Consider the following 134971-nt stretch of genomic DNA (forward strand, 5'->3'; position numbering starts at 1 on the left):
TTCTGTGTCTGTGTTAATTGGTTTCCCTTTTCTTTGTTGAAGAGGGTCTGTGCAATCCTTCTGCCTAGTCCGCCATCTTGCCCCGCCTCCTTCTTATATTTTCTTACACTGAATATCCTTTTTAAAAAATTATTAACATTAACCTATTTATTTACTTATTTGCTATACATAAAATAATTCAAAATTATACCAATATTATTACTATTAATAAAACTACTGAGTACAATTTAAGACTTTTCTGAAGGTTTTTTGTCCTTTCAGTATCTCCTACTAAGGGTATACAGTCAGAGTACTGTGTTCAGAACTTCTGGAGGTAATTAGTTTCTGAGTTAGCCTTCCAGTATTTCCTTTTGCCAAAATAAGCAAAAATACATAGAACCTAATTTTTCCTTTCCTAAAAGGTGGCATAAAATACGCACTCTTTTGTACCTTTTTTCACTTAGCAGTGTATCTTAGAGATCACTTCCTATCAGTAAGGACAAATTTTCCTCCTTTTTTTATGACAGAATAAGTTCTTAGTTGTGTAGATATATCATTTATTCGATAGATTCTTTATTGATGGACATTTGGGTCATTTTCAATCTTTTACTATTTCAGATAATGCTAGAATGAATCATGTTACGCATATTTCACTCAACGGCACATAACAACAACAACAATCTAATAGGTAGGAGTACTGGTGGCAGAGTGGTTAAGTGCTCAGCTGCTAACGGAAAGGGCCACAGTTCGAATGCACCAGCACCTCTCTGGGAGAAAGATGTGGCAGTCTGCTTCCGTAAAGATTACAGCCTCAGAAGCCTTATGGGGCAGTTCTCCTTTCTCCTATAGGGTCGCTGTGAGTCAGAATTGATTTTTTGCTTTAATCTAATAGGTAGGTAATTACATCTTGGAGTTTTAATTTACATTACTCCTGTGAGTGAGGTTAAGGAGCTTTTTCCTATGTTTAAACCTCAGAAAACCCACTGCTGTCAGTCGATTCTGACTCATAGCAACCCCTAGCAGGTCTCCAAGGTGGTAAATCTTTATGGAAGTAGATTGCCTGTCTTCCTTTCATGGAACAGCTGGTGGGTTTGAACTGCCAACGTTCTGGTTAGCAGTTAGATGCCTTAGGCACTATACCACCAGAACTGCTTTTCCTATGTTTTTATTTATTTTTTTCTGGAAATTGTCTCTCTTTTGCCTATTGTTCTATCAGGTTTTTGGTCTTTTTCTTCTCAATGTTTAGGAATTTTTTATACAATAGGGAAATTTTCCCTCTCTGATGTAAATTGCAAATATTTTCTTTCAGTTTGTCGTTTATCTTTTGACTTATGGCATTTCTCTTTGTCTTGCAAAAGATAAGCAAAAGCTTATTTTTACAAAGTAACATCAATCTTTTTTAATTGTTTCTTATAATGTGATGCTGTCAGACCTCTAAGTCAGGGGAAGATAATGGGAATCAGCAGCAGCCCACAGATGATTCCTCTGAGGTAGAAGTCAGGTATACCCCCACTCTCCTTTTTTTTTTAACCATTTCTGACACCAGCCATCCCCCCTCTATTCTCTGCTGGGTTTGATAATTCGTTGCAGTAGCTACACAGAACTCACAGACTATACTTAGAGTTAAGTGGTTTATTAAGGAAGTAATGGTTCAACTCAGGATCAGGATGAAGAAGCATGTAAGCAAAGTACGAAAGACTCCCCGGAAGTAGAGACCACATCCCTCTCTTCTTTAGTATAAGACCTCTCTCCTCTTCTCAGCTGGCTCTACCACAGCCTTTTCCAGGCTTTTCACTGTCTTCAGTGTTACAGCCCTTGACCAGTGTTACAGCTCTTTGAGGAAGGTCCCCACCTCTTCTTTTTCTCCTCTCTTCTTGCCTCTTATCTTTTCTCCTTTCCTTCTGAAACCACAGTGAAGTTAGCTGCATGTATAAGCAAACTTCTTGTCAATTCCAAGGTCTGGTCCTCCCAGCAGGGCCACAAACTGACCAAAACCCTTAGTGAACCATAGTCACTTCATTTGCATAGTATATTGACCAATCACCAAAAGGTACGTACCATTCACAGGGTAGGCTACAGCCCAGACTGGACAAAATGTATCAAAACATCAAGTTTTCACAGCTTACCTAGGAAATGTTGCCAACCTGGATAGAACTAACAAAGTGTTCAGGGTAGAAAACTAGAGCAAAGATAACTCCTTAAGGCATAGGAGAAAAATCTCTCAAGCTGTTTTTCCAAAGACCTGAGGCAAAAGACCAAGTAAAAGAATTCCTTTCATCACACTGCTGGATTTTGAGTCATAATTAGAAAGACTTTTTTTATTAACAGGTCATAAAAAAAAGTAATGTTTTCTTCTAATACTTGTATATTTTTGTTACTGTTTTTACTTATTTTTACTTTATATTATGGAAAATTTCAAACTTACATAAAAGTAGAGAGATCAATGTAATGATTCTCTTGTACCTATTATTTCAGCTTCCATAATTATCAATTCATGGATACTGAACCTGACATTCATTCTTGCTATTGACTTTATCTTGTAGCCCCTAAGATTTCTGCTGGTACCAGCTGTATAAAATGGGAGGAACAAACTTCAGAGCAAATATTCAGACTTTATCGTGCCATTGGAAATATAGTAAGTTGGAACTCACATTGCAGTTTTACCAAGTATTGGAGGGTGTGTAGATTGACTTTCTAAATATTCTTATTTAGGAATGAATCTCCTAAACTAAGCTTCCTGTTGTTGTCAGTTGCTTTTGAGTCAGCCCCCAACTCATGGCAACTCCATGCAGAACAAGATCCAAGCTCTGTGATCCAGAGGGTTTCCATTGGCTAATTTTGGAAATAGATTGCCAGGCCTTTCTTCCTAGTCCATCTTAGTCTGGGAGCTCTGCTGAAATCTGTTGAGCAGCATAGCAGCATGCTGTGGTGTCTGGACAGGAGGTGCACTGGCTGGGATGGAAAGCAAGAATTCTACCAGTAAACTACTACTGTCCTCAAACTAAGGAAACCTGAAATGCATTTTTTTTAACTAATCCCTACATGCCACACTCCACTTCCATGCCACTGCCACCATCATTTATGACCTGAATTGCTACAACAGTGTCCCATCTCCTAAGTCCTGTTTTAACCTCCCTCTCTTCCAGTCTTACTTAAATGCATTTTTAAAATCGTCTTTAAACTTTAAATTTTTATAGGGGACTTAGAAATCATAAAGCACTTTCAAATATATATTTTGCTGTTTCAAATAACTAAGTTTTATTATCCTCATTTCATAGATGGGGAAAATGGAAATGAGGTGACTAACATAGTGCTGCCCAGTCACTAAATAATGAACCTAAACTTTCTAACGCTACCTGGTTAGGTAAGGTGGAGGGTCAATGAAAGAGGGGAGGGCCTTCAACGAGATGGATTGACATGGTTGCTGCAACAATGGGCTCAAGTATAGCAAGGATCATGGAGCTGGCGCGGGATCGGGCGGTGTTTCGTTCTGCTATGCATGGGGTCGCTATGAGTCGGAAGCGACTCAATGGCACCTAACAACAACAAAAAAAAAACTTTCTCCTAATCCAGTGCTTTTTCTAGTTTGCCCTTTTGCCTTGGCCCAACTTTTTAGTCAAATTCTTAAACCCACATATAACAGCTTATTAAAAATACCTGTGTTAAATTCTTGGTGCTTTGAAAATTTATGAGGTTTTTTCCCTTCATTTTGATAGCCTCTTGTGTTGTTTGAATCTTGGGACCTATCAAATGTGCGATTTTAAATGACCCACCTCTGTTACTGAGTAAGTGAGGAAATGCCGTTGAACAGCTATGGTATGTCAGGTTCTTTACTGAGGATTATAACCTGTTATAATTGTAGGCATTATTACTGCATTTCAATGTGGAGGATATTAAGGCTTACTGTAGCTATTCAGTGAATGATTACTGAGTATTGCTTCAAGTCCCAGATTCTGATCCCAGTTCTGCCACTGAATAGCTGTGTCTGATACTGGGGAAATACCTGCATCTCCCCAGGCCACAGTTTCCTTGTCTATGAAATAGGGGATTGAATTATACTCTGAAAATAAAGGTATTCAATTCAGAAACTTGAGAGAACTTATTTTCTGATGTGTGTTAATGTTTATAAACATTTAAGTCGAGTTTTTGGGTCTCAATTATATTAGAAATTTGTTAAGTAATAAAGGTGCCATTTCACAGCAGGTGGGAAGAGTGAGATACGTTATTCAGTAAATAGTACTGGCAACAGGCTAGGCCTTTGGGAGGGAAGAATCCTCAAATCCTACGTTTTAGTATCAAAATGAAATCTAGATGAATCAATGATTTAAATGTAAAAAATGAAACATAAGGCATGGAAAAACCACAGCTGAATGATTTTACAATATTTAATAATCATGAAGTATAGGATAGATCTTTTTAAGTATGTTGTGAACCACTGAAGTCATGGGAGAAAAAACTGGTAACTGTGTTTTGAGACTGGGTTTGCTAGAGAAGCAAAACCACTGAAGCGCACATATAGAAAGAGAGAGAGATGGAGAGATACTTATCTCACGGAAATGGCTCATGCAGTTGTAGAGGCTGGCAAGTTACAAGTCCTTGGGTCAGACGTCAGGCTGGAGGCTTCCTGACTAATGGAGCTGCAGGGGCTGCAGACGAACCAAGGTTGGCAGCAGCTGGCTGCTGGCTGCAGAGTCTGACGAATCCAAGATCGGCAGGTAAAATGGCAGGTTGCTGGCTCAGGCTGTGAAGGTAATAATCCTAAGATTGGCAGGCAGTATGGTAGGCTGCTGGCTAAATCCAAAGAACCAGAGGTCATATGATGATGGGCCAGATGCAGAATCCAGATGAAGCAAAAAGCCAGGGAGCTTTGCCATGATGTCCATATACATTGGAAGCAGACCACACCCTCAGGAAGGTGCCTTTTCAAGTGACTGGCTGCTAATAGCAGATCTCATCATGGAGGTAATTACATTATATCAGATCTCATGGGAGATAACTACATCATAACTTCCAAACCACTAAGAATCATGACCCAGCCAAACTGACAATCACAAAGTATAACATGAAGTATAACACAAAGTATAAAAATGAAAAACTTATGCATGGGAAAAAATTACTGTACCCAAGATTAAAGGCCAACAAAGTAGAAAAAATATCCATTATAAATATGAAGATTAAAGAACTAATTTCCTAAATATATAAAAGGCTTTTGCATATAGTCTTTAAAAAAAAAAAAAAAGGCAAAGGAATAAATAGTTTATTGTTAAGTGCTGTCAAGTCGGACCCGACTCATGGCAACCCCTCCTTGGGTTTCCAAGGCGATACCACTACGGAAGTGGATTGCCCAACGTTCCGAGGAGTGGCTGGTGGGTTTGAACTGCCAGCCTTCTGGTTAGCAGTCAGGTACCTTAGGCACTATGCTACCAGAGCTCCCTTAGGCAGTTTATAAAGAAATAAAATTAAGTTATGTGGCAAGCTCTTCAGCCTCACTAACAGTAAACAGCAATAGAATGTTAATTATTTTTTTTAACTTTTCAAGATAGGTTAACAATAAAATGTTGATATTCTTTAATTTAGGCTTTCCATATGTGTGTCATAAAAGTTTTCAGAGATACATTTACAAGGTTTATTACCACACTGCAAGAAGTTGAAAATAACTGAGATATCCATCATGATGGTACTGTTGTTGTTATGTGCCGTCGAGTCGGCCCCGACTCATAGCGACCCCTCCTTGGGTTTCCGAGGCAGTATCACTACGGAAGTAGGATTGCCCAACCTTCCTTCCGGGGAGTGGCTGGTGGGTTTGAACCGCCAGCCTTCTGGTTAGCAGTCAAGTGCTTTAGCCACTATGCTACCAGAGCTCCTTATGATGGTACTAGTTGCATGAATTATAATATGTTCATAAAATGGGATAGTCAGAACGGTATAGTGTACTCATAGAATACTGTGCAGCAGATAAAAAGGGTGAAATAATGTGTGCTGGTATGAAAATTTCTCCTTGGTTTTTATGGTTAAGTAAAAAACTCTTTATAAAACAGTATGTTCTGATTTTGTACTAATAATATTGGTAGCAAAAAACTACAGGGAAAAATACATAAAACTTATTTGTGGTAACCTCTGATGATAAGAGTAAGAATATTTTCATTTCTGTGATTTTTTTTGTAACCTAAGTGGTTTAATGTTTGTATTTTTTATAATGAGCATAAATTTTTAATTAGACTGAAAAAGATAGAAACATTGACTTACAAATAACACAAGATCTAAATTCTAGAAATTGATGCAGAGGGTCACATTTATGTTCTATAAAATTTACAGACTGAGTTCCCAATTCCTCTGTAATAGGGAGAGGAGAAAGACTAGGATTAACATGAAACTCTGGTAGCATAGTGGCCAAGGCACCTGACTACTATCCAGAAAGCTGGTGGTTCAAACCCACCAGCCACTCCTCGGAAGGAAGATGGGGCAATCTACTTCTGTAGTGATACCGCCTCAAACCCAAGGAGGGGTCACTATGAGTCAGGTCCAACTTGACGGCACATAAGTAGTTGAAAGATTTGGGATTGTGTGTATTTCCTCCTCATACCTTCTTTAATTTTATTTGCAGATTCCATTGCAGACACTCTGGATGGATAATACCATTAAACTTCTTGATGTGGTAGAAGTTAACAGTTCCATCCTTGCTGGTACTAAACTTTGAATAGCCGACATGGAAAATGTTTTCACTATAGTCTATTTGAAAATCTGTATGTTTTACTCTAGGCCATATTTACTAGAAATAAGAATTGTTTTAATTTGTTTCAGTTCAATAATGATAGTACTTTACATTCCTTTGTTGTTTCAGTGTTTACAGTATCCATTCACATGTATTTCCTCATTTAATCAGGTAGAGCAGTATTATCCATTTCAAGCTCTGATTTTCCTACATTAAGGTTTTCAGGGAGTACACAATGACTTGTTTAATTTCATTTTTGTGAATGTCAGTCATAATGAAAATCTCTGGGCAGCTTAGGGAGAATCTTAGGCCAGTGTGGGGCATTTCAGGCTAGACCAGCCACAAGGTTCCTTCTAAGGACCATTAGTACCCTCCCAATGTGGTGGTCTTCAGGAGTGTGAACCACAGAGGGCGTTGGTCTAATCAGTGGTAGTCCTAGGAATTTGGATTTGTCCAGTCATGGATGGAAGGGATGGCTTAGAACCTAACTGTCCTGTTTCTCTCTTCATTGGTGGGTAGGTATTTCTTCAAAATGTTCTAGAGTTAAGAGCTTCTTGGGTGTATGGAAAACTTTCCTTTGTGTTCATTATGGTCACAGAATACCTTGGCTTAGTCTTTAATCTTGGGTTACAAAGTCAGGGCATCCATAAATGTGTCTAAAATGTTTTTTAAGAAGTTATCATGAAGTTGCATAATTACTTATTTCTCTCTTTATTTTTTAGGTCCAAAATTAACAGGACACAATGTTATTCCAGGATCACTAATATACCACAAACAGTCACAGACATTGCTGGTTTGTTGCAAGGTACCTTATCCTTTAGTTTTGCATTATCATATTTGTTTTACTAAGTTTATAGCTTGTATCATTTTTGTTTTCTTGATTAGGACTTCAGCCAACTGTCTGTTCATCAGATTAGGGCAGTAGACATTTTAATTTTCTTAAGAAATTATTTGTAGAATTTCTAGCGTAATTTTTTAGAAGTGATGAGGTTTTTGCCAAGACATTATTACTTTTGACTTTAGTCCTTTCTTAAAAGAAATCCAATTTAATTAATAGGCTCTTGTGCTTAGTAATACAAAGAGTCATATAAAGGTATCTAGATGAACTCCTAAGGAGCTCTGGTGGCATAGTGGATAAGGCATTTGGCACTGGATAACCAGAAGGTCAGTGGTTAAACCCACCAGCTGCTCTGCAGGAGGAAGATGGGGCAGTCTACTTTCACAAAGATTTACAGTCTCAGAAACCCAATGGGGTTCTCTGTGAGTTGGATTTGACTCAATGGCAATGAGTTTGGTTTTGGTTTTGTATACATTTGTTAATTCTCCTTGGTAATAAGCTGTAGTCAAGGAACTGTGTATGTGTTATTTAGTATATTGTTACTTGCAGCTAGGCATTTAGTAACATTATTGGCTCATTTATTTGTTTTCATGATAAAGTTTATAAACTAAAATTTACTTAGCTTTTCAGTTTTGCCACCACTGCCTATTCATTATTTGTGTTTTGCCCTTTAGGATGGCTGGATTGGTGTTCGATCGTTGATGCTCAAGAAAACACTAACAGCTACTGATTTCTACAATGGATATTTGCATCCCTGGTACCAAAAAAATTCTCAAGCTCAACTAAGCCAATGCAGATTTCAGACTCTCAGACTGCCAACAAAGCAGCAGCAGGAAAAAAAAACAAAAAACTGTTGCTATGCAACAGTGCATTAAGTAGTTAGAAAGAAGATGGACAAGAATCTATTATGGATTTGTAATTTATTAAAAGCCTTATTTACAAGGAATTACCTTCAGTGGCTCCAAAGGTTAACGTAGTTACCTGCTAACCAAGTGTTGGAGGCTCAACTTCACCCAGAGGTGTGTCAGAAGAAAAGCCTGGTGATCTACTTCCAAAAAACCTACTTCTGAAAACCCTACAGAGCACAGTTTTACTGACACACAGGGGGTCACCATGAGTCTCAATCAGCTTGACTGCAACTAGTTAGTAGTTCCCCTGACTTTCAAAGAAGATGACACTGCTGGAACAGAAGATTATCAAAAAGATGGATTACCTCACTTTCCACTTGTTTAACAGTAATTTAAAGCAGCTTTTTCTACTTGAATAACAAAAAAAACTTTAAAATAAATTTTATTTTATTTATTAGTGTCAAATTCAAGGAAATTGTATCTTTCCTAAAAGCAAGGGCAACTGACTGGTATGTTTACACATACACACACACACAATTAAGAGTGATTGTTTTAAAAACAGTATGTTGAATTTTTTAAATCATATTTTCCCATTGACTGTGTTATCATCTTAGGAGTATTTAATCTCCATTTCTGATTTTCAGCAAGTACTTAGGTCAACTCTTTATATGCCTCTACCATCTAGCTCTCATCAAACAGTAAACTTGCAGTATTTAATCATTTCTGCTATGCTGATCACATTTACATTAGGTTTTCCCAAAGTAGGAATACGCTTACATTTTTCACCTTACTTAGGAATAAAGGTTATTGAGCATCTGGCCTGTGCAAACTCATCTTCTGTCTCCTGAAATACTGGGTGCCTCTGGAGGAGGAAGGTTGTGCAGTGGCTGGCTATTAACTTCTTGAGAATCTTTTCATGTCAGCTTTTTCTGCCTAGATGTCATCATCAATTGAAATCTTTCTTCATCCATTAGTTCATCTTTTCATTCCACAGCATTTATTGACAGGGTGATCATAAAATCGGTCATCTAAATTAGGACACTTTCACAAGTGAAAGCAGGCACTTATCCTCACTACTCCAGGACAACAGGTGTAAACCAGGCCTCTCCCAGGCAAACCAGGTTGTCTGGTTATCCTATTTACTGAGCACTTTTGGTGTAACTAGCTTTTATGCTGGTTGTTGGAGAATGAGAGATTAATAATAATATTGAGCATCTCCTATCTAGTGGGGAGACAGACATGTAAGCAAATACAGTATAGCTAAAATGCCATAATGGAGGTATAATGGAAGCATTATACCTCTCAGGGGACTCTGGGAAGGCTTTCTAGAGGAAGTGAAACTTAATCCAAGACACTAAGTGATGAGTTCAGTGTGCATACTAACACCTGGAAGGGCATTCCAGCATGTGCAAAGTACAAAGACAGAATACTATCTGACCATTCTTTAAACCATCAATTTGTTACACATTTTTATGAGCCAGTTTTATACACACACGAGTGTGTCAGGGTGGAGATAAATCTAATAATGGACCATGAAATATAAATAAATAGCATGTTATATAGGAAAAAGGAAAGCATAGTGTTTTGAAGGAACTGTAAGAATTGATGTGAATAAAATATGATGATGGAGATAAGACTGGAAGCATAAGTAGAGGCCAGATCATACAGCTTTGAAAACAATAACGAAAGTATGGACCTTGTCCTGTGGGAAATTGATTTTTTCTTTTTTACTGTTATAAAAATAGAAAACAACATTTGGTAGGCAATATACTTTTCAATTGGGGAATGACATGAACCAGATTTGCATTTTGGAAAAGTAACTGGTAGTGGAAGTGTGGGTAAAACCTGGGGCAGGAAGTTATTAGGTTAAAAATGGTAAAGAGCTGAAGTGCAGCAGTGCTTGTGGGAATGGGAAAAGGGATTTAAAAGATTATTGCTGTGAAGTGAGCCATTTGGCTATGAAATTCGTATGGAGAGTTTTGGTTCCACCACTAACTTGGATCTCTGAGAAGTATAGACTTCTGGACCTCACATCAGATTTTAAATGTGAATCTATGGATATGAGACTCCGCATTTTATCAAATTCATCGAGTAAGTTGTATGTTTGAGCAGTTCTTAGTCTGGGTTCTCTACAGGAGTAAAACCAGTAAAGTGTATATAACTATATATAGAGAGAGAGTTACTTCAGTGAAATGGCTCATGTAATTGGGGCTGGCAAGTCCCAAATCCAGGGATCAGGCAGCAGAATGATGATCCCTGCTGGTTCACATGGTTGCAGGGGCTAATGGTCCAAAAAGGTCAGGTGGCAGGCCAAAGACTTCTGTAGGCTTACATCCCAAGAACTGGAGGTCAGGTGATGAGAAGAGTACAGGGTCAAGAAAGAATGATTTGCCAGACATCCATTTACATACTGAAGGTAGGCACACCCCTAAGGAAACTTCCCTCTCAACAAACTGGATGCCCATATTGGATCACAAAATGGAAGATGATTGCATAATGTCTGCCAAACCACTAAGAATCATAGCCTAGCCAAGTTGACACATTAACCATCACAAGCAGTAACAACTTTAATTAACTGAAGAGGTGCATGTGGTTCTGAGCTACATGGTGGCCCTGAGGATCAAATCAAGGTCCTTGGCATTGGGGCACGGTAGTTGCTGTTGTATGCTGTCGAGTTGATTCTAACTCATAATGACCCTACAAAACAGAACTTCCCCATAGGGTTTCCTAGACTATAATCTCTACAGAGGCAGATCACCAGGTCTTTTCTTCCGCAGAACCGCTGACCTTTCAGAAGCTGAGTTATTAACCACTATACCACAGGGCTTCATGGGGACTGGGGGTAGAAAGGCAGAAGGGCAGCCTACCCTGCTCTGGCTGGAAAGATGGATTTGCAAACGTAATGCTTCCTTATGCAAGACACTTCTATTCTGGTTGTGGTCAGAGCTGAAAACACACACTCAAAACCAAATTCTGTTAGTTAAGTGACCCAGGACAAGTCACTTAAACTTTTTAAACTCTGATTTTGAGTTTAAAAATATGGGTAATACTTGCCTTGCAGAATAGAAATACATATGGAAAATGTCCAGGGCTATGGCTGGCACATAGACAATACACACCAGCTATTATTGTCACCAAAAAGTACTGGTGGCACAATAGTGAAGCACTCAACTACTAACTGAAAGGTCAGCAGTCTGAACCCACCCCACTAGCTGCTCTGCAGGAAAAGATGCAGCAGTCTGATATCATAAATATTACAGCCTTGAAACCCTATGGGGCAGTTCTACTATACAGGGTCACTATAAATCATAATCAACTTGAAGGCAATGGGTATTGTTACCACAGTCTAATCAAACCAAACCAAATTCACTACTGTTGAGTCGGCCCCTCCTTGGGTTTCTGAGGCAGTATCACTACAGAAGTAGTAAATTGTCCAACTTTCCTTCCGAGGAGTGGCTGGGGGGTTTGAACTGCCAGCCTTACAGTTAGCAGTCAAATGCCTTAGGCACTACACCACCAGAGCTCCTCAGTCTACTGCTGCTCTAATGCCTTCTTTGGATCTGCGAAGATATTTTCTCCTCTGGAGGGCAGCACCTGCCTGTGGAGATGCCTTTAGATCAACACAAACAAATTTTAGAGCAGGAAAGGATCTATGATACTTGGTGGCCCAAATTTTTATTTTAAGAGATGATGAAATGAGGGTCCCACAGACCTAGATAGCAACAACATCAGGATTTAAATCTGGTGACTACAGTAGATTTTGTTTCAAACAGACTAATCTTGGTTTGATGTGGGGGACAAAAGAGTTATTTCTGAGTATAAAATTTAGTTTTTGAGAGTGGTTACTGAAAGGATGTTTATTGCTTTTATGTAAGGCAGTAAGTAGCTCTGGTGGCATAGCGGGTAAGGCATTTGGCTGCTAACCAGAAGGTTGGTGCTTCAAACCCACCTCTGCGGGAGGAAGATGAGGCGACCTACTTCCATAAAGATTTATAGCTTGGAAACCCAGCAGGGGTTGCTATGAGTCTGAATTGACTCAATAGCATGGGTTTGGTTTTGGTATTTCAGGCAGTTTATTTTCTGGTGAAAACCTATTTTCACCATTTTTCTTTCTATTCATCAAACAATTCTAAGGTGAATACATTACTTTTAGAGGCAGTCTTTGAGACAGACCTAGTGTGAGCCCTGGCCCTCCACAATGACCTTAAGCCTAGACTGGTTACTTACCTTCTCTGAATCTGTTTCCTTATCCACAAAACGAAAATCATACTGACTTTGCAAAGGCTAGGAGCTCTGGTGGCACTGTGGTTAAAGCACTGGGCTGCTAACCAAAAGGTGGCAGTTCAAACCCATGAGTCACTCTGCGGGAGAGGAAGATGAGGCAACCTACTTCCATAAAGATTGACAGCCTTGGAAACCCCATAGGCCAGTTCTCCTCTGTTCTACAGTTGCTATGAGTCGGAATTGACTTGATGGCAGTGGGTGGGTGCATTACAAGGGCTGTCGTGAGGAATAGAAATAATATACCTAACACCTAGCACAGTGCCTGGAGCATAGTAGGTACTTAATATCGTTGGTGTTAACTAATATTTACTGAGTGCTGGCCCCATTTCTAAGGACATGACATGAACTATGAATGATCTCACTTTATGTTTACAATAACCCTGTAAGGCAGGTACTACTATTTATTCTCCTTTTCCCAGATGAGGTGACCAAAACATAAGTATGTTAAATAGCTCCTAAGTGGTAAGCTGGAATTCACACCCTGATAGTCTGACTCTAGTCTGAGGACCTCACCATTTTCCTACCCTGCCTCTGCTTGCAAATGTTTTTATCCTTAATCAGGGAATCTAATGTGCTAGGCTTCAAGTATCAGAGCTAAGAAATGAGAATGCATGTGTTTTGGTTACCTCTGTGCTGCTCTAACAGAAAAATACCACAAATGGGAAGCTTAAACAAACAGGAGTTTATTCTCTTAACAGTTTGGAGGCTTTAAGTCCGAGTTCAAAGTGCCAAACTCTAGGGGCTGGGTGAAAGCCCCTCAACCTTGGGCTTCAGCTCTGCCTCTTGCTCCAGGCCCACTGAAGGTGAAGGCTTTTCTTCACTCAAGACAGCTGCTGGCTGCTGAGACTGACAAGCCCAAAGTTGACAAGTAAAAAGGCATAGTCCCAATGTTACCAAACCACACGGCAGGCCATTAATTCAAGTCTATTGAAAGTCCCAAGGTTGGCAGAGCATGGCAGGCTGCTGAACAATGACAGGCTATATGCAGGGTTCAAGTGTGCCATAAGGTAGAGACCATTCCCCAAGGCTTCTCCTTATATACAGGAACCAGACCACATCCCTTAGGCAGCTACTCAGCTGCTCACAGTAGATTCCACCATGGAGTTGATTACCAGTCTTATGGGGAATACTACTACATCCAGCTACCCAGCCACTCAACCACGCCCAGCCAAGTTGACACACAAACTTAACAACCACAGCATATTAACCGAATGTCCCTTACGTGCAGGGACTGTGCTATGCAGTTTCAACAAGATTTTTCTCATTTTAATCACTATTTAATCAGTTTTTTTTTTTTTTTCACTCTTACAAATTTATTAAATTTTCTAGGAATCTACAGACAGAAACTGTTTTTTTTTTTTTTTTTTGGTAGTAAAATAGTACAGCTCTTTTTCTCCAGGATTCTTTATTGCTGTTTTTCCTTGAGAAGGCAAATTATCAGTGTTTACAGAAAGAACATTAATGAGATCCTGGGTTGGTAGATGATACAAAAGATGGGGCATTTTTGCCTTGCAATTCTTATTTCACTAAGTTAACAGTGAACAAATATTAATTGTTCCAGTAATTTTAAATACTGTTTCTGTTAAATAGGCATTTTTGTGTACAGGCTAATTTTGAAAACTTTAAATGGAAGTCAGAAAGGGGAAATTAACAGAGAAGAGAAGCTTCAAGGAAAAGCTATTATAAAAATATATCCTCATAAATTTCTAGAACATAAAATCTTAGAACTGGAAAGAATTTAGAGATTGTTTAGTCCAAACTTGGACTCACTTTACAGATAAGTCAAATTAGGCCTTAAGAGAAAGTGTCTGCCTAAGGACAGAACTCAGCTTTCTTAATTACCCAATCATAACTAATAAATTATTAATTATGAATAACTGTACATAACTCCTGTTTGATGAGGTCTCTAGGTAGCAGGCAAAAGAAAAGGCATTGTCAGCAGCTTTCTTGGGCAGTTCCAGAATCTCTATTTGTCTGATCCCTATAATCCAGTGCCGTGTACATATGACACAGAGCTGCATTCATTTTTAATCTTGGGTCTCAGCAGAATTGCTATGTAACACTGCAGTTAGTTAACTACACTTGGAGAAGCTTTAAAGAGATGTTTTTCAAGAATTGGTATTTGTCTGAAAAACCAAGTATTTTGTTACAGATATTAAATTCACTGCATGGGGAGGGGAGCTATTGCATTGTGGGAAATTGCAGTCAAGTCAATGTCATGAGACAGTGTATGTGAGCAGCAATATGGAAAGTGAATTTGCTCTGTAAACTTTCACCCAAATCACAATAAAAATTTAAAAAAAAAAAAAAATTTCACTGGCTGGTACCCAGCAACCACTGGGAGGGGGATCAGTGCAGGAGATGCTGGATGGAATGCCAGAATAATATGGAAAAAAACTCAAGATCGCAGAGAAAGACCAAGTTTGCTGGTCTGATAGAGCCTGGTAAGACCCCTGAGACTATCGCCCCTAATTATCCTTCTTCAGGTATAGAACTGAACTCACTCATGTGGCTTCCAACCAAACAACAGACGTGCATATGGGGTGAACATTTACATCAGGTAGATAAACTCCTTGGAGCGATTAATTGTGGGAGAACAGAAGGGCGAACAGAAGGGTGGTGTGTGCCTTGGGAGATAGCTGGGGGTGTGTGGTGGGGCGAGTAGGAGAACATGGGAGGTAAGGACACAGAAAGAAGTAACTACAAGGAGGAAGTGAGAAGAGAGCTGTTACACTGTGGAGAATTGCAGTCAATGTCACGAAACAAAATGTGTATCAACTGCTGTATGGAAAATGAATTTGCTCTGTAAACTTCTACCCAAATCACAATAAAAATTTAAAAAAACCAAAAAACAACTAGAAGGGGTGAAACTGTAAACCTAAAATAAAAGACCAGGCAACTCCAGGAGCTGTGGCAGGGTATATGAAGAGTAACAATGTTACCAAAAGAGGAAAAAATAGCCATTAAAAGAAAGAAAAGAAAAGCCTGGGTGAGGGTAGAGAATTTCCAATGAGAGTCGAATGAAAAAAAAGTTTCACATATATTAAATGCTCCTTGTTTGCATTAAAAAATGGACAACACACTTGTCATGCATTATGGAACAAGTAAGGATCTAAACATGACCATGGGGTCCTTTTCACTTTTTCACTCCCCATGGTTCCTGGAGGCAAAATAGGGTGCAAAAGGGACTTAGCATGTCCTCTGACCTCCTCTAGATTCATAAGGGGCAAAGAGAATCACCATCAGCAAAATCAGCGCAAAGCTGATTCCAATAAGGTAGAGGTCAGACATGCCACCACCCACTAGCCTTTTTGCCAATTCCAACACCTACCACTTCCCTATTTCTCTACTCTCTGCAATAATTTACTGCAGTGGTCACAAAGAACTCACAGACAATGCAATAATGAGAGCTATTAGGGAAGTAACAAGTTACAATTCAGGTTCAGAAACACTCTTCACCAGGACAGCCTCCCCTTAGCCATGCCCCATGGTCCTACCCCCCCCCAAGGGCATCCTGTACTTAATTAACATTATTAACAAACTATCCAATCCCTTTGGTGGGCCTACAGCACCTCACATTTGCATGGTCCCAGCCCATCATCTGGTGGGAGTCACAAAGACCATGGCTAGAAGAGCCATACTAAGTAATTTGCTGCATTAATAGAGTTACTCACTCTAGATGGTGGAATGGAGGAAAAAGCATATACCACAGGAAAGCATATGAGACCCTTCAAGTAGTTGGTATGATGAGAACCCGTTGGCCCCACAGAGAGCCCATCTGAGAGTCAGACTTGCTCTAGTTTGATAAGCTTGAACTTTAGTTTGAAGACAGGAGTAACAAAAGTTTAAAAGCCAGGGAATAAACAAATATAACTGATTTTGATTATTTTTATCATTCAAATATGATATATTCCTATACAGATTCAAATATGAAATCTTAAAGCCAAAGTTCTCCTTCACCTCCCTTTTCCCCTCCAATAATCACTATCCTGTTTGGTGTGTATTCTTTTCAACATTAAAAAAATACATTCACTTATGTATATTCATGCATAGAGATATACCTAGAATTATTTTGTAGGTGTGTTCTAAACTCTGTGAGGCACTAATGACACAGTGGTTAAGTGCTCACCTGCTAACTGAAAGGCTGGCAGTTCGAACCCACCAGCTGCTCCACAGGAGGAAGATGCAGCAGTCTGCTTCCATAAAGATATACAGCCTTGGAAACTCTATGAAGCAGTTCAATTCTGTCCTATAGGATTGCTATGAGTTGGATTTGACTCCATAGCAGTGGGTTATTAGTTTGGGTTTAAATTCTACGCACACATACATAAGTGAATGCAATTGCTTGGGTTTGAGCACATCTGAGAGGCAGCTGGCCTTCTGTTTACTTAGCTTGGTGTTCACAGCATATTTTGCGAACATTCCAGTTTTTAAGTGAGATTCGAACACAGGGATTGGTACTGTGGGAACCATCTGGTAGACCCCAACTACAACAGCTGCAAACCCTCACAGCCATGTCTACGATGTTGGCCTGCACTGTGGTGTACCCTGGGTCAAAAGTTTGCTGCCTGCAGTTGTGCATTCATTACAGGACAGGTGGAATTCAAAGATATTAAATGTTCCTCGTTCAGATTAGAAAACAGACAATGTGCTTGCCATGTGTTAGGAACAACTGAGGATCCAAATACGCTCATGTGGTTCTTTTCTAAGGGAAACAATCAAACTACCCATTATTTTTGGTTTGAGTTTTCATACTATAATAAAAGTAGATATGTAACAAAACATAGCTATATAGTGATATTTTGTTATCAAGTTCAAAACTATAATTACCAAACTAACAGACCAAGGATTTCTAATATTTATGAGCACAGCCAATCCATAGCTTAGATCTCATTCGGGCTGTTACTAAAGTGAGATTAAGAGACGCGAAGTGTAAGGAATAGTTTTAGGAATACATATAGAGAGATTTATTCATTCATGTACTCATGCATTCAATATGCATTTCATACTTATTATGGGCCAGAAAGGAGTCCTGGTGGCACAGTGGTTAAAGCTCTTGGCTGTTAACCAAAAGGTCTGTGGTTTGAACCCACCAGCTGCTACAAGGGAGAAAAATGTGGCAATCTGCTTCTGTAAACATTTACAGCCTTGGAAACCCTATGGGGCAGTTCTACTCTATTCTAATGGGTTGCTATGAATCAGAATCCACTCCATGACACCGGGTTTGAGATGGGCCAAACAGATCATGTTCTAAGACATTGGCTGAATCACTGTATCCTTTGCTCTAGATTGATGCTCCAAGCCCACCTAGGGGATAGAGTCCATAATGGGTTTTACATACAGTCAGTGATCTGTGAGTTATTCCAGTCATTAAACTATTCCCTTGCTGCAGGATCCCTAAGGAACTTCAAACAGGGAGTTACATGTTATTTAACCTTATCATACATTATTTCAATGCAAACCTGAAAGGATTTTATTGAAACAGGGTGTCGTGACTTTTCCAGCACCTTGAGAACAATAATCATATTAATGTTCTCTATGCCCGTTAGGGAAAAGTGATGGAGGAGGATCCGCGCGAGTTTGTTCCGGAAATCCCCCAGAACGTCGGCCCAAGCCTGGAAATGGAGGTGGGGCGTTTGCAACAGTGGAGGACTACAGACAGCGTCTGTCCTTATGGCAAGCAAAAGTTTTAAAAACTGTGCTACTATAATAGTATACAAAGCTATCTAGACCAAAACCTGGAACCCAAGGGGATGCCCTCAAAGCTTTATACTACAGAGAGCAAACAATGGGCACCTACTTCCTTCTAAGCGGACGCGCACTGAAAGCAGAAGCAGGTTCCAGGCCAGACGCCCTCTTCTTCCTTTCCCACAACGCCCTCCTCGATGCCCAGGCCAGAACAGGCGACCGAGAGCGACCCTGAGGCAACTCAGGCCTTCTCCCTACGCCTGCTACCCCAGCGACGAGCCACAGCCAGAGACCTTCCGGGCATCCCCAACCTCCAACTCCAGCCCACTCAGTCCCCATGGCGACCGCCGGAACCACGCAGCCCCGCCCCTTCCTCGCGACGTAGCCCCGCCCCTCCGCCGAACCCGGAAACTCGAGGCGCGCGCTCGCTGAGCGGACGGTTCGGGAGGGGGGAGCGCGGAGGCCCAGGCTGGCTCCGCTGCGCGCCCCGCCCCTCTGAGGCCGGCCCTCCAGTGCGCCCCTGCTGCGGTCAGCGCCTCCGGGTTTAAGCACTCCCGACAACTGCCCCGACCCCCGGCTCCAGCCCAGCCACCTCCTCTACCTGTGCCTGTACTGAAGGAAAGAGCCGTTTTGCGGAGGCGAAGGACCGTGGGACGACCACGGCAGCTGAGTGGTTGGTGAGGCTGTGGGAAGCGGAATGTGGGTGTGTGATGTGTCTAGGGTTGGGGGGGACGGTGTATGTTGTGTGCTTGGCTGCTTTGGTCTGTGTGACTTTGTAAGTGTGGCCCCGAGTGGGGCGGTCCTTGTGACGGTACACGTGACCGCAAGCCTGTGTGTGTGTGTGTGTGTGTGTGTGTGTGTGTGTGGCCGAGCCTGGGTTCTTGGGGGTGGTAACTGTACCTATGGCCCCGTCTTTGTGTGGCTGTCACCGATGAGCACGGGTGAAGGTGGGGATGTGTGTGGCCTCGGGGGCCTTGCCCAGGGCATTCTTGTAAACTCATCCTGGGGCTACACAGCCTCAGCCAGAAACAATTTTTTCGGTAAACTTTTTAAGAACTCTGAGCAGAGGCAGCTTATTTTGGAGTTGCACCTCAGCCTGAAAGTGATAAACGTCTTTGTCATTGCTGAGTACGAGCCAAGTGTGAGGCTTGTGAATGGAGGATAAGGAAAGTCGCAGAGCTAGAATGTCTGTTTTCTCTTCTCGTTTTCCTGGGGAGTTAACTAGTTCTGCACTTACTACTGCTTCTTCATTTTCACCTACAACGATGGTCCAGCTCCCCTTGGCACAAAAATTAAAGAAACTCAGGAGTAACAATAGCCGTGTCTAAATTTCCAAAAGCTTTTATACTAAGACAGAATAGAAGATGAAGTGTCACAAAAAAAAGATGCTGAAAGGCAGCTTTTTTTCTCCATGAAGTTTAGAAAATAATGGAATAGGTTCCTGAAGAAAAGAAGGATAAATCTTCCCTGAAGAGATTTAAAGGAACCCTGCTGATGCAGTGCTTAAAGCACTAGGCTGCTAACCTGAAGGTCAGAGGTTGGAACCCACCAGTCACTCTGGGGGAGAAAGATGAGCCAGTCTGCTTCTCTAAAGATTTACAGCCATGGGAGCCCTGTGGAGCAGTTCTGCTCTTTCCTATAGGTTTACTATGAGTCTAAATCAGCTTGATGGCAATGGTTTAGGGTTTGGAAGAAAAAAAACTCACTTCCATCCAGTCAATTAAACGCACAGCGACATCCCCGCCTAAACCACCACCTCCTTGGGTTTCTAGGGTGGTATCTTTCCTTTGCCCAATCTTCCTTCTGAGGCATGGCTGGTGGGTTTGAACCACTAGCCTTCTGGTTAGCAATCAAATGCCTTAGGCACTACACCAGGAGAGCTCAAAAAAGGATAGTTATGTGCTGGTGCCATTAGGTATGGAGACGGAGACTTGCATTAAAAAGCCAGTTGCATTGCTTACAGACTACTGAGTTCTATTATTTTATTGCTGGTATTAATAATAATCACAGACTATCCATATGTAGATCAACTATGGATTGAAGTAAAGGCCTGGAAGCCCCTGACTAGGTAAGCTGGTTATGTGACTTCTTAAACATTTGTGAAGGCCATTTTCTTGCCTGTAAACTGGCAAGTTCTGTTGAAATCCCAAGGGGCAAGTGCATGTGAACCTTGGTGCACACTCACAACCAGCAGTTTTGTTGTCCAGCTGCACAAGGGCCAGAGAAGACTGGGTGTCCACAGCACACCCTAGGACAAATTTCCTTAGGCAAGGTTGAGGCTAATCTATTTGGTCCTTTTCTCACCAGCACAAACAGGTGCTTTTTGTTTTTTGTGAAGAAGTGAATCGTCAGAGGTCAAATCAATGTGAGCTCACGATGTGCATTCTTATTTGTTGTTTTTTGCCATCGAGTTGGACCCAACTCATAGCGACCTCTCCTCGGGTTTCCGAGGCAGTATTGCTACGGAAGTAGATTGCCCAACCTTCTTTCGAGGAGTGGCTGGTGGGTTTGAACCACCAGCCTTCTGGTTAGCAGTCAAGTGCCCTAGGCACTATGCTACCAGAGCTCCTGCATTCTTATTTAATACTGGTCATTTTGGTCACAATCTCAGATAACCTTCTTTGCCAGGTACAGATTGTACCTCTTGTGACTTGAAAAAGTTTTCCTCTTTAGTGGGTAAAGGAGTCCCTGGGTGGTGCAAATTGCTAAGCACTGAGCTATTAACAAAAAGGTTGGTTGTTTGAATTCACCCATAGGTGCCTGAGAAGAAAGCCCTGGTGATCTACTTCCCAAAGATCACAGCCGTTGAAAACTCTGTGGAGTGCAGTTCTACTCTGAAACACATGGGGTCGCCATGAGTGGGAAGTGATTCCATAGCTACTCATTGGTTTAGTGAATGAAAAAGAGAACAAACTTTACTTTTCATGCCACTCACAGCTGCTTTCTCTTTGCAGCAGTGAGCTTTTTTTTTTCCCCCCATTTGGTCACATGTAACATTTGGTATCTATTTTACCTTTCAAGTACTGCCAAACTAGCACAAGTGTTAAAATCACTTGTCTCTACAAAAATTTAGTCACAATTGGGTGGGATCTCTCCATCCATCAGGGTTGCTTATAAAATGCTGTAATACTAAGGTGGTTTTGAACAGTACTGAGGACTGTTGGTAAGGAACTTCTTTCTGTTTATGACCGTAAGGAAGGAAGAAGCCTGTGACTGAGTAAATGTATGCGCTGATATACGATGTGTACATGCATGTTTGTATAGTAGTTGGGTTTGTACTTTGCAACTGATTCCAAAACTGTGAACAATTTATTTTGTCCCAAATTTGGAGAATCTAGAAGATTTTCTGCCTTTGATTAGCTAAGATGTTTTTATAACTCTATTAAGTACAAGGAGCTCTGGTAGCATAGTGCCTAAGGCACTTGACTGCTCACCAGAAGGCTGGCGGTTCAAACCCACCAGCCACTCCTCAGAAGGAAGGTTGGGCATTCCTACTTCTGTAGTGATACTGCCTTGGAAACCCAAGGAGGGGTCACTATGAGTCGGGGCCGACTCGATGCAAATAACAACAACAACAACAACTTGCTAAACATAGTTTTTATATTGTTTCCTGTAGAATAATTGTTTCTAGCAATGCATTACTATAAAATGTCTAGTCCTTCAAGTCTGTTCAGGTAAATAATATTTCAGGATATGTGCTAATTGCTTTTCAAAAGTAATAGTCACTGAGGGAAAACCTATAGTTCAGATGGCTTAGATTTTTTAACATGGTCATATTTGCTGAGATAAAATGGATATGCAGAGAATGATTTCTTTATTTCTATATGAGAAATAACCATATCTGTACACACTGATTTTCAGCCTAAGACTGGCTGATGATTTTCTTGGTACTTCAAAGCAATTTAGGATTTTAACAAGCTTTTCTCAAAGTGCCACTCTAGCCTTGAGAAAAGAGACCATTATTACAACATCCGGGTGGTAAATCAGGTTTAGTATTGGAATGTCTAGATTTACTGTTTCCCTAGGGCTCAGCTTGGTCGTACCCCGCCCCCGCAAAGTTAGAGGTAACAGCCGACTGCTGAGTGCCTTGTGTTCCTGGAGGGCTGAGAAGGAAGCGTTCTACTCGGTTTGGAATTCCTTACTCTTTGCCAATCCAGAGAACTCCCTCTAAAACAACAGTTCAGAGTCAGCCCTGGCGTTAAATCCTAGAGTCTCAAACTCAGCCCTGTTGGGAAGTCCAGGCTTGCCCTGAGGTACAGGGCAGGGTCCAAAACAAGTATTTGAATCCTTCCAAACAGATGACTAGGGTTCCCCATTTATTAGTAAGAATCTGAAACAGGGAACTCTAATTTCAGGTTCCTGTTATGACATAACACAGATGCCTGAGCAAAAAGGGACAGCTTTAAGCTGAAGGTATTCAACCTGTCCAAAGCTCATACACTTGCCAGCATTAAAAGGGATTCTAGAATTGCCTCATTCAATCTCCTTAGGATATATTCACTTAGTCAATAAATAATGCTGTGCCAGGCACTGTTTTAGGCTTTGAGGGTATAGCAGTGAGCAAGTCATAGATGAAAAAACAAGGCAAAGAGGGTTAGTGATTTATCCAAGACCCCGAGCTGTAAGAGCCAGGAGTTGCTAATCTCACAACAAAAGACCACACATTTTTTCTGTAGGCAAATGCTTCATTTTGTTGTTAGGTATAGTGCTGTCAATCTGCTCTGGTATCTAATCATAGATCTTTCAAAGGATATTATATAACTTAATTGCATCAGTATGAACAGCAAGTTTTCTTTTATTTTGTATGAAGAACTACCTGCGAGGTAGTTAGGCTTACAACATATTAGGAAATTACGAGGAAGCAAGCTTGCATCCATGCCTTTCTCTAGAGTGGACTATTCCTTATAATTGTATTTTATTATCTTTATTAAAATTGATTCTTAAAATATTGTTACAAGACAGGTGATGGTACTGCAGTTCTGAATCATTTAACTAAGACAGGCAGTGTGGTGTCAGGGAAAGGCTGTCCTGTGCCTGGTCTTAACTCTGTGGTAGCCATGTGATCTCGGGTAAGTCGCTTAGTTTCCTAGACCATCTTCTGTTGGAGGAACTAAAGGGGTTGGAAGAATGATCTCTAAAGTCCCTTTCAGTTCTAAGGTTACAGGATTTCACCCAATTGTTTTCTGTAGTTTTAAGTGTATACTAACAAGGTAAAATAGCCTAATTCCTCAGTTTTACTTTTAAAAGTATTGCTAGTACAGCTAGACCAGACTCTACACTTAATTCTGATGTAAATATGAATTGTTGACATGAAACATCTTGTGCTTTTATTTCAGGGTTAACCTCCATTTCCACTAACCATGGGAGAGATTAAAGTCTCTCCTGATTATAATTGGTTTAGAAGTACAGTTCCCCTCAAAAAGGTATGTCTGGTTTTACAGCACCTCTTTTTTGCAAAATCTTGTATTGTTTTTGTAGTCATTTAGATGTTAAGCCTTCAGGCTGTTTAAGGGTGAAGGTTGTTGCCCAGTGTCTGGACTCTGGGTCGTAGATAGAGTGTGAAGTTCATCCTGCCCTGTCACATACAGTCCACTTTTGAGACTCATTCAAGATTATGAATAGGTATAACTATATTTATTATTTTCTAATTGTTTTTACATATTCAGGCAAGCAGGAATATATGTACTGCTCGGTGTAGTTTAGTTTAGCAGCTATATAGTAAGTGAATTCAGATTTTGTTATAAAGCACTTTTCTGTTCCTCAAATCTAAGATTTATAGTGGGTTATATTATAGATCCTCTGTTTGCAACGATATGCTCACTCTGCCATAATCATCTTCTATAAACCTTGTTTGCCTGGGCTGCCCCAAAACCCTAAAGACTTGTTTTGAAGTTTGACTATTGACTCTGAGTCTCAAATTAATCCCAGTGTTATGGGATCACACTAGACAAAGACTGTTTAACCACAGGGTAAAATCTTGACAGATTCCCTCACAGAAATTTTAGAATACTGTGATTTTAAAGGAGCTCTGGTGCCACAGTGGATAAGACATTTGGCTGCTAACCAGAAGGTCAGCGGTGCAAACCCACCAGCTGCTCCGTGGAAGGAAGATGGGGTGATCTACTTCTGTAAAGATTTACAGCCTTGGAAACGCAGTGGGTGGGTGGTCACTGTGAGTTGGAATCAACTCAGTGGCAATGAGTTAGGTTTGTTTTTTTTTTATGATCATAAGATCCTTTGTGTCTCTGTTATAGTCATTTTGTCAGGATAGACAGCTGTGGAAATTACATGCAAGTTTGCATTAATAACAGTTACTTTGCATATTGACAAGTATAGACAAAATACCTTATATATACTGGCACTGTTATAGGAACTCCACAGATATCTCATTTAATTCTTGAAACAGTTTAACAAGGTATGTAGTGGTGAACTCATTTCACAGAAAACAGGGATTCATAAAGATTAATTAACGTATTTAATTTTTGTTTTCTTTGGCTGCCTTTTGGTGGTATTTGAAAAAGTACATTAACTGCTTGAATATTTGCCAATGCAAATTGGTATGTATCCTACTTTTATATGTAAAAAATCCAAGGCCTTGTAGAGCCTTGATTTGAAATCAGGTTAACCTGCTTCAAGACCAGACACACTTGGCCTGTTTCCCAAAGGGAGTCTCCTTTCTTTTTGACCATTGTCCATACTAAAGGGGAGTGGGCCCCTAGGGTTCTTCTGCCCTGGCCCATTCCCACAAATAACCACCCCCTCAGCAAGCCGATCACAAGACTTTGAGAAAGTTGAAGTGGAAGGCAAGTAATTATGGCTTATATTCAGAGCACACTGTTTTCGTTACTTTTCTTCCAAACTGGGATGTTGAAATAATTTCCTAGAAACTTTTAAAGATCTGAACATCTTGGATCATATTATTGTGAGAGTAAGTACAAGAGTTAACACAGTGTTGAAAGCCACAAAGAGTTTTGTTTTTTTGTTTTTTTTTTACCACCATCAGAGCAAACAGAAACATGAAAAGTAAAAATATGCATAGCAAAACACAAAAGGCAAAAAAAAAAGCTTAAGTGTGGTATAGTGTTGTCACCATTCCTGGCCTACGTAAGTCCAAAAGGGAATTATTAGGCCCTCTGGACTTTGCCTTGCTCCGTTTTTCTGCTCCCAGTGACGCCAGTGACCCAGAGTGACACCACAGACTCCACAGGCCTGCCAGCGGGAGCTCTCAGAAAAAGAGCCTGGAGGCCTTGGGTTTTTTAAATAGAAAAGTGGGATAAATTTGATTTGCATTGGCAAATGTTCAAGCAGTTAATATACTTTCCAAATACTACCAAAAGGCAGCCAAAGAAAACAAAAATTATACTGTCATGTGGTGAATAATAATAATAACTAGCACTTATTGAGCACATAATATTGGGCCAAGCTCTATGCTGAGCATTTGACTTGCCTCAGCTCATTTAATGCTCATCCTTTCCCTCTGTTGGGGAAAAGGTACAACTGAAAAGTTCGGCCACTAAATCAGAAAAGTGACCTTTGACAAAAAAGCCATTTTCTCCTTGCACCCACCTTCCCTCCCCCGACTGAAGAGTTTGACACAGTCTCCTGGGACAGTTATACCTATTCTTGTCTCATCCCTGAGAGGCTTGGTCAAGCTCATGTTCCAGGAGCATCTTCTGAGCTTGGGCCATCTCTACCCAGCTTATTTCAAGAGCCTGGAGCCTTGTCTCTCTCACCTCCCGTTCGTGCTCTGCTATACCCTGCTGATGCGGATTCCAGCCTATCCTCTGGGCCACTTTGGAGAATGACTGCAATTACTCTTTCTTTATATACACACGTGCACACACACACACACACAGAGTCAGAAGTATGGGGAAGAAATAAGAAAGATGCCATATACAGAGTTTACCATATAATGGTAAACAAAATAGACTTAGTCTTATTATCACGAATGGAAAGGAAAATTAAAAGCCAGTAGAAAAAGCAGCTCTTTGGAAGACATAAAACAGTTCAGTGTGATATGTTAACACTAAAGAAAGAAAAAGAGACCAAAGCAGTTAACATACATGCTAATCTAGTATCTTGTTTTTAGACCTCAATACCAGGTTACCTTGTAACAAACAAGACAACAGTATTCAAATTGTCCATGAAATTATAGTGTAATATAACAATATAAAAACCAAATGTATAAGATTTTAATTGTTTTTTTCTTTACAACTTTCCCTCCAGATTATTGTAGATGATGATGACAGTAAAATATGGTCGCTCTATGATGCAGGCCCCAGAAGTATTAGGTGTCCTCTCATATTTCTTCCCCCTGTCAGTGGAACTGCAGATGTATTTTTCCGGCAGATTTTGGCTTTGACTGGATGGGGTTACCGGGTTATAGCTGTAAGTATTATTGATCTGGCATTAAATTTCAGATCCATATTATGTGTGTTTTTGTGCTTTTGTTTTTGATCAAGTATAATCATGGGCATGACCTTTACTGAGGTGTAAGATATTGTTTTCATATTATGAACTATGAAATGAAACGTTTTTTAAAAAATACTTTGTTGTCGGTGAAGGTTTACACAGCAGCGTAGATTCCCATTCAGTAATTTCCACACGAAATTGTTCAGTGACACTGGGTATGTTCTTCACAATGTGTGAGCATTCTCATTATTTCTATTCTGGTGGTTCCATCTGAAAATGAAACTTTTTGAAGGAAGGTGGTTTGTGTGCCCTGACACACAGGAACAAATGTTTATTGGATGCTGGCTCTGTGCCCAGCTTTTCTGTGCATTATCTCCTGTAATTCTTCTCACATCTCTGAATGGTGGGAAACATTATCCTCATTTATAGATTAGGAAACTGAGGTCCAGGTAATCTTAGTGATTATTACCACAGGTCACCCAACCAGAAAATGGTGGTGGGAAGAACTGTACTCAGTCTCTCATCTCCGTTTCCACTGCTCACTTTATCACATCAGTGCTTTCCAGGGAGCTGATCACAGAATGCTGGGCCCCAGGAGGAGCTTCTAACATACAGGTGACTGAAAGGTTGCTTCAGTGTAAAGCTTTGACATTTGAGATGAGGTTGATTAATTAGCTTATATCCTTAGCATTTGGTTAAGAAGTTTTTTGCTTCTAATACTTTATTTTATAGCTGAGTTTGGTCTAAAAACTTTCCACCGATCATTCTTGAATCTCCTTCTCTGGGAGAAAGATGTGGATGGGCAAGGCACTGTTGCTTGGGACACATTTTTTTTTTTTTGCATGCCACGGCTGTGTAAACAATCAAGAGCCAAGGTTGGTTCCCTAACTTCCGAGGAAGGTCAGAGAGGAAGGAGTGGGCAATTGTTTCTGGGACCTGGAATGTTAAAGTATAAATAGTACTCCTGGTGGGAAGACTGCTGTTATACATTTTACTTACTGTCTAAAGGAGAGAAATGTGGGTCAGATCCCTGTGCTTGCTTGGAAGATAACGGAAAATTCTGCTGGAGTTAGCACCAACTGAGACCACACAAAACAAATCCAATTCCTCTTCCTCCTGACAGCCCTTTACTTACTTGAGAAAACAGTTATCACCAACACCACCTGCTGCTTCCTCCTGAAGTCTTTTCTTCTCTGGCTAAATATCTCTGGCTTCTTTACCCATTCCTCATTTGCCAGGTTAAAGTCTCTGTAACATCCTCTTCCCTTATTCTAGATTGTCAATCATCCCTCTTCAAGTACAGTAAGTACCCCAGGAGAACAGACTGATCACCGCCCCTGTTCTAGCCCTCTGCAGCCTAAGATCAATGACAGTACCTTTTTTAGTTTTTGGTATTAATCATCTAGGGAAAGGGAACCTGAGCAGCCCCCCAGGCATCTGTCTCTCCCACTTGAGAGCGCTATGCTGACTGACAATACTGCCACTGTGTTTATCACTCCAAACCAGCAGGTCACAAGAGCCTTGCCTTCTTGCTGGAAATTTCATCTTTGCCATTATCCTGTGGGCTTTTTATATTTCATTAGCTTGATAATGAATTAAGAAAAGGCCAACAGTGTCTCTCTGAAATTACTTGGTCCTTAAGAGTTGATGAGAATGCTCAGTCCCGTACGGCAACTTTACTAGATATGTAGAGAATTGTTAGTATTCTGCTGAAACTAAGACAGCTTGAAGCACTTACTGATGAAGTTCAAAGACTAAAGCCTTAAGTATGGATTACACCTCAACATAAAGAAAACAATTAGACCAATAAGCAACATCATGATAAACAGAGAAAAGATTGATGTTGTCAAGGATTTTATTTTACATGGATCCACAATCGGTGCCCATGAAAGCAACTCAAGAAATCAAACAATATATGGAATTGGGCAAATCTGCTGCAAAAGACCTCTTTAAAGTGTTAAAGAGCAAATATGTCACTCTGAGGACTCAGGTACACCTAACCCAAACCATGGTTATTTTCAATCACCTCATACACATGCAAAAGCTGGACAGTGAATGAGGAAGACCAAAGAAGAACTGATGGATTTAAATTATGGTGTTGCTGGAGGAAATGCAGGACAAACAGGAGTACATAACTATGAGGGGCACGGGGAGACTGGGTTAGGGTTGGGCATGGTAAATGGCGAGTGAAACTAAATGTACATAATGTTGAATGTAAAAAAAACTCCTAAAATAAAAAATTATAAATAAATTGTGGTATTGGTGAAGAATATTAAATATACTGTGGACTGCCAGAATAACAAACAAACCTGTCTTGGAAGAAGTACAGCCAGAATGTTCCTTAGAAGCAAGGATAGTGCGATTTCATCTCATGTAGTTTGGTTGTGTTATCGGGAGGGACCAGTCCCTAGAGAAGGACATCATGCTTGGTATAGTAGAGGGTCAGCAAAAAAATGAAGACCCTCAATGAGATGGATTAACACAGTGGCTGCAACAGTGGGCTCAGATAGCAATGACTGTGAGGACGGCACATGACTGCGCTTGAGCAAATGAGCATTTCGTTTTGTTGTACATAGGGTCTGTTGGGTCCGACCAGCTCACAGCACCTAACAACATGAAGCAATTAAAATGAATGGGCCTTTTTCTTTTTTTTTTTTTAATTTAAATTTTTATTGAAATAATTGTATATTTACATGCTGTTATAAGAAATAATACAGAGAAATCCCTTGTATACTTTCTAGTTGCCACCAGTGCTAACATTTTACAGAACTATAGTACAGTGAAGGAGCCCTGATGGCACAGTATTTAAAGCACTTGGCTGCTAACCAAAAGGTTGGCAGTTCAAACCCACTAGTGTTCCACAGGAGAAAGATATGGCAGTCTGCTTCCATGAAGATTTTTTTTTTGATACATTTTATTGAAATATAATTTATGTACAGTGAAATACACAAAACTAAAGTGACATGGGTCAATTTTTTTTTTTTTTTCAGTGTTCCCTACTGTTCTGGTTACCTAGTACTGCTCTGACAAGAAGTATACCACAAATGGGACAGCCTTAACAAACAGGAGTTTAATATCTTACAGTTTGGAGGCGTTAAGGCCAAGTTCAAAGTGCCAGGCTCTAGGGGCTGGGTGACAGCCCCTCAACCTTGAGGTCCAGCTCTGCCTCCTGCTCCCGGCCCACTGGAGCTAGGGGCATTTCTTCACTCAGACAGCTGCTGGCTGCTGAGGCTGAGAAACCCCAAGGTTGATAAGTAAAAAAGGCACAGTCCCGATGTTACCACACGGCAGGCCATTGACTTAAATCCATTGTAAGTCCCAAGGTTGGCAGAGCACATAGCAGGCTGCTAAGCAATGACACGGCTACACGCAGGGTCCAAGCTTGCCATAGGCTAGAGACCATTCTCAAAGCTTTTCCTTATATACAGAAAGCAGACCACATACCCAAAGGCAGCTACTCAGCTGCTCCCAGTAGATTCCACCATGGAGTTGATTACCAGTCTCATCATGGGGAATATTATATCCAGCTGCTCAGCCACTCAACCAGGCCTAGCCAAGTTGACATGCAAACATAACCATCACACGTACTCTTCCCTCCCACCTCTGGTAACCAACAAAGAAAGTTTCCTTCCATATATAAACCTTTCCTTGACTTTCTACAGTAATGAACTAATATTATATTTGTCCTTCTGTGATTGACTTATTTCACTCAACATAATGTTCCCCAAGTTCATCCATGTTATGTGGTGTTTTGCAGATTCTACATTATTCTTTAGGGTTGCATAATATTTCATTGTGTGTATGTACCATAGTTTGGTCATCCATTCTTCTGTTGATGGACACCCAGGTTGTTTCCATCTTTTGGCCATTGTAAATAGTGCTGCAATGAACATGGCTGTGCATCTATCTGTTCTTGTCCTGGCTCTCACTTCTTTAGGATATATACTGAGTAATGGGTCAAATGGTATTTCTAATTCCAGCTTTTTAAGGAATCACCATACTGCTTTCCACAGTGGTTGTATCATTTTACAGTCCCACCAGCAGTGTATGAGAGTCCCATTTTCTCCACATCCTTGCCAGCATTTATTTTCTGTCTTGAACTTTGCCATCAGTACTGAGGCCAGATGGTATCTCACTGTTGTTTTGATTTGCATCTCTCTGATGGCTAATGATCATGAGCATTTCTTCATATATTTGATGGCCGCCTGAATATCCTCTTTGGTGAAGTATTTATTTATGTCTTCTGCCCATTTTTTAATTAGATTGTTAATCATTTTGTTGTTGGGGTATTGGAGTTTTCTATAAATTTTAGAGATAAGCCCCTTGTCAGATATGTCACTGCCAAATATTTTTTCCCCAATCTATAGATTCTCTTTTGACTGTTTTGGAGAAGTCTTTTGAAGCACATAAAAATATAATTTTTAGAAGGTCCCATTCATCTAGTTTATCTTCAGCTATTTGTGCATTTTGGATTATGCTTGACAGTCTATTTATGCCATAAATTAGGGTCCCTAAATTTGCCCCTATTTTTTTCTTGAGGAACTTTATAGTTTTAGGTTTCACATTTAAGTCTTTGATCCATCTGGGGTTAGCTTTTTTGGATGGTATGAGGTACGGATCTTGTTTTATTTTTCTGCAAATGGATATCCAGTTTTGCCAGCACCATTTGTTAAAGAGACCATCTCTCTTCGTCATTTAATGGATTTCAGTCCTTTGTCAAAATCAGCTGACCATAGGTCTGTGGATCTATTTCTGGGTTCTCAGTTCTGTTCCACTGGTCTGTGTGTCTGTCATTGTACCAGTACCAGGCTGTTTTGACTACTGTGGCTGTATAGTAGGTTTTGAGATCTGCTTCCATAAAGATTTACACCTTGGAAACTCTATAGCAGTTCTAATCCATCCTCAAAGGAGCTCTGGTAACGCAGTGCCTAAGGCATGTGACTGCTAACCAGAGAGTTGGTGGTTCAAACCCACCAGCCTCTCCGCAGAGGGAAGACTGGGCAATCTACTTCCATAAAGATTTACCGCCTCCCAGTGAGGATCGCTATGAGTCAGAATTGACTCGATGGCAATAGGTGTTTTAATCTATCTTCTAAGGAGCTCTGGTGGTGTAGTGGTTAAGGCATTTGGCTGCTAACCAAAAGGTCAGTGGTTTGAGCCCACTAGCTGCTCTGCAGAAGAAAGATGAGGTAGTCTGCTTCCATAGATTTACAACCTTGGAAACCTAATAGGGATTGCTGTGAGCCAGAATCAACTCAATGGCAGTGAGTTTGGTTTTAGAATCTATTCTCTAGGGTCACTATGAGTTGAAATCAACTTGATGGTAACAGTTGTTTTTTTTTTTTTTTAATAGTATACTGAAACCTGTGAGAGCTGAAACTTGATGGGACTGCTTTATTTTTTCTAGGTCTTCTAAGTTTTCTGCCTTTAACAAGGTGCAGTCATACCACTTTTCTCTCTTTCAGTGGAAAATATTTGAGTTTTCCTTCTCTGACAAGTTTCTGCTTTATACATGTTTTACTGTACAATATTACAACCAGGATACTGCACCAATCCATTGGTTCGGATGATTTCAGCTTTATTTGTACTAATTTGTGTGTGTGTGTGTGTGTATTAAGTTCTATACAGTTTTATCACTTATCTAGGGCCTAGATATTTTAGAATTAAAGGCTTCATAAAAATATCACTCCTTTTCTTTTAGGCTGTCAGCTATCTCATATTCTCAAATTTTCTGCTAGAGAGAGTATGTTCTCCATCCTTTCTCAGAATGATGGCAGTCTTATCCAAAATGTAATCTTAATAGTAAAAGTAACATATTACATCAAATCTGAAGTTAGCTCATAATTTACATGGTGGTATCTGTTCTAGTGATTTGTCAAAGACAAAATGGATCTAAATACTTAAAACAACAAGTCTGTTTTGTAGGAAGAAAGGGGAATTCTTAAGCAACAAGCTTGAGTCCCTGAGAAATGTTTTAGTGACTTGTGCTTGTTTTTCCTCATCATCACCAACATTGAAAGGCTCCTTAAAGTCAAGCACCATACTTTTTTGTCACAAATAAAAGTAAAAGAAATCAGATAAAATGACTAAGTCAGTTGAAGACATAGAACAATTTTACTGAGCACTCACTAAAGAGATGGTACCAACCAGAAGGAAATGGAAAGAGAGCTGTTAATGTTGTGGGGAATTGCATTCAGTGTCATGAAACAAAATGTATATGAGCTGCTGTATGGAAAATGAATTTGCTCTGTAAACTTTTACCAAATCATAGTAAAAAATATAAGTAAATAAATAAAGAGATGCTGCCAAAAGGAGAGGGAGTTCTCCTTAAAACAGAGCCTTTCCCCCATCCCCTTCATTTTCCTGAGTATAATTTAGAATGAAATTGGATTTAAGGGAAAACAGTATGAGTTTTGCTTTATTTATCAGCTGTTTGGAAAGGAAATTGATGTGAGTTGAAATTGCCATTCATGTAGTATCACTAGAGAGTGCTTACTGAACTGTTTTTTGTTTTTAAATTGGTCTGTTAAGTAAAATGAATTATGAAGTTTAGGGAAGGTGAGAGCTCATTTTCACATATTTTGAATAAAGAGCAGAGCTTCAGCAAATGAGAAATGTCATATGAGTGTTAAATTTTTCAGATATATGTATGAGTTGCATTTTACCTTTATAGTTTTAAAAAGATAACTAATCATGGTTATTATTTCAGTTACAGTACCCAGTTTATTGGGACCATCTTGAATTTTGTGATGGATTCAGAAAACTTTTAGACCATCTACAACTGGATAAAGTGAGTACCCTGAAACTATTTACTGTGATATTAATGCAGCATTTACATTGGAAAGCCTGGTGCTTTCTTTTTTTATAACAGCTTTATTGAAATATAATTTACATTCAGTATACCCTTTTAAAGTACAATTTAGTGATTTTTAGTATATTCACAGAGTTGTGGAACCATCACCACAATCAATTTTAGGACATCATCTTCATCTCAAAACTCAGTGTCTATTAGCAGTCACTCCCCATTTTCCCCCAACATTCCCTAGCCCTAGGCAACCATTAATCTATTTTCTGTTTCTGTAGACTTGCCTATTCTGGACAATTTCATATAAACTGAATCATACATTCCATTTATGTTTCCATTTGTATGAAATCATTTATTTTGTGACGTAACATAATGTTTCAAGGTTCATCCATATGGTAGCCCATATGAGTACTTCATTCTTTCCTATTTCTGAATAATATTCTAGTGGGATGTCACATTTTGTTATTCATTCATTAGCTGTGGACCTTTGAGTTGTTTCTACTTTTGGTTATTATGAATAATGCTGCTATGAAGATTCATGTACAAGTTTTTGTGTAGACATATGTTTTCATTTCTCTTGAGGATATACCTAGGAGTGGAATTACTGGGTGATAGTTTTCTTAAGGAAGGCATTCTGGTGGCACCGTAGTTAAGACATTCAGCTGATAACCAGAAGGTTGGCAGTTCAAACCCACCAGCCAGCCACTCCATGGAAGAAAGATGAGATGATCTCCTTCTGTAAAGATTTATAGCCTTGGGGCAGTTGTGCTCTGTCCTATAGGGTCACTATAATTGGAATCAACTCGATGGCAATTGTTGGTTGGTAGTTTTCTTAAACTAAGTGGTGGTGTTTTATATAATGGAATCATTGAAAATTGTTTCTTTCCCTTATATAATTTGGCTGTAGTTGTAGTGTTTTATTGACAAGGTGTATAAATTACATTTAAATACAGTATTTCCTGATTTCTAATTGCTATAGAAAGAGCCCTGGTAGTGCAGTGATTGAGTGCTCAGCTGCTAGCCAAAAGGTTGGCAATTCATACAGATATTTCAGTCTGTTGGCTAGTTATATTATATTCTGTGGTTGGTGACAGTTTTAAAGTATTTTTAATATTCATGTTCAGAATTGACCAACATTTTAGGATCTACCTTGTGTTTGTTTATATTTAGGTTCATCTTTTTGGGGCTTCTTTGGGAGGCTTTTTGGCCCAGAAGTTTGCTGAATACACTCACAAGTCTCCCAGAGTCCACTCACTCATCCTGTGTAACTCCTTCAGCGACACCTCTATCTTTAACCAAACGTGGACTGCAAACAGGTAAGAAAGTCAGCATTAGGCCAGTATTATTTTTGTTTGGTGGAATTTGGAAAATGTTGACGTTTGGAGTCTTTTGTGCAGTATGGAGGAAAGGACAAGGGCAGTAGTGGCTTGGTGGTAGAATTGCTGCCTGTCATGCAGGAGGCATGGATTCGATTCCCGGCCAGTGCACCTCACATGCAGCCACCACTCATCTTGTTCGTGGAGGCTTGTAGTTTCTGTGATGCTGAATGGGTTTTGGCAGAGTTTCCAGACTAAGATGGGCTAGGGAGAAAGACCTGGCGAGCTGCTTCCGAAAATCAGCCAAGGAAAACCCGGTGGAGCACAGTGGTCCCCAATTGATCAGGGAAATGTCACAGGACTAGGCGGCTTTTCAGTCTATTGTACATGGGGTCACCATGAGTTGGCAGCTGACAATAGCAGCAAGGGAGGAAAGAGTTGTATCTATTTCTGTCTTCTGAAACTGCCCTAGCTTTTAAAATAGGGAACAATTACCTTTAAAAAAGAAAAAAAAACTATTTCCATTACTCTAAATTATTTTTTAATCTTGCTTAATACAATTCATATACTTTCACAGTTTCTCTTCAGTGCATATGTAACTAATGCATTCTCTTTGCTCTACTTTCCATGTATAAACTGACAGTTAACATGAGGCATTTGGTTTTTCCCAGTTTTTTCACCATGTTCTACTGTAAACATCTTTGTACAGATTACTTTTTTCCCTTCTCTTTCTGGGTTGTCTCCTTGAGCTGTATTCCCAAAATGGAAAGACTGGAGCATTCGGCAGCAGGTGTTCTGCCCCTCCCAGTGCTTATATTAGCCTGCTCTTCAGAAAGATGAGAATGCTTTGTGGTGCATCCAGTGGAGTACGGGTTTCCTCAGAGCCATCCCATGGATTTTATCATTTCAGTTAGTGTGATAGATATCTAATGGTACCTTAAAGCTGGTTTAATGTGCATTTCTTTCATTGCTAGTAAGGCTAGACTCTACGCTGAAAAGAAAAAACAAAACACAATGACTAAACGTATCTCAGTGATGTTTGATTTTCAAATAACACTATAGATAAACACTGGTTTCATAATAAACTTTAGCTTGTACTCTGATACCGTTGGAATGTTTCCTGATATCTCAGAAGTTTATTACTCAGCATTCACACAGCAGTTTCTTATACACATCAGCTACTAATACTTCACATCCAGTGAACACTGAGCTCACTGATTATTTTTGATGATTTTTACTGTTTCTGTTTTAATCATCAGAGCAATAAGACTGCCCTCGCTTTCTGGTCTTGCATACCAGCCTCTTTCTATTCAATGTCTGAGTGCTTACTGTGTGCCACACACTGAGGACAGAGCTTAGAGCAAAGCCTCCCAGAGCTGACTTAGGTGTCATGGCCTTTAGAAGATGAGAAGGGTAGGTGAGAACTTAGAAAGTTAACTGGCAGATCAAGGACTGGTCCTCACAAGAGTATCAACTTCCTGCAAGGCTGTTCCACTAAGGATATGCATCAGAAGGCACTCTGCACCTTTTTTCATTTTTATTTTGTTTTTGTTGTTGAGAATATACACAGCAGATTATATGCAGTTCAGCAATTGCACAATTCAGTGATATTAATTACATTCTTCAAGTTGTACAACCATTCTCACCTCCTTTTCCAAATTGTTCTCCCCCACTAACATAAACTCACTGCCCCCTAACTTACCCGCCTACTCTTTTTTGAGTTGCTGTTGTCTGTTTGATCCCATGTAGATAAATTCTTTAAAAGAGCACAGTGCTGAAGGGAGAGATTCTTTACTAATTAAGCCAAACTATTATCAGTCTAAAGGAGCTCTGGAGGCATAGCGCCTAAGGCATCTGACTGCTAACCAGAAGGTTGGTGGTTCAAACCCACCAGCCACTCCATGGAAGGAAGACTGAGTAATCTACTTCCGTAAAGATTTACCATCTCAGAAAACCAATGGAGATCGCTATGAGTTGGAACTGACTCGGTGGCAGTGGGTTATTATCAGTCAAAAGAGCCCTAATGGTGTAATGGTTAAGTGCTTGACTGCTAACTAAAAACTTGGTGGTTCAAACTCACCAGGCACTATGCAAAAGAAATATGTGGCAGTCTGCTACCATAAAGATTATAGCCTTAGAAATCTTATGGGACCTTTCTGCTTTGTTCTGTATAGGTCTCTGTGAGTCAGAATCAACTTTACAGCAACAGAGTTTTTTCCCTTTTTGTTACGGATCTGCACCTTTTAGAAATAATTTTCAGCATGGATTTGGAGAAATTTTGCTTACTCCACGTAATGGCTCTCAACATTTGAAATTAATAGAATAAATATCAACCAAAGATCACATGTAGAAATCCATAAAGATCAGAATCGCCTTGTATTAACTCACTCGAATCTAACAGGAGCAAACTTTGAGGGACGTAATAATGCTCATTTTATTATTTGTATGTCTCTTTTGAAATACTTGTTAATCAAAAGGTGAAAGAATTTAAGATCTGTCTAGATGGGATTAACAGCATTTCAGAAAGCAACTTGAAAGGTTAGATAGGAAACAGAGGCTGGTAAGTTTATGTTAACGGGGAAGGAACAACACAGAAAAGGATGGTGACAATGGTTGCTAAACGTGAAGACTGTGATCAGTGTCACTGAACCATGTGCGCAGCAACTATTGAGTTGGTGTGTTGGTTCTACTGTGTATATTCTCAGCAACAACAAAATTAGAAAAGGGGAAAAAAAAAAAGATACACAAACATCTATGAAATACATATTTTAAAACTTAAAAAAAAAAAAAAAAGTGTTATCAGCCTGAAGGAAGGAATGTTTCTCCTAAGTGCTCAGTTTTCCAGAGGAAATAGTTTAACCCCTGGGAATAAGGCCAATTTAAAAAGGAAAATCTTGGATAGTCAAAATGTCAGCCTTGGTAAAGGTATTTTTAAATGTTGCTTATAATTATTCCAAATCCTGAAATAAAAGCTTAATCATACTACATCATAATTCCTTAGGAACTTGGACAACTGTATGAAAACTGGACACAGATTGCAAGCCTTCATCATGCTTGGATCTGAATGGCCCTGTACTTTTCCTGTGCTTGCAAGAACAGTTTTGAAACGGTTTGAGGGCTTGCTTTACACTATCTGCGGAGCAAGGTTATAGAAATTTCAGACAGTGGAATTAAAAAAAAAAAAAAATAGACACGGAGCTATTTGAAGGAATGGATTGCCTAGTTCTTTTTTTCTCTAGATCCCAAGTACCTAGCTGATACTGAATGGATAGTTGCTATTTATGTGTACTAGTCTTAGACATTTAAATTATCAGGTCTTTGTTTTACAGCTTTTGGCTGATGCCAGCATTTATGCTAAAAAAAATAGTCCTTGGAAACTTTTCATCTGGCCCAGTGGACCCTATGATGGCTGATGCCATTGATTTCATGGTGGACAGGGTAAGGATTGTGGCCTTGGGCTGGGGACACTTTGTGTTGGTCAATCATGTCTCCTTGGCTCCTGAGGATGTAGCTATTTCATTGAGTGTGCATTAGAGATGCCTGTCAAGCAGTCTTCCATATTAACTGATACATCAGAACAGACCAGGACTTGGCTACATTAGTGCTTCCCACACCAGCTGTTCTTCAGAATTGCTTGGGGGAGCTTTTAATAATACAGCTTCTAAGGCTTCAAGTTCCAGACCAGCTGAACTGAAATTCCTCCTGGGTATGGGGTCTCAAAATCTATCTTTTTACCCTGCCTCCTTCCCCCAAGAAGCTCTGTTGGCATCCGGATTAAAGCATTCGGCTACCAACCAAAAGATTGGCAGTTCCAACCCACTAGCCACTCTGTAGGGGAAAGATGAGGCAGTCTGCTTCCATAAGGATTTACAGCCATGGAACCCTGTATGGGGCAGTTCTATTCAGTCCTAAAGGGTCTCTATGAGTCAGAATTGACTCGATGGTGGTGGGTTTGGTTGTTTCCTCCCCTGTCTCTAATCCCAGGGCAATAACATGTTTCAGATCTGTAGATCTACATTTAGGAATAACTCAGCTAGATGATTTCTGAGGACTCTTCCAGCTCTAAGATCCCTTCTATGTTTATCTGTTACCTTTGAGCTGCAGGAATTGGCTTGCTGCCCACAGTCACCTGGTTGAAGGAGGGGGTTCAGGTTGAGGGATGTGAAGTTCAGGTTCCATTTGTGGAACCTTACCTAGGTGCACAGAAAGGGAAAATGCTACCACCCGAGAGGTCCAGTTCATGGTCCCTCAAATACACTGTGTTTCCACAGCATTAGCCTTTGTGACCCCACTGTACATGTTCCGCCTTTATAAGCACAAATATTGTATGTGGATTTAATGTTCATATAAAAAGCAAAATTAATTCAAAATTTTACCTGTGTTTCTTCCTACAGCTGGAAAGTTTGGGCCAGAGTGAACTGGCCTCAAGACTTACCCTGAATTGTCAAAATTCTTATGTGGAACCTCATAAAATTCGGGACATCCCTGTAACCATTATGGATGTGAGCTTCCTTTTTAATTAAAATAGATGCTTTGCCTTTTTAAATGTATATGTCAGTAGTCTCCTTGCAATTATTTTAGAATTTTCAATGTGCCTCTTCAGTGTTACCTTGGTTCCCTCCTCCCTCTCTGTTGCCTCATTCAGATATAATCTGTTTACGGCTTACTTTAGATTTTCTGGGCAGAAATAACACCAATGAATCAAAATAAATTTAAACAAAATGAGTAGTCTTTACCCATTTTGAGGTCTTTTTTAACAGGTATTGCACTGTAGCTCTTATTACACATCTGGGTAGCAACCAGAAGGTGCCTCATAAGGACAGAGAATTGATAATTCCAGAGTCTACTACTAATTAGCACAAAATTTGGCTTCTTACCTTCAAAATACTACTTTTTTAAGTGTAGAGTTTTTCTTTTTTAAAGTTTTTATTTCGTTGTTGAGAATTTCAGATAACTTCTTGAGAAACTATTTTGTATGTGTATAAAACATAAATATGTATGGGCATCGAAAATGTCTAGAATCTTATTCCCTAAAATGCTAACGATGGCTCACCTGGGAAAACACTTGGACTTTTTATCTTACACTCTTTCATTTTTTTTTTTCCAATTGCTTTTGCACTGACATAAATGTACGTACTTGTTTTTAACTAGTAATAAAATTAAAAATTTCCTTTGGGATTTCATCCTCTCCTTGAAATTAACATTTTCAATAGCTATTGTTCTCTATGAATATTCTGTTAATTCGTCAGCTACATTTAAGGAAAAGAGAATTTCACTGTAGCATATTTTTTCCCAAAGAATCTAAGAGATATTTAGCAGCAAAATCCATAGCTAACGTCTTACAGTGGAGTTAGAAGTCTGCAGGGATCAGCTCTCAGAGATGGCCGGGGCTGCACGACTCGGCATTCTTTCTTCCTGAAAAAGAATGCTCCTCGTGGGGGTAGCACTTTCCAGAATGTGAAAAGAATATACTAAAATACCAGTAGGTTTCAGCCTGTGTTTTTTTTTTTAAAAGGTGTTTGACCAGAGTGCACTTTCAACTGAAGCTAAAGAAGAAATGTACAAACTGTATCCTAACGCCAGGAGAGCTCACCTTAAAACAGGAGGCAATTTTCCCTACCTGTGCAGAAGTGCAGAGGTGAATCTTTATGTACAGGTAAGTCCCAGCCTGGAACTGGGAGCAAAATTTATGGTTTGAAGCATAAAGTGTTTTTTTTTTTTTATAATGGTGCAGTAATTAATTCTCTGTAAGAATGAGGCATTGACCTGTTATAGATGGTTTAAGTTCATAATTTGTAGGGGAATTTACAACAGGTGTGTTAGAGTATTAGTGACACCCATGCAACTTTCTGTCCACCAGCTATTTCCTAGGGACAGCAGGCCCATATCCACACACTGAAGTAGCCATTTGGTAAAAAGTGGCCTTGCTCCTAGACATGGTGAAATCCATCAAAGCAGGACTCCAGACCTAGACAGAGTCATTTTGAGTCCCAAGAAGTTACTTCTTGATCTAATTTTAATGGCTTTAAAAAAAAAAAACAAAACTAACAATTCAAACAATCCTTCTTCATCCTCCACCTAATTAGATATTTGAAGTAGTAATGAGAGGTGATTGCTTTGGCATTTGTCAAGAAACATTAAGAGCCTTTCAAAACAGTCATGCCCTTTGGTCCTTTTTGATACAATGGAAATGTATTTTAGGGAAAAGATCCTGAACATAGAAAACCTGATGCCCAGAGATGTTAGTTACAATAACAGAAGATAGGAAGGATCTAACTTAGAACAGCAGGGAAGGGTACATGCAGCCATTTAAGATGTTTAGGAAGAGTTTAAGAGTCCCTGGTGGTGCAAATGGTTAAATGCTGGACTGTTAACTGAAAGGTTGGCAGTTCAATCCCACACATAGGTGCCTCAGAAGAAAGGCTTGGCAATCTGCTTCCAGAAAGTCACAGCCTTGAAAACCCTATGGAACACAGTTCTACTCTACACACATGAGATTGTCATGAGTCAGAACTGACCCAATGACAACTAACAACAACAATGAAGAGTTTGTAGAAACCTGGAGAAGGGTGAGGAGCAAAGATCCCAAATTGTGATTTAAAAACATTCTTGAACTTTTCTGGGAGCTCTGGTGGTGTAGTGCCTAAGGCATTTGACTGCTAACCAGAAGGCTGGCAGTTCAAACCCACCAGCCACTCCTTGGAAGGAAGGTTGGCAACGTACTTCTGTAGTGATACTGCCTGGGAAACCCAAGGAGGGGTCTCTGTGAGTTGGATCCAACTTGACAGCAGTGCATTCTGGACTTTTCTGTAGGTTCCAGTTTTTCTCTAATTAGTATGTGTTACTCTATAATTTTGGAAATACAAAACATTTATATACTATGGTGATATTTTCCTACCAGCCTTTTATATGCAGCAATATACATTACACTCTGTAATGCAGCCATTTAAAGTAACAACTCTGTGTTTCTACAGATACATCTGCTGCAGTTCCATGGAACCAAATATGCAGCCATTGACCCGTCCATGGTCAGTGCCGAGGAACTCGAGGTACAGAAGGGCAACCTTAGCATCAGTCAGGAGGAGCAGTAGTTCTGGCTCTTCTGAGATAATGACCCACCCAGCGTGTTCTGTACAATCAGTGACGTCAGTGCTCCAGCCACCCCTGTTCGGATTGGCTGGGTTCACCGCTTATCACTGTGGTTTGGAAGTAGGACTGATTGTCATCTTCGTGACAGGAGGCAGTTCTTCTAAGCCAGTGCACCTGTTTCCTCTTCAGGTTTTTTTCTTTTTCTTTTTCTTTTTTTTTTTAAGCTTTTGAATTTGAAGAAGTCCTTTTGAAGTACTCCCATTTTAAGGATTGTGAAATTTTTGCTACCAAGTCTTCACCACTGTGTTTTTAAGTGACTTTTAATTTCTGAGGTTTGGGATGTTGTGAAGGTTTTCTTTTTCCTTTCTCTTTCTTTCTTTCTTTTTGTTGTTTGCTGTAAATGCTGCACATTGAGATTGTGTGTTAGGACATGGATTGTTTCTATGCTTTCTTGATTGTAACTGTTATCAGAGTGCCAAGGCTATCACCCCACTGTTTGTCTCCTGCAAATCAACTATTTTTCATTTCCATTTAAGCAAATTATTTTGACTTTTAGCTGTTGTCTTTCTAGCTATAACAGTCATTTTGAATAAAAGTTCAATTTCATTGAGTGGCTTTTGTGATTATTATAGCTGCCCAACTATGCTACCACAGACATAAGACTTTCTGAGAAGACTATAGTTTTTACCAACTTAATCATCCTAAATCACAGTTTGATGAAAATTAAGACTACATCCTTCAGTATGGATTATATCTCAACATAAAGAAAACAAAAATCTTGAAAAAATCCTCACAGCTGGACCAATAAGCAACATCATGATAAACAGAGAAAAAGACTGAAGTTGTCAGAGATTTCATTTCACTTGGATCCACAATCAACGTTCCTAAAAGCAGCAGTCAAGAAATCAGACATATTACATTGGACAAGTCTGCTGCAAAAGACCTCTTTAAAGTGTTAAAGAGCAAAGATGGCCCTTTGAGGACTGAGATGAGTGTGACCCAAGTGATGGTATTTTCAGTAGCCTTATATACATGTGAAAGCTGGACAGTAAGGAAGACTGAAGAAAAATTGATGCCATTGGCAAAGAATATTTTGTTCTGTTGTACACAGGGCTGCCATGAGTCAGAACTGACTCCACAGCACATAACAACAACAAATCAGTTTGTTCATTGTGAAATAAAAGTAGCTGTCATTTACTGAGTTGCTACTCTGTAGCAGGTACTTTTCATATCTTATTTTTTCCACCCCACTGGAAAATTTCAAACACAAAGTTGAGAAAATAGTATAATGAAGTATGTCGCCATCACCCAGATTCAAAAATTATCAGCTCATAGCAAATTTTATTTTATCTTTTACCCATACTCAACTTCTTCCACACATAATTCCATCACTGGATTGTTTTAAAGCAATTTCTCCTGTTACATCATCTGTAAATACTTCTGTATGTACCTTTAAGAGAGAAAATAGCTATAATACTATTATCACACTTAAAAATTTACCAATAATTTCTTCCTATCATCTGATATCCAGTCAGTATTCTTACTCACTGTTCCATAAATATATTTTTACAGTTGGCTTGTTCTCATCAGGTTCTGTACAAAGTCCACACTTTGTATTTAGTTGAAATGTTTCTAAATCTCTTAAACTCTTAAGTTCCTCCTCCACTCCCCCTCCCCCTTGCTGTTTATATGTTGAACAAACAGACTTGTTTACTGGATTTGGCTAATGGCAGCTTCATGGTGTCATTTAATACGTTTCTTTGTCCCCAGTATTTTCTGTAAATTGGTAGTTAGATCTAGAGGCTTGGTTGGGTTCACTTCACAGGTGGAGTCCTGTACTTCCTGTGGCTTCACCTCAAGAGGCACATAATGTCTGGTTGTCTCTTAAGTGTTCAGATGAGTCAGTGGGTTCAGGCCTTGTCAGCCTCACCCCAATCATTGGCACTGGGGCATGGCTACCACTGCTAATCAGTGTGTAGATATGTTGTTTCAGTCGGGGCCACAGAACAGTGATGCTGTTCTAACTTCTGTCATTCCTTTTGCCTTTTGCATGGATTAGCTGAAATTTGCCAATTAAAAAACCCTTCCTCTCATCAACTATTTGGTTTCTCTGAGGTACAAATCAGACAGGAAAATTAGCATCAATGCTTCCTTCTCTTAATTTAGCAGTTTTCAGAATATCGAGTTGACCATATCCTCTCAGATTTTATCCCCACCACAACCCTGATTATACTGATTTTATAGATGAGATCATAGAGACTAAGAGAAGTCAGTAGACTTGCTCAGGGTCACACAGTAAGGGGTGGAGCTGGGATCCAATTTGGGTCTGACCGTCTCTAAAGTTAGTGATCTTCCCCACTGGGCCACAGTGTTTTTTCCTTGATTATGCTAGGCTTGATGTTGTTTTTACCTATTAGCGTCAGAGGCTTCCTTCAAGCTGCTAGCTGTCATGTGTGTGTCTGCATAACTGAGTAGGGAGCTCTGTGGGCAGGGCCAAACTCTGTGTCTCCCACAGGCCCCATGTCATCCAATACAACAATGAATGGTTGGCACTGCCCTCCACTGTCTGGATTCTCCTTGTGTAAGCCCGAGAGGTGTAGCTACAGAAAACTGTGCATATGGGAAGCACTGAAATTATGTCCCTGTCCAAACATCTGATACTACTCATCTTTTAGATATCTTTCCCATAATACCAGCTCAAAAATATCAAGTCAAGCTTGTTAATCTTTTACTTAACTCGTTATGGCACTACACGTGAGTTACAACTGCACCTTCCTTGCTTTCACTGATGAAAGTCAGTCTATGATGTGCTCCAAGTCTTTATTTTGTTTATTTCTTATGTTTCTAAGGAGTTCTGGTGGTACAGCAGTAAAGGCATTCGGCTGATAACCAAAAGGTTGGCAGTTCAAACTTCAGCTGCTCCATGGGAGAAAGATGAGGCAGTCTGCTTCCGTAAAGATTTACAGCCTTGGAAACCCTATGGGGCAGTTCTACTGTGTCCTATTAGGGCTGCTATGGGGTGGAATTGCCTCGATGGCAATGAGTTTGGTTTATTTTTTTTCTCTTTCTACACTTAGCATGGGAGCTCTGGTAGCATAGTGCCTAAGGCACTTGACTGCTAACAGAAGGCCGGCGGTTCAAACCCACCAGCCACTCCTCAGAAGCAAGGTTAGGCAATCTACTTCCGTAGTGATACTGCCTCGGCAGCCCAAGGAGGGGTCGCTATGAGTCGGGTCTGACTCAACGGCACATAACAACAACAACACACTTAGCATAGCAAGATCACACAGTCTGCCTTGACCCATGAAGGCTCTCTGTGGTGGTTATGTTTTTTGTGTCAACTTGGATAGGTCTGGTTGAGTGGCTGGGCAGCTGGATATAGTATTCCCCATGATGAGACTGGTGATCAACTCCATGGTGGAATCTACTATGAGCAGCTGAGTAGCTGCCTTTGGGTATGTGGTCTGCTTCCTGTATATAAGCAACAGCTTTGGGAATGGTCTCTAGCTTATGGCATGCTTGGACCCTGCATGTAGCCTTGTCATTGTTCAGCAGCCTGCCATGCTCTGGTGATCTTGGGACTTACAATGGACTTAATGGCCTGCCATATGCTTTGGTAACATCAGGACTATGCCATTTTATTTGTCAACCTTGGGCTTGTTAGCCTCAGCAGCCAGTAAGAAATGCCTCTAGCCTCGGTGGGCTGGGAGCAAGAGGCAGAGCTGAAGCCCAAAGTCGAGGGGCTTTCACCCAGCCCCTAGAGCCTGGCACTTGGAACTCAGACTTCTAGCCTCCAGAACTATAAGAAAATAAACTCCTGTTTGATAAGGCCGTCCCATTTGTGGTATATTTCTGTTAGAGCTGCACTAAGTAACCAGAACAGTCTCAAATACAAAAGTGTTAGTTTCAACTTGCTGAATGATTTGTCACACCTGGCAATGGAAACTGATGGTTAATAAAAATTGTTCAGTGGCACCCCCTTCAAGCGGCACCCATGTGCCATACCTGCCGTACCTTAGATGTGCCTCTGGTAAGCCCACACCCTCAAATACCTTTAACCACACCCTGGATTTACCCCCTGATGACTGCAAGCCGCCATGTCCAGCCTTGCCCATTTCTCAGCACCAGCTTTGAATGCCCAGTACCACTTAGGCCAGCCTTCTGCAGGCATCCCAGACTCCACCTAGCAAAAATCACACCTATGTCTCCATTGCCCAAATCTGCCCCTTCTCTACTATGTCCCATTTTATCAGTTCTGGCATTGCTATGTCTCAGATTTCCTACCTGGAAACAGCCTTCTTGAACTTCACCCTTCAGTCCCCTGTCGCAGGCAGTAGCAGATACTGAGATGAAATTTTGGATGCAAGATATTAACTTAAGAAGTTGGAAACAGAAATGCCTTTTGATCCAGCAATTCTATTCTAGGTATATACCCTAAAGAAATGAGAGCCAGGATAAGAACAGATACATGCACACCCATGTTCATCACAGCACTACTCACAACAGCAAAGAGATAGAAACAACCTAAGTGCCCATCAACTGAGGAATGGATAAACCGTGATACATACACAAAATGGAATACTATGCACCCCTAAAGAATAATGTAGAATTTGCAAAACACCACGCGATGTGGATGAACTTGGAGGATATTATGCTAAGTGAAATAAGTCAATCACAGAAGGACAAATACTGTATTAGTTCACTATTGTAAAAAGTCAAGGAAAAGTTTATACATAGAAGGGAACTTTCTTTGTTGGTTACCAGGGATTGGAGGGGGCGGCTAAACTCCTAGATAGGTTGAAAAAATATAGAGAGAGAAGAGAGAGAAACCAAAGATTATTAGTGGTTATCAGGGGTAGGAGGGAGAGGAAAAGGAGAAGCTTTTTTTGTGAGGCATTGAGTTTATGCTAGTGGTGGTGGAATATTTTGGAAAAGGATCGTGATAATGGTGACACAACATGATAAATGTCATCAATGTCCCTGAGCTGTAAATAGGGAAGTTGTTATGTTGGCAAATGTCTTCTTGTGTATGTTTTCACCACAATAAAAATAAAAAATAAAAAAATTGTAAGACGAAGGTAAAAATGAAATTACATGCCTCCTGGAACTGTCAAAGTATACAAATAAGTTCGTGAATACAAACAGTTGTGACTCGGCATCATAAAGCCAACGAATGAGATGTTGCTGTTAGTACCCTCAAGTAAATTTTGACTCATAGTGACCCCATGTGACAAAGTAGAAAACTACCCCATAGGGTTTTCTAGGCTATAATCTTTATAGGAGCAGATCACCTGCAGAGCTGCTGGATGGGTTCAAACCACCAACCTTTCCTTAGCAGCAGATCTCTTAACTGTTGCACCATCAGGGACCCCTCCTTGGGTTTCTGAGGTGGTATCACTACGGAAGTAGATTGCCCAACCTTCCTTCTGAGGAGTGGCTGGTGGGTTTGAATTGCCAGCCTTCTGGTCAGCAGTCAGATGCCTTAGGCACAACATCACCAGAGTTACTAGTGAATGAGGTAAGGGAGTCCATTTTGTAAGTGATGGCTGGGACCCTTACCCCAGGATGAGGTGAAGCAATGGTGGGTTGGAAGCTGGCCCTACCACCTGATTAGTGATGTGGGTGACTCTCCACGTTCCCCATTCTTGGGCAAACTGCTTATCCTCTCTGAGCCTTGGTGTCTTCTCTGTCAAAATGCCCCTTGTCCCTCGATGGAATGCTCTGAGGCTCTGAAGAGATGATGGAGGGAGATGAAGGTGCAAAGGGATTACCTGTAGAACCTGAGCAGGCCCCTGGACCAATGCTTGTAAACAAGATTATAGCCATTTGCCTGCAGTCACTACTTGACTAAGTGTTTCAGTAGAACCAGGTGGAGGTCTGGTAACAGTGTTGTGGGTTTTTTTTTTTTTTTTTGAGCCCTTAAAATGATGGTCATCAATTGTTCAGATGGCCCCACATTCTGAGATCCAGGTTGGCCCCCCTCCATTACATGGCTGTGCACCTCCTGGAGGCACTGGGGTCTGCATTTGTTTTCTTCCTGATGCTTTCTGCAAAAGACAAAGAGTCCTATTGTCCCATGTTGCCTGAATTCTGCCTCACAAGGCTGGTTTTATGTTTTAATGGCCTGTCAGAGTTTGTGCTAAAAGATGCAATAATATTGAAGAAAATTTTGGAAAAAGAAATGAAAAAATCATCCCTAACTCTTCCACCTTTTGATTTCCTGCGCTTGTCCCCATGCAATCTGTCTCTGCTCTTCATGCCTGTGGCAGCTGTGGAGTAGCCACTACGCTGGGGGCTTTTCCTTTCTCCCTTCAGTCATATGCTGTTTTTCCTTGTTGTCTCCTAGTTGATGTAACCTTCATAACCAGCAATGACTGTCTAATGGCCCATCCTGTAGCTGCCCCACAATGCCCCATGTTGATGATGGACATTATGATGTTGAAGGCTTTTTCATCACTGATTTTGTTTTTAATGAGAGATTGGTAAGGGAACCTTTGATCCTACCTCCCTGACGGCTCCACAGGATGCCCTGAGTCCCAGATCAGGCTTCCCTGATTAACAGACTCAAATGGGTGTTGGTGGCCTTGAACATTTTACTTCTCTCTGGTTCAAGTCATATTAATCTAGTTCTGGCCTATATCTCTTAATATTTGTGAAGATATTAAAATATAGAAATAGTTCAAATATTGTGAAGAAGTCTAGAGGCTGTTCCAGCTTTATTCCAAACTGGGGGGCAGGGGCACAACATCTAAGTATAGAGGGCCAGAGAGGAAGAGATTACAGCATCCTTGGCTTTGGAGGCTATGAAGGTCTTAGAGATCATCTGGGCCAACATCCCCATTGCACAGACGGGAAATCTGAGGCCAGGGGCACTGTGCTTTGCCCAAGGCTCCACCTTCAGGTCCAGAAGGCGGCAGGACTAGGACCAAGAATGTGGAAAGTAGAGAGTCAGTCTCACTGCTTTGTGGTCTGAGAAACCATTGGTGGGCCCACCCTGTTCCAGTGGGGCCATGTGTCTCCCCAACCCTGGGGAGTAGCACTGCCCTAAGCAGAAGCCAGGATGAGTATGCTCTTACCAGCCAGGTCACTCCTGCCAATGGCCACAAGGCCCTCGAACAGCGCTTTGCTGGGGTTCTTGCCGGCTACACCCACACCATGCAGCCAGATGAGCAGCATCCGGTGGCCGTGTTCCCGGTAGCTCTTGGTGCCTGAGGAGGGAAGAAAAAGAGAGAGAAGGAGCAGTCTGGGCCACCTCACTGCTGGGCCACTGTGTCTGTGTCATCTCCATGGCCTCTGGAACTGCCCAGGCAGTTGAGCCCAGGGCTTATTTCACCAGGCCCTCCTGGATACTATGGTGCCCAGTCTGGAGATGGAGGCTGGTGGGAGAGGAGCTAGGAGCTGCCTGGAAGATGGGTGGAGGTGGGGACTTTGTGTCAGGGCCTCTAGAACTTCCCCAGCCCCAGGCTATCTCCTGAACATCCACCATCTGCCCTGCTAATGTCACTCTAAAGAAAGAATTGGTATTTGTTGTTGTGGTACCATGATGCCCACAATTGTACACTTTATCTCTTTGGCTGCTCACAGTAATCTGTGCTTTGCATGCTACTGGTCCTATTTTACAAATGAAAAAACTGCTTAGTCAGAGACAGAGCTGGCAGTGTTCCTCCCTCTGCACCAGTGGGCTTCATCTCTTACTGCTCATTGGAAATACCTGGAAAGCTTTGAAAAATACACCTTGGTCTCCCATCAGCGATTCTGACGTACTTGAGTCTGGGTGCAACCTACTGGCATCACTAGGAGGGGAACCGGGACCACACCAAGTGACACTATTGAACGGCTGACACCAGAAGGACTGTGTATAAAATTTTGTGTAATATTTGAGCAGAAATTACAAAATATCTATATAGTTAATTTAAAAAAAAATTTTTTTCCTCAAGTCCAGCTTATATGTATCAATATACCTACAAGGCTCAAATCCTATGCTAATTTACTTTGTGAACCTTCTAATGCACTGTGGTCAGAACTGTCATCATCACTCAATTACACTGTCACTTCGAATCAGTGGTTTTGTCTGCACACGCTACAAGCACACACTTCTGTTTCTGTTGCTGCTAGTGTTTTTATGGTAGCTGATTTTATCAAATTTAATGATGTTCTAGCTATAATATTATAGTAGTTAGTATTTATGAACCTATATCAATAACTTTTTTGAGAATGAAGTAGTAATGAAAGAAAATGAGGGATGAAAATAAAAAAAAGGCTTCCACTCAGTTACTGATGATGTTGTAACTAATAATGTTATGACTCAATATAGAAAGACTTCACAAAACAATTTTGTTGTTAGTATTCATATAATCTAAGGAATATTACATTTAAGCACTTTATAACTATATTTACCATATACTATTCTATGATTAAAATTGATAATAAACACTACTAGATTCTGTATGGTCTGGTCAGGAGGATGTCCATGGTGGGGGTGATACCTTGAGTTACTACTGACTGGGTGATACTCACCCTAGTGATGCCATTGGTGCAATCTAGGCACTGAGGTTTGTTGAAGCTTCCCAGATGATTTCAATGTGCCACCATGTTTAGAAACTACTGCTCACAGTCTTGAGTGTCCTGTGCTAGAAGTTAACTTATTATTAAACTCTGTGACTAGGTCTGCTCTCCAATCTGGGGTTTCCACATGGTCGGGACACAAAATGCTCCCAGGGACAGCCCTCAAGTCCAGGTGAGTCCATTCACTACCTCCTCTGACTTTGTGTGTCTCCCTCTGGGTCCCTAACAGGCCCTTACCCGTAGTGCTGCCCTTAATGTCACAGTTTTATTTGGTCCAGGTTGTGAGCTTATAGAAGGTGGAGACTGCTTGACTTGTTCTCATGTATGGTGCTGGGCACTGTGTTAAGCACTTGACATACTACAATAAGGAGAAGGTGAGTGACTTGCTGGGAAGCTACACAGCTGGTCTGGGTAGACCTGCCTCTAGCCCAGCTCTGTCGGACTTGAGCCCAGAATCTTAAACACCAAGCCATGCTGCCTCTCTTTATATTCTAGCACCTAGCCCAAGGCCTTCAAATAGGTACATGGTGATGGCTGGGGCTTACTGTGGCTCGGCTGTGGGCTGGATAGGTTCTTTCCTCAGAAGCAGAAAAAAAACAGAACACACCTAAGCTCTCCAAACCCTCTGCTCAGCTGACTAATCTGGAGTGGGGAGAGGCAAGGTGATACCTGTCCACTGTTGCTCAATGGCATGGACATGGGCCTCAGTGAACTCCCAGGAATATGCAAGCTTCTTCCACTCGTGGGGCCTCAGGTACTTGGAGGCCAGTTGCCACAGCACAGAGCGGAGCTGCTGTGTCTCCTGCCGGTGGTCCTGCTTAAAGGTCAAGCTCTTCCTGGAAGGGTCACTGGAGTCCCTGCATGAGAGGTAGTCCTGTGGGGAAGATCCCAAAAGTGCAGAGCTGTCTAGGAGAAATCCCTGCCCAGCTGATCCTCATGATCCTGGACAGGGCAATGCAAGGTTGGGGCCCCTATGACCTATTATGTCCTTCACTGGGAAGCCTAGGAACTGCAGTCATCATGGGCTTGGGGCTCAATATCCATTCAGGTTTCTGACTCCATGCCTTGCCTTGATCTCTGGCACCCAAGCTGCTCACACTGTTCCTCCACCCAGATGTCTTTCTCTTACCTCCCTGCCTCTCAGCCCCATTGCTACCCACATGCTTCCTCTTCCAAGAAGCCTTCTCAGTTCCTCTGGTCAGATGCTTCTCTTTTTTCCTGTATTCCAATAGCATGGATATCAACAGAGAGGCCCCAGATGCTGTGGCCCAAACCAGGCAGCTCAAACACTAGACTAATTGAATCCCAATTAGTAAAGCAACCTGGGTGGGGTTATAGAATTCTTTCTATCCAAAGCAGGTGATAAAATGAGAGGTTACAAAAGTATTATATAAGAATTATGTAATGTTCTTGTTGTTATGTGCCGTCGAGTCATCTCAGACTCATAGCGACCCCTCCTTGGGTTTCCAAGGCAGTATCACTACGGAAGTAGATGAATTATGTAATAGCATAAATTAAACGCCTAGACCATGGGTTCTGGTTGTTAAAAGGTGTAGAGTGAGATGCCTAGTGTCTGCTACTGTAATTCTTGCATCCTGATCAACAGTCTCTGGCCAGTAATCTATGATGTGACCACTAGGCAAGCTGGGCTCTTACCTGGGGAGATAGAAACTGTTCCCTCAGGTAGTGTTCTCAGCTTTGTCTGTACATTGGAATCATCTGGGGGGCTTTAGGAAATACTGATGCCTGGACCCCACCCCAGAATTGGTCTGGGGACAAGGGGAAGGGATTGGTTATTCTAACGTACAGTAACTGCTTTAGTGGGTGAGGACCTTTAAACCCTGAAGTTGTTTAGAATTAAGTACAAAGATGAGTCAGTTAATCAAATCCTTAGTAGTAATATTTTGAGGTTACATTTAGGACTAATCTGTCATACATAAAGAGGTTGTAGTGTTTTAAGAGAATACAGCATATCAGTGGAAGAGTATATCTTATGATTTCTACTGAACTTTGTTATTGAGCAATTGACTTTGGAATTGTAATTTTAATTTGAGAGGGGCAAGAGAAGTTTCTTTAGTTTGCAAATAATATTGGAACATTTAAGATATTTTAGACATGGAAAGAGATGATGGAGAAGCTCAATATCATCAGTCAGAACAAGGCCTGGGGCTGACTGTGGAACAGACCATCAATTGCTCATATGCAAGTTTAAGTTGAAGCTGAAGAAAATTAATACAAGTCCATAAGAGCCAAAATATGACCTTCAGTATACCCCATCTGAATTTACAAACCATCTGAAGAACAGATTTGATGCATTAAACACCAGGGACTGCTGTGGGATAAGGTCAAGGACATGAAGAAAGCAGAAGGTCATACAAAGACCGGAAAGGAAGAGCAGACTGAAATGGATGTTCGATGAGACTCTGAAACTTTCTTTTGAATGGAAAGTAGCTAAAGCAGATGGAATAAATGGTGAAGTAAAAGAGCTGAGTAAGAGATTTCAAAGGGCAGCTCAAGAGGACTTATTATAATGAAATGTGTAATGACCTGGAGTTAGAAAACCAAAATGGAAGAACACTTGCAGCATTTCTCAAGCTGGGAGAACTGAAGAAAAAATTGATGCCTCGAGCTATAATACTGAAGGATTCTATGGGCAAAATATTGAACAATGCAGGAAGTATCAAAAGAAAATGGAAAAAATACAGAGTCACTGTACCAAAAAGAATTGGTTGACATCTAACTATTTCAGAGGTAGTATATGATCAAGAACCGATGGTACTGAAGGAAGAAGTCCAAGCTGCACTGAAGGAATTGGCAAAACACAAGGCTCCAGGAATTGGTAGAATACTCATTGAAATGTTTCAACAAACAGATGCAGCCCTGGAAGCGCTTACTTGTTTATACCAAGAAATTTAGAAGACAGCTACCTGGCCAACTGGATGAAAGAGATCCATATTTGTATCCATTCCAAAGAAAGGTGATTCGATAGAATGTGGAAATTATCATCTGTTGTTGTTGTTTTTCTGTGCTGTGGAGTCGGACCTGACTCATAGCAACCCCTCCTTGGGTTTCCGAGACAGTATCACTATGGAAGTAGATTGTCCAGTTTTCCTTCTGAGGAGAGGAGTGGCTGGTGGGTTTGAACCATCAGCCTTCTGGTTAGCAGTCAAGTGCCTTAGGCACTACACTATCAGAGCCCCCACAAATTATCAACCAATATCATTAATATCACACACAAATAAAATGTTGCCGAGGATGTCAAAAAATGATTGCAATAATACATTGACACAGAACTGCTAGATATTCAAGCCAGATTCAAGAAAGGGCATGGACTGGTGGAACCACTGAGACTAAGATCCCTAGCTGCTCTTCAGGTCTGGAATTGAACCCACACCTGTGGCTTCCAGCCAAACAAAAGACAGGCATATAAATTGAACATTTACCTGAGGTAGATACACTTCTTGGAGAGAACAATCATGGGAGAAAGAAGGGCTGTGTATGCACAAGGAGACAGCTCAGCGGGCAGGGGTGCATGGAGGGAAGGACACAGGGAAGAGGTAACTATTGGGAGGAAGTGGGAGGGGAGCTGTTCCACTGTGGTAAATTGTAGTCAATGTCATGAGACAAAGTGCATGTGAACTGCTGTATGGAAAGTGAATTTGCTGTAAATTTTCACCAAATTACAATAATGAAAAAAAAAAAAAGGGCATAGAACAACGGATATCATTGCTGATGTCAGATAGATCTTCGCTGAAAGCAAACAATACCAGAAAGATGTTACCTCTGTTTTATTGACTATGCAAAAGCATTTGACGGTGTGGATCATAACAAATTATGGATAACATTGAGAAAAAATGGGAATTCCAGAACACTTAATTGTGCTTATGAGGAATCTGTATGTAGATCAAGAGGCAGTCATTTGAACAGAACAAGGGGATACTGTGTGGTTTAAAATCAAGAAAGATGTGCATCAGGGATGTATCCATTTACCATACTTACTCAATCTTCATACTGGGCAAATAGTCCGAGAAGCTGGACTGTATGAAGAAGAATGTGGTATCAGAATTGAAGGAAGACTCATTAACAACCTGTGATATGCAGATGACATAACCTTGCTTGCTGAAAGTGAAGAAGACTTGGAGCACTTACTGACGAAGTCAAAGACTAAAGCCTTCAGTATGGATTATACCTCAACATAAAGAAAACAAAAATCCTCACAACTGGACCAATAAGCAAGTTCATGATAAATGGAAAAAAGACTGAAGATGTCAAGGATTTCATTTTACTTGGATCCACAATCAACACCCATGGACGCAGCAGTCAAGAAATCAAATGATGTCTTGCACTGGGCAAATCTGCTGCAAAAGACCTCTTTAAAAAAGTTTAAGAGCAGAAATGTACTTTGAAGACTATACATGCATATAACCTCATATGCATGTGAGAGCTGGACAATGAATAAGCAAGACTGCAGAAGAATTGATGCATTTGAATTGTGGGATTTGCGAAGAATATTTAATGTATGATGGACTGCTAGACAAACACACCAATTTGTCTTGGAGGAAGTACCGCTAGAATGCTCCTTAGATGCAAGAATGACCAGACTTCATCTCACATACTTTGGTCATGTTGTCAAAAGGGACCAGTCTCTGGGAAAGATATAGTGAGGCAGAGAGTCAGCAAAAATGGGGAAGACCCTTAACGAGAGGGACTGACACAGTGGCGGTGATGATTGGTTGAAGCATGGCAACGTTTGGGAGGATAGTGTAGTACTGGGCAGCATTTCGTTCTGTTGTACAGAGTTGCTATGAGTCAAAACCAACTCAACGGCACCTAACGATAACAAGATATTTTAGATTCACTTTATTTATAGTTTTCATTTATTGGATTTACTATAATAATTTAAGAAGCATTTGAAATGCTTAAAATGAAAATCTATTAATTTAATTTGTTTATTATCCATTAATTTAAAATGTTTATATTAGTTTAATTAACTAAGTTTAAACATGGGACCAATTGTCAATCAGAGGCTTCCCTTGATTTGCCAGTTGTATGAAAATAGTAACAATATTTATAAAATGAATTTTAAAGCTTAAGGAAAGACTAGGTTTATATTTGTAACTTAGTATTACTTTTAAAAACCAAAGTAAATGCAAAATTTATTTTTTCATTTATAAAAATAACTAAAGGACACTAAAAAGCTCCCAACCCCACCTCCAATTGCCTACAACAATAATAGCAAATTGTTGTTGTTGTTGTTATGTGCCATCGAGTCGGCCCCGACTCATAGCGACCCCTCCTTGGGTTTCCAAGGCAGTATCACTACGGAAGTAGGATTGCCCAACCTTCCTTCCGAGGAGTGGCCGGTGGGTTTGAACCGCCAGCCTTCTGGTTAGCAGTCAAGTGCTTTAGCCACTATGCTACCAGAGCTCCTAGTGACCTTATATATGTGGCCATCTCCTTTCCTAGTCCAATAGCAGACATCACTAATTAATCTCAGCATGCTTTCCTTCTGAGCTCAGGCAGCACTACCTGAATGTAACATCCCAAGCAGCAGTTCTCCTTCTCTGCAGATGACAGTGAGATAGAACTGACTTGCCATCTCTGCTTTATTCATGCACTCATTCATTCACGTATGCATTCATCATTCATTCATCAACCAGTAGCTATAGAAGTGTCTAGGAGTATCTCCACTTTGGCATGGGCCTTAGCCTAGTTTTAGAGTGGTTTGGACATTCACCCGTCTCCAGAACCTCACAAACCACCTTGGGTGGTATAGGTAGGGCAGGGCTTATTATCCACGGGGAAAGTGAGGGGCTCCAGAACTGGTCAGGGCTGGGGCTCAAAGTCTGATCTGCAGCCCCTGCTTGGCCTCGTGGACAGACTGGGCATGGGGCCCTGTACCTTCTGCCATCTGTAGAAGCGATCGGCTTTTATGATCATGTCCACTAGGCTGACGTGGTTGCTGCGGGCGGCAACTGCCAGGGCAGTTTTTCCTTGCTGCAAGTGGGAAGTGAGAAGAAGCAGCAGCATCACCAGGCATTTCGACAGGTAGGGTATGGGCCAGCCTCTAGCACTGGCTACAGACCCAACAAAAAAGTCACCCTTGGACTAAGGTAGTAATAACAATTCCAGCAACCACCCCTGGTGTTTGTGTCAGAATTTAGGAAGCTTTAGAATATGAATTTCAGTCCACATTATGCTCCAATATCCCTCTGTAACGTAAGTGTTATCACCCCATTTCTCAGATGAAGAAACCAGAGTCCAAAGAAAGGGGCATGGGCTCATCATGTCACCTTTGCCCACCTCCCCTCAGGTCTCCAGAGTCCCTGGGTGGTGCAATGGTTAATGTGCTCAGCTGCTAACTAAGGTTGGAGGTTTAAGTCCACCCAGAGGCACCTAGGAAGAAAGTCCTGGTGATCTACTTCTGAAAAGACAGCCATTGAAAACCCTGTGGAGCACAGTTCCGCTCTGACACATGTGGGGTCGCCATGAGTCAGAATCAACTCAGTGGCAACTGCTTTGGTTTGGTTTTCCTCAGGCCCCTAGATACCCAGCATGGAGCCAGTCTTGGCCACCTCCAGGGATCTATGATGAAAAGGGATGCTCTCTTTGCATTTGGCCAGCTATCTGCAGGCCAGCTTGAAGCCGTCCAGGGAACCCCCTCCCATGTCCAGTCTCAGGGCCTGATCCCTGCCCTTCTCAGTTTTATCACCTCATCCCAGGGCGGCCTTGTCTGGGCCACGTGTGCAAGTGCCCTTCCCCTCGTAAGCCTGTGACCTCCCCAACCTCAAGGAGTCCAAGTCTTTGGCTCCTCTCCCATCCTCTGGCCTGTTGAGGAGACAGCCACCGCAGAGGCACAATTATCCAGCAAGCTTGCCCCTACCTTGCTTCCCACGTCAAATGGCGGTGTGCTACATCTCCAGTCCCACCACCACTAGGTGACTCAAGGAGCTCACATTCTGATGAGGGGCATGAAATAGGAAACAGGTATATCACAGACCCAGATCAGGAAAGGGGCTGGTCAAGTGCTGAGGGACCTCAGAGGAGAGAGCACAGGTGGTAGAGGGGCAGGAAGGCTTCCTGGAAGAGGCTGTATTTGAGCTGGTATGTTGTTGTTGTTGTTATGTGCCGTGGAGTTGGACCCAACTCATAGCAACCCCTCCTTGGGTTTCTGAGGCAGTATCACTACGGAAGTAGATTGCCTCATCTTCCTTCCAAGGAGGTGGTGGGTTTCAACTGCCAGCCTTCTGGTTAGCAGTCAAGTGTCTTAGCCACTATGCTACCATAAATGATAAAGAAGCAGGCCCTGAACACTTGGACAGGAAGTAGGAAGGAAACATTTGTATAAGAGTCTTCATCAAAGAGGGAGCTTGAAAGGGAGATGAGGGGTGAACAGAGGCACCTTATCTCTCAGGTTTAAGTTAACCCCAGCGATGAGGAACATCTCTGCTATGTCCTGCCAGGCGTGCTCAGCGGCGAGGTGGAGGGGCGTCTGCTGCCTCTGGGGAAGAAGCCAAGGGGACAGGTAAGCAGAAAAGCATGTAGTGGGTGACTCATGGCTGAAGCAAGGCCAGGACCAACGTGGGTATACGCCCACCCAGGCCTTAGCAAAGTTTCTGTGAGAAGCTGGAGATGGGGGCTGAGTTTAACCATAAATACAACACTCACCAGAGAAAACTTGGTGAATACAAAGAAGAAGAAAGACAGACAAAGAAAGAAAAGCTACTCAATGGGCATCACTCTAAGTCAACCCTTGTAATTTCTTCTAGTCTTTGCTTTCATGCAGAATTTTTTAGTTTTCTGGTTTATAGGAGATTGTGCTCTATATAGATTTTTCATCCCATATTTCTACCTAATACTTTACATGTTTTATAAACTCTGATAAATGCCATTTTTAATAGCTCCATAATATGTTATCTATGTGTGTACTGTAGTTTATCTAACCACTTCTCTATTATTAAATGTTTGGATCATTTTCAAACAGAGGTCTGATAAACAATGCTGCAATGAACATCTTTGTGCATGAAGCTTTTAATATATTTCTTGAGGCTCAATTCCCACAAGTACAAATACTGGTCATTTCAAAGATGATGCTGTTATGTGCCGTTGAGTCGGACCCGACTCATAGCGACCCCTCCTTGGGTTTCCAAGGCAGTATCACTACGGAAGTAGATCATCCAACCTTCCTTCCGAGGAGTGGCTGGTGGGTTTGAACCGCCACCTTCTGGTCTTAGGCACTACACTACCAGAGCTCCTATTTGAAAGATAGGTGTACTATATTCTTCCAAATTGCTCTCTCCTCCTAGTGCTTGTGGGTACCATTGTCTTGCCAGCACTGAGTTTTATATGATTGGAGGATGAATTGTGGGGACGGGGGTTTCAAAGGGTATTTGGTGGATCACTACTTCAGGACACAGAGGCTACTTGTTACATAAGATTGCCCCAGTCACCTCTGCCCTAGGAATTTTCCCTAGGAGGGGGGGAAAAATCAATGAAACCGCAAGGCTGGATATAGAAAGAGGTTTAGTGAAGTGTTATGTATATCATGACAAAAAACTTAGAAACAGCCAAAGTGTTCAAAATAGGGGGAATGGCTAATAACATGATGCTATCCTTCAACAGGGAGCTCTGGTAGCGTAGTGGCTAAGGCACTTGACTGCTAACCAGAAGGCTGGCGGTTCAAACCCACCAGCCACTCCTCGGAAGGAAGATGGGGCAATCTACTTCCGTAGTGATACTGCCTCGGAAACCCAAGGAGGGGTCACTATGAGTCGGGTCTGACTCGATGGCATGTAACAACAACAACAACACCCTTCAACAAATATTCAAACATCTTTTAAAGACTTAAAAAGCAATACCCCAAGTTTGGGCCAAGCTAGGAGACAAGAGACAAGCCCTGCACATCTGGCAGGGTGATCAGAGGTTCCCTGAGGCCCAGGGTGGTTACTGTAGCCACTTACATTGTCTACGGCATCCAGGTCACTCTTGGTGTCAATGAGTAGCCGAACCAGGGCCGGGAAGTTGTGCCTCACAGCGAGGTGTATGGGAGAGGCACCCTGCTGTGGGAAAAAACAAACAAGTCAATTGATGGGTCCACCCAGCTGCAGGGTGGTACTTGGAGGTGGGAGTAGGGAGGGCTATAAGCTTCTGTGTTTTACCCTTGTTACTTTTCAGCCTACATAGGTGGTGTGAAGCATTTGCAGCCCTAAAACTTGAATCCTTGGAGCCCAAAACTGATCCTCAAGGTGGGCAGGAACCTGAAGATCCAAATTGGAGACCTTGCTATGCCAGGGACTTGCTATGTGACCTGAGGCAAGTCATCTCCCTCCTTCGGTCTTTGTCTGGCAAGTAAAGTTTGTTCAGATCCCTTCTAGCAGCAACACCTGAAGATTCTATGATCTCTCATTTAATCCACACAGCAACACAGGAAGTACACAGACTAGTAGACTGGTATTTAATTAATTCACCTAGGTTTTGTGTGTGTGTGTGAATCTATTTTAACCTACCTAAATAAATAATCATATTGCCTACAAATAAATAGTATCTTTAAATTTTCCTTTCCAGTATTGATACATCTTCTTTCTGGCTTAAACCGGTAATGGCAAGAGTGGATATTCTTGGTATGTGTGTGTATGTGTGGTGTGTTTGTGATTATAACAAATGGAAACATCAAAGGTTCAGAAAACTTAAACAGCTTGCTCAAGAGCACACAGTTAACAAGGACTGTATTTCATTGGACTTTCTACCTCCAGCAACTAGGTAGGTACCTGATAACTATTTATGTATGAAATGAATAAGTGAAAGTCAGCCAGACCAGAGCAGAGAGTTCACTCTAAGTCTAGGGCTCTTCCACAGCTGCTTTCAAGGCTGGAGGATGCCACCTCCAAATGGTCATCTGTGGTCCTCTGACTGTAAATGACAAAGTAGAGATTCTGGCACAGAATCTCCCATCTCTAGGCAATATGGTGACACAAACACTAAGGAATAATGCACAGCCAATAAAATCGATGGTATAGCTCTATATTTATTATGGAAAACACCATTATATATTAAATAGAAAAAGGTTACAGAACACTTATCATAATCACAAACACACCACACATACACACACATACCAAGAATGCCCACCCTTGCCATTACCAGTTTAAGCCAGAAAGAAGATGTATCAATACTGGAAAGGAAGATTTAAAGATACTATTTATTTGTAGGCAATATAATTATATATTTAGGTAGGTTAAAATAGATACACACACACACACACACACACAAAAAAAAAACCTAGGTGAATTAATTAAAAAGTCGTGTGGAAGAGTAGGAGGGGAGGGGAGGAAATACTGCAAAAATAAAAAAATAAAAAAGTCACGTGGAAGATAACATGCCCAAGTCAATAGCATTCCTGTATTGAACAGCTAGAAGTAATGACATATCATTTTTTTTTATTGTGATTTGGGGAAAGTTATAAATGATTTCCAGAAAGTGGCAGGGCTGGAGACACAATCACCAAATATGCCAGATGTGGCTCTGTTCTTTCTAGAAATAAATGTGTGGAAATGTGATGAGAATAGGCAATGGTAAAAGAGCAATCATTGCTTTTAATTTTTTTAAAAAAATCTTATTTGAAAAATCAAAAGAACCTTTCTGTTAAGGGTTGAAATAAATTGGAAACAAATAATGCTGATATTTGCACTGTATGGTGAATGTAATTAATATCACTGAGTTGTACATGTAAAAATGGTTGAAATGGCAGCATTTTTAAGTGTACAAGTCAGTAGCATTACATTCACGATACAATGCAACCATCACCACTATATCCAAAATGTCTTCATCACCCCAAATGGTAACCTAGTGTCCATTAAACAGTAACTTCATTCCTTCTTCCCCCAGCCCCTGATAACCTCTAATCCACTTTCTGTTTCTATGAATTTGCCTATTCTAGATATTTCATGTAAGTAGAATCCTAGAGTATTTGCCCTTTTGTATCTGATGGATAAATGAGTGGAGAATATAAACAGATAATCCATTTGTGAAGAAACGCAGCTTGGTTTCTCATCCTGTTCCAGCTAGAACATTACTGACTCCCCCAAGTGTTGCCAGCTCTCCTAGGCCCAGCCCCATCTCAACACCAAGGGCCCGAAGTCCCTGTCTCTCCTTGCTATCAGTAGGGTCACTGGAAGACTTTCCAATGAAGACCTCCTTCAATGTAGGCTCCACACTTACATGATCAGCCACGTTGGTACAGCCTCCTGCATGGATGAGGGCCCAGGCGACGTCCTCAGAGCCACCTAGGGCTGCATAGTGAAGGCAGCTCAGCTTTTTCTAGAGGGAAACAGGCATCAAAGCAATGTCATAAGGACCCCTCATGGCAGCGTTCACATTGCACTTAGGGATTCACTATTCCATAAGTCTCACAACCACCTTGGAGTGTTATCACCATTAAATCCTGAGACTGGAGAAAACGAGGATTTGGGGGCACAAGTAAAAGGACTGAGGGGGTTCCTGGGACACAGAACATTCGGTTTTAAAATCATGACAGTATGGGGCAAACTAGGATGAATTGGTCACCTTACAAAAGTCTCATCAGAGAGTGCATAGAGTGGGTGGGAACCAGTCTACCTCCCAGTGGGAAACGTCATCACTTTGGGCTTTCTCCTCTTCAGAGACCCCCCTCCCCCAAAAAGAGGCTGAGATCCAGTGTCCAAATGGAATGTGGCCTCTGCCAGAAACCTCCCGCTGAGTCTGGAGCACAAGGCCCAGTGCATGGGCAGCTCCAAACCCAATGACCACCCAGCTGGGCACAACCTCTCTGTCTCTGACTTATTGCTGCCACTGTTAGGGCAGCGGCCATGTCATTTCACTTTTTTGCCCCCTTTCCTAGTACCTACTACCATGCTGGGCACAGGGAAGGGACCTTGCTGACCAAAGAGCAACACCATGCCAATGGAAGGGCATTAGCTGTGTGCCCTGGGTCACTTCCCCAGGTGGTAGTACCTAGACCCTCCAGGGGAATTTTGCAAATTAAGTGTTTTGTGACTTATAAACCATTATTCATATTCAGGGAGGTTTAATGCTGAGAATATTGAATTTACATTTGTCATTTTGCTGTTTATTCTCTATGTCTTCTATTTTTTTCGGGGGGGAGGTTCCTCCTGGACTGCCTCTTTTGTATTACATAAACATTCTTAGCATTCCTTTTTAATTTCTCTGTTGATTTTTAAACTATATTTTTTGCTATTATTATTGAAATTTAGAACAAATAGAGAATTCCAGCGCCTGAAGCCAGTCAACAAGCCAAGAAACATTATTTGTCACTGGTCAAAAAAGAAAAAAAAAAAAAAAAGCCTTTATCTAAAGAAAACCAGCAACCCCTCTTCTCAAGAGAATTTCTGACGTCAGACCTGAGGAGTACAAGTGTGAGGGAGAGAAGAGGTCACCCCAGGGGCATGCCCTAGGCCCCAGTTCTGTGGCCTTGTGTAGCCACAGCACAGATTGCCCTTAGCCAGGGCAAAACTTCCCAGCCATAAGTTCAAGAGTCAGAGGAATAGACTTTTGAGACCCCGGTTTGCTTCTTACCAGCCCCATGACCCTGAGAAAGTCACTGAAACTCTCTAACCTTCAGTTTCCTCATCTATCAAATGGGGGAACTTTTTATGAAGGGGTTTTGTGAACCATTAAGTGCCCAACAATAAGAAGACACTTAAAAGTTGTTGAATCCCTATTATGTCCCAGGCACTGGACTAGATATTCAATCCTCACAAGAATGTAAAAATGTAAGCACATATCATTCCAATTTTATAGTGGGGAAACGATGCTCAGAGAGATTGAGTAACTTGCCCAAGGTCACACAGCTCAGCAGTGAAGAACCCTTAACCAGAACCTAGGCTTGCTGCCTTGAAGCATCTATTCACTCAACATTCAGGAATTGTTGTGGCAGTCACTATTGACACAGTTCTGGCTCGGTGGCCAAAGGCAGTAGTGGTGGTGAGGCCGAGCTACCTGGGTGAGAGCGTTCACGCAGCTCCCAGCCCGGAGGAGGGTCCTCACACAGTCAGGGCGGATCCCTTCAGCAGCCACGTGCAGGGCAGTCAGACCCTCCTGGAACACATGGGGAGACACATGAGGACAGTGCAGAGGCTGAGGCCAAAGCCTAAGGGTGAGAGGACATCCCTAGCACCATGGCTCCAGGAGTTTGAGTTCTCAACAACTCTGCTACTGAGGACAATGCCTTTCAGGCCCACCCTGGTTTTCACACTTTGTGGAGCTTATGGTACACTCCCTCCACATCTCTGCTCATATTCTCCTTGCCCTTCAAGCCGCCCCACCCTTGCTCTCCATCTAGTCCCTCCTACTCCAGGAAGCCACTCTTGCCATGGTGACATTTCTTCTTTGAGCACGTACTATGTTTATCAGTTCTTGGTAATCATCATATCACTTGGTAATTGTCATGCTTGATGCCCCGCTGACCCTGGGAGTCTTGTGTTGCTTGTCTTTTCCTGGTGGTTGCTAGTCTGGAAACATGTCTTCAGCCTCCTGGCTTTGGGGTCTTCACCAGGGGAAAATCAGAGCATACCATGTGCTGTGTGTGAGTTCTTCAAAGGCATGGAGCAAGCAAGCATCACACATCTCTGCACCCCACCCCTCCCCAGGCCAGAACTCAGACCTGAAAGGGTAGCTAGGCTGTCGCTGGTGACTCACCACATTTTGCTCCTCCAGGTCCAGCCCAATGTCCACCAGTCGATGCAGCACAGCCACGTGGCCCCGGCCAGCAGCCAGATGAAGGGCTGTGTTCCCCTTCTGCAAGAATAAGGGCTCTTTAAAGGAAACTCACAGATATTTGCAGGCCCTGAGGCCTGTCTAGACCCATTCTTTCATTTTACAGACTCAGAAGCTGAGGCCCAGCATGGGAACTGACAAGCCCAGGGTCACGGCACAAGTCTGTGATGAGCAGCAGCCTTGTACTCTGGGCCAATGCCACCCTGCCCCTGAGAACTATACCAAAACTAGAGCCAGGAGCACTTCCAAGGACCAACTTTTCATCTCTCTCTCTCTTTGAGCATCAGGGCAGACACATGTTTTTTAATTGACTACTATAATAAGCTACTATAATAATATAAGGAGCTCTGGTGGCATAGTGGATAAGGCATTTGGCTGCTACCCAGAAGATCAGCTGTTCAGACCCACCAGCTGCTCCATGGAAAGAAGATGGGGCGATCTACTTCTGTAAAGATTTACAGCCTCGGAAACCCAATGGGGGCCGCTGTGAGTCTGATTCAACTTGATGGCAGTGAGTTGCTTTTTTTAAAAACATAATATTTGTCCTTCTGTGACAGACACATTACTTTAAAAACAACAACAACAACAAAAATCCACTTTCCATACTCCCATCTCAAGTCAATCCCTCCTCTGGTATGCTCTCACTTCTCGAGAACACAGCTCTAGTAACTCTCCCCTGTCCTGGAGCTGGTCCCAGGCAGCTAGCTACTTGGCCCAGTCACTCACCTCCTCTTCACTTAGCATAATGTTTTCAAGGTTCATCTCTTTGCTCAAGACATTATTAGCTTATCACTGAAGGCCACCCTAGTCAAACAGTTTAAAATGGATACTCCCTAGCCCCTGTATTCCTGGCTCCCGTATCTTACTCTGTCTTTTCTCCCCACAGCTTATCACCTTCCAACTCACAACAACGTACTTGTATCATGCTTAATATTTACTGTCTGACTCTCTTTGCTAGAACCTAAGCACCATAAGAGCAAGAATTTTTGTCTGTTTTGCTCTGAGAAGTCTCCTCAAGTGCCTAGAGTAGGGCCTGGGGCACATGGTAGACCTTTAGTAGAGTTCAGAGTAAATAATGTGAGAGGGTCTTTGAGGAGACCATATGGAAAGCTTGCCGTGGGTGTCCTGGAATGTGAGGGCCAGAAGTTCTGGCAGTTGGGAAGTTTAGAATTCTAAAGGTGACAGTGACAGAACCAAGAGAAGTGGCTCCACTGGGCTGGGCAAAGGGCACAATGTCCCCTGTATTAAAGGTAACCCCACCAAGGCCAGCTTGTTTTAAGTTATATTTTAAGTGATCTTACCTCAGAGGACACCTGGAAGAGTGTCAGGGACTGAATTGTGTCACCCCAAAATATGTATCAACTTGGTTAGGCTATGATTCTTATATTGTATGGTTGTTCTCCATTTTTTAAATTATCCTCCATTTTGTGATGTGTTGTAAATCCTAACTTCTATATGTTAATCAGGTAGGGTCAGTGTGGGGTGTGTCTTGAGTCAAGTCCTAAAGCCATACCTTTTATCTTACAAGAGATAAATGGAGAGGGAAGAGAACAGGGAGGAGAGGGACCTCATTATTACCAAGAAAGGAGAGCTGGGAGCAGAGCACATTCTTTGGACCTGAAGTCCCTGTGCTGAGAACCTCCTAGACCCAGGAGTAAAGTGATGCCAAGACACATGGAGATCTCCAAGGAACAATGGGCCCACAGATGATGAAAGGAGCTGGCACACTAAATTCAGACTTCGGGCCTCCTAAACTGTGAGAGAGGAGCTCTGGTAGCATAGTGCCTAAGGCACTTGACTACTAACCAGAAGGCTGGCGGTTCAAACCCACCAGCCACTCCTCAGAAGGAAGATGGGGCAATCTACTTCCGTAGTGATACTTCCTGGGAAACCCAAGGAGGGGTCACTATGAGTCGGGTCCAACTCCATGGCACATAACAACAACAACAACAAACTATGAGAGAATAAATTTCTGTTTGTTAAAGCCATCCACCTGTGGTATTTCTGTCATAGTAGCACTAGATAACTAAGACAAGGGGTGAAGGGGCTCCAGGAGAGGGGAGGGAAGCTGGAAGTGGCCAGCCAAAGAAAAGGTATGGCTCCCATGGGAACCACAGATAGAAGACAGAGCAAAGAACCCTGAGTGAGAAACCCCAAAAGTACCCACAAGGGGAGATCCAGCTTTGGCTACTCATCAAGCCCAAAAGTCACCTGGAACATATCTTTTTCTTTTAAATTGAGGCAAAATTCATATAACATACAATGAACCATTTTACAATGCACAATTCAGTGGCATTTAGAACATTCACAACGTTGTGCAGCCACCATCTCTCTTATTTCAAGATTTCTCATCTTTAGCTTAACTAGTAAAGCATGTCTGCCTTGAGCATAGTGCTCTATCTCTCTCTCTCTCTCTTTTTATTGTGATTTGGGTGAAAATTTACAGAGCAAATTCACTTTCCATACAGCTGTTCACATACACTTTGTCTCATGACAGTGAGAGCATGGTGCTCTCTTGAGATCTATCTCTACAGGATCAAACTGACAACAGCAACTTGAGAAATTAGACAGGAAACTTAGCAGGCAGTGAGTGTATGTTAATGGGGGAGGAACAACTCAGGAAATGAGGGTGAGAATGGTTGCACAACTCAAAGAATGTAAGTAATGTCACTGAATTGTACATGCAAAAACTGTGGTACTGGTGTATATAATGCTGTGTATATTTTCAACAATAATAACAAAACTAAATAAATTCAAAGGAAATGAACTTTATTGTCACCCCAGAAAGATGCCTCATATCCTTTAAGTAATCACTTCTCATTCCTTCCTCTCTCCATCCCTGGCTGCTTTCTGTCTCTAAGAACTTGCCTACTCTGGACATCACATATAAAAGGAATCATACAATACATGGCCTTTTGTGTCTGGCTTCTCTCACTTAGCATAATGCCTTCAAGGTTTATCATGTCATAGCACGTATCAGTCTATCATTCCTTTTGATTTATGTCTGAATAATATTCCATTGAATGGATAGACCACAGTTCATTTCCATTCATCAGTTAAAGGACATCTGGGCTGTTTCCCTCTTTTGGATATTATTAACTATGCTGTTACAAACACTCTTATACACATTTTTTGTGTGAACATGTTTTCATTTCTCTCAGGTATATACACCTACTCTTATTGAACATCTCATTATCGGACATCTTGCATTTACAAGTAAATGTAATAAAAAAAACCTATCTATTTTGCGCATTAATGATGGACATCTGGCAGTAATGAATGCCAAGTTGCTAGGTGAGAATAACTCTGGCTTCAATGGTTAAGGTTATGTGTCAACTTGGCTGAGCCATTATTCTCAGTGGTTTGGCAGTTAGGTAATGATGTAATCTGGCAGTTTTTAATGATGCAGTCAACTTTCATTTTGTGATCTGATGTGGTCATCCTCCATTTTAGCCTACAATGCTGATTTTCACATCATGACCTGGTCTTTGGAACCTAGCCATATTGATGAGTGAGGAGTGGACGTAGTGAAACCTATGAGAGCCAGAACTCAACAGGACTACCTGTTCCGAGTCTCACATGTTTCCTGCCTTTGTCAACGTGCAGTCTTACCACTTTTCTATTATTCTCTAAACCAAAACCAAAACCCAAACCCAACTCATTGCCATTGAGTTGATTGTGACGCATAGCGACCCTTCCTTGGGTTTCCAAGGCGGTATCTCTAAGGAAATAGATTGCACAGTCTTCCTTCTGAGGAGAGGCTGGTGGGTTTGAACCGCCAGCCTTCTGATTAGCAGTCAAATGCCTTAGGCACTATGCCACCAGCCCTCCCTAGTAATGGAAAATATTTTAATTTTCCTTCTTTGACAAGTTTTCATCTTATAAGTTCTGACTTTCACAGGTTTCACTGCACCTAGGAGCGGAATTGTTGGGCCACATGGTAACTCTATATTTACCACTTTTTGAGGAACCACCAAACTCTTTTCCACAGTGGATGCACCATCTGCATACTTATCACCAACCTGAGATGTATCTTAGCAGCACCAGGCATAGGGGACTTTCCTGGCCCAAACTTTGCCTCCCAACCCCCGTATCCACCCTGCAGAGACCCAAGAGCAGCCAGTGGAAGAGGACAATGGAAAGAAGGAAAAAAAAAAAAAAAAAGCTGACTACAACCTCATCCCCCATTCCAAACATCCAGGGCTGGGTAAGGTCCTGATTAGGGTAGGAGAGAAACTTGAAATTAAGTAAGATTTTGGGATATTAATATTGTACTGGATGGGACTTTCAAATGCTAAAATGGGGCTGATTGTGATTAAAAGGAAAAGCTAAGGTACTGCCTCAAATTTCAGTAGAGCAAGAAATAATGGGTCCAGAGAGAAGGTTTGAAGAAGCAGTGGGAGAAAAAAATTAAATTGTTTTCTGTTTGTACCCTATTGAGTCCAGCTTATTCAACAGATCATTCTGTTTAACTACTAAATGGTGTTCCAGCACATGATACATGCATTTTATTTGGCCACTGGTTTTTTCCAAATTTTTAGAACCACCAATAGTGCTGCAGTGAATATCCTTGCGCTTGTCTCCTTGTGCCCCACAGGTCATAGGTGGCTATTGGACACCAGCAATTGGAAAGGAAATATTTGTTTAGTGCCTGGTATATAGTTTGCCTGGCCTCTTAGGTATATAAACTCCTTAATCTTCACAATAGCCCTATAAGGCGTAAAGAACCCCTGATGGCACTTGGCTGCTAACCAAAAGGTTGACATTCAAAGCCACCCAGTGACTCCTTGAGAGAAAGACCTGACAATCTCCTTCCATAAAGATTACATCCTAAAAAACCCTATGGGGCAATTCTACTCTGTCACATGGAATCACTATGATTGAAGTTGACTCAATGGCACCTAGCAACAACAAGATTTAAAAATAACTTTCTTTAAACCTAGCTACTACTATCAGGAGCTCTGGTAGCCTAGTGCCTAAGGCACTTGACTGCTAACCAGAAAGCTGACGGTTCAAACCCACCAGCCACTCCTCAGAAGGAAGGTTGGGCAATCTACTTCCGTGTGATACCACCTCGGAAACCCAAGGAGGGGTCACTATGAGTTGGGTCCAACTCAAGGGCACATAACAACAACAACAACCACTATCAACCACCCAGCAAGGGATCAGTGGAGGAGATCCTGGGTAGAACGGGAGAACAATGTGGAATAAAACCCAAAATCATAAATAGAGCTTGATGAAACCCCTGAGACTATTGCCCCTACACCTCAGTTCTGGAACTGAACTCACTCATGTGGCTTCTGGCCAAACAATACACAGGTATAAGAGATGAACATTTACATCAGATAGATATACTCCTTGGAACTATCAATCATGGGAGAACAGAAGGCCATTGTTTGCAAAGGGAGACAGCTCAGGGGTCTGGGAGTACATGGGAGGGAAAGACACAGGGAAGAGGGAACTAAGAGGAGGAAGTGGGAAGAGAGCTCTTACACTGTGGGGAATTGCAGTCAATGTCATGAGACAAAATGTGTATGAACTGCTATATGGTAAATGAATTTGCTCTGTAAACTTTCACCCAAATCACAATAAAATTTAAAGAAAGAAAGAAAGACTATAACCCTGATGCACACCTTTCCTGATTTTAAACCATGCAGTATCCCCTTGTTCTGTTAGAATGACTGTCTTTTGGTCTATGTACAGGTTCCTCATCAGCACAATTAAGTGTTCTGGAATTCCCATTCTCTGTAATGTTATACACAATTTGTTATGATTCACATAGTCAAATATCTTTGCATAGATTAAAAAAAATAATAACATGCAAACATCTTTCTGGTATTCTCTGCTTTCAGCCAAGAGCCATCTAATATCAGCAATGATATCTGTCATTCCACATCCTCTTCTGAATCCAGCTTGGATTTCTGAAGGTTCCCTGTCTATGTACTGATGCAATCATTTAAAAATTATTTTCAACAAAATTTTACTTGCATGTGGTATTAATGATATTGTTCAATAATTTCTGCATTCTGTTGGATCACCTTTCTCTGAAATGGGCACAATTATGAATCTCTTCCAGTCATTTGGCTAGTACCTCTCTTTCAAATTTCTTGGCACAGATAAGTGAACACTTCCAGCATTGCATTTGTTTGCTGAAACATCTCAATGAGTATTCCATCAATTCCTAGAGTCCTCTTTCTCACCAATGCCTTGAGTGCAGCTTGAACCTCTTCCTTCAACACCATTGGTTCTTGATCATATGCTACCTAACTCCTGAAATGGTTCAATGTCTACCAATTCTTTTTGGGTACAGTGACTCTGTGTATTCTTTCCATCTTCTTTTGATACTTTCTACATCAGGATAGCTCTTCCTTTGTTTTGCTATGTGACCTTAGCTAATGCATTCCCCTCTCTGGACTTCAGTTTTCACATCTGTAAAATGAGTGGATTGAACTAACCTTTGATGAAGACATCTTCTACTTCCAAGCTCCTATGGTGCTCCACATAAAACATTTTCTGTGAGTGCTCTGGCACAACCTTATAAACAGAACTCCCTTGACCCTGGCCAAGCATACTACTCCTCCTCTTACTGGAAGCATTGTTTGAATCTGCTGCAACATATTTTATGCCCTGATTTGCAGTAGCCCATAGATATGAGTCATTTGCAGGTCAGTCCCCTCCAGTCCCTTCTCAGATAGTGAAATCCTGCTCACACACTCTCCATTCTGCCCCTTCCTTGGAGCTTCTTTATGATTTCTGCCATAACCACAACAAAACCAAAATCAAACACATTGCAGCTGAGTCGATTCCAACTCACAGCGACTCTGTAGGGCAGAAAAGAACTGCCCTATAGGCTGTAATCTTTACCGAAAGCAGACTGTCATATCTTTCTCCCTTAGAGCAACTGGTGGGTTTGAACCACCAACTTTTCAGTTAACAGCCGAGCGCTTAACCACTGCACCACCAGGGCTCTGCTATAAACATGCAGAGCACTACATTCCAAAGAAAGCAAATAACCAGCAAGTGGCTATCATCCTTCTAACTCTGTCCTCAATCCCAACAATTAAAAAAAAAAAAAAGTTGCCAATGAGTTGATTCCAACTCACAGTAACCCCATGTGCTGTACAGTAAAACTGCCTTTCTTTGGATTTTCATAGCTGTAACTTTTCAGAAGCAAATCAGTAGGCCTTTCTTCCAAAGCACCTAGGTGGACTTGAACCTCTAACCTTTCAGTTAGCTACTGAATGAGTTAACCGTTTGCACCACCCAGGACTCCTCGCTGCCAATATAAGACATTGACAATACAATCACAAGCCTACTTAACCCTTCCAGGCAGCCACTACCAATTACCCCATTTGCCATCCCAGCTCCCCACATGGGATCATAGCTCTTTACTGTGGATGCTGGTGCTGATTTCCTTGAGTAAGGAGTGTGTCTTGGGCATCTTTGTATCCCTGACCTGAAGCACAGGGCTGACCCATAGAGGGTCCTCACAGAATGTTGCTGGACAAACATTAGACACGCTCGGGTCTTGTGCCACCTACCCCAACACAAGGTGAGGTGCCAGAACCTGGAAGTGGGCAGGGGTTTCAGCACACTGTCAGGAGTCCAGAGACTGGCCCTCCACCCTGCCCAAAGGTCACAGCCATACCTTGTCTTTGACCCTGTGGTCACAGCCAGAACCCACAAGGAAGTCCAGAGCATCCAGCTGCCCGTGCTCAGCAGCCCAGTGAAACGCCGTCCTCCCCAGCTGGTAAGGAGGAAAAAGAGAGTGAATCTTCTGCATCCTAGGGAGCGTGCACCTTCACCCTGCCCCACCTGGTCTCTGCTCCCAAGTCACTGACTTGGCTCGAAGTGGCCTCTCCTGCCCCAGTCACTGTCCCTCCCCTCACCCCACACACCCTGTCTGGAAAGCTCAGACTCAACTTCCAAAAGACTGTTTGGAGGGATCCCTACTGCCAATTGCATAAAGGATAGACCTCTGAGGCTGAGGGCCATGATCTCCATAAGGGGCTCCCACCACTTCTCTGGCATTCACTCCCAAGATTCCAACAGTTCTTAACTCACACACAAAGGGCCCCTTTCCACCTCAAAAGCTCAGGTGATGTGTTCCCCTTCACATGGAATACCCCCCTGTTCCCCAATCTTACCCACAAAATCTAATTCAGTCACCAAATGCTACCTCCTCCAGGAAGCAAAGAGCAGGGCTCCCTCCTCTGAACCTTAATCCTTGACTAGGGCCTCTCCACAGGGACGGACCGTGTTCTCCCGTATCCTGAACATGTGCGCTCAAATACTCCTTCCAGACCAGGAGCTCCCTGAGGTAGGCCTGGGTCTGCCTTACCCATAGCTCAAAGGTTATGCTCAAGGAATGAAGGAGTGAGGGAAGCCGGTGGGCAGGAGAGGCCTCGGAGCCCCAGGCCCAATGGGAAGGACAAACAGCCTTAAGGCAGCTCTCACCTTGTCCACACGGTCCAGGGCCACATCCTCCAGGTCCTCCATGATGAATGCCAGCACTGGCACGTGACCTTTCTGGGCTGCACAGTGCAGTAAAGTCAGGCCATCCTGAAAACAAACCTAGGGTGGTCCCTGAAGTCTAGGAAAGGAGACCCTCTCACAAACTGGCTGTCTGCCAAACTGTGGGTGTTTGGGACCCAGAATACAGCTGACTCATGGAAGCAACATGGTGAATGCCAGATGGGTCCCAAGGATAACCACAGAGCCCACTCAGTCTCATAGAGGTTGCTGGAGGTCAGGACGTCAGAGTTCAAACCCCAGCTCTGGCACATATCAGCTCTTTGATCTTGGGCAAGATACCTCTACTTCTGTGAGCCTCCATTTTCTCACAGGTCAAACTTAGGATGGTAATTTCTGACTCCCTCAGGAGTGGATGGCATCACCTACATGAAAGGTATTTTTATAAACTGAAAGATGATTCAAAGATTCAAGTGAGGTAGTATAGCACTAACAGTGACCCAGAACATTCCCATAGAGCACTGCTATGAAGGCTCTAGGCACCTGCCTCCCTACAGCTACAAGTGAGGAAGCAGGTGACAAAGTGCCCTGTGTATGTCACAGGAGGTGACCTCCTGACCTTCTAGCATCAGGAGAAAGACTGAGAGCAGACACACTCCACAGGGATTGGAAGGGAAGTGGCTTGGGGGGGAGAGTAGGCAGGAAGGAGGTCTCTTGGCCCCAGAGGCAATTCTCCCTCTATCTTACACCATAAGTTCTACTGGTCTCCCCCATATTTCACAGCATAGGCAGGACACAAAGTAGGTGCTCAGCAAATACTTGTGAAAACCACTGGCAGATTCAAAGTTGAAAGTGCTTAGTAGTTATTAACTTCTTAGAGCTCTCTTAAACTCCTTAGGCACCATTCTGAAATTTATCTAAGTAGACCCTTCAGTATACTAAATAAGTTGTTGCTCCCTCCCCTAATGACTGTCCCCTCTACCCCCAACCTGCACTGCCCAAATTAAGGGAAAAAGACAAGTCCTAACAAACATGCCTGAAGGAGGAACATGGGGGGGTGCACAGTAAGTGACTCTCAAACTCTGAAGGTTAAGCTTTAAATATCACCAGTGTTTGAGGAGTCCCTGAGTGGTGCAACCAGTTAAGGACTTGACCACTAGCTGAAAGGTTAGCAGTTCCAATCCACCCAGAGGCATCTCAGAAGGTGGGCTTGGTGATCTGCTTCTAAAAGTTCACAGTTCTGAAAACCTTATGGGGCAGTTTTTAATTGTATTAGTTCACTATTGTAAAAAGTCAAGGAAAGGTTTATATATGGAAGGAAACTTTCTTCGTTGGTTACCAGGTGTGATAGTTGGAATTGTGTGTTAACTTGGCTGGACCACAATTCTGAGTGGTTTAAGCAGTTGTGATGTGGGTTATTCCCATGATGAGATCGGACGTATATGTTTTGAGCAGCTAATCAGTTGAAAGGGAGTTTCCCTAGGGGTGTGGCCTGCTTCCGATATATTTATGGACATCTTGGGAAAAAGAGACTCTTCTGTGGATTGGGATCCTGTTGTGCTGCCTACAACTGTCTGTGAGTGAACAATTCACCATTCGGCCTGGAGATCTTTGATTTGTCATTCGTTGGAGTCAACAGCTGATATACTGCCTGCCAACCTTGAGCTCATCAGCCCCTGCAGCTGTGTAAGTCAGGAAAAACCTCCAGCTTGACGTTTGATCCAAGAAGTTGGGACTTGCCAGCTTCTATAAGTGTGTGAACCATTCTCCTAAGATAAATGTCTCTTTCTCTCTATATATATAAGCTTCACTGGTTTTGCTTCTCTAGAGAACCCAGCCTAACACAGGGGTGGGAAAGCAGGGGTGAAAACACTGCAAACATTTTTTTAATTTAAAAAAAAAAAAAAAAACTTATGAGACAGTTTTACTCTGCACACATGGGTTCACCATGAGTTGGAATCTACTTAACGGCAACTAAAAACAACATGGTAAATATCACCTGGCTGAGACTGGAAGAGTAAACCTGATTGCAGCCCAACCTTATCTAAGCCTATGGCCCTGGCTTATCTAAAGATGGTCATCCAGAAAGAAGCATGGCTGGCCAAGAAGCCTGGGGCAGGCCCCCACTGACCTAGAGAAGGAGTCTGTCCCCTTTGCTCCCCCAGGGACATCTCTGTATGGGTCCCTTGGCCCCTTACTGCCACACTCTAGGCTCACTCACCGAGAGTCTGTCATAGACATTCCTACCACTGCCAACAAGATCCTAACAATGGCATAAAGCAGACCTCTTATATACTTTGGCCCCTTTCAGCATCTGAGGAAACCTATGGACTCCTTCTCAGAATAATGTTCCTAATTAAGTAAATAAATAAAATACACAGAAAGAATTTAATAAAATGCATAGGATTACAAAGGTATATTAATTTCCCAGTGCTGCTATAACACATTACACATATTTATTACCTTACAGCTCTGGAGATCCAAAAAAAAACAAAACAAACTCACTGCCATTGAGTTGGTCCCAACTCATAGTGACCCCCCCCCTTGGGTTTCCAAGGCAGTATTTCTATGGAAGCAGATTGCTCAATCTTCCTTCCGAGGAGTGGCTGGTGGGTTTGAACTTTCAGCCTTCTGCTTAGCAGTCAAATGCCTTAGCCACTATGCCACCAGAGATCCTTTAGGCTACATACAAATGGGGTCGCTAGGAGTCAGAACTGACTTGATGGCACCTACCAACAACAATAAGAAGCGTTAAGTAGAATTTTGAGAAAACTGTAAAAACAGTATCAGGATATGCAAATGAAAATGGTCATGTTTTCTGTTGGTGACAAAATCACAGGTAACACTAATACTACTATGGTTACACCCATTGTTGAAAGAAATGCTAAACTTTCAAGTAGAAGTTAATGAAAATAAATATGTAAATTTTTTCTGATCCAAGTTCATGAATCCCGTGACTTCTCTCCAAGGACCCTGGTTAAGAAGCCCTAGTTGACAGTACTATGGCCCAGATTGTTGTTGTTGTTATGTGCTGTCAAGTCTGATCCAACTCATAGTGACCCTCCTTGGGTTTCCAAGGCAGTATCACTATGGAAGTAGATCACCCCATCTTCCTTCTGAGGAGTGGCTGGTGGGTTTTGAACCGCCAGCCTTCTGGTTAGCAGTCAAATGCCTTAGGCACTATGCCACCAGAGCTCCTAAAATGGCCCAGAAGTGTTTGCATTTTCATAAGGGCCACTGAGACCCCACAGGCGGAAACACCAGTGGAGGGATTCCAGGATTTTGCCTTGTGGGACAGAGGAGCTTTCAGCAGGGCCCTTCCCCTCCAACCACAGCCCACACCAGGGAGGGGACAGCTAGGTTCCTCGTGTGCTAGGCACAGTGCTGAGCTACACTTGCTTCTCTTACAGTTCAAGGCTGGGTACCAGCATTCCTATTGTCAGGTGTGAAGACTGAGGCTCACCCAAAGAACCAGAGTTTGGTAAGTGGTGCCTGTGTTCCTCCCACCCACCACATTAACCATGAGGGAAGGAGGACCCAGCAGGAGGGCCCTCTCATTTTATCTTCCTAACTACCCTCTGAAGGAGCCCTGGTGCTCAACGGTTAGTGCTTGGCTGCTAACCAAAAGGTATGTGCAATTTGAACCCACCCATCAATTCCATGGAAGAAAGACCTGGTGATCTGTTTCCCTAAAGGTTACAACCTAGTAAACCATATGAGGAAGTTCTACTCTATCCCATGGGGTGACTCGACAACCACCACCACTACCATCACTCTCTCAGGGTGATTGATTTCTCTTTTGTAAAGAAGGAGGCTGGCCAGAGGTCTCAGGACTGTTTGAAGATTACTGAGTAGTAAATAGTGGGGAGGTGGGAAATCAGAAGACAGAGTGTCCCAGGCTTTCAATGCTGATGGAGGAGACCTCCCAGTCCCTCTCCCAGCTCCTGTGGAAGCAGTTAGAGGAACCAGCTTCTCAGAGCTGAGCTCAGCTGGAGGTCCAGTAGGGATCTCAAAGGGCTAGTGCAAGTGGGACAGAGGAAGGTGAGAGACAGGAAGGAGCAAGCAGGGCAGAGGTGGCAAGTAAGTGGGGGCATCAGGTGGGGGCAAATGGGTACAAAGGTGGAGACGGGAGTGAGCACAAAACTGGAGAGGAAACAGAATAAGGGAAGGCAGGCAGGGGTAAAGGGCTGCCGGCTGGGATCTTACCTTGTTCTCACAGTGGACCTTGGCCCCCGAGTTGACCAGGATCTGGAGAACTCGTAAGTGGCCAAACCAGGCAGACAGGAGAAGTGCATTCATCCCAAACTAGGGGAGAAGACATGGGGAAGGTAAGGTGAATATGAGGAGGCGTGACTGTTCCACTGGGTCCTATTGTCCAGACTGCAAAACCATCAAGCCGTGAGGGACCACAGGGCCCACCTAGTCCAGAAAGCTGCATGCTTTAGGCTATAAAGACCAGGACTTCTTTTAAAAAAAATAAAGGCTGATATACTACTGCCAACTTATTTCTTCCTAAATAAAGCTCTTAAAACAGCTGCCACCAGGGACATCAAGCTCAATTGGCATAACATACTACACAAAACATTGTTTTACACCCTACGTTGGTGATTAGTGACTGGGGTCTTAAAAGCTTGCAAGCAGCCATCTAGATGCAACAATGGGTCTCTCCTCATCCAGAGAAAAGAAGAATGATGAAAACCAAAGACACATGGAAACGATTAGTCCAAGGGACTGGTAGACCATGCAATCCTCAGTCTATAAGACCAAGAGACCAGAAGTACTAGATGGTGCCCAGCTACCAGTGTCAGCCACTCAGAGGGGGATCAGTGCAGGAGATCCTGGATAGAGTGGGAGAAAAAGGTGGAACAAAACTCAAAATCATTAAAAAAAAAAAAAAAAAAAAGACCAGATTTGCTGGTCTGATGGAACTTGGGAAGACCCCTGAGATTATGGCCCCTAGTTACCCTTCAGGTCTGGAACTGAACTCACTCCTGTGGTTTCCAGCCAAACAATACACATGCATATGGGGTGAACATTTACATCAGGTAGATGCACTCCTTGGAGCAACCAGTCATGGGAGAATAGAAGGGCATTGTTTGCACAGGGAGACGGCTCAGGGGGCCGGGAGTGCATGGGAGAGAAGGACACAGGGAAGAGTTAACTATCGGGAGGAAGTGGGAAGAGAGCTGTTACATTGTGGGGAATTGCAGTCAATGTCATGAGATTAAATGTATATGAACTGCTGTGTTACAGAATTTTCTCTGTAAACTTTCACTCAAATTACAATAAAAATTTAAAAAAAAAAAAAAAAAAACAGCTGCCACCTACTCTCACCATCATATCATAAAGAAAGGCTATTTTAATACCAAAAATTTGGAAGGAACCAATCTCAAGAGTATATTCTTTCCAAATATAGCTTTAATGGAAGGGTTGGTGACAACTCTTTCTAGGCTGGCATTTGAGAATCAACTGTTTTAATCTCCTACAGAACATCCTCAAGGCCCAGGGCCTAAATTTGAATATGCCCATCTCAGCAGATGTCCCCTGCACTGTCAAACACACTCATTGTTAGAAAGTTCTTCCTGTCCTCACTCTTAGTCACTCCAAGTACCTGGGGCCTGGGACAGAGGCCAGAGGATAAAGTTGGCAGCTCCTAGTCCTTCTATTGAATCAGCCCCCATCTCACAGCCTGGACGGCTGGTGGGGAGGCTGGCTCACCCTCAGAACCCTGCACAGATCACACTGGATCCCAGCTGTCTCTCCACTGTCTCCATAAGGAGCCTTTGTGAGAAGTGCCAGGAAACATGGCCCTAGTGGCTGGCACTAGAATTATTTTTAGAGAAGAAATGACTGTCTTTGTTCAGGTCAAAGCCTTGACAAGTGGTTGAGGCAAAAGGTGAACCCCAGTGGGAAGTGGCTGATCAGCAGGCACCTGAGCATCCAAAGTGAGTTTCACTGCTCTGTCTTAGAAAGAATTTGCCAGAATTTGGAGGTGGGTGTGGGGGAGTTACAAAAAAAAAAAAAAAAAGATAGCATTAAAGAGAAGAGGAGTAGTTGAGGCCAAGAGACTTCAAAGAACAAGACTGCCAAAAAGATGTTGTTGTTGTTGTTGTGTGCCATTGAGTCGGACCTGACTCATAGCGACCCCTCCTTGGGTTTCCGAGGCAGTATCACTACGGAAGTAGATTGCCCCATCTTCCTTCCGAGGAGTGGCTGGTGGGTTTGAACCACCAGCCTTCTGGTTAGCAGTCAAGTGCCTTAGCCACTATGCTACCAGAGCTCCCGCCAAAAAGATAGGACTATAAAATTTTCCGTTATTTTTGTGTGTAAAGTAAGTCCCTCCATCTCCTATTTTGAAAAGCCTATCGCACACCAAAGGCTATGGGTGGATTGGGTCTCTGTGGAAACTGGGGAGAGGGACTGAGATCCATATTTGGGGTGACACCAGGGTGGAGAAAAAGACAGCAAGAGTTGAGCAGAAGCTGAAAGTAAAAGTCAGAAGTGACCACAAGAATTTAAGGGCTTCCTCCTAAAATGTTAGGGAGGTTGTAGGATCTGTCACAGAACCTCAGCTGAGGACTGGAGCTGGTCTCAACTAGAGCTGAAGGGACCAGAAACCCGGCACTGGCTCAGGGCTCAGTGCCCGGGAGAGAATCAGTGACTGGGCTGACTGGCTGGCTGGCTGAGGAAAGGACTGAACAAGCACGCAGCAGAGTTCAGAGGGAGAAGCCCACAGGTGTTTGGGAATGAAAGGCATCAGGCCTCAGGGCTGAGGAATAAGAGTCATGGGAGCCAGAGAGAGCCTCCTCCAGTGGGAACCCCAAAAACACTTCGTAGTCCTTGACCAGATTTTATTCCTCTGCATCATTCTTTGTGGCCTATCACTAGAGACCTGCCCCAAACAGCAGAACTTCCCTTCTCTTCTGTGTCTCTGCGACCCTTACGTTATTAAAGTAAGCACACTCACCAGCTTTTTTATATTTCAAAGTGTATTTATTGCTATTAGCAAAAGAAACAGAGAAGATTTATTAAAAAAAAACAAACTCCCTCTTAATATTTTCCCTCCTGTCTTCTTCTCACACTCAGCCCCTGGAGGAGGAACAGAGCAGAGTGGTGATAATGGGGGTCTTCTTGGGCAAAAAGTAGATGCAAGAATCTGCAGTTTCAATTAGTCCAAGGAACTAGTAGACCATGTGATTCTCAGCCTATATGACCAGAAGCCCAGAAGAACTAGATGGTACCTGGCTACCACTGACAACCACTCAGAGTGCGATCGGTGCAGGAGACCCTGGATAGAGTGGGAGAACAATGTGGAACAAAATTCAAAATCATAAAAAAAAAAAAAAAAAAAGACCAGGTTTGCTGGTCTGATAGAGCCTGGTGAGACCCCTGAGACTATGGCCCCTAGTTACCTTCAGGTCTCCTATGGCTTCCAGCTAAACAATAGACAGGCATATAGGGTGTACATTTACATCCCTTGGAGCCATCAATCATGAGAGAACAGAAATGCAGTGTTTGCACAGGGAGATAGCTGAGCAAGGGGAGTGCGTAGGAGGGAAGGACACAGAGAAAGAAGTAACTATGGGGAGGAAGTGGGAAATTACATTGTGGGGAACTGTAGTCAATGTCAGGAAACAAAATGTGTATGAACTGCTATATGGAAAATGAATTTTTTCTGTAAACTTTCACCCAAATCACAATAAAAATTAGAAAGAAATAAAAAGCTTTGTGTGTAAAGAAGGAAGTCCTGGGGGGTAAAAAAAAAAAAAAAAAATCTGCAGTTTCACTGGGAAACTCAGACTAAGGATCCTAGCCATTTGCCATTCTCCTTCCCTAAGCAGGCTGGGGGAGGATGTGGGGAAGAGGCAGGGGTAGATGTTGCTGTCCCACCCCCACCCCGGCTTATAATCAAAGCCTCCTCGTGATGGGGTCTAAGAGCAGAAAGAAGCCTAGAGAAAAAAGATGTGTTTCCATGGACAGCTATATCTCTGCAGGAAGTCTATAATTTTTCAAAAGCTAAATTTAGACCCTTAAATGAATCCCTGTCAAATGTCACTGTTGGAGTCAGCCCTCTGTCTCATCTAGGGCTGCCCCTTACTGAGGGGATAATTTTGTAGACCCTCTATTCTTTAGCGTTCTTTCTCAGCAATGTGCTGCCAGCCATTTTGTTAAGCAAGATTGTTAGGCTTTACCCAAGTTCTGATTAAAGTGTTAGCCAGAGTAGATCAAAAACAAAAACCAAACTCACTGCCATCCAGTTGATTCTGACTTATAGTAACCCCGTTTGGGTTCCAAGGTGGTAAATCTTTATGAAAGTAGATTGCCCCGTCTTCCTTCAGTGGAGTGACTGGTGGGTTTGAACTGTCAGCCTTCTGGTTAGCAGTCAAATACCTTAGGCACTGTGCCTCCAGAGCTCCTTAACCAGGATAGAGTGCTCTGCATATCATGAGAGACCTTCTCCTGGTGACTTTATTGAGCAGGCCTTTCAATCCACCTGATTATCCTTCCTACAGCCCTTATCAGGAGCTCTGGTGGCGTAGCGCCAAAGGCACTTGACTGCTAACCAGAAGGCTGGCAGTTCAAACCCACCAGGCACTTGACTGCTAACCAGAAGGCTGGCAGTTGTTGTTGACATGGTATCACAAGGGACTGAAAAGAACTAAGAAGCTCCTGAAAATGGAGAGATCCTTATTCAGCAGTAAATCCAAGGGGAGATAGGATTAGTGCAATGTCACCAGCCCTGAAGACTCAGACTCTGTGCCTACTTGGGTGTCAGCATATCGTTAGCAACCTCAGCAAAGACAGACAGCTGGCTCAGAGACCCAGAGACCACTCAGACGTCCCTCTCCCACCCTGAGGCAGACAGACACATGCCCCAACAGGATGCCTCCTAAGGGGCTCGTACCGCATCCTCGTCGTCCACAGCAGCCTCGTGCTCCAGGAGCAGCCGCACAGCCTGCTCGTGCCCTGCACCTGTGGCCCAGTGCAGGGCCACCCTGCCCACCTGCCAGAAGGAAGAGAACACCTGTCAGGGCTGCCAGCTGTCTAGCCCACCTCCCACATCCTCCCCTGTTCCCCTGCTGGGACAGCTGGTCTGCAGGATGGAAATGCCTTCCCTGTCACTAATCTCAAGGTCTCAATGAATCACCAAGCCTGGCTTAGCATCTCACCCTGGGTGAGGCCTTGTAGGCCTCCCTGCCCCTGCAACCAGGGTTGACCCTTCCCCCTTTCACACATACCCACCTTGGCCATGACCCTCTGGGTTGTAGGAACTGCCTCCCCCATTCTGCAGTGAGTGTCTTTGGGACCAATTGTGTATGTTGGTCCCTCTATGCCCAGGTGTCCAGCAATAAGTCACTGAACTTGAAATGAATGCCTCTCAAGGACCCCTGCCCAACTTTCTAATCCAGGGCTGCCCCTCACTCCACTGTCAACAGACCCTCCACCACCACCCAGGTGATTATTTCCTGGGCAGGTGAGGGGCAGTGGTGAGGGGCAGTGGTGAGGGGCGGTGGTGAGGGGCTGTGGTGAGGGGCTGTGGTGAGGGGCTGATCTTTGCTTTCCTGCAAGTAAAGAACCTCTTCATGCTTCTTCTCCATTCAAGCCCCTGGGCCCTGCTGTCACATACAGTGCATCCCACCCACCACCACCAGGAAACAAACTAGCCACCTAGGATTAGTTTATAATCCTAGGATCTTAACAGACTCATAATGTAACGCAATGCACTGCCGTTGAGTCAGATCCAACTCATAGTGACCCCTCCTTGGGTTTCCGAGGCGGTATCACTACGGAAGTAGATTGCCCAACCTTCCTTCTGAGGAACGGCTGGTGGGTTTGAACCACCAGCCTTCTGGTTAGCAGTCAAATACCTTAGACACTATGCCACTAAATCCCCATGGGGCACCTAAGTGCCTGTGTTCTGTCCCCTCCATCCTCAGAGCAGGGCTGAAGGGTCCTGACTTCTGCCCACCTAATTTCCAGACCATTGTCAGGGTCTCTAGGAAGCTCTGGTGGCGTAGTGGGTAAAGCATTCAGCTCCTATCCAACAGGTCAGCATTGCGAACTCACCAGCCACTCCATGGGAGAAAGATGAGGCAATCTGCTTCGGTGAAGATTTACATCCTTGGAAACACTGTGGGGCAGTTCTATGCTGTCCTACAGGGTTACTGTGAGTCAGAATCAAAACTCAATGGCAGTGGGTTTGGTTTTGGTTTTGGTTATGGTTTTTGGCTCTTGGTACAAGGCCTTGGGGGAAGACAACCTCAGGGGAACCATGCATCCACTTCCCTCTGTGGTTTTCAGCTTATGAGGGAACAATGAAAGGAAACATTAATTTGTTGTGTGGTCTCAGGTAAGTCATGTACCCTCTCTGTTGACCAGTTGTTCCTTTCCTTCTCAGGACTGCTTATCTGCCTGTCTCCAACTCCTTACCTTTGACCTCTGCTCCTTTGGTGTGTCTTTCAGGGGTTAAGAGCCTGGCTTGGAATCGCTGGTTGCTGAGTGATGAAAATGGTTTTTATTCATCTGGTAACCTAAAGGTTGGCAGTTCAAACCACCCAGAGATGCCACAGAAGAAAGGGCTGGCAACTGCTTTCAAAAAGATTATAGCCAAGAAAACTCTACAGAGTTCAGTTCTACTCTGTGACACATGGGGTTTCCATGACTTGGAACTGACTCAACAGCAATGAATTTGGGTTTTGTTTTTGGTTGACTTGGAATCTTGACCCTGGCACTTAGGTGAAGCCCCAGACTGCTCAAAGCCAGGTTGGTGGTTTTGAATCCACCCAGAGGCACACTCAAGGCAAGATAAATGTGCCTGCCTCTGGCTCCATGGGCTGTTCCACCTGTGTGGTGACATCACCATGGCCCTGAGTGCTGGATAGTGCTGCAATTTCTAGAAGCCCATTACGCACATGGTTTCTGGCCCTGACGTTCACTCTCCTCCCAATCAGCTCCTTCATCCTCCCGATGTTGTTGCGGCGGGCGGCTTCATGGAGCTGTCTCTCCAGAGGAAGCACTACGGGAAGAAAAAAGGGTGAGCAACAGAGAAGGGAGTTCTCCAAAGTGCATAACGAAAGGGCTGCAGAGAGGAGAGATGGACAGCCCCTCCCTGCCCTTGAACATTTCCCAAGGAGGGTCTTTCAGCCAAAAATGGGGTTGGAGGGATGGCTCTCCTCCTACTCAAGGTCAAGGACCACCCAGACAGGCTGCTTTTCCTTACTAACTGTTTGCATGTCCACATGACCAGTACTCGGCCAAGCTCTGAAAATGGGAGCGCAGCAGCCTAGGTGTGTGCCCTTTGCTCCTTGAAAGTGCCCATCGTCCAGTGTTCTCTTGTCCTCTTCTCAAGAGCTGCTCTCTAGGAAAGGAATGGAATTCATCCCCCCCCACACACACACACACACCTTCCCAGGAGTCAATAATGAGTCCCTGGGTGGTGCAGTTAAGCACTTGATTCCTAACAGAAAGGCTGGTGGTTTCAACCCACCCAGAGGCACCTTGGAAGAAAGGTCTGGTGATCTCCTTCATAAAGAATATAGCCTTGAGAGAACTTCCAGTAAGATGGAGGAATAGGCAGACAAGCGACACAGACCCTCTTCAACAAAGAAAAGAGAAACCAATTGACAGAGATACAGAAGATAATCCTGGAGCCCTGAGCTTTGAAAGGAAGTATACAGAAGTGGATTAGGCACCAACTAGTGGAAAAACCTGAATGAAAACAGTGAGTACAGAGACAGTTGGAAGAGCGGACTGTCAGCTACTCTGATGGGACCAATAGCCTGAATATTTCCAAGTGGTGTTGGGACCTGAGAATTGACCTAAAGATCAGCCCTGGTCACCAAGTGTTCCAGGGACAACTGTGCTAGTGGCTTATGACTAAGAAGGGAAACAGCAAGGAGAGAGACAACCTGAGCTGTGGCTTTTGGCTGTCTGGAGGGCGCAGCCATTTTGATTGTTTACAAGTGGTGGCCATTTTGGATATTTAAAGTGACCGAGGGTGCAGCCATTTTGAATCTTTACAAGCGGTGGCCATTTTGGATTTTAAAGTGACAGCATTCTCATCCAGATTCCAGAGACCTAAGAAGAGGCTCCATTTGCCAAAGATGGCAGGGACAAACAGGAGGCTGACAACAGGAAAGGAGACAGGTGGTGAGTGTACAAGTACTGCCAACTAGCAAATAGAGGAACACAGCACAGTACCGTGCTTACATAGATAACATACAAAGAAAATGAAATCATGGGCAAGTCACCCCAACATACAGTCACCAATTAACTATAAACACAAGAACATCACAATGCCTTGGAGACAACAGAGTATCACAGTTCACACAAAGAAGCAAGATAAAGCAGGAGAAACAACAGAGCAGGATACAGACCCAAAACACATCCTTGAGGAAGACGCAGCACTGAACTCCCTGATAAGGAATTCAAAAGAATTATATTAAGGTACCTTCAACGAATTGAGAGACAGATCAAGGAAAACACTGAGAAAATTCAGGAAAACACAGAGAAAAACCTAGAACAATTTCAAAAGATAATACAAGAACAAAGTGACAAAATAAATGAAAATTTAGAAATGATACAAAATCTACACACAGAAATATAGAAGATTAATACTAAATTTTCAGAAATAAGTAAGACATTGAATGGGCAAAGGAGCAGAACTGAATCAATGGAAGACAGAATTAGTGAGATTCAAGGAAAATACCTGAACACTTCTTTGGAAAGGGATAAATCAGAAAAATATCAAAACAAAATGAAGAAAGCCTAAGGTACATATGGGACACATCAAAAGGAATAACCTATGTGCAATTGGACTTGCAGAACAGGAAGAAACATAAAACTACAGAAAAACCACAGAAAAAACTGTCGAAGACTTGTTGGAAGAGAATTTTCCTGGTATGATGAAAGATGAGAATATACCCATGCAAGAGGTCCAACAAATCCTAAACAGGATAGACCCCAAAAGAAAATCACCAAGACATATCATCATCAAACTTACCAAAACCAAAGACAAAGAATCCTGACAGCAGCACAGGAAAAACAAAAAGTCACCTGCAAGGGGCAACCAATGAGAAGACTAAGCTCGGATTTCTCGGCAGAAACCATGCAGATGAAAAAACAATGGTATGGTGTATATAAAACCCTGAAGGAGAAAAATTTCCAACCAAGAATTATACACCCTGCAAAATTGTACCTCAAATGTGATGGTGAAATTAGGAGATTTCCAGATAAGCAGAAACTAAGGGAATTTGTTAAAACCACACCAACCTTACAAGAGATGCTTAAGGGAGTCCTGTGGACAGAGAACCAACAACAGCAAACAACAACTGACTATTAACATATATGATGACATAACTCTGAAACCAACCCAATAATAGAAGTATCCAAAGTAAATAAGCCTACAAAATTGTAAACAGGGAACCAGAGACATCAACTGACAAATGAAGACAACTACAAACCAAAAAGAGGGAAAAAACTGTGTCGTTACAGAACTTCTAAATGGTAGGGAAGTCAAGACAACTACAAGATAAAATGGACTGTTCTAAACTTGGGAAGAAAACTGTAAATCACAAGGTTACCTCAAAGAAAAATGATAAACCTTCACATCAAAATAAAAAAAGAGGACCAGCATAAATATTTAGCAAATACTAAAACAACAGCAACAAAGGAAGTGATAATATGATTCATAAACAAAAGGAACTCAGCACAGAAAATTATACGGAACAAAGAAATCAACACTATGAAAAAGCACATAACAAAATGACAGCAACAAATTCATATTTGTCAATAATTACCTATCTGGCAAGGGACTTATCTCTAAGATTTATAGAAAACTCCAATGCCTCAACAGCAAAGGAATTAACAATCCGATTGAAAAATGGGCAGAAGACATGAATAGACACTTCACCAAGGAGGATATTCAGGTTGCCAGCAAATACATGAAGAGATGCTCACGATCATTGGCCATCAGAGAGATGCAAATCAAAACAGCAATGAGATACCATCTCACCCCAGCATTGATGGCAAGGTTCAACGAGACAGAAAATAACAAATGCTGGCAGGGGTGTGGAGAGATTGGGACTCTCATACACTGCTGGTGGGACTGTGAAGTGATATCTCTGTGGAAGGCAATATGGCGATTCCTTAGAAAGCTGAAATTGGACCATTTGACCCAGCAATCCCATTACTAGATATATATCCTAGAGAGGTAAGAGCCAGGACAGGAACAGACATATGCACACCCATGTTCACTGGAGCAGTATTTACAACACCAAAAAGATGGCAACAGCCTATGTGCCCATCAACAGAAGAACGGATGACCGAACTATGATACATGCACATGATGGAATGCTATGTAACACTAAAGAATAACGTAGAGTCTGCAAAACACCTCATAACATGGATGAACTTGGAGGACATTATGCTGAGTGAAATAAGTCAATCACAGAAGGACAAATATAGTTTTAGCTCATTGTTGTGGAGGGTCAAGGAAAGGTTGATCTATGGAGGGAAACTTTCTTTGTTGGTTGCCAGGGATGGGAGGGGAGGGGAGGGAACACTGAAAAAAAAAAAAAGTTTTGTGTATTTCACCGTACATAAACTATATTTCAATAAAATGCATCAAAAAAAAAAAAAAAGAATATAGCCTTGAAAAACCTATGAAGTTCTACTCTGCACATATGGAGCCACCATGAGTCAGAATCGAACCAACAGCAACTGTTTTGATTTTTTACTTTGGAGTCAATCACTACCTTCTCCCGAGCACTTGCCCAATGTGGAAGGGCACCAGGATTTATTGAGCCACCGACTTACTGTGTGTCAGCCCCAAGGAAGGACAGAGAAGGCATGCTCACCCCATTTCTATGCCTTTGCACTAGTCATTCCTCCACCTCATCGTCTCTCCACACCTCCAAATCCTTGCCAGTTCTCACCTCCCCCATAGGGCTCACCCTGTTTTGCCTTTCCTGTGGTGTCTGCACCCCTCATCACTGCACCTTTATCACATAGTCTCAGAGATGAAACCTCACAGCTTCCTGTGCTAACTGTCTACTGCAGGCAGTAATGGGCTCTGGGGTCACTGTAGTTGTCAGAATAATGTCCCCTAAAAATTCATGTCTATTCAGAACCTGTGCATGTCATCTTGTTTGGAAATAGAGTCTTTGCAGATGTAGTTAAGATGAAGTCAGGCTAGAATAGAGTGGACGCTAAAACCAATGGCTCGTGTCCTTGTAAGAAGAGCAGAGGACACACAGAGACATTCATACAAGAAGGCCCTGTGAAGACGGAGACAGAGGTTGAAGTTATGCTGCTCACAAGCCAAGGAACACCTGGAGCCACCAGGAGCTGGATGAGGCATGAAGAACTTTTCCCTAGAGCCACTGGAAGGGGAGGGGCCCTGATGACATCTTGATTTAGGACTTCCGGCCGGAACTGTGAAAGAATACATTTCTGTAGTTTTAAGTCATCAGTTTCTGGTGCGTTGTTATGGCAGCCACAGGAAACCAATGCAGTCACATAGTGGATTAATGGCTGAGCCAGGAGGAAGCAGGCTGGTGACCTGATGCAGGACTCATCCCACTGGACCCCCGTGCTACCATCATCCTGACTGCTTTTGGCTTGTAAAGATGTTGGTCTCCTTGCTTAGACCACAAGTTCTTTGGGGGCCCTAGCCAATGCCTGACCCCTCCCAACACACCCACAGTTCACAATAGGCCCAAAATCCGGGCATGGGGAAGAATCCACAAAACTCTGCCTCCATGAGTGACACTAATAATCTTCACCACTAATGGATGCCTGGGAGCTCTGGTGATGTAGTGTCTAAGGCATTTGACTGCTAACCAGAAGATTAGCACTCTTCGGAGAGAAGATTGGGCAATCTATTTCTGTAAAGAGATACCACCTTGGAAATCCAAGGAGGGGTCGCTATGAGTCTAATCAACTTGTCGGCAGTGAGTCTGTGTTTTTGTTTTTGTTTTTTAATGGATGCCTGTCCCTACCCCAGAAGGGCTCAGCTACACCACCACAGGGGATAAATATTTGCTGGCCCTTTGCACAGCCATTTCAGGGCAGGGAATCTTACCATTTAATTGCTGCCAAGCCCACATCCTCCATATTTGATCCAGTTTGAATGCCTGGACCCAGCCCCTCTGTGTATCTGGAGACAAGTGGCCAGTATCTTATCAGGGAAGGTGAGGGCTCAGGTGATAGGCAGGCTTGCCACGCAGTCTGCTTTTCCAGATAAATTCCATATGGCCTTCCAGATGTGGGAGAAGGTCTCTGCCCTTTCTAGGGCCTCATGGACACAACCAGTGGACCTTAGAGCTGCTTCCCCAGGATAATCACACAACACTGGGTTCAATCAACTCGGGCTGAGCATTCAGGCTTGTTTCAGGCCTTAATTTCCTCATCTGTAAAATGGGGATGTGAGCGCTCCTGCAGGGTTATTGTAAGGATTAGAAATAAGACATGAAACGCCCCTAGCACGGTGTCTGGCACACAGTGCCCACATCACCATCATCATCACTATTATTCCTCCAAGGCAAAAGGTCAGAGATAAATTCTAGTAGCCAAAGAGCTGCACGTGATGGGGCCATCTGAGACAGTGAAGCCCCATGTAAGGAAAGCACCTCCCTCTCTCCCTCCCTATACTATTTTTCTCTAAGGCACCCATCAGCTCTGTCACATGCAACATTTATTTATTTATTAGGTTTAGGTTTACTGCTTTTCCCATTATAATATAAGCTCGGCAAGGAGAGGGATTTTTGTCTGATTTGTTCACTGCTCTATCCCTTCAACTCAATCTCTGGCATGTGTTTTGGGAAATGAATTTGTGATACCTGACTCATTAAATCTCTTCAGGAGCCTATGAACTATAAGATGCTGCCCCAATTAAGATTCACTAGCGTTGCTAAATCAAACCACAAGCTCAGGTAAATGGCAAGAAAGAGGGTCTGTGGGGGAGGTAGCTCACTGCCAACACTTCAGGGACAAGTGTTCCAGAGAAACGCCCTCTTCCAAGTGTAGTCCCCGTTGATAGCTCCACCATGCCCACCTTGAAAAGGGTCTGCCTTCCCTGTAGGAGAGAGGAGGGGGCCCTTCCTCATGATGTAAAGCACCTCCAACAAGCACTGTGTCTGAACTTTTCTTTCCTTAACCTCTTGTCTGAACATCACCACTGCCCAGGTTTGCGAAAACAGCTGGCACTACATGTGTGAGCTTAGAGAGGCTGGGGTCTAGTGCCCGCTCTGTCTCTTTCCGATAACAGAATCCTGAACTAATCACATCCCCCTTGTGGGGGTGAGGGGTCTCAGTTTCTTCAGCTGTAAAATTGGGGCGGGTGAAGAAAGGGATTTGTATAGGTCTTCAGCTCACTTACTTTGGACATGTCATTAGGAAAGACCAATCATTAGAAAAGGACATCATGTTTGGTAAAAAATAAAAAAGGGGGGGGGTGGTCAGCAACACGAGGGAAACCCTCAATGAGATGGATTGACATAGTAGCCAAAACAATGGATCCAAACATATCAACGACCATGAAGGTAGTGCATGGCCAGGCAACATTTCATTCTACTATACACAAGGTAGGCATGAGTCAGAGCCGACCCAATGCCAACTAACAAGAACGACATAGGTTCCATCCACCTCTGCACCCTCTGTCTTAGCAGAAGCCTAGGGCAATGGCTTGGATTGTGCTGGCAAACAACCAAGAGTCAGAATGAGATGCAAAGAGATGGTGCCCAGAGTCAGGCTAGAAAAGGTTGAAGAAAAATGAAATCAAATCCCAACTCGTCTCTTCCCTGTACTCTCACCCCATGGCCCCTCTTTTCAGCCACATGGTATACACACGGTGTTCTCTGGACTCTGAGCCTCTGCCCCTGCTGGGTCCTCTGCCCAGAACTCTTTCCCACACACCCCAATGTTCCACTGCTGCACATTCTTTCAAGACCCCATTCAAAGCATCCTCTGTCCCAGGAAGAAATAGTTATCACCTTGATTGAGCTCCCCGCCCCACCACCATCCCGCAGCTGAGTAAATACAGTGTTGCCTCAGCATTTTGCACACTGTAAGTAGCTGGACAGTGAATAAGGAAGGCTGAAGAAGAACTGATGCCTTTGAGTTGTAGTATTGGTGAAGAATACTGGAAATACCACAGATGCCAGAAAAAAAGGAGCAAATCTGTCCTGGAAGAAGTACAGCTACAATGATCCTTAGAAGCGAGAATGGCCAAACTTCGCCTTACCTACTTTGGTCACATTGTCTGAAGGGACCTTGGAAAAGGATATCATGCTTGGTAAAGTGGAGGGTCAGAAAAAAAGGGGAAGACCCTCAGTGAGATGGACTGACACAGAGGCTGCAACAACGGGCTCAAGCACAGCGAGGATCGTGAGGATGGCGCAGGACGGGGCAGTGTTTCGTTCTGTTGTGCACAGAGTTGCTTTGAGTCAGAATCATAGGAATAGACTTGATGACCCCTAACAGCAGGTCTCAGAAGTACCCCGTGAGCTGCACTAAGGGACAAACCCCTGTGCTCAATTTCCAAGTGTGGTAGTTATGTTTGTGTGTCAACTTGGTTGGGCCTGGCTGAGTGGCTGGGCAGCTGGTGGTAGTTATTTCCCATGATGAGAATGGCAATCAACTCCATGGTGGGAGCTACCACACGCAGCTGAGTAGCTGCCTTTGCGTTGTGGTCTGCTTCCTGTATATAAGGAGAAGGCTTGGGGATAGTCTCTAGCTTATGGCACGCTTAGACCCTGCATGTAGCTGTGTGTTATTCAGCAGCCTGCCATGCGCTGCCAACCTTGGGACTTACAATGGACTTGAGTTAATGGCCTGCGATGTGGTTTGGTAACATCAGGACTGTGCCTTTTGACTTGTCAACCTTGGGCTTCTCAGTCTCAGCAGCCAGAAGCTGTCTGAGGGAAGAAACACCTCTAGCTCCAGTGGGCTGGGAACAGGAGGCAGAGCTGTACCCCAAGATTAGGGGCTTTCACCCAGCCCCTAGAGCCTGGCACTTTGAACTTGGACTTAAAGCCTCCAAATTGTAAGAATAAACTCCTGTTTGTTAAGGCCATCCCATTTATGGTATATATTCCTGTCAGAGCAGCACTAGGTAACCAGAACACCAGGGCTCAGCCAGAGCTGTGGGATTGAGGACTGGCAATAAAGACCTGGCACAATCCTCTCCCCTCTCACAGTCAAACTGCTCCCCCAACCCCATAGACCAGCTGATGCTCTCACCAGATGCTGCTGCCTGGCTTAAAGAGCCTGGCACTGGGCATACTTCTTGAGTAAGGCCCTGAGGTCTGCTCATCCAACCTGCAGCACACCACAGCTCCTCTTCTCTGGGTCTCAGTTCCTCCATCTGATACCATCTCCACTCTCCATCCAGCCCTGACATTCCAAGAGAGCTAGGCCTTCACATTTCTACCAATTAATGGCTGTGTGACTTTGGACAACTTACTTAACCACCCTGTGCCCCAGCTTTCTCATCTGTAGAGTGGGATAACAATAGGTCATACTAGGGCCACTATAAAGATCAAATAATGTGCCTGTCCTGGCAGGGCTCAGTACACATAGTAGGTAATCAATAAAAGATAGTTATTACCATTATTCAGGAGCTCTGGGGCCTAAGTCATTTGACTGCTAACCAGAAGGCTGGTGGTTCAAACCCACCACCCACTCCTCAGAAGGAAGGTTGGGCACCTTGGAAACCCAAGGAGGGTTTTTTATTATTATTATTACCATTATTGTTGTTGTTATGTGCCATCGAGTCGGACATGACTCATGGTGACCCCTCCTTGGGTTTCCGAGGCAGTGTCACTATGGAAGTAGATTGCCCCGTCTTCCTTCCAAGGAGTGGCTGGTGGGTGTGAACTGCCAGCTTTCTGGTTAGCAGTCAAGTGCCTTTAGGCATTATGCTACCATTGCCTTAATAATGGTGTCACAGCGGTAAAGCACTTGGCTGCTAAATGAAAGGTTGAGGTTCAAACCCACCAGCTGCCCCATGGGAGAACAATATGGCAGTCTGCTTCTGTAAAGATTTACAGCCTTGGAAACCCTATACCGCAGTTCTACACTGTCCTATAGGGTCACTATGAGCCAGAATCCAACCGTTGCAGTGGGTCGGGTTGGGTGATGCAGTGGTTAAAGGCCTGGCTGCTAATCATAAGGCTGGCAGTTCAAATCCACTCAGCAGCTCCATGGGAGAAAGATTTGGCAACCGGCTAGGAAGATTATAGCCTAGAAAACTCTGTGGGTCACTTCTGTCACATGGAGTCACTATGAGTTGTAATCGATTCCACTGCAACAGGTTTGATTTTTTCTTTTCAATTACCATTATTAAAGAGCCCTATAACACAATAGTTAAGCTTAGGCTGCTAACGTGCTGCTAACGAAAGGTTGGCGGTTCCAACCCACCGGCCACTCTGCGGGAGAAAAGGTCTGGCGGTCTGCTCCGGTAAAGATTATAGCCTAGGAAACGCTATGGGGCAGTTTTACTCGGTCCTATAGGGTCGCTTGGGAGCTCTGATAGCATAGTGGCTAAAGCACTTGACTGCTAACCAGAAGGCTGGCGGTTCAAACCCACCAGCCACTCCTCGGAAGGAAGGTTGGGCAATCCTACTTCCGTAGTGATACTGCCTCGGAAACCCAAGGAGGGGTCGCTATGAGTCGGGGCCAACTCGAGGGCATATAACAACAACAACAACATAGGGTCGCTATGAGGCGAAATGCACTTGAGAGCACAAAACAATTACCATTAATATTTCTAGCTAATGTCTCTTCAGCACAGCTTCTCTCTCGCTTGCCAGGCGAGTGGCCTTCCCGAGCCCTAGACGAGCGTCCATGTCCTCCGCGCGCTCCGCTCGACGCCAAAAAAAAGCCCAAGACGGAGGTGGCCCTGCGAAGCGCGCGAACTGCCACCTTGGTCGGGCCCGCGGAGAGAGGTCCACTCCACCGCCCTCACACGCGCCCGAGCACTCAGCGGCATAGATGCCTCGGCCTCAGGGCTCGGGGTCCGCTCCGGGCGCGCACAACAGGCTGTACCCGCCTCTGCCCGCACCCGCTCCTCCTCCCGCCGTGCCGCGGACTCACAGCCGTCAGTCTCCCACGCCAGCTCCTCCTCCATCCCTCCACGCTGCTGCCCCCGCGCGGAATGCGCGTCCGCCGAGGCGGGGGTCAGGGTGAGGCCCCTGGGAGCGTCGGGCGTGGGTGGGCTCCTAGAGACCCCTCGCCCTAGCCTCGGCGAAGTGCTTCGCTCCAGATTCTAGGCCAGCTGCCGCGGCCTTCTGGCCTTCCTTCCCTGCCCCCCAGCCAGACTGCAGATCCCTCCTCCGGCTCCCCCAACCTGCCCATAGCTCAGCGTCTTACAATACCAATAAAAATATTAAAAATACATGCATGCAAAACACAGATTAACAAAGACATATACAAGCACAAAGATAAACATTAAACATCTCAAGGCACTTACAGACTCTTTGGATTTAGGGATGGTAGGAGCTCTGGTGGCGTAGTGCCCGAGGCACTTGACTGCTAACCAAAAGGCTGGCGGTTCAAATCCACCAGCCACTCCTCGGAAGGAAGGTTGGGCAATCTAATTCCATAGTGATGCTGCCTCGGAAACCCAAGGAGGAGGGGTCCCTATGAGCCGGGTCTGACTCCACGGCACATAACAACAACAGGATCTCCGGCATCTCTGCTCAAAGGCAAGAAGCAAGCAGAGCTCTCGGAGATGAAGTCACTAGCTCTGTGCAGATCAAAGGAAGAGAACTTTCAGTCTATGAGGTGCAGTTCAGGAAGGCTTCAGGGAGAAGGGGGTGTTTGGACTGGACATTGAAAAATAATTTAATCTTAGATCCTTAGTACAGTGGTAGTACAATGTGGAACAAAACTCAAAATCACAAAAAAAGAAGAGGTTTACTGGTCTGATAGAGCCTGGTGAGATGCCTGAGACTGTGGCCCCTAGCTACCCTTCAGGTCTGGAAGTGAACTCACTCCTGTGGCTTCCAGCCAAACAATAGACAGGTATGTGGGGTGAACATAAACTTCTTAGAACCATCAATCCTGGGAGAACAGAAGGGCAGCATTTGCACAGGGAGTAACTCAGGGGGTGGGAATGCATAGGAGAGAAGGGCACAGGGAAGAGGTAACTACCTGGAGGAAGCTGGAAGAGAGCTGTTACACTGTGGGGAATTGCAGTCGATGTCATGAAACAAAATGTGTATGAACTGCTGTATGGAAAACGAATTTGCTCTGTAAACTTTTACCCAAACCACAACAAAAAGAAGAATTTAAGGATAATAGTTGGGCCAAGCACTTTATGTGAGTTATGTCATTTTGTTCCTCAAACCACCCCATGAAATACATACTAACATCACCATTTTATAAAGGAGGCAGTGAAGCACAGAAAGGGTAAGTAACTCAGTCTCACACCAGTAAGTGGTAGAGCAGGTCTCTAACCCAATTAGTCTAATTTAAGAGCCATCCTTCTTTAATAGAGCCAAAGTGGAGAGGCAGCAAGCGTCAGTCTCCAATTCCTGGCCTCCCAGGTGGATGGGATCAGTGGTGGCATGGAGCAATTGGCTGCCACAGCTCCGTGGATGCCACTCTTGATGTCCATGGCTCTCAATCAACATAGCAAAGTGGCCGCTGCTTTATCACCTTCCTCCTGCAGCCACTGCTGCCTGGGGACTGTCCAGTCTTCCCAGCTTTACCTGGAGAGCCTGGAGGTGAGACTCAAGTGACCCTTAGCAGGCATTGGAGAGACCCCTGGGAAGTGAAGTGCCTCTGACAGAAGCCTGGCCACCCCAGCCAAACCAGCTATCATGGCCCAGGCTGGGCCACTCCCATCCAATGTTCTCAGCGAGCCCAGAAGATCCTGTGGGGCTTCCTCTAGAAGGCTTCCCCAACCCTCAGTGCTTCCATAATCTGCCAGGGATTTTTCCTTCATTATCTACTTATTCCCCACAATTCCGCAAGACAGACATTGTCATCCTCATTTAATAGGTGGGGAAACTTAGACTCAGAAAGGTTCAGTAACTTGCTCAGGTCATAGCAGCAAGTAAGTGGTAGAGCCTGGACTCAATCACACTGCACCACAATGAAAGTTCAAGCTGCACCTAGCTGTCTTATGCTTTTTAACTCCTTCCTTTCTTTCAGAGGAGCTCTGGTGGTGCTGTGGTTAAGGCATTGGACTGCTAAGCAAAAGGTCAGTGGTTTGAACCCACCAGTTGCCCTGTGGGAGAAAGATGAGGCAGTTTGCTTCCGTAAAGATTTACAGCCTTAGTAAACCCTATGGAGGTCACTATAAGTTGGAATCGACTCAATAGCAGAGGGTTTGTTTACCCTTCCTTCAAGTTCAAGTTCCACTCCCACAGCACCTCTCTCTTACAGCTCTCTAGACACCTTCCATGATAACACTATAACCAGCTGGTGATCTAGGTCAGTTCCTTCCCTTCTATGGGCTTAGTCTTCTCACCTGTAAAGCTGGCCAGTTGGTCAGTAGAGTCTGCGAGCTGTCCCGCCTTGATGGCTGTGGCTGGACACAGCACAGCCACTTCTCTGGCACGGGTAGCAGGGACTGAAGGACCCTCAGCATTGACGGTGGGTTTCTACACAAGATGGCCCTCCTGGATTTTCTTTGTTCTTCCTTTATACTTTGATGAGAAATTAGAGATTTTAAAAAATATATATATATATATATAATAGAACTGTGACTTGTGATAGCAATCTACCTAATTGATTTCATGTTCTTTTGTCATTTTGGGGACCTTCTGTTGGGAAGACAGAGTCCAAGTCCCCACACCAGATCTACTGGGTCAGAACCTACATTGTAACAAGATCTCTGGCAGTTCCTACGCATATTTCAACATGAGAAGCACTCCTCTAGTCTGTCCACACCACATTCAATTCCAATCTATTCTTCCTCAGGCTTTTCTGTCTCTATTTCCTCAAGCTGATCTAATCTCTTTGAGCTGTCATTTTTTGAGCACCAGGTGTGTACTAGTCACTGCTCCAGTCCTTTATCAGCATAGTCTCATTCACTCTTCCCAACAGCCCTAGGAGGTAGTGAGTCACAGGTCTGAGGTCGCACTGCCAGTAAATACATGTGTGTTCCCGAAGCCAGTGTCATTGAATCCTATACTAGTTGCCTGGTGCTGCTGGAACAACTGGCCAAAAACATAGTGGCTTAAAACAACACATTTATTCTCTTACAGTTCTGGAGGTCAGAAGTCTGAGATCAGTTTCATTCGGCCAAAGTCAAGGCTCTGAGGGGAGAGCCCGTTTCCTGGCCTTTTTCAGCTTCAGGTGGCTGCATATATTCCTTGGTCCCTTTCTCCGTCTTCAGAGTGCATCACTCCAATCTCTACTTCCATCAGAACATCACCTTGTCTTTTGATTCTGACTCCTCTAGATGTCCCTCTCATAAGGATCGTTGTGATTATACCAAAAACCAAACCAAACTCACTGCCATCGAGTCAATTCAACTCATAGTGACCCCTCCTTGGGTTTAGGAGGCTCTATTACTACAGAGGGAGCTCTGGTGGCGTAGTGCCTAAGGCACTTGATTGCTAACCAGGAGGCTGGCGGTTCAAACCCAACAGCCACTCCTCAGAAGGAAGATGGGGCAATCTACTTCCGTAGCGATACTGCCTCGGAAACCCAAGGAGGGGTCGCTATGAGTCAGGTCCGACTCGAGGGCACATAACAACAACAACAACAACATTACTACAGAAGTAGAATGTCCAACCTTCCTTCCAAGGAGTGATTGGCTGGTTAGCAGTCAAGTGCCTTAGGCACTACGCTACCAGAAATCCAGCATAATTTCCCTATTGCAAAAACCTTAACTTAATCACAGCTGCTAAATTCCTTTTCCCATGTAAGGTAATCTAGGGATTAGGATGTGGACATATTAGGGAAACAATTATTTAGCCTATTACCAACTAACCAATCCACTGCCATCAAGTAGATTCCGACTCATAATGACCCTCATTGGGTTTCCAAAGCAGTAAATCTTTTATGGAAGTAGATCGCCTCATCTTCCTTCCACAGAGCGACTGGTGGATTTGAACTGCCAACCTTCTGGTTAGCAGTCAAGTGCCTTAGGCACTGTGCCACCAGAGCTCCTTTAGCCTTCCACAGAGGGGTCCTATGCTGCACCACAAGCAGTTCTCATTGAGGGCAGGGCTGTGATGCCTGTTTCTTTGCATCCTCTGTAGCCCCTAAGATGGGCACACAGCCAGTCTTAGGACACAGTCCATGACTGATGTGCCTTGTCACCTGGAAGTGGCTACTCCTCAGAGTCTGCCAGGGCTCTCCTTGTATTCAGCACTCCAGGGAGCCCAAGTCTGCAGCACACTCTGCCCTCCTCCACGGGACGCTAGGTATCACAAACTGGGGTGCCTATGCCCTGGGGGCACACAGTGATGGACCGGGGCACAGGAAACCATAGTCAGAACCTCAGTTTTACATGATGATTGGGAAGGGATTAGAAAAGCTACATTTTTATCAAAACTAGGGAGTTGGATACACAGTTTAGTGAGCCACGTTAGGCAAGATCCCAGAAGTGTTCATGCCTCTTTACCTTTGGAGGTGTTTGGAGAGACATTTGGGGGAACCAAGCCCTGACTCTGCCCTTCTCCTTTCCCTGACAGGATTCAGTGCCCATTTTCATCACACCTGATCTCTGGCCCTCACCCACACACACCTCACATGCACACTACACACCACACACACATATACACACACACACAACAGAAATCCCCCAGTCATTCTCAAAGCAGACAGGCTGCCTCCATCTCTTTGGCTTCTGGGACACCTGGGGTTGAAGGAAAAGAATGATCTGTCATCAGAGATACCAGAGTTGACAGGATGAAGAGAGGGCCCCGAGAGCCTAGTGTTGGGGCTCAGGGTGGGGGTAGGGATGATTTTAGGGCCTGTATATATAAGGATGTGACCATGTATGACAAAGGGAAGTAGTTGACTTAACATTGATTAGAAATATGAAGACATATGAAAGTGTAGAAAACTTGGTTTGACAGAAAAGTTATGGCAATCATAGTCTTATAATGATGTATAATCATTTCAAATATCATTTTTTTTTAAGCCTCAGGGAATAAGCAATTAAACTTGTGAAAGTTCCTCTTAAACCAAAAACCAAACTCGCTGCCATCAAGTCAATTCTGGCTCATAGCAACCCCCACTGGGTTTCCAACATAGTAAAGAAGCAGACCACCCCAAGCTGAAATTTCCCCTGTCCTGCCCCAGGCCCTTTGCACTTGCTATAATTTCTGCTTGGAACAGCTCTTGCTCATTCTTTCCTCACAGTTGGCTCCTTATCATTCTTTGAGACACAACCTAAGTATCAATTTTCCAGTGTGAACTGTGCTGCCTAGACACCCCCACTGTCTTTCACAGCAGCCTGTATTTTTCTCCAAAGCAAGGTCACAATTCGTAACATAAACTACTAGACTTTACAGCCTCTGGGTGGGAGCCCATCACATTAAAAAGAAACACAAATCTGATTCCAAAAAGTTTGAAAATAATGCAAACCTTTGTTTTTAGAGTAGCAAGGAATTGGTTCAGGCATAGCAAAACTTTCTAAAAACCCTCTTTCAACGTCTCTTCCCCAAAGGCCCACCCATCCCAGTAAAGACCCCCTTCCCTCCCAAATCCCTCTTCTCTACTTCACTTTACCCTCTAACTAGACACTCTCATTGATTGTAACATCCTAATACCCTCCATCCAGCCTTGTTTTTCATGGAGAATAATTTCATCATTCCTTTCTCCTGCTATTAGGATCTGCTCTCAAGACTCATAGTTTAATACTTTTGAATATGATATATGGATAATTCTTTGTTTACTCACTTGCTCATTGTCTATTTCCTTCACTTCCCTTTAAGCACTTCCATTAAATCAGAGAGAGAATGTGGGAGGGAGGGAGGAAAAAGGAGGACAGTGGAAGGCAAACCTCAATGGTACATGACTCCCCATGTTGATGGGAGCCCCAAAAGCCTAAATGAAACTCTAATTGCCCCAGCAACATTTGGAAGGGGTCCAGTTACTGAGCTCTGGCCTGAGTGACAGGAGCCCTGGTTTCCATTTCTAGCTTTGCTCTTGCTGGTTTGGGGGCTGTTCCCTCTGATGGCCTGTAATCATGAGACTTGTCCCATTCCCAAACCTGACCCCCTGACTGGAATGGCCCCTGGGGGCCTAAGGTCTAGGCTGTGAGGCCTCCAACCAGAGCAGAAGGATCAGCACAAAGAGATGATTTTTTTTCCCGAATGTTTTTTGTAGAAAAGTATCAAACCTACAGAAAAGCTGAGATAATAGCACCACATAGTAATATTTTGCCACCTTTGCCTATGAGGGTTTTTTAATTTTTTATTATGGAAAATATATACAAAGGTAGACAGCGGACTATAATGAGCCCACACACAATCATCACCAACTTAAGCAATTCATTCCTGGTAACTTCCCCCACCTCCTGAATTATTTTGAAGCAAATCCCAGACTTGAAATCATTTCATCCATAAATGTCAGTATGGATCTCTATAAATAAAAACTTCTTAAAAAAACATAACCACATCAATACTATCTTCACACTAAAAACTGATCAATAATTCCTTCATGTCATCAAATATCGAACCAGTGTTCAAATTTCCCCAGCCATCATATATGTGTGTGTATGTGCATATATGCATGGATGTGTAAAACCCAATCAAATCCAAACCCATTGACATCAGGTTGATTCCAACTTATAGTGTCCCTAGATGACAGAGTAGAACTACTCATGGGGTTACCAAGGATGAAATCTTTATGGAAGCCAACTGCATCATCTTTCTCCCATGGTGCAGCCGATCTTTCAGTTAGCAGCCAAGTGCTTTAACCACTCAACCACCAGTGTTCCTACATTTATTACCAAGCCAACCCAAACTCACTGTCTTTGCATTGATTCTGACTCACAGCAACCCCCATTGTGTTTCCAAGGCTGTAAATCATTATGAAAGTGAATTGTCCCATCATCCTTCCACAGAGTGGCTGGTGGGTTTGAACCACCAACCTTCTGGTTAGCAGGCAAATGCCTTGGGCACTGCACCACCAGAGCTCCTTATATTTATGACAGATTATTTAAATCAAAATCCCAGTAAGCACCATACATTAAAATTGGTTGATTTGCCTTTTTAAGTCTACAGGTTTCACTTCTCTCTCTCTCTCTCTCTCTCTCTGGCAACTCCTTTGTTGAAGGTACTAGATCATTTGTTCTGTAGTTTCCCACAGTTTAGATTTTGCTTATAACTTCCCCGTGGTGTCATTTATTTTTTAACGTTTTATTGTGATTTGGGTGAAATTTTACAAATCCATTCTACATTCAACCATTCATACACACATTTTGTTTTGTGATACTGGTTACATTCGCCACAGTGTAACAGGTTCCTTCCCACTTCCTCCCTGTGGTCACCCTTCCCTGTGTCCTTCTTGTCTATTCATTCCTGCCACCCTACATTTCTCCCTGTGCAAATGCTGCCCTTCTGATCTCCCCCATGGTGTCATTTGTACTTCCTATAAATAAGTAGTTGGACAAAATCACAGGTAACACTAATACTACCGTGGTTACACAGTATAAGTTAATAGCTTTTAATATAGTCACAGAGTTATATAACCATCATCACTAAATTTCAGAATAATCTCATCACCAGAAAAAAGATAGCCTATACACTTTAGCTATCATTCCCGCCCCCGCCTGCAAATCTCCCACCCTACAACACAGAGGCTGCGACGCTGGGCTCAATCAAGCATGGTAACAGTTCTGACGACGGCTCAGGACCGTTCTTTTGTACAGAGGGTCGCTATGAGTTCAAACCTACTCAACAGCACCGAACCACAACAACCTTAACCTTCAGCCAGCCAGGCGGCAAGTTGACAACGGAACTGCCACCCGCAGTGCCACTCTTTTCATAGATCAAAAATGCGCCGCGCCCTTAGGCTGCGCTCCTTCCTGTCACCCAGTGAAGTGCCTCAGTCCAGTACTTACCTTAATTTCCTCAGGCTTGCACGACTGCAGTTCTGGTTATCAACACGCGGGGGAGCCAGAGCCAGAGAAGAACTGCTGTTCTCTACGTACTGTCAAGCCTTCAGATGTGCGCATGCGTGATTTGTCCTCACTGGGGTGGGTGCGGCAGTGAAGGGGACCAGCTGGTCGCAAGGAGAGATAAGGAGGATACAGGCTATGATCTAACTTAGTTGGAATTGAGGATCTGAGAAGGAGATGGGCCGAGACTGGCTGGATACGACGATGAAGGAGGAGGTCTGCACGGAGAAGAGCGGTGCCCAACAGCTCTAATAAGCCTCTCACACCCTGGGTCCTCTAGCACCAGAAAGTCTTCCAGCCAGGCTTTCTGCTGCGCTGTTTTCTGAGGCTTATCGTCATGTAGCCGATGAAGGTTTTTGAATGTCATATTAAGAACTTCCCTTGGGGTGAAGAAGGAAGAGACACGTTGGGACTGTAAATCTGTGTGGAAATAACTACCGAATTTCCACTCCCCTTCCTAACCCTTTCACTCAAGTTCTTCCAGGGAGCCTCAGGCTTTTCTAAATCTGAAGAAATGAGAGAATAACCTCATTCACTCAGAAAGTTTGAGACTGATTATGGGTTCCTGCAGGAAGGAAGCAATGTTCCAAATGTTCTTTGAGATTGTGACAGGCAAATCGGGAAGGGGCTTGGCCCAGGGAGCGGACAGGGTGACCAAGCATTCCTGAGTTGAGGGAGAAAGGCAGCATGGTGTGGTCTGGGCAGTCTAGTCCATCAGACAGGTGAGGTCTGGGTTCTCTGCTTCTTTAGGAAGGAAGCACCACCGGGGCAGTGTCTAGGGCCCAGGGCTCTGCCAGCCCATCTAGTGTGGCTCAGGGGGAGCTCAGCTAGCCCTGCCTCAGACACAGGGTGTGTGTGTGTTTGTGTATGTTTGTCTATGCAGAGAGGCAATGCTGAGGGAAGTACAGCAGAGAGAGGAAAGGGAAGTGAAGAGCTCAGAGGCTGGAGTTGGGAAAGACTTCCATACTCAATTTCCTTATCTGGAAAATGAAGAAGATAATAGTACATAGGCTGTTGTGAGAATTCAATAAATTGGTGTTCCAGAAAATGCTCTGTAAGGAGTAGAGTCTTGGCAGGAAACCTCCCCCTTAGAGGCCTCCATATATGCCCAAAGCCTCTTTCCTTGAGGCTCCCAGAGTCAGTGGTCCAGCCTTGAGTGCCAGCCTTCATCTCACTGGGGTAACTGTTTGGCAGCTGTCACTCCTACTACACCTCTGTCCCCACCCTGACCCTTGCCAGATACTGAACTTTTCAAGGTCGGTATGGTGGCTGGTTCATCCCTGTATGCATTTAAAATATATGACCCGATGAGACTTAGCAACTTCATACTAAACTTCATCTAAAAAAATGCACACATGGACTATGGTACATACATACAATGGAATGCTATGCAGCACTAAAGAATAATGTAGATTCTGCAAAACACCACATAATATGGATGAACTTGGAGGACATTATGCTGAGTGAAATAAGTCAATCACAGAAGGACAAATATACTATTAGTTCATTGCTGTGAAGGGTCAAGGAAAGGTTTATATATGGAGGGAAACTTTCTTTGTTGGTTGCCAGGGGGTGGGAGGGAACACTGCAAAAAAAAAAAAATGCATTGACCCATGTCACTTTAGTTTTTTATATTTCACTATACATAAATTACATTTCAATAAAATACATTTAAAAATGCACACATGGAAACAGACAACAATGTTATGAAGACAAAGAACAGTGGAGGGAAAAATGGGACAAGATATTGAAGCAGTTTGGCAATAGCTATAAGAATTTTTTTAAATGTATATACACTTTCTGCTCAACAATTCCGTTTCTAAGAATCTATATGACAGACATAATAGCAGTAATTGGGCAAAGACAAATATGCAAGTATATGCTTGTTGCAGTGTTGTTTGTAACTATAGCAAAGAACTGGAAATAACCCCAGTATCCATCAATAGAGGATGGTGAAATAAATAATGGTGCAGCCATACAATGCAATGCTGAGTAGTTGTTAAAAAGAAATGAGTGTGTCTGTATGTGCTGAGATAGGAAGAATCTCTTAAGAGATGGCAAGATGCAGAAAAGGAAGTACAATATGATTCCGTATCTTTAAAAAATAATCTCCTGCCAATAGGAGGAAGAAATGGAATGTGAGGCTAATTGCCTCTTCAATAATTTCCTCTTTTACCATGTGACCAGAACTGTATGGTGCCTGGCTATCATTACTGAATATTTTGATTAAAGATTCTATAGACAAATTCTGACCAAAAAGGAAAAAATGCACAACGTAATTTCAAATTCTCACAGAATCCAGATTTTCTGGAGACATAGAGGGTGGATAAACTCCCCAAAACTGTTGCCTAGAATCATCTTTAAATCTGAAACCAAAAATATCCCCTGAAATCTTCTTAAAAGCAAATAATAGTTCAGCTTAACCGGTAAAGAATGTCTCCTTGAGGACTGTGCTCTTTTAAGAACAACCTACATGGGATCAAATTGACAACAGCAACTCGAAAGACTAGATGGGAACTTTAGGAGTCAGTGAGTTTATGCTAATGGGGAAGGAACAACTCAGAAAAGGAGGGTGACAATGGTTGCACAAGTTGACAAATATAATCATTGTCACTGAATTGTATGTGTCAAAAATATTGATTTGGTGTATGTTTTGCTGTGTATAGTCTCAACAACAAAAATAAAGTACATATATATATATATATATATATATACACACACATACATATATGTATGTATATATATGTGTGTGTGTGTGTGTTTACAGATATATACATATATATATAAAAGGAGGTCTGGTGGCACAGTGCCAAAGGCATTTGACTGCTAACCAGAAGGTTGGCGATTGAAAACCACCAGTCACTCTGCAGAAGGAAGACTGGCAATCTACTTCTGTAAAGATTTATCGCCTCAGAAACTGAATGGAGGTTGCTATGAGTTGGAATCAACTCAATGGCAGTGGGTGTTGTATATATGTACATATATATTTGTTGTTGTTAGGTGCCATCAAGTCATCTTTGACTCATAATGACCCTATGCACAGCAGAACGAAACACTGCCCAGTCCCGTGCCAGCCTCATGATCCTTGCTATACCTGAGCCCATCATTGCAGCCACCGCATCAATCCATCTCATTGAGGGCCTTCCCCTTCTTCATCGACCCTCTGCTTTACCAGACATGATATCCTTCTCCAGGGAATGGTTCCTCCTAACAACATGACCAAAGTAGGTGAGATGAAGTCTGGCCATTCTCGCTTCCAAGGAGCATTCCAGCGGCACTTCTTCTAGGACAGATCTATTAGTCCTTTTAGCAGTCCGTGGTACTCTTAACATTCTTCTCCAACACCACAATTCAAAAGTATCAACTCTTCTTTGGTCATCCTTGTTCATTGTCCAGCTGTCACATGCATAACAGGCGATTGAAAATACCATGGCTTGGGTTAGATGCACCTTAGTCTTCAAGGAGACATCTTTGCTCTTCATCACTTGAAAGAGGTCTTTTGCAGCAGATTTGCCCAATGCAATGCATCATCTGATGTCTTGACTGCTGCTTGCATTGGTGTTGATTATAGAACCAAGTAATATGAAGTCCTTGACAACTTCAATCTTCTCTCCATCCATCATGAAGTTGTTTATTGGACCAGTTGAAGAGATTTTTGTTTTCTTTATATTGAGATGTAATCCATACTGCAGACTGTGGGAGCTCTGGTGGCTTAATGCCTAAGGCATTTGACTGCTAACCAGAAGGCTGCTAGTTTGATCCCACCAGCCACTCAGAGGAAGGAAGGTTGGGCAATCTACTTCCGTAGTGATAAAACCTCGGAAACCCAAGGAGGTGTTGCTATGAGTTGGCTCTGACTCCACAGCAGTGAGTTGCATTGCATTGTTTGCAGACTGTAGTCTTTAATCTTCATCTGTAAGTGACTCAAGTCACCTTCACTTTCAGTTAGCAAAGTTGTGTCATCTGCATATAGCAAGTTGTTTATGAATCTTCCTCCAATCTTGATGCTAGATTCTTCTTCATATAATCCAACTTCTTGGATTATTTGCTCAGCATACAAATTGAATAAGTATGGTGAAAGAATACAACCCTGACACACTCCCTTCCTTATTTTAAACCATGCAGTATCCCCTTGTTCTGTTCTAACGACAGCCTTCTGATCTATGTACAGGTTCCTCATGAGTACAATCAAATGTTCTAGAATTACCATTCTCAATGTTATCCATAATTTGTTATGATACACACAATTGAATGCTTTTGCATAGTCAATAAAACATAAGTAAACATCTTTCTGGTATTCTTTGCTTTGAGCCAAGATCCATCTGACATCAGCAATAATATCCCACATTCCATGTCCTCTTTTGAATCCAGCTTGCATTTCTGGAAGTTCTCTGTCAATATACTACTGCAACCATTTTTTAAGTATCTTCAGTAACATTTTACTTGCATGTGATATTAAGATGTTATTTGATAATTTCCACATTCTTGGGATCACCTTTCTTTGGAATGAGTACAAATATAGATCTCTTCCAGTTAGTTGACCAGGTAGCTGTCTTCCAAATCTTTTGGCATAGTTGAGTGAGTATCTCCAGAGCAGCATCCATTTGTTGAAATATCTCAATGGGTATTCCGTCAATTCCTGGAGCCTTGTTCTTCACCAATTCTTTCAGTGAAACCTCGACTTCTTCCTTCAATACCACTGATTCTTGATCATATGCCAAGATGAAATGGATGTGGGCTCAACAATCACTGGATGAACATCAACCAATTCTTTTTGATACAGTGACTCTTTGTATTCCTTCCATCTTCTTTTGATGTTTCCTGCATCATTCAATATTTTGCCCATAGAATCTTTCAATATTGCAACTTGAGGTTTAAATTTTTTTCTTCAGTTCTTTTTTCAGCTTGATAACTGCTGAGCATGTTCTTCCCTTTTGGTTTTCTAACTCCAGGTCTTTGCACATTTCATTATAACAATTGGCTTTGTCTTCTTGAGCTGCTCTTTGAAATCTGTTCAGCTCTTTTATCTTGTCATTTATTCCATTTGCTTAAGCTACTCTCCACTCAAGGGCAAGTTTCAGAGTCTCTTCTGACATCCATTTTGTTCTTTTCTTCCTTTCTTGTCTTTTTAATGACCTCTTGCTTTCTTCATGGATGATGTTCTTGATGTCATCCCACAATTCCTCTGGTTTTCGGTCACTGGTGTTCAGTGTATCAAATCTATTCTTTAAATGGTCTCTAAATTCAGGAGGGATATTATCAAGGTCATATTTTGGCTCACATGGACTTGTTTTAATTGTCTTCAACTTCAATTTGAACATGCATATGAGCAGTTGATGATCTGTTCCACAATCAGCTCCTGGCCTTGTTTTGGCTGAAGATTTTTAACTTCTCCATTGCCTCTTGCCACAGATGTAGTCAATCTGATTCCTTCTAGTGAAGTCCATGTGTATAGCCATCATTTATGTTGTTGAAAAAATGTATTTGCAATGAATAAGTCATCGGTCGTGCAAAATTATATCATGCAATCTCCAGTGTTATTTCTATCACCAAGGCCATATTTTCTGACTATTGGTGACTCTTCTTTGTTTCCATTCCAGTCACCAGTCAACACATCTTGATTGCATGTCCAGTCAATTTCAGACTGCAGAAGTTGGTAGAAATCTTCACTTTCCTCATCTTTGACTTTGGTAGTTGGTGCATAGATTTGAATAATTGTAGTATTAACTGGTCTTCCTTGTAGGTGTATGGATAGTATCTTATCACTGACAGCATTGTACTTCAGGATAGATTTTGATACATTCTTTGTGATGATGAATGCCACTCCATTCCTCCTCAATTTGTCATTCCCAGCATAGTAGATCATAAAATCACCTGACTCAAAATGGCCAAAACCAATCCATTTCAGCTCACTAATGTCTAGATTATTGATATTTATGCATTCCATTTCATTTTTGACAACTTCCAGTTTTCCTAGTTTCATATTTCATACATTCCGTGTTCTAATTATTAATGGATGTTTGCAGCTGTTTCTACTCATTTTGAGTCATGCCACTGGAGGTCAATGGAGGTCCCACAAGCTTTACTCCATCCATATCATTAAAGTCATCTCTACTCTGAGGAGTCAGCTCCTCTCCAGTCATATTTTGAGTGCCTTCTAACTTGATGGGCTCATCTTCTGGCACTATATCAGACAATGTTGCAGGGTTATTCATAAAGTTTTCCAGTAATATATCAGACAGTATTTCATTGCTATTCATAAAATGTTCACTGGCCAATTCTTTGAGAAGTGGATGGCCTCTTCCTTCTTCTGAGTCTGTCTTAGTCTGGAAGCTCCACTGAAACCTGTCCACCATGGGTAACCCTGCTAGCATTTTGCAACACTGGTGGCATATCCTCCAGCCTCACAGCAACACGCAAGCCACCACAGGATGACAAACTGACAGACAAGTTTGTCTCCCTTAGTTGTTCCTAACTGCTCTGCTCACTTCCCCACCTGTCTGGGGCCTGGCCTTAAATAAAGCCACCCCAGAAGCCCTGAGCCACCCCAGATTTTATATATATATATATATATTCTCCTGCCACTGTCTTCAAGCCTTTTTTGCTTGGGAGTCAGTTTAAAAGTCTTGTCCAACCCATAAAATTCCAAGCTCTTTGCGTATTCAAAATACTTATAAACCTTATTAGAAGGTCTAGCCAGAGTAATACAATAAGAAAAAGAAAAAAAATGTACGCAGATTGGAAAAGAAGAAATAAAATTATCTCTATTTGCAGCAGATATGATCCTATATATAAAAAAAATTCAAAAAAGTCCACAAGAAAGCTTGTAGAACTACCAGAGGAATTTCACAAAGTTACAGGTACAAGGTACAAGGTAAACAAACCTTGTTGGGACATTTTTAACCTCCCCTACAGCTCAAGAGCCCACCAAGGGCAGCCCTGGGGCCAGGCAGGCCCCATCCTGCCCAGTCCCTGGGAACCTGTTGTGGTTGTTGTTGTTGTTGTTGTTAAGTGCCATCGAGTCGTTTCCAACTCATAGTGACCCCATGCACAGCAGAACGAAACACTGCCCGATCCCACGCCAGCCCTACAATCCCTGCTATACTTGAGCTCATCATCGCAGCCACAGTGTCAATCCATCTCATTGAAGGCCTCCCCCTCTTTCGTCGACCCTCCACCCTACCAAGCATGACATCCTTCTCCAGGGAATGGTCCCTTCTGACAACATGACCAAAATTGGTGAGACGAAGTCTGGCCATTCTTGCTTTCAAGGAGCATTCTGGCTGCACTTCCTCCAGGATAGATCTGTTAGTTCTTTTAGCAGTCCATGGTACTTTCAGCATTCTCCGCCAGCACCACAACTCAAATGCATCAACTCTTCTTCGGTCTTCCTTATTCATTGTCCAGCTCTCACATGCATACCAGGCGATTAGAAATATCATGGCTTGTGTCAGGCGCACCTTAGTCCTCAAGGAGATATCCTTGCTCCTCAGCACTTGAAACAGTTCCTTGGCAGTTGACTTTCCCAATGCTACACGTCGTCTAATGTCCTGGGAACACGAGGCCTGGCCAAAGTGGGGCTCACAGCCTCTAAGCATAGAACTCCTGGAAGAGTGAGTTGCAGGGTGAGTTCAGGACTCCTTGAAAGAAACATTCCTTGGAGGCCCAAAAGAGGGGCCAGAGGTGCCCTCAAAGAGCTGATTCAAGAGGTAGGAGATTTCACAGAGCAGAGCCTTGTTGGAGAGACCAGGCTCAGCAAGGTCTTTGCCAAGGAAAATCCCTACCAATCTCAAGTCCCAGCCTTAGGGAAAGGAAGAGATCTGCTGTCTCGAGAGTAGAAACCACAGGTATGGAGGAGGAGACTGCTCTAAGCTAGCCCTGCAGAGCTGTCTTCCTCTCCTGGCTTCTCTCCAGCAGCATCCACACACTTCTCCCTCACAAGGGCCTCAGAGGGAGACTGAATAGGCATTCTTCATCCAGTGATTATTTATTGAGTGCCTACTATGTTCCAGTCAGTGTTCTAAGTACTTGGAATATAGCAGAGAATGAAAGAGTACAGACAATACAAATAACCATAAGAAATGTGTAAATTATTTAATACTTTGCGTGCAAGTGCCACAGTTATGTTTTGTTGTTGTTGTTGTTGTTAAGTGCCATGGGGAAAAATAGGGCAAGGTAAGAGTTTTTGGGAGCTGAGGAAGGAACACAGTTCAAATGGAATGGTAAAAAGGCAATTACCATGATAGGTAACTTCCACTTCCCTCAGGATCCATGCACACTTACCAGAAGGTTGACCTGATGGGTTGCATTTGGCTTCTGGCTGAGTTTGACCAATGAGAAGTCTATGTAGGAGAACCCAGGAAGGAAAGGGAGATGTTTGCTCTGTTTGCTTCCTCCTCATGGGGTCACAGCTCCTGTCTGGTGGCCCTCTCTCCCAATTCTCTCCTTCCTGGCTTCACCTTTTTTCTTGCCTCTTTAGTCCTGGCACCGCTGCTATTGGGGGACACTACTCTCTCTCTGGTTTCCTTTCATTCCATCCACACCTTTGTAAAGAGTCTCTTTATTAAACCCTACTTAAATAATACTCATTTGACTGCTGTTTCCTGCTGGGATGCAGAAAAATACAATGACATTTGAGCAGACTTGGAGGCAGTAAGGTGGTTTTCCATGCAGATCTCTAAGACGAAAGTATTCAGGTCAGAGAGACCTGCCAGTGCAAAGGCCTGGAGGTGTGAGGCTATGCCTGGCTTATTTGAAGAAAAGCAAGGAAACTAGAGTGACTGGAACCAAGGGAGGGAGGGGGTGTGTTGGGAAGTAGGGTGAGGTTAGGGTCTTGTAAGCTGTTGAAAAGACCTAGGTTTTGCTCTGACTGAAGCAGGGAACTATTGGAAGGCTTTGGACCAAGAAGTGACATGATCTTTAACACTGTTGCCTGGCTGTCATGTTAAGAACACTATGGGGACATGAGTGGAAGCAGGGAGACCAGCGAGGAGGCTGCTGCAGTGCCCCAGTGAGAGACGATAGTGGCTTGGACAACAACAACAACAACAACGACAACAAAACCTCACTGCCATCCAGTTGATTCCTACTTATAGCGACCACTCCTTTGGTTTCCAAGGCAGTAAATCTTTACAGAAGTAGCTTGCCCAGTCTTCCTTCCAAGGAATAGCTGGTGGCTTTGAACTGTCAACCTTCTAGTTAGCAGTCAAATGCCTTAGGCCCTATGACACCAGAGCTCCTTGGCTTGGATAGCAGTGGTGGATAAATGAGAAGTGGTCAATGTTTTGGAGGTGGCATCCACAGGATGTGCTGACAGACTGGATGTGGTGTGTGAGAGAAAGGAGGTGACTGTGGCTTCAAGGCTTCTGTCCTGCGGCATCTAGCAGAGCTGATAGGTTTGAGTGGCTTCCCTGCATCCCTCAGCTTGGCCTTCTATCCTGTCTCTCTGGTTGCTGCCATGGGCACTGAAGACCCACCTCTTCTCCATAGGTCTGGAGGTCGGCCAATCTCTCCTAGGTGGGATCTCTATGCAAATCCCAGTCCCCTCTGCTTGGGCTCCCCTGCTGGCTGGTTACTGGTCCAGGGTGCTGGGAGCTATGCCTGACCCCCAGAGGTAGCCCCAGTAAGTTCTTGCTTCCCCTACCAGTGACCTCCTTTCTGGGGCACTCCCAGACTATGGTCTTCATCCCTAGCTCTGTGGAAGAGTTGGGTCAGCTTGACCTGACTGTGACCTGCTTCCTCTTCTACCACTCGCTCAGCTGGCTTCCTCTCAGAAGAGGCAAATCTCAGTGGCAGGATGGCACGTGCCCTGGGCACCACTTGAAGGAGGGCGCCACTGAGCAGTTTCTGTTAACTATGGCAGTTTTCATCACCAGCTGTGAGAGGCCATTCAGCAAGTTGAAACTAATACTTTCGTATCTGAGAGCCTCCGTGGGTCAAGGCAAACTGTGTGATCTTGTTCTGCTGACTGTAGAAAGAAAACAAACTAAAAAAAAAAAAAAGATTTTGAGCATATCATAGACCAATTTTCATCAATGAAAGCAAGGAAGGTGCCATTGTAATTTTCATGTAGTGCCCTAATGCACTAAGAAAAAGACTAATGAGCTTGACTTGTATTTTTCAGCTGATACTATGGTAAAATTATCTGAAAGATGAGTGTCAGATTTTTGGATGGGTGCAATTTAGTTGTCATGGGCACTTATTTTCCACTTTTTCCCCTCTGCCTCTCAGGTCCCAGCCCTCTGTGGAGGCATCTAAGGCCACTGGTGAAAAGCCTGCTCAGGGGTGGCCCAGTCCCCTTTCTGAGACCTCTTGGCCTTTGCCCTTCCCTGCAGATGTGATCTTTCAAACCCCTGGAGCAGAGAGTTCTCCTCCCACAACATCGGTGGGGCAGCTTGGCTGGGTTCCCACGGCCCCAGCACCTGAACTCAGGCTGAGAGCTCCTTCCGCCCAGCCCAGCTGGGCCTGACCTCCTGTGAGGACAGGCCTGCTCAGGTCTCTATAGGGCAGAGGGCTAGTCATAAGAGTGGGTTCTAGATTACAGAGTCACCTTACCTTTCCAAATTTCCATTTCCTCATCTGACCTCATAGTGTCCCTAGCATATGGTAGGCCCTTACATGTACTTTCTGAATACGTTACTGCTTGCAATACATGTAACACAGTGCCTGACCCCATAGTACTTGCTCAAGAAAAGTTAGATGAAGAAACTGATACTCAGAGAAGAATGTGACTTGCCCAAGGCCACACAGCTGGGAAATGATGGGGCCAGGTTCCCCTGGATCCTGAGCCATCATCAACCTACCTACATGTTATGGATTGAATTGTGTCCCCAGAAAGCATGTGTTGGTTAGGACCTCTGGTGGCATAGTGCCTAAGGCGTTGACTGCTAACCAGAAGGCTGGTAGTTCAAAGCCACTCCTCAGAAGGAAGACTGGGCTGTCTACTTCTGTAGAAATACCTCCTCAGAAACTCGACAGCAGTGAGTTGAGCTTTTCACACCTGTGGTTAGAAGCTCTAGTGGCACAGTGGCAAGGCATTTAGCTGCTAACCAGAAGGTCAGTTGTTCAAACCCATTAGCTGCTCCTTGGGAGGAAGGTGAGGCACTCTACTTCTGTAAAGATTTACGGACCTGGAAACTCTGTGGGGGTCTCTATGAATCTGAATTGACTCAATGGCAGCAGGTTTGGTTTTTGGGTTTTGTATCTGTGGTTATAATCCCATTTGGGAATGGTTTTTGTTATGTTAATTAAGCAGTAATAGTGTAGGATATGTCTTAAATCAATCTCTTTTGAGACATAAAAGAGCAGAATAAGCAAGCCAGCAAGGAAGCAGAGATGGGGGAAGACATGTCACACCACATGAGATCACCTTTGTTGTTGTTATGGGCCCAGTCGGCCCTGACTCATAGCGACCCCTCCTTGGGTTTCCAAGGTGGTATCACTACGGAAGTAGATTGCCCAACCTTCCTTCTGAGGAGTGGCTGGGGGGATTGAACTGCCAGCCTTCTGGTTAGCAGTCAAGTGCCTTAGGCACTACGCTACCAGAGCTCCTTGAGATCATGTAGGGACTGAGAAACAAGCTGAGAAGAGACAAGGACTTTCCCCAGAGCTGGTGGAAAGAGAGAGACTTTCTCTAGAGCTGGTGCCCTGAATTCAAACTTCTAGCTTCCTAAACTGTGAGAAATTAGTTTGTTACACTCATCCACTTGTGTTATTTCTGTTATAGCAGCACTAGAGAACTAAGACATCACATTCGCCCCATTCTTCCCTGCATCTATGAGTCCAGCACAGGGTAGATGTCAGCTCATGCTGTGCAGATGAAGGCATCAGTGGAGAAGCCAGGAAATGACCATTTCTGAGAATACCCAAGGGGAGGCGGAGCTCCTATCATGGGAGATACGAAGATGAATGAACCACAGTCCCAGCCCTCGAGGGGCTGCCAGTCTGGGCTGGAAGGCATATTCATCTGGGAGGCTCATTCATCTCTGCACAGAAGCTCCAGAAAACCTTCAGAGAGGCTGGCATCTGGATCCCTGCCCAACACGACTCACTCATTGAATTCAAAAGGTCACAAGAGTGGGTAACCACACAATCTGAATTTTCTAGAACAGTCCAGATTTCAAACACTCTGAAGAATCCAAGATTGTAGTGCCTAAATGAACTCTCACAGCCACACGGGTCATGAAAATCCATTATACTTCACATTCCCAAACTCAATTTGGGGAAATAGGGTCCCCATAGCCGGGGTACACAGGTGCCAGCTGCCCTCAGCTTTGTGGTTATATGCATGTCCACACGGACACTAACGTCAGCTAAGGCAAAGAGTCACCCAGTCTCTGGCTAATTGATGACTCAGTGCTCTCCTCCCTCCCTTCAGCAACAATCCTAAAACCAGTGCTAGGCACTCTAAGAGCTGCAGGGGGCTTTTGAGACCTCAGAGTAAAAAACCCTTGCCTTGCATGCTTCTCGTTGTGTTGGCAAGAAGGGACAGGCCTATTCTGGGAAACACCAAGGTTGCAGCCAGGGTGTCTCTGACAGCATCTTTGCTTCCTCAGCATCTTGCTGCAGACCAACCTTTCACATTACCTCCTGCCAGGACTTTTGGTTTTGGTTTCTGAGAGCAGAAATGAGTCCCGCTCTTTCCCTCTGCTGCTCTCCACACTTCCCCTCTTCCTCCCCTGCCCCTTTCCTTCCTTCCCTTCCTAACTATGGGAGGGGGATGGAGAAAGGGGAAGAGTCTGCTCAGAGGTGGCCCAGTCCTTCTGAGAGTAGACAGAGGTCTCGCTCCATTTTCAGGACTAGGGGAAAAAAAAAAAAAAAAAACTCACTGCTGTTGAGTTGGGTTTCCAAGGCAGTATCACTAGGGAAGTAGATTGCCCAATCTTCCTTCTGAGGAGCAGCTGTTGGGTTTGAACCGTCAGCCTTCTGATTAGCAGTCAAATGCCTGAGGCACTACACCACCAGACAGTCACTCACAATTGTGCAACTGTACATTGCAGAACCTTAGGAGTCTCCAGTCACCTCAGGGTCACCCTAAAACTGTAAAATTATTAGGACACTTTTCAGCGAGGTGTCAGGAAAGTGTCCTGAGAAGAGCTATTTCCTAAATTGTCTGCAGCTCTACAGGTGGGATCAAAGGGCTGAATGTATTCTGGCTCCAATCTCTCAGAAGCCCCAAGCCAACCCCTGTCCCACAAGCTTCTTTTCCCCCAAGTCCTTACACCCTAACCCACTTGTCCCTCTTTGCTTAACCTCCTAGCTGAGCGAGAGACTCAGGCTCAAAAGATACAACCAAGTAACTCTGAGACCATTTGTGGGACCCCCAAGCAATTCTCTTTCTGGACCTCAGTTTCCTCATCTGTAAAATGTGGGATGGAAAAAAAAAAATATTTCTGAGGGGATCTTCAGTTTAAAGATCTGAGTCTGTACTGAAGACTCCTAGGAAGAAGATGAGTCACAGTTTGGTTGGGGCCTCAGGCTTCCCTTTACTCTGAAGAAAGGTGATTATCATTTCCCTGATTGAGAGCAGAGCTCGGAGTGGATTCTTCTGTTGGATGATGGGGGGGAGAGGGCATGAGGTGGTCCTCATAAAATGGGGGTGATAATACCCTTATAGGTGGCTGTGAGGATTAAAGGAAGTATAGTGCAAAGGCACTGGCAGAGCTAGGGTTCAGAGGAGGGCAGCGAAGAGAATTCAGGGGAGCTGGGTTGAGGCTGGGTCCATGGAGCATGGATTGTAGCCACGGTGGCCTGGCCTGACCTGGCCTGGCCACTGCCTGAGCTCAAGCTCCAGGGCCCTGCAGGAAACCTACCTGGTTTCCTCTGGACCTACCTCACTTCCTCCCCCTGTGGGCTCCCCTCCCCTTCCCTCCCTTCTTGCAAAACCCGCACTTCTTCAGGGAGGATGCCCAGGGCCTGCACAGCTCTGTGGGAGCCCCAAAGAAGGAGGCATATGAGACCCCTTCTTTTTCTCCACACTGCTCCAGCCCCATGCTTTGCCTCTCCTCAACCACCTTGAGTTATTTGACACCCTGAAACTAGCTATGCACAGTCACACCCTCATGCCTTTGCTGTACCCCTACTGTGTCACATGACCTTTCTCCTCCCCCTCCCTACTGCTCTAAAGGGCTAAATCCTGCTCATTGTTTAGGATTCAGCTCAAATATCACCTTCTCTGGGAAGCCTTTCCCTGATCTTCCAGTAAAAAAATAACCATTCTTTCTGTTGGTTTCCTCAGCACTGGACTCACAGCCCAGTTCAGGTGTCCTTCAGGACTTGAGCAAGCCACATCTCCTCTCCAAGCCTCAGTGTCCTTACCTATAACATAGAGATAAGTTATCTCTACCATGGAGGAGTTGGAAGAATGAAATAAATGCCACACATTAAGTCCTAAACACAGTGTGGGGCACACAGTATGTGCCCAGTGAACCCGCTGAAACTTAAATTCCAGTGGACTCACCTTGTAGGAAAGGGTGTGTCAGACACTGTTTCCGTGCATCTATTCCAACTCTCTCGTTCCTGCCCGGGGACACTACTAACTCACAGCTCATTGGAAGATCAACAGTGATTGACAGGCCCCAAACCCAATGACTGCCCTAGTCCTTCCTGAAGCCCTTTGTCCACCTTGGGACCTCTACCTGAGGAAGGTGGAGACCAGAAGTAATTTTTTGGGATATGCTTGATTTCTACACACTGCCTGTGTCAGCTGTGCAGCCTGACTGCCCCACTGATGACTCAGATCTACTCCCCACCCATCCTCTTCAGGAAGAGGCCCTGTCATAATCTCAGTTACACTACGTAAAAATAGCTTCAGTCCACAGATACATGAACACCAGGCCTTTCTACTGAGGAAAGAGGAAGTCAATTTCCCCACACACATTCCCTTTGGCCTCTCTTCAAAAGCAGATCCTCTAGGGCAGAGTCTTAATTCTTCTCGGTGAACAGCTTTTTGCTGTTTTGTAATCAACTTGACACATTTTCTCATTTGTCCCACACACCAGAGATAGGAGGTACAGCAGCTGAGGTTATAGGACCCATTTTGCAGGTGCAGAAACCCAGGCCAAGACAGGAGAGAAGACTTGCCCAAGATTACACAGTGAGCTATGCAGAGCTGAGCTGTGGGTACCTAACTTCTGCAGGAACCCTGGTGGCACCAACAGTTAATAAGCACTTGGCTGCTAACAAAAACCTACCCAGCCACTCCATGGGAGAAAGAGCTGGTGATTTGCTTCCATAAAGATTATAGCCAAGAAAACCCTATGAGGTAGTTCTGCTTTATCATGGGGGGTTGCTGGCAGTTAAAATTGACTCAAGACACATAATAACAACAACTCTTCCTGCAGTGCTATTTCTGCTCCAGCCTATGCCTCCTCCTTAGAAATAAATGCTGTAGCCACAGCCAGGGCAATGGGAAAGAGAGAAAGGCCAGAGAGAGTAACCAGCTGGGAGGCAGGGGATCACCTTGTTCCTTTGGTCCTTCACTCTTTCAACAAGGCTTGACTGAGAGCCTGCCCCATGCCCAAGCCCCTATGCTATAGGTTAGGGATATGGGGATGAATAAAACACCTCAGATACATTCAAGTGGCAAGACATTTATGCTACAAACATTTGTTGAGTTTCTACTACATGTCAGACACTGCGCTAGACACTGGAGATACAGCGGAAAACAAAACTCAGGCCAACTTTCTGCCCTCATGTCATTTATAGTTTAACGGGATGACAGCTAATATTTACGGGGCACTTTCTTTATACTAGGTGCTTTGCTAAGCATTTTTACATGGATTTGTATAATTTGATTCTCACCAGCATCCTCATAAGATAATGTTGTGGACATTGATCTTTTGTTTTGACCGTTCAGCATCTGAAACCCCTTCCTACATGTAGGAAATTTTCCACTCATGAGGAACAGCCCAGCTTCCACTACCAAGGTTAAATATGCCAGATACTTCCTTTCCTCGACTCCCTTGTAGCTAAAGCTGGCCAGGCTCAGCCAATCAGTACAACCATTCCAGAGTCTGTTGAACCGATGACTATACAGATCCATTATGGCGGTTGATAAAGGCAGTAACAGTAGCACCTAAATCTGGCTTCCAGAAGCACCAGCAGTCAATCGTAGGGGCAGAGCCCATCACTCGTGCTTATGGATCCAGAATCTGTGCCCAGTGGCGGCAGCCAGCATTGTCCCTCCAGCTCTGCAGAGAGATATTGAGTACTGACTACTCTTTAGCTGACAGACAAAGCATGAAGTTCTGCCTGGAGATGAGGGTCCTGTTGCTTCTCCCTAGGGGAAGTGGAAGAGGTGAGCAGAACCTGGAAACGGCAAGGAGCCTGGGGTGGGAGTGAGACTTCCTCCGAGGCCTTCCAGCCCGAGACTGGAGGCCTAGGCTGGGGTGGAGACACTGGGTGGTCTCAGAAGCCCCTGCTTAGTGGCTGCATAACCATCCCTACCCAAATTCCTTGAGAGCCCCCATCTGTCCTGAGGCCCTCGCTGCTCTGCATGCCACTGCTCCAAGCCTGATTCCGGTCCTGTGGCCCCTGCCTGGCTGCCTGTAACAGCTCCTCCTTTGTTCCCTGCCTCAGCCTCTTCTCCTTGAATACACTCACTACCACCCTTTATCCTAGAGTCAGAGTGAGCTCCTAGAACACAAAATCCTTCCTTAAGAGCCTTCCAGGGCATCCTGGCACCCAAAGGCTTTGCCAGGCACTCAATGCCCTTCCAACTCCACCTACCTGCACACCAATCCCTAGCCCCAGGCCTGAGCTCTGTCCACTGCACCCCACTGTCCAGTCACCCCTCACACCTCACCCTGCCCCATTCTGCCCTTCCACCATCTTGCACTGTCTTTGTTCATGCTGTTCCCCCTGCCAGGAATGCCCTTCCCTATCCTCTCCACATTTTCCACTCCAATAAAATCTCATTCGTTCTTAAAGTACCTTCCAAGGCCAAGTCATCTATGAAGTTTTCCTCACTCTTGCATACAGTTCCAGTAATATAACTGTTTCATTTATTTAGCCCTTGTGAGATCCTACAACATTTGAGGGATATGTAAAGTGCTGACTGCTAACCAGAAGGTTGGCAGTTCAAACCCACCAGCCATTCCACGGAAGGCAGACTAGGCAATCTACTTCTGTAAAGATTTATTGCCTCAGAAACCCAAAGGGGGTCACTATGAGTCAGAATTTACTTGATGGCATTGAGTTCCACCCCCCCCCCCTTTTTTTTAAGTGCTGCTGCCTGGATCAGCTGCTTTGGTGTAAAGAAAGGTATGGCTATAGGACCAAAAATCTGGGCTCTGGAGTCAGAGACCCAGGTTCAAATCTAGACTTGGCCATGTACATGCTGGGACAGCATGAGCAAGTCAGTAAATCCCCTTGAGGCCCCATTTCTTCTGGTGCAAAGTAGGAATATTAGTCTCCTTTGTCAGAGTTTCGAGGCTCAATAGAGGTAAATAGGGGAAGGCACCCAGCCTAGAGTGCCTGGCACACAGTGGATGTACAAGCATCAATTTTCCTTTGCTCCCTATTCCTTCAGTGGCCTGCACCAGGCCCAATAACGCATTGGTGGTCACCCTGTCAATCTGCTCTGCTAGCCTACCAGCAGCCTCTCTAAGCTCAGGACTGATGAGTGTTAGTGATGAGTTCCAGCCCTGAGCCTGAGATATGGAGACCTTTACTGCCCATTGAATCCTTGGCGCACAGCCATCCAGAAGACACAGCCTGGTCTCCTTGTCTCAGCTCCAATCAAATCCACCCTTCACCATCAAATTACTAGGTAGGTCAGAGGGCACAAGGTCTGTCCCCATCTGTGTGCTTAAACACCTGTGAGTACAAGCAGGTGGCTGTGTGTGTGAGTATGCAGCCACGTAGGAACTTGAGCACATGTGAGTGTTTGTGCATGTGTGTACGTGGGGGGGTGTGTGTGTACGTGTGTGTGTCCGCAGCAACTGTGGTTGTCAACTCATAGTGAAAAAAGCCCATACTTCCTGTTAAGAATCAATTAGAGCTTCTTTTTTTTTTTTTTAAATAAAAACCTCAAATCTCCCTGTGAGTGTTACCAGCACTGGGGGAGGAGAGGTGGAAAGGCAGGGCAGGAAAGATGTCTCCCCTGAGGGCCATCTCCGGAGGCAAAGCACTGGGAGCAGAGGTCAGGATCTTGAGGTCTTGTCCCACTCTGTTGCTAAGTCACTGTATGACCCTGGACAAGTCACTGCACCTCTCTGTGCCTCAGATTCCCTTTCTGTAAAAATACAAACTAACTCACTGCCTTCCAGTCCAATCCGACTCATAGCGACCCCTCCTTGGGTTTCCGAGGCGGTATCACTACGGAAATAGATAGCCCAATCTTCCTTCAGAGGAGTGGCTGGTGGGTTTGAACTACCAGCCTTCTGGTTAGCAGTCAAATGCCTTAGTCACTACGCTACCAGAGCTCCCTTCTGTAAAAACAGGAGGGCAGATTAAACTAGGCAATCTCTGAACTTCTCCCCAATTTAGAGACTTAAATTAGCATCCAGAGTCCACTTCCTGCAGGGAAAACAGCAGCACAGACCAGACATCCCACCAGATTCTCCAGCAATTCCCTGTCCCATGTTCCTCACACCCTCCCCAGCCCATCTTGCAAACACCTAAACCCTTCTTTGTGGTTGTCTAAGGGAATGGAAAGGAGTTCTGGTGATGCAGTGGTTAAAGCATTCAGCTGCTAACCAAAAGGTTAGCAGTCCAAACCCACCAGCCACTCTGTGGGAGAAAGATGAGACAGTTTGCTTCCGTAAAGATTTGCAGCCTTGGATACCCTACAGGGCAGTTCTACTCTAGCCTGTAGAGTAGCTATGAGTCGGAATCTACTTGGTGGCAGTGGGTTTTGGTTTTGTTTAGGGAAAGGGATGGGAAGGGGGATTTCCAGAGGGGAAGGATCTAGTGGTAGTCAGTCTTCCACCCTTATCAGAGACTTCCTCTCCACCCCCATCCTACCACATGCTGCTCTCTCCAGGTTCCCACATCCTCAACCAGAACATGATGGAGAAATTTGTTCTTCAACAGGAAAAGGCAGGACACTGTACCTTCCCCATGCCTACTCAATCTACAGATTGGGAAAGCAATAGGAGAGAGGGCTGGGTTCAAGTCAAGCTGTCCCCTTCGGTTTGCAGATGAGAAAACCCACACCCAGAAAAGGGCAGTGACATGCCGAAGAGCACACAGCAAGACAGTGGCAATGTCAGGACTTGAACCCAGCTTCCAAGAAGCCCTTTGACATCATCAGGTTGTCTTTTCAAGGAGGAAGGTCTCTCTCTAACCAGTGTGCATTTCCACTAACCACAGAATATAAGAACAAGAACTGACATTGCAGCAAGAGGACTTGGGTTGGATGCCAGGAAGCACTTTCCACAGGATTGGGAGACCCTAGGACAGGTGGCAGCTGGGCAAATCTGATACAAAAGACCTCTTTAAAGTGCTGAAGAGTAAAGATATCTCTTTGAAGACATGGTGTTTTCAATCGCCTCATATATGGATGTGAAAGTTGGACAATGAATAAGGAAGACCAAAGAAGAAGACTTGAGGATTTTGAGTTGTGGTATTGACAAGGAATAATGAAAGTACCAAGGACTGCCAGAAGAACTAACAAATCTGTCCTGGAAGAAGTGCAGCCAGAATGCTCCTTGGAGGCGAGAATGGTCAAACTTCTTCTCACCTACTTTGGTCATGTTGTCAGGACGACTATTCCCTGGAGAAGGAAATCATGCTTGGTAACGTGGAGGATCAGCAAAAAAGGGGAAGGCCCTCAATGAGATGGATTGACATTGACTGCCACTATGGGCTCAGGTACAGCAAGGATTGTGAGGCTGGCACAGGATGAAGCCATGTTTTGGTCTGTCGTGCATAGGGTCACTATGAGTTGGAGCCGACTCAATGGCACCTAACAACAACAACAGGACAGGTGACAAAGGAGCACTCACCTCCTCCCAGTCATACCTAAAAGATTGAGCAATCTGTTTCCATAGAGACACTGCCTCAGAAACCCAAGGAGGGGACGCTATGAGTTGAATTACTCCACGGCAGTGAGTTTGGTTTGGTTTTACCCTGGAATGCAGTAGATCCCTGTGGGTAGGGAGAGGGCTGGAGAGAGCAGGCATCCTGAGCAAATTACCCTGCAGGAAGGGGAGAGAATATGGGGATAGGAAGGAAAGCAAAGCTACCTTGGCCAGGCCCTGTGCTCAGTGTTTCGGAAAAGAGAGCCCTCATTTTTCCAATGAAAAAACTGAAGCCCAGAAGTTAAATGACTTCCTCAAGGTCACACAGCTAGAAAGTGATGACATCTATGTGGTATGACCCCAAAATCTTTTTTTCCATTAAATAGTTTCCCAAAATATGAACTGCAAGATGAATTTAAAGCATGGTCCACAAGATGAGTTTAAAGGATATGTGGGTGAACTTTTTTTTATTTGAACAACATATCGATCCAAATGTAAATCAGAAAACAATCAACTCATCAGACTCATGATTTCACAGATATTTTTGCTTGAGACTAGGCTAAAATTTAAAAGGAGTGAATTTTTTTTTTTAAGTAAAGCATTAAACGCATAGTAGTTCAGTTAACAAAAGTCTTGAAGGTGATACATGAATGGCTGACGCTTTAGAAATGATGTTTGAAACCCCCTCGTTGGAGGCAGTAAATATGGCCCTCTCTCGCTCTGGCAAGGACAGGGTGACTCCTGAGTGTGGGCCACACTTCACCAATCCTTCTGACTGTGCAGCTTCAGACCCTGGTGTGTGAGGGTCATCCTCAGTAACTCCTGCAATGGGACGATATGGATGGAGGGGAGTGAAGGCTGAGCTCTGGCCTCTGGGGGGAGGAGGTTAGAGGAAGGCAATCAGGTATGGTACAATGTCACAATGAACATAAACATACTCCACTAAGGTGCAGGCGACTGAAAAATCTTCCAGGGTAGATTTTCCCAGTGAGCTTTTTATTTAAATAAGCTTGAAGGACAAACTTTCTTTTCCAATGACTAACTCTTCCTGGGATGGGAGAAACAGTATAGTTTTAGAATCAGATAAACCTGGGATTGAAGTCTACGTCTGACCTTGGGAAAGATGGTTCACTTCTCTGGGACTCAGTTTATCATCTGTAATGTAAGGGTAATAACAAGACAAGTTGTGTAAGGTGCAACTCCTGGACACCTGGAATCAGCTCTGAGACCAAAGGCCCAGATACATCCCGCCAAGGCTCTCTGCATGGACTCCCCTCCCTCTCTTGGTTTTAGGTCCTTATTTCAGGTCCCAGTTCCTGCTCTCCTCTGTCTGGCTCAGTTTCAGCCTTGCTCATGGTCTGAGGAGCCACCCTGGCAGGAGAAAACTCTGAGCCTCCTTGCTGAGACAGCTTCTCTCCTGGGCCCTCCCTCATGGGCCACTCGTTCTGGCTGAAGGAGGCAGTTCCATGAAGCTGAGCATCAAGCCTGGCGGCCAACCAACCTCCTGGGCCCAGGGGACTGAGGGAGGATGCAGAGCAGAGCCCAGCAAGGGCCTGGCTGGCTGACCCTACAGTCTGGGGCAGCCCCTCAGGGAGGTCCAATGCACCCATTCCAAGGTCTGACACAATAAGAGCCTCCGGCAACATCTTCCCTATGAGCAAAAAGCCCTGTAGTGGTGGTGAGGGCTCCATTTTCCTTCTGCCCCCTTACATACTGGTCCTATAATCTGCCCAGCCTGTCTTAATTACTCATAACCTATTCATTCAATCAATCAGATTCTGACAATCATATTCATCAATAAACATTTTTGAGATGATTTCCTCCAGAGATCTGGGCCGAGTGCTTTCACACAAGATTATTTAATCTTCACCACAATGCTGAGGGTAGGTCTTGTTATTACCCTTACATTACAGATGATAAACTGAGTCCCAGAGAAGTGAACCATCTTTCCCAAGGTCAGACGTAGACTTCAATCCCAGGTTTATCTGATTCTAAAACTATACTGTTTCTCCCATCCCAGGAAGAGTTAGTCATTGGAAAAGAAAGTTGGTCCTTCAAGCTTATTTAAATAAAAAGCTCACTGGGAAAATCTACCCTGGAAGATTTTTCAGTCACCTGCACCTTAGTGGAGTATGTTTATGTTCATTGTGACATTGTACCATACATGTTTTCTCATTTCACATCTCATTTAGTCCATGTCAACAAGAGCAGTATCATTATCCCCATTTTACAGCACAGGAAACTGAGACTCAGGGAAGTGCAGTCCTAAACCACACAGGTGTGGGCAACACCCTGGCCAGCACCAAGACCAGCTCTTCTTCACATCCAGCCCCTCCATCCACACCACCAGCCCTCTCGCTCGCTCACGATCTTTTTCCTAGAGCACATCTTGATAGGAGGGAGGGGAGCGGTGTGGGAAACCAAGACCTTGGAGAAGGAGGATGAGGAGAAGGAGAAGTGGGCTGCAAGAAGAGAACAAAAACCATCTGGACATTTGTTGACCTCCCTGATTTGGAACCTTGAGTCCTTAGGCTTCTAGAGCTGCATGCAGGAATGCAAGGGCCGCCCTTCATGAAAGCAAGGACAGCTGCCCGGCATCCTCTCTCCCACAGCCCTTCACTCAGCCATTTTTCTAGCCAAAATACCTCCAGTGCCTTCAACTGTTCCTCTCAGGACATTGTCTAATTATGGTAATTATACATGTGTATGAAGAAAAACATTCAGAAGACTCAAGGTTGTTTTTAAGTTAAGTTAAACTACGTAAATGCTTGTTTGGGGAAAGGAATTTTCTGCTAATAGACCGTCAGAGGCATTCAACTGCAGAGCTGTGGATGGCTCACTGTCCATCCAGTGGTGTTAAGGATTTGAATTTCACTCATTTAACTAAAACTGCCAGAAGCATTTGACTTCCTAGTGTAACTGGAGAATGGCCTTGAAAATAATCAGGCTCCATTTTTTAAAATGTGGGAATTTCCAAAAATAATGCAGAGAAGGCCTAGACCAGGGTTTTTTAAATCCTTTTTTTGCACCCTGGCCCCCTTTGTCATCTGCCAAATAGGGTTGTTATTAGCTGCTGTCAAGGTGACCCCTAACTCATGGTGATCCCATATACAATGAAATGAAATGCTGCCTGATCCTGTGTCATTGCCATGATCAGTTACAAACTGGACCGGGTTTTCATTGGTTGATTTTTGAAAGTAGATCACCAGGCCTTTCTCCTAGTCCATTTAGACTGGAAACTCCACTGAAACCTATTTAACATCATAACAACCTACAAGCCTCCACTGACCACCAGGTGGTAGCTATGCATGAATGAGGTGCACGGAAGACAAGAATTCTACCACTGAACCACCAATGTCCTCCGAAATATTCTCATTATGCACTAGAGAAAATAACATAGGCATACAAAGAAAGTAATCGTATCAAGATACAGTTACCAAACAATCTTTAAAAGCAAATTTTTTGATGTAGTAATAGATATGCTTCCTAATTAATGAGGAAAGACAAGATCTTCCAGTAGGTCTAATAACTGCTGTAAATCTAAAGTAGTGAGAGCATAAACTGGATTTTGAACTATCTGTAAAAACTGTAACGTGGTTTGAAAGAATCTGTAATTCTATTAGTGATACCATCACAGGTCCTGCCAATCTTGCTGTGGTTTTTTGCCTACATTCATCACTGAAGGAGATGATAAAATTCAGGTAAGTTAGTGAAAATAAAGATGTTTTTTTTTCAAGACCAGGTTTACTGGTCTGATAGAGCCTGGTGAGACCCATGAGACTATGGGCCTTAGTTACCCTTCAGGTCTGGAATTGAACTCATTCCCGTGGCTTCCAGACAAACAATAGACAGGTATATAGGGTGAACATTTATATCAGGTAGATACACTCCCTGGAACAATCAATTGATCAACCATGGAAGAACAGAAGGTCAGTATTTGTACAGGGAGACAGCTGGGGAGGAGGACAGGAGTGCATGGGAGGGAAGGACACAGGGAAGAGGTAACTACAGGAAGGAAGTGGGAAGAGAGCTGTTACATTGTGGGTAATTGCAGTCAATGTCATGAAACAAAATGTGTATGAAACTGCTGTATGGAAAATGGATTTTCTCTGTAAACGTTCACCCGGATCACAATAAAAATTTTTAAATTCTTTGGGATGCTCCTTCCCAAACTGGGACATAAGGAAGCTGTGTACCAAGTGCTAAAGGACACACATCCTCATCTTAAAGTCTACCAGGAAGAAGACTTTCCAGAACGCTTTCATTTTCTAAACACAGGCGGGTCCTGCCAATGGTGATCTGTGCCGACTCTGGGTACAACATTAATGGGCTGCCTGACTGTGACTGGAAAGTCATTGAATAAAGAGCACCAATGTGTGGTCAAACATGAGAATATTAAAGAAGCTGATAAGATGATTCTCTTTCTTTCTTTCTTTTTAAATACATTTTATTGAAATATAATTTATGTACAGGGAAGTACACAAAACTAAAGTCATGTGGGTCAATGCATTTTTTTTTTCAATGTTTCCTCCCCTTCCCTCCCACTCCTGGCAACCGACAAAGCCACAACAACGACCTAATACTGTATTTGTCCTTCTGTGATTGACTTACTTCACTCAGCATAATGTCCTCCAAGTTCATCCACATTATGCAGTGTTTCGCAGACTCTACATTTTTCTTTAGTGCTGCATAGCATTCCATTATATGTATGTACCATGGTTTGATTATCCACTCTTCCGCTATAAATCTTAGAGATAAGTCCCTTGCCAGATATGTAATTATCTGCAAATATGAATTTGTTGCTGTCATTTTTGTTATGTGCTTTTTAGTGGTATCAATTTCTTTGTTCCATATAAGTTTCTATACTGAGCTCATTTCGCTTATGAATCATGTTATCACTTCCTTCATTGCTATTGTTTTAGTATTTGCTGAATATTTATGCTGGTCCTTTTTTTTGATGTGAAGTTTTACATTTTTCTTTGAGGTTACCCTTTGATTTATAGTTTTCTTTCCAAGTTTAGAATAGTCCGTTCTATCTTGTAGTTGTCTTGACTTCCCTACCAGCTACAAGTTCTGTATTGGCACAGTTTTTTCCCTACCTTTTTGATTTGTAGTTGTCCTCATTTGTTATTTGATGTCCCTGGTTCCACTGCAGGCTTATATACTTTAGATACTTCTATAGCTGGGTTGGTTTCTGGGTTATGTCATCATTCGTGTTAATGGTCAGTTGTTGTTTGCTGTTGTTGCTTCTCTGTCCAAAGGACTCCCTTTAGCATCTCTTATAAGGTTGGTCTGGTTTTAACAAATTCCCTTAATTTCCGCTTATCTGGAAATGTCCTAATTTCACCATCATATTTGAGGGACAATTTTGCTGGGTACATAATTCTTGGTTGGAAATTTTTCTCTTTCAGGGTTTTATATATTCCATCCCATTGTCTTCTCACCTGCATGTTTTCTGTTGAGAAATTCAAGTTTAGTCTTATTGGTTGCCCCTTGTAGGTAACTTTTCATTTTTCCCATACTGCTCTCATTAGTCTTTCTTTGTCTTGGTTTTGGTAAGTTTGGTAATGATATGTCTGGGTGATTTTCTTTTGGGGTCTATCCTGTTTGGGGTTCGTTGGGCATCCTGAATGGATATACTCTCATCTTTCATCATACCAGAAAAATTCTCTTCCAACAAATCTTCAATAATTTTCTCTGTGGTTTTATTTGTCTCTTCCTGTTCTGGAATTCCGATTACATGTAGGTCATTCCTTTTCATGGTATCCCACATAAACTTTAGGCTTTCTTCATTTTGTTTTGATCTTTTCTTCTAATTTATCTCTTTCCAAAGAAGTGTTCAGGTATTTGCCTTTAATCTCCCTAATTCTGTCTTCCATTGATTCGGTTCTGCTCCTTTGCTCATTCAATGTCTTATCTATTTCTGAAAATTTAGGGTTAATCTTCAGGATTTCTCTGTGTAAATTTTGTATCATTTCTAATTTTTCATTTATTTTGTCGTTTTGTTCTTGTATTGTCTTTTAAAATTGTTCTAGGGTTTTTTCTGTGTTTTCCTTAATCTGTCTCTCAATTTGTTGAAGATACCTAAATATAACTCTTTTGAACTCTTTATCAGGGTGTTCCAATGCTGTGTCTTCCTCAGGGATGTGTTTTGGGTCTATATCCTGGTCCCTTGTTTCTCCTGCTTTATCTTGCTTCTTTGTGTGAACTGTGATGCTCTGTTGTCTCCAAGGCATTGTAACTTTTTTTGTGTTTATAGTTAATTGGATTGTGTCAGAGTGACTTGCCCACTATTTTCGTTTTCTTTGTGTTGTTTGTATGTTATTTATACTAGCAGGGTACTGTGCTCCTCTATTCGCTAGTTGACAGCACTTATACACTTACCACCTGTCTCCTTTCCTATTGTCAGCCTCTCATATATGCCTGCCAATCTTGGCAAACAGAGCCTATTCTTAGGTCCCTGGATTCCGAATGAGAATGCTATCACTTTAAAATCCAAAATGGTTGCCATTTGTAAACATTCAAAATGGCTGCACCATCAGTCACTTTAAATATCCAAAATGGCCACTGCTTGTAAACATTCAAAATGGCTGCACCATCAGTCACTTTAAATATCCAAAATGGCTGCCACTTATAAACAATCAAAATGGCTGTGCCCTCTGGACAGCAGAAAGTCAACAGCTCAGGTTGTCTCCCCGCTTGCTGTTTCCCTTCCTGGTCATAGGCCACCAGTGCAGTAGTCCCTGCAGCCCATGGTGACCAGGGATGATCTTAAGGTCAATTCTCAGGTCCCGACACTACTTGGATATATTCGAGCTGTTGGTCCTGTCAGAGTAGCTGACAGTCTGTAGCTCCAATCGTCTCTGTACTCACTGTTTTTGTTCCGGTTTTTCCACTAGTTGGTACTTAATCCATTTCTGTATAGTTTCTTTCAAAGCTCAGGGCTCCAGGATTATCTTCAGTATCCCTGTCTATTGGTTTTTCTTTTCTTTGTTGAAGAGGATCTGTGTCACTTGTCTGCCTATTCCTCCGTCTTACTGGAAGTCAAGATGATTCTCTTTCCTTTGATAAAGAGAGCCTTTGTTCCTCCTGCTACAAAAACTTGTTGAAAAGATGAAAGTGATGCCCTGCGGCTGCAGCTCACGAACACCTCTGCATATTACACCTACTTCCTACTCTTCCTCAAGAATATAGTCTACTTGGACTCTCCTACACTGCGGGTGGGACTGTAAAATGGTACAACCATTGTGGAAAGCAGTATGGCGATTCCTTAAAAAGCTGGAATTAGAAATACCATTTGATCCAGAAATCTCATTACTAGGTATATATCCTAAAGAAGTGAAAGCCAGAACAAAAACAGATATATGCACACCTATGTTCATTGCGGCACTATTGACAATAGCAAAAAGATGGAAACAACTTATGTGCCGATCAACAGAAGAATGGATAACCAAACTATAGCACATACACACAATGGAATATTATGTGACACTAAAGAAAAATGTAGAATCTGCAAAACACTACATAACATGGATGAACTTGGAAGACATTATGCTGAGTAAAATAAGTCAATCACAGAAGGGCAAATTTAGTATGAGTTCATTATTGTAAAAAATCAAGGAAAGGTTTATATATGGAAGGAAAGTTTCTTTGTTCATTACCAGGGGTGGGAGGGGAGGGGAGAGAACACTGCAAAAAAAAAAAAAAATGCATTGACCCATGTCACTTTAGTTTTGTGTATTTCACTGTATATAATAAAATGTATTAAAGAATACATTTTATTAAACAATAAAATGCGTTTAAAAAAAAGAGTATAGTTTACTTGTTCATCATTGTGTTCTGTCTGCTGAGAAGAACAGAGCAGTCTGTGGTGATGGAAAGAATTTCTGACAGATGGTGGCACAAAGGGTCCATCTTTTCTTCATCTTTTATAGTCCCTGAAACTTTCTGCTAAGGATATAGCTGGATTTTCTTTCTGGGTTTGGGTTATTTCTGTTCTCATGTGTAATTCTTTTATCATGTTATTATCGGCAAACTGAAACCACTGGACAAATTTTAACAATAACCAAAAATTCTACTACTACCCAGTGGCAAAGCCAAGGGGTGGCCCATGGAAGCTTTGTTGTTGTTGTTATGTGCCGTTGAGTCAGCCCCGACTCATAGCGACCCCTCCTTGGGTTGCCGAGGCAGTATCACTACCGAAGTAGATTACCCAACCTTCCTTCCAAGGAGTGGCTGGTGGGTTTGAACTGCCAGCCTTCTGGTTAGCAGTCAAGTGCCTTAGGCACTAAGCTACCAGAGCTCCTATGGAAGCTTTAGCACTGTTTTTTTTTTTTTCAATAATCTCTATCAGCTTCTCCAACCCAACCCAAATAAACACATTGAGGATAGACAGTGTGCAGCTTTTAGTCATGCCCCTTTACCAGGTACCAGTTGCTGTTGCATTGATTCCGACTCACGGTGGACACCATTTGTGTTAGATTGCTCCATAGGATTTTCACTTTCTGATTTTTTTTGGAAACAGATCACCACCCCTTTCTTCCAGGGCACCTCTGAGTGGACTCGAATCTCCAGCCTTTTAATTAGCAGCAGAGCATGACCACCCTGGGACTTCTGTCATGCCGCTTAGTGTGTTCCTTAACCAGATGACTGCCTTAAAGCCTTCCATTTTATACTCCCTGAAGCCACCACCTTTTCTACTTGAATCTGTACTTTTTTTTTTTTTTTTTAATATGTAGGACCAATAAACTTAAAAGATATTAAAACTCAAAAAAAAAAAAATTAATTTAATTAATTTTTTTAAAATGTATTTTTTTCCTCTTCCAAATTTTCTAACTCCTTGAATTCTATCCTTGGACCCCTTGGCAGGTTCTATGGACCCCAGATTAAGAACTCCTAGTCTGGTTCTATATTTTATAGCATGTATATGTAATTGCAAGGAGCTCTGGTGGCTCAGTGGCAGCACTCAGCTGCTAACCGAAAGGTTGATAGTTCGAAACCGTCAGCCACTCCTCTGGAGATAAGACCTGACGATCTGCTCCCGTAAAGATTTATAGCCTAGGAAATTGCTGTGGTGATCTGGTGCTGCTCTGACAGAAATACAGCACCAATGGGATGGCTGTAACAAACAGGACTTTATCCTTACAATCTGGAGGCTTTAAGTCCAAGTTCAAAGTGCCAGGCTCTAGGGGCTGGGTGAAAGCCCCTCAACCTTGGGCTCCAGCTCTGCCTCCTGCTCCCAGCCCACTGAAGCTAGAGGCATTTCTTCACTCAGACAGCTGCTGGCTGCTGGGGCTGAGAAGCCCCGAGGTTGACAGTGTAAAAAGGCACTGTCCTGATGTTACCAAACCACACAGCAGGCCATTAACTTAAGTCCATTGTAAGTCCCAAGGCTTTGTTCAGGCTGCTGAGCAAAAACACAGCTACATGCAGGGTCCAAGTGTGCCATATGCTAGAGACTATCCCCAAGGCTTCTCCTTATATACAGGAAGCAGACCACATACCCAAAGGCAGCCACTCAGCTACTTGTGGTAGATCCCACCAAGGAGTTGATTGCCAGTCTCATCATGGGGAATAACTACCACCAGCTGCCCAGCCACTCAACCAGGCCCAGCCAAGTTGACACACAAACATAAATACCACAGAAATCCTATGGGACAGTTCTAATCTGTCCTATAAGGTCTCTATGACTCAGAACTAACTCGACAGCACACAAAACAATAATGTGTAATTGCATCAAATATACTTTTCATACTCTGATTAAATGTACAAATAAATGACAGTGTCAGGCAGGTAATAGGTCTCAGTAAATGGGGACCTAGAGTTCCTGTGATGGTTAATTTTGCTTGTTCTTCCAAGGAAAATGGAGCCTCTGCTTGTTCATCTGGAGAGTGGAGCTCCCAGGGCTGCGGTGAGGCACTGTCCCCTCCTCCATTCTACAGACTGCCTGTCACCAAGCTGGCCTCACTCCCTCAGTGGTCTTTGTGCCCCTATTCATACTTACGGCACTTGGCAGGAGGAAAATTGCATTAGTTTTGGGGATATTTTGGCTGCCCCCTCTCTCTGGGAGGCTGACTGACTTCACAGGCCAGCCCTGGGGGCCCTCAGATTTCAAGCCCCTCCGTGGCCTCCTTACCCCAGGGCTATGAGCTCCCTGCATCCAGGGAACCCCACCTCCAGAAGTCTTTAGGCGCCTGCTTCCCCTCTTGATTCATCCACCAGGGTCGCATGAGGAGCACAGTCACGAGCCAATGGTGACTATGTCACTGCTGACAATCTCGTGAGACACCCTCGAGTGACTCCAGGAGTCAGGCAGTCACAGAAACAGCAGAGCTAGGAAGCTCTCAGACCAAAAGAGCAGAAGGCCTAGAGGAGGGGTCCCACCTAGCCCCTCACAGTGCTTCTGGATAAGGCCCAACCAGAACTCAGGCTCTGACTCCAGAGCTCACCCCAACTCCTCCTTCACCACCTCCTCCTCACTGCCAGGTCACCCTTCCCCTTATCCAAACTCTTAGTGCCCCAGGGGGCTCATGCTTACCCTCTAGTTGGGGTCTGCCACCTGCTCCAGAACCTTTTCCCCTCATCCCTTCTGCTTTCCTATCAAAACTTACCTGTCTTGTGCCCCCATCAGCTGAGAACCCTAACCTCTGCTCCCCAAGGCAACTCCTAGTTATCTGAGATACATGGATGGCATCTGCAGAACAAAGACCTGGGTTCAGGAGTTGGCTCTGATTAGCACAAGCCCTCTGCCTCTGAGCTGGCTCATTGTCCTTATCTATTAAATGGACTTGTTTACATGGCTACGTGACCTTTCACTGCTGCTACGACAATCAAAATCATCTAAGAATGTGGAATCACTTTATAATCTGTAAAGCTCTGTCAGTAGCTATGATGTGGGACTTCAAGGCTGACAGGTTGTTGGATGTGTTTCCATTAGCAAGTCCTTCCAGAGAAATGATACGAAGGAATGGCTTTAGGGGATGTGTTTTCAACAGTGGGAGAGAGCCATGTCACATATTCCTGGCCCTCCCCTAAGTCACATCCCAAGCCATGCCCTTGTAGGCAGACTGACTTGAATCTGAGTGGAAGTTTGAAAACTCCTAAGAGATGACCCTCCTGAACCTAGCACAGGAAATTGACTGGGGAAGTGTTGAGGTTGAAGAGGACTTGCTTCTCCTTTAGATGTGATTCACCGTTTATCTCAGCAAGCCAAGAGGGTGACCCAAAACCAAACCAAGCCTGTTGCTGTGGAGTCACATCTGACTTATAGTGACCCTACAGAACAGAGTAGCACTACTCCTTAGGGTTTCCAAGGCTGTAAATCTTTGCAGAAGCAGACTGCTACATCTTTCCCCTGTGGGTTCAACCACTGACCTTTCAGTTAGCAGCTGAGTGCTTTAACCACCATGCCACCTGGTGCTCCTTAAGAGGGCAATAGTAGGATGAAATATCTAAGTCTGTTGCTGAGGAGGAAAGCCAGGAGAGGTGGGTACTCTGCTCCCGGGATAGAGCATATGGATCCCAGAAGGTATTTTCAAACCATTCATTGGCTTAAGGGCCTGGAATGTGAGCTACTAAGAAGCACACAGGGTTGAACATCGGAAGGCCTGGCTTCCACACCCTACTGTGTTACCAAGCTGTGTGCCTCTGGGTGGGACACTGATTGTCTCTGTGTTTCCTATCTGTGAAAGGCCTGTGATGATACCCCACTCATGGAGTTTTATGACAATTCATGGATTCAAAAGAAGCAGAAGTGCCTTCTGTTGGGTTAGGAGGTCAGGTGCTCACCCACACCACCTCACAATGTGCCCAGGCCCTGTGCTACCCCTAGCATAGCTCTTGTCTAGCTCTATAAGGCCTCTTACATTATCTATGTCCCTGTTGGACTGGCCCTTGCAGGGGAGCTCAGTGTAGTCTCTTCTTATACTTACAATGCTGAGCACCTGGTCAACATTCAGTGTACACAGTGGCTGAATGGAAGAAGAGAGGGTGGTGCACCTGTAATTATTATCCTAGGACCCACATTGTACCTGGGCCAGAGGCTCAGGGAGGCCCCTTTTTCCCAGTCTGGCTGTGATGACTTGTCTACATTTACGTTGTTTTCAAACCTTTCACTTTGCTTTCCTCTTCAGGGTCACAAAGGCCCCCAGTCCCAGGCAGCAGCTACCCTAACATCTGGGAGTTTTTTATTCATGCTCTCTCTCCTTCTTTGGGGCCAAACTGAAATAATAATATAGTTGCCATGGAGTTGACTCCACTTCTGGCAACTCCATGTGCATCAGAGTAGATTCCATAGTGATTCCATAGTGTTTTCAATGACTTATTTTTCAGAAGCAGATCACCAAGACTTTCTTCTGATGTGCCTCCAAACACTCTGTGCCTCAGTTTACTCATGGGTAAAATGGGAATAATAATGTAGTCTACTTCTGGGTAGATATATGGATAGCTTGATAAGAAAATACTAAATTGTCTTCTAAAGTAGTTGTCCCACTGTACACTTCCAGCAGTTGTATGTAAGAAATCTCGTGGATCTCTGTCCTCTTCCATCTTTGTATTATCAAACTCCTAAATTTTGGGCAACAAAATGCATATAAAATGGTATTCATTACGGTGCTTGTTTGTGTTTCCCAGAACACTAATGAGATTGAGCATGTCTTATGTTTATTAACCAAACATATTTTCTCTTCTGTGAAATGCCTGTTCATATTCTTTGCTCATTTTTCTATTATCTTTTTTTTTTTTTCAATTGATTTGCAGGAATTCTCTCTATATATATTCTCAAGGTTAATCATGTGTTGGTTATATAAAATAATTATCTTCTCCCGGTTTGTAGCCTTTTTACTTTCTTCAAGGTGTCTTTTGATGAGCAGAAGCTCTTAATTTTAATGAAGTAGAATATCAGAAATATATTCATCTATATTTTTTTCTAAAAGTTTTAAATTTTAACACATAAATTCTTAATCTATCAACAGTTGATTTTTGTGTATGATATGAGGTAGGGATATCCCCCTCTGGATAATCAAATCTAGCTCTGTTTGTTGAACAGTCCTGAAACCAATCTTTTTTTTTTTTTTTTTTTAATTAGGATTTGGGTGAAGATTTACAGAGTAAATTCACTTTTCATACAGCAGTTCACAT

At 43.4% G+C, this 134971-nt stretch overlaps 3 protein-coding genes, 1 non-coding gene and 1 gene segment (V, D, J or C); 4 read left to right on the forward strand and 1 right to left on the reverse strand.

Moving 5' to 3' along the window:
- Positions 1–8404, forward strand: part of MTFMT (mitochondrial methionyl-tRNA formyltransferase) — a 27777-nt gene extending 19373 nt beyond the window's left edge. Inside the window, exons 6-9 of the mRNA XM_007957764.1 lie at positions 2523–2614; positions 6584–6662; positions 7414–7496; positions 8204–8404. Coding sequence (XP_007955955.1) covers positions 2523–2614; positions 6584–6662; positions 7414–7496; positions 8204–8404 — 455 coding nt within the window. The remainder of the gene's footprint in view (positions 1–2522; positions 2615–6583; positions 6663–7413; positions 7497–8203) is intronic.
- A 15305-nt stretch (positions 8405–23709) lies between these two features.
- Positions 23710–41973, forward strand: SPG21 (SPG21 abhydrolase domain containing, maspardin). Its single transcript, XM_007957780.2, has 7 exons — positions 23710–23772; positions 26576–26737; positions 34737–34882; positions 38212–38320; positions 39277–39384; positions 40398–40538; positions 41857–41973. Exons 1-7 carry the CDS (start codon positions 23710–23712, stop codon positions 41971–41973), a joined length of 846 nt encoding a protein of 281 aa, XP_007955971.1.
- LOC122151885 lies at positions 37918–38049 on the forward strand. Its single transcript, XR_006164323.1, has one exon. It is a non-coding gene; the product is annotated as a small nucleolar RNA SNORA9 (small nucleolar RNA).
- A 6810-nt stretch (positions 41974–48783) lies between the features above and the next one.
- Positions 48784–93908, reverse strand: ANKDD1A (ankyrin repeat and death domain containing 1A). Its single transcript, XM_042783275.1, has 15 exons — positions 93704–93908; positions 83692–83795; positions 81684–81782; positions 76985–77083; positions 72764–72868; positions 71955–72053; positions 64229–64327; positions 63530–63628; positions 61754–61852; positions 59497–59595; positions 57939–58037; positions 56438–56533; positions 51206–51410; positions 49048–49179; positions 48784–48890 (listed from the first exon to the last, which is right to left on the reverse strand). The coding sequence occupies exons 1-15, from the start codon at positions 93906–93908 to the stop codon at positions 48784–48786; spliced, it is 1746 nt and encodes a 581-aa protein (XP_042639209.1).
- Positions 93909–126159: 32251 nt separating this feature from the next.
- The window catches only part of LOC122151839, a 16309-nt gene continuing 7497 nt past the window's right edge, over positions 126160–134971 (forward strand). Inside the window, 3 exon segments of the C gene segment in view lie at positions 126160–126237; positions 127017–127020; positions 128948–129054. Of these exon segments, the coding sequence occupies positions 126160–126237; positions 127017–127020; positions 128948–129054 (189 nt within the window).

This window comes from Orycteropus afer, unplaced genomic scaffold (assembly GCF_000298275.1).
Source record: "Orycteropus afer afer isolate SDZICR_OR568_19922 unplaced genomic scaffold, OryAfe1.0 scaffold00015, whole genome shotgun sequence".
Classification (NCBI taxonomy): domain Eukaryota; kingdom Metazoa; phylum Chordata; class Mammalia; order Tubulidentata; family Orycteropodidae; genus Orycteropus; species Orycteropus afer.

Coding starts and splice junctions, on each gene's coding strand:
- SPG21 (XM_007957780.2), top strand. CDS start 23,710: ATGGGAGAGATTAAAGTCTCTCCTGATTATAATTGGTTTAGAAGTACA. Junction 38,321..39,276: donor TTGATTTCATGGTGGACAGG/GTAAGGATTGTG, acceptor TTCTTCCTACAG/CTGGAAAGTTTGGGCCAGAG. Junction 40,539..41,856: donor AGGTGAATCTTTATGTACAG/GTAAGTCCCAGC, acceptor GTGTTTCTACAG/ATACATCTGCTGCAGTTCCA.
- ANKDD1A (XM_042783275.1), bottom strand. CDS start 93,908: ATGGAGGAGGAGCTGGCGTGGGAGACTGACGGCTGTGAGTCCGCGGCA. Junction 81,783..83,691: donor ACGTCAGGGCCAGAAACCAT/GTGCGTAATGGG, acceptor TCCTTCTGGCAG/GTGGGCAGGGTGGCCCTGCA. Junction 72,869..76,984: donor AGGTCCACTGTGAGAACAAG/GTAAGATCCCAG, acceptor GTTTGTTTTCAG/GATGGCCTGACTTTACTGCA.